Genomic DNA, 106206 nt, shown 5'->3' on the forward strand with positions numbered 1-106206 from the left:
CCATGGCGGGCAGTGCACGACTGCTGGTCTCTGTTCAGTGTCTCGTCTTGTAATCCCAGCATGTACTCGCGATCTTGCTCCGTGTTCATTGTCTGTTAAAAGCACTTCACAAATTCAACTCCCAAAGTTTGTGGCTGAGACAAGGAGCTTTTAAAAGAAAGGTGCTCTGGAGCTCTTGCCCTTTTTAAAGAGCTTCATGGATGGAATGAATGGGCTCCAAGCCCCCTTTGAGTGCTGCGGGGCTAAAGAAGGGGTGCAGAGGGGGTTGCCTCCTTTCTCTTCCCCATCTGGGGTCAGAGGTCAACAGTCCTCACAGACACGGGGAAGGAGCCGGGTTGCCCATAGCCCAGCTCTGGGGACACTGCTCAGGATGGCGTCCTGCATTGCAGAGGCTCTGGGAGTAAAATTTCCAGCAGCTCATAGCCCTTTCCTGCCTGGTCTTCCTGGAAAGGGTCTGTCTTACTTTTTTGTGGGGAAGGCACGAATTTTGTTTGCAAGTTTCCTTGGGAGAACCACTCCTCCCAGCCATGAGGCTGTCAGTCATCATGACCCCGCCCTCTAACCCTGGTTCTCTGAGAATCTGTTCCTCTGGATGGGGAGCGTCTTCTTGCCGGCCGGGTGTGTATCTGGCTGCCCACCATGGTCTTGCCTAACTCCAGGAAAGAAGAAAACTAGTTTGGATCTTTAATTTTTTTCCCAGTGGTGGGGGTCAAACCCAGTTCCTCATGAATGCTCGGCACACCCTCCAACCCTGAGCTACACCCCAGCCCTGAAAGTTTGGGTCTTAAATGTCCTCCAAAGGCCAAGCATTAGAAATCTGCTTTCCAGAGTGGTGCTGGGACAGGGGTGGAGCCTCCAGAAGGTGGGAGCCCTTTAGATCATTGGGGGTGAGCCTGGGACCCCACTGCCTTCTCTCTCTGTCTTGCTTCCGGACCATGAGGTAAGTGCCGTTGTTCTGCCAGGATGCCTTACCACAGGCCTCAAAACCACAGGACCAACAGATCCTGCCCTGAAACCTCCAAACCTGTGATCAAAACAAAACCTTTCTTCTCTATAAGTCAGTTATCTCAGGTACTTGTTACAGTGGGGCAAAACTGGTGAGCACACTCTGTATTACAGTTTGCAGGCCTGTGCCCCATGACTTCCTCCCCATCCACCTGGGAGATACCTTTGGGGTAGGGACCAGGTTTGATTTCTGTTTTCCCCATACTCAACCAGGACAGTACCAGATCTCACTGCAACAAACGGGTGGGATGTCCCAAGTAGTTTGTTGTTAAGAAAATCCCCCTTGTAACTGCCACACAGAAAAGTCCTGGCAAACGTTTCTGTCAAGGACCAGATGGTGACTGTTTGGGGGCTTTGCAGGCCACACAGCCTCTGTCACACCTACTCAACTCCACTTTCACAAGGCAAAAGCAGTCCCAGGCAAGGCTGTTAATGCTAGAGGAATGTGTGTGACTGTGTTCCAACAAAACTTTATTTCCCAAAGGCTTAGGAAGCTGAGGCAGGAGGATCACCAGTTCAAAGCCAGCCTCAGCAACTTACCAAGGTCCTAAGCAACTTAGCAAGACCCTGTCTCTAAATAAAATACAAAAAAAGGGCTGGGGATGTGGCTCAGTGGTTAAGCACCCCTGGGTTCAATACCCCATGCTAAAAAAAAAAAAAAAAAAAAAAAAAAAAAAAAAACCACAACTTTATTTATGGACACTGATATTCCTTATAATTTTCACATATCTCAAAATATCATTCACCTTTTGATTTTTCCAACCATTAAAACTGCAGAAATCTTTCTCATCTCCTAGGCCATCAAAATGGGTATTGGGCAGCTTTGGCCCTCAGGCCTCAGTGTACTACCCTGGGTGTAGATAGACACAGGGCATCTCCACCCTCAGGGAATGCCCAGGGGACAGCTGCCATCCCACCCACCAACTCTGGGTCCTGGTGCTAGGATGGCAGTCACCTGGTACAGCAGCCTTGGCCTAAGCCTGTCCTCACCGTGTGACTGGCGATTTGGGGCAACCTCTGATTAGTTCCCAGGCTCACTGGGTGACAGGCCAGGAAGGGCCTTGTTGACAACATAAATCCTACTGAAAACCCAAGGAATGACGGGAGCTGCTTCCACCTGCACCGGCCACAGCCATACACCGTGAGTGCCTCTGGCTCCACAGGGACTGCACTGAACGCCCAGAGATGGCGAGAGGAAGTTCATTTCTAAGCAGAGTCCTCGGGTGCATCTTGACCTCTGTGTATCCTTTTGCATCTGGTGCTTGGTGGCTCCCTCCTCCCTTGCCCCCAAAGTTACCAGACTGGTCCTTAGGGTAGTGGCTCACCCACCCCAGCCCAAGGCCTCAGCCTCTGACACATGGCGTGGCCTCACTTCCAGGAGCCTCCCAGCCCTGCACAAGTCCCACCCCCAAAACCCAAGAGGGTGCCCCTGTGCCAGAGTCTGTTTCCGAGGCTCAGATGGCTCTGAACACGGTTCTCCATCTGTAGAAGATAACGGATGTCCATTCTAAAAGAGGAATAAATGCATAGTTAATGATTTAGTTTAAGTAACAGGGCAAATACTCATTTTCTTTAAATGTTAATACATAATTAACTGATAATAAAAATTAATTGGGTAAAACAGTTTAAAAATCATGGAGTGCTTATTACATGAGGGAATATAATTGCCTTGAAAGAGGTTTAATTGTTCCAGAGACTGGCAAGTCCCCCGAAGCAGGACTTCTTCCACCACTGAGTAAGGGCTCTGTGTGGGGGGTCCCTGACCGCCCTGCTGGGACAGAGGGAGGAGGGGAAGGAGGGATCCAGCCTCTTGCAATCCAACAACTGGACAAAGGATTTAGAAAGTACCCCAATGTCCACTCCCACCCTGACAGCTCACCCTCATCAACACCCATTCAAAAAATAAAGAAAAGGAAAAAAAAAATCACCACACACCTTCTTGTTTAGGCTACAAAAGAGAAAGCTTATAGAGTCCTCATGAATGTACCTCTTCCACCGCTAAGGGCCAGACAGGACTGCACTGGACCCTTGTGGGTGCAGAAAGAGTGTGTTTGTGGGGGGGGGGGTGTCTCTCTTCCAGGGGGGTGCTGGGGTATGGCGGGAAGGAGTGTAGCACACAGAATACCCATAGCAATTGCACGAAGTGAGCTGGGGAGAGAGGTCCTGTTAGAGGGCAGGGGAGGGGGCCTGGGCCTGAGGAGACCTCTCAGCGGTGACTTGGAAGAGGTGGGCCTTAATGGTGTCCAAGAAACAGGAGCCACCAGGCCTGGACGGGGAAGAGCTCCAGGAAGTCCTGAGGCAGGAGGCACAGGTGGTCCCAGGAATTCTCCGGAAATAGTCCTGGGATTGTGACCATTCCCAAAACAGGGCCTGGGAAGGGCGTGGCCAGAGATAGAGCCAGGACAGTGGCTGGGAGTGGGGGGGGTCCCAGGTGCTGGAGGAAAGAAGGCTCTGGTGCCAGGCTGGGCCCTGCCTTTTCTTATTAATCTCTCTTGTGAATTCAGGTGGGGAAAGGTCTGCTGAGAGTCATGCCAGAATTCACAGGAGGAAGATTCTGTAATTTCTTTTAGCTCTGTGACTCTGGACAAAGTATTCAGTATTAATGCAGTTGACCATGACGTTTCCTGTGTGCGCGACTGACAGACCAAATTACCTCTCCTTATCTCCTGGGGAGAAAAAAAGGACCATTTATTTGACATATTTCATAATCATTTCACCTGCTTGCCCCCAACCGAGAGCACCGGTGACCTGGTCCCCTCCCCTCCCGCAGGACGCAGGAAGCATATCCTCTAATAAGCCCTGTTTCTAAAGAATGTTTTTTAATCTTGGAATAGTGAGCGTGATTTTCGATTGCATTTTTAATTCTCTATCTACTTTTTTTAAAAAGCACTTCCCTTCTAATTCTCATCTGAGCTCTTCAGGGCCTGGGGGGGGGGCGGGGGGTAAAGGTTGGACATCCTCTGTTCCATGTCCTTGTTTGGCATTTGAAGAAGGCAGTGGCAGGACCCCCAGCAGGGCAGCCGGAGCCAGTCAGGAACTCAGAGCGAAGCTCTGTGACCCTTGTGTCCGTGGGCCCTGTTCTCTGGGTGGTGGCTTGGAGAACCCCACCACCACAAGGCCTTGAAGCTTTTTTTCTTTTTTAATTGTGGGGGGGGTAATAAATATTTTACCACCTTAATCATCTTCAATCTGCAGTTCAGAGGCATTGATCAATTCACATTTTTTGTGTTCCCCATCACCACCACCCACCTCCAGAACTCTTCTCATCTTGGAAAACTGAAACTCTGTAACCTGCAACCACCATCTGCCTTCTGTCCCTGTGAATTGGACGACTCCAGGTACCTCCTACGAGTGAGCCACACAGTATTTGTCTCTTGGTCACTGGCCCGGTTCCCACCCAACAGAATGTCCTCAGGTTCATCCAGGCCACAGCGTGGGTCAGAGTCTCCTCCCTTTTAAAGCTGAATATCATTCCACTGTAAGTATTTTGCTTATCCATTCACCCGTTGATGGACAGTTCTACCTTTTGGCTGTTCTGAATAAAGCTGTTGTGAATGGAAATGCCCCTCGGGGACCCTGCTTCCATTTTTTTTGAGAACATACCCAGAAGGGGAAATGCTGGATCCCGTGGTCATTAAGAGTTCAGTTTTTTGAGAAGGAGCCTTTTGTGGTGGTTGTTTTTAGATAGGCATGACAGTAAAGCGTATTTTGACATATTACGTACACAGAGTATAGGTATTCTAATTAGGATCCCACTCTGGTGGTTGTACCTGATGTGGACATCCACTGGTCATGCATTCAAACATGAACATAGGAAAGTTATGTCCTGTTCATTCTACTGTCTTTCCTGTTCCCATCCCCCCACCCTTCCCTTCAATCCCCTTCGTCTAACCCAATGAACTTCTAATAATCCCCTGCCACATTGTGTGTTAGTATCTGCATATCAGAGAGAACACTCAGCCTTGGGTTTGGGAGATTGGCTTATTCTACTTAGCATGACAGTCTCCAGTTCCACCCATTTACCAGCAAATGCCTTAAGTTCATTCTTCCGTTGGCTGAGTAATGTTCCACTGTGTATATGTGCCACATTTTCTTCATCCATTCATCGGTTGAAGGCCCCTGGGTTGGTTCCGTAGCTTAGCTATTGTAAACGGAGCTTTAGCAGGAGCTTTCTGAACTACCTCTCTGGTCTCCCACGCCCTTGGTCTGGAGGCTGAGTCAGTCATCAGATGGGAGTGTGGGACTGGCCTTCACCCAGGGGTGGCCGACACGCTGGGGCTCCCTAGGGCTACTCAGAGGGGAAGAAAGTCCCTGTGGTGTGGGCTGCCCGCCTGCAAGGTTGTGTGCATGGCCTCTCGGGGCTTCTTCTCTTGTTCAGGGTTTCCTGGGGAGACAGAGGCTGACTCTGGGCCTTAGGGAGCTAACCGGGCCACGAATTGCACTCTCACCCATTAGATACAAACACCAGGAGCAGTCCATCTAGTTCTCACCTCAACCCTGAGAGGTAGACACGATCCTTATGTCATGTCACATTGAACAGCATTGGTTCTCAAGAGAGGTCAACTAATGGACCCCCAAAAGAAAAGCAGCAAAGCATGAATAGGCCCATCTCTGTCCCTGTTCTCTGTGCTACCCCAGCTGCCCTGCCGAGCTTCAGGGGCAGCCCAAGAGCCACGCACCTCTCCCTATGGAAGGAAGGAGCCGGTTGGAAGAGGGAGGAGGAACCTGATTCTGTCCAAAGACCCTGTGTTGTAGGGTCTGCTTTGTAGGGAGATACTGTAGGAGAGAAGGTGGGGGCACTATGTGAAGAACCCCACGGATGGTTCTCTCTGGATGCAAAGCAAGGTGATATGTGATAGAGATTTTTTTATAAAGACTATAATTCGAGATTAGTCAATGTGAAAAATCTGTAAAATGACCAGGTGCAGCTCCACCGACCTGGGGTTCCCAGCAACCCAGGAAACGAGGCAGGAAGACTCTGGAACCCAGGAGTTCCAGGCCAGCCTGGCCAACATAGCAAGACTCCATCTCTGGGAGGGAAAAATTTGTAAGATGGGTAATTTTCTATGAAACAAAATATTCATGAAATTGGCTCACAGAGAGATTTAAAAATACAGATGCCTTGGGGGGCTGGGGCTCGGGCTCAGTGGTAGAGCGTTTGCCCAACATGCACGAGGCACTGGGTTGGATCCTCAGCACCACATAAAAATAAAAATATTGTGTCCACCTAAAACTAAAAAAATAAATATTAAAAAAAAAAAACAGAGATGGCTTGGAAGAAATTGGAAAGCTTTTACTTTTTGTATGATGGTATTTAAGCTTTTGTAATGAACATTTATGACTTGTGAAATGTAAAAAATAAATATATACAAATGAAGTAAATTGCCATGGAAAATATTCACAGCATCTAATTAAGTGTAAAAGGCAGATTTCAAATTGGTGTATATAGAGCATGGTCCCCACTCTATCAGAATGAGAGTGGGCATTTAAAAGCATATATAACAAAAGTTTTTCAGTGATGGATTATTCCTGAGAAGTAGAATTATAAATGACTTTCCTTTTTATTATTTGTATTTTACCACTAAAGGGGGGGGAAAAAAAGCTATATTAGTGTGCTGGGGTTGTCATGATAAAATAGCACAAACAGGGTGACTTAAACAACAGAAAATGATTTTTCACAGTTCTGGGACCAGAAGTCAAGTTCAAGGTGCTGGCAGGGCGGGTTTCTCCTGAGGCCTCTCCTTGGCTTACAGACAGTGCCCTCTTGCTGTGCTCTCTCATGGCCTCTTCCCCGTGTAAGTTCATGCCTCATGTCTCTCTTCCCAGGACAACACCAGTCATACTGCACGAGGGTCCCATCCTCATGGTCTCATTTTACCTTAATCACCTTCTTGTAGGGCCACCTCCAGACACAGTCACAGTGGGACACAGGGCTTCAACCTAGGGAATCTGGGGAACACAGTCCATCCAGCCCATAATAAATCTGAATTTACAACATGAAGAGAAAGTACAACGTGTTAGAGCACTGTAAAAGGACACAGGCAACAGTTCTTGGGATGAGTTTTGTCAAAGTTACACATAACAGTTCATTCCTATGCCATTTAACCTTTCCTAAAGCTTAGAAAAAAGAAAGTTAAAACTTTTCCAATTAATTTTACACTTATATAATTTCAGTACCAAGATTTGGGTTTGTTTTTTTTTTAAAAAAAAAAAGCACAAGATAAGGTATGTCTGTCTAAAAGCAGGAGTAATATCATACCAAAAATAAGATACTAGGGGTTGGGGCTGTAGCTCTGTGGCAGAGTGCTTTCCTAGCATGAGGGAGGCACTGGGTTCAATCCTTAGCACCACATAAAAATAAAAAACAAAATAAAGTCATGCTGTCCATCCACAACCACAAAATAAAAATAAAATAAACAATACGAAACACCAGTCTAGAGGAACTCAGATTAGAGGCAGAATTAATACAAGGATATCAGTTAGATATGGGCAATGCTAGCTGCTTTAACAAATACAACACAAAATCTCAATGCCTTAACACAAAGTGTGTTACTTCTTTACAGGAAGAGCAATGGGGATTCCTGGTTAGTAGGCTGCCTCCTCTCTGGCTGTTCCAGGCTCCTTTTGACTTTGACTCTGCCAGCACCTCCGAGGCTACTCTGCCAGCAGACAGTAGAAGATGGCGTAGGAGGGGGGTTTACAGGCCAAGCAGGCGAGGCACCTGCATGGCCTCTACGCATGATCCAGTGACTACACCCAGTCCCACAGCAACACCTAACTGCAAGGCAGATGGGAAAATGACCTGTCACTTTGTGCCCAGGAGGGAAAAGAAATAGTTAAGGACCACGACATTTTTAAAGGTGTTCCCCACTATTGAATTAGGACTTTTTTAAAAATAAAACAAGTTACTGTTACTTTTTGCACAACCTGACGTGTGGCAGGCTCACATTGACTTCCATTTGAATGTTCCCCAACTTCAGAGATTTAAAATGACTCCAAGAAACACTGTATGTGTAAAAGCCCATGGATGAAATCTTAGAGTAGTTTTGATTTGCATTTCTCTAATTGCTAGAGATGTTGAACATTTTTTTCATATATTTGTTGATTGATTGTATTTCTTCTTCTGTGAAGGGCCTGTTCAGATCTTTGTATTGGGTTATTTGTTTTTTTTTTTTTTTTGTGTGTGTGTGTTAAGTTTCTTTTTTTCTTTAAATGTTTATTTTTTAGTTTTAGGTGGACACAATGGCTTTAATTTACTTATATGTGGTGCTGAGGATCGAATCCTGTGCCACACACATGCTAGGCAAGCGCTCTACCACTGAGCCACAACCCCAGCCCCTTGGTGTTAAGTTTTTTGAGCTCTTTATATATCCTGGAGATTAGAGCTTTATCTGAGGTGCATGTGGTAAAGATTTTCTCGCATTCTGTAGGCTCTCTCTTCACATAATTGATTGTTTCCTTTGCTGAGAAGAAGATTTTTAGTTTGAGTCCATCCCATTTATTAATTCTTGATTTTACTTCTTGCACTTTAGGAGTCTTGTTAAGGAAGTCAGGGCCTCATCTGACATGATGAAGATTTGGGCCTATTTTTTCTTCTATTAGGTGCAGGATCTCTGTTTTAGTGCCTAAGACTTTGATCCACCTTGAGTTGAGTTTCATGCAGGGTTAGAGATAGAGGTTTAATTTCATTTTTTACATGTGGATTCCTAATTTTCCCACACCATTTGTCAAATGTGTGTGTGTGTATGTGTGTGTACGTACTGGGGATTGAATTCAGGGGCACTTGACCACTGAGCCACATCCCAAGCCCTATTTTGTATTTTTTATTTAGAGACAGGGTTACACTGAGTTGCTTAGCACCTCACTTTTGCTGAAGCCTCCCAAGCCATCTAGCGAATGTTTTTTAAAACCAGCATACTACAATGACACAACCACATCAGTGTTTATAGCAGCTCAACTCACAATAGCTAAACTATAGAACCTACCTAGGTGTCCTTCAGCAGATGAACAAATAAAGAAATTGTGGTATATATACACAATGGAATATTACTCAGCCTTAAAGAAGAATGAAATGATGGCATTTGCCAGTAAATGGATGGAGCTAGAGAATATCAGGCTAAGTGAAATAAGCCAATCCCAAAGAACCAAAGGCCAAATGTTTTCTCTGATATGCAGATGCTAATTCACAATAAGGGGAGCAGGTAGGGACAAAGAGGGTACTTTAGATTAGGTAGAGGGGAATGGAAGGTGGGGAGGAGGTGTGGGGTTAGAAAGGATAGTAGAATGAATCGGACAGTATTACCCTATGTGCACGTGCAACTACACAACCAGTGTAATTCTACATCACGTACAGCCAGAAGAAGGAGAAATCATACTCCATGTGTGTATGACGTGTCGAAGTGCATTCTACTGTCAGGGGTAACTAATTAGAACACCAAAAGCCCATGGATGAGGCAGGGCTTTCCAGACGCGAACCCAAAGGCCAAAAATGTAAAAGGCTCAACTACATGAAAGTGAAAAAATCCCTTCTACCAAAAAAAAAAAAAAAAAAAAGAAAGAAAGAAAGAAAGAACATTGAAAGGAGAAGGACTCGTGTAGGAGGAAATATTTGTAAGTTGTCCATAGCTGGAGAAGGAGTAGGCTGCTATTTCAAGAGCCCTTACGTAAAATCAAGAGTGAAAAAGAACGAACACTCCAAGGTAGAAATGGAGAAATTCATTAAAGAAACAGGAAATTCATAAAAGGAGAACTAAAAAACCGTTAGATATTTTAACTTTGTAAAGCTATTTAGTATTCAAAGAAATACAAATTAGAACTACAATATACCTTTTTTACTCTCAAATTGGCTGAGATATGAAAATGGATAATGGTGTTTGCAAGGACAAGAAAATAGAGACTATTATATTTCTGGAAAGGACAAAATCAGTGCCCCATTTACCCCCGTGGACAGGAGGTATTTCAAGCCTGCTCACCTACTGACCCCACAGTCCCGCTTCTAGAAATGACCCTAAGGAAATAAATGAAGAGGGAAAGACACACATGTATGAGGCTGCTAATCGCAAAGGAGCTTTTTAATTCAGTTTTACTTTTTATCGAGTTGTACATGCCCAGGATTTAAAAGGCCAAAAAAGTTCTACAAGATACGCCATGAGAATCAGCCATTCTGAGCTCCTCCCCCACGGTGGCCCTCCTCTTGTCTATAGGCGCCCACTGTATCCTTCTAAACATGGTGCTTATGTTGCTATTTTTAGTTTTTTAAAAGTTTACACATTGTAGAGTAGTTGGTCATTGTGGAGGGGGAGGGATCAGCCCTCTCACCCACTTCCCCCCACCCTATACCCCATAAAACAGACACAGACTCCCCATGCACACAGCCTCCCAATAGTCATCGGTAATTCTGATCAGATCAATATTCATCACTTGCCTTATTCTCACCATTGTGAAATCCAGGGGGGAAAAAAAGCAATTTTTAAAGAGTGTTTTTCAAAATGGAGCCTGGAGGTTCGAGGGGACCCAAGCCCCCACCAGGCTGCCCGACAAAAGGAAATCCTGAACTGGGCGCAGAAACATAAATTTTAGAACTGGGCCAGGCCTGCAAACACCATTAACATTTTTTTTTTTTTTTTTTTTTTTTGGTACTGAGGTTTGAACTCAGGAGCACTCAACCACTGAGCCGCATCCCCAGCCCTATTTTGTATTTTATGTAGAGACAGGGTCTCACTGAGTTGCTCAGCACCTTTTGCTGAGGCTGGCTTTGAACCCGCAGTCCTCCTGCCTCAGCCTCCCGAGCCGCTGGGATTACAGAAGTGCACCACCGCACCTGGCCCCTTAACATCTTTTAATGAATGTTGCAACTTCAGCGACCACAGGTAGACTCCTCACCCAGAGATGATCTAGCAAACCGTTAGGCACAGCTTCTCTGCACCTGCCACCTCCCTTTTCAGGTGGCTTGTGGGATTTCCTTCCTAAGCTGCTTCTTCCCTTTGACACCCTGCGCTGTCTGAGCTTCTCCAGAGCTCTTCTTCAGAGCTGTCCAAATGTGTTTTCAGGAATTACAATTCCTAGACCCCAAATAAAGTTCCTTTGCCTTTAGTCCCAGTTTGAACTTGATGGGTGCCGCATATCTATTGTCAAATGAGCTGCATAGAATACTGTCACTTTCTTTTTAATGCTTTGTTTTCCCTGGACTTAATAATGGACTTACTCTTATCATTGACTTAATTTACTAATTTTTTAAACACTCTTTTAGTTATAGATGGAGACAATACCTTTATTTTATTTATTTATTTTTATGTGGTGCTGAGGATCCAACCCAGGGCCTCACACGTACCAGGCAAGGGCTCTACCGCTGAGCCCCAACCCCAGCCCCTAGTTTGCTAATTTTTAATCACTAACTTAACCACAAACTCTTTCATATGGAATATTAAACATACGACTCCGTCGTGTTCTGATTTCCACTGATGCTATTCAACCATGCGATGCTGTTCTGATCCATGATCCTTGCAAACTTGCAGGACCTTTTCTTTGTCCCCAGAGTCCTGAAATCTCAGGATGATGTATCTCTGTATAGAGCTATTTTCATTCATTGTGCTGGGCACTTGGGTTCTTCAATTCTAGGAAATATGAAAAAAAAATTTTATTTTAATTACTTCCTCCCCTGCCCCACCCCATTTTCTAGAATTCCTGTTACTCAGAAGTCAGACATCCTGGACAGGTCCACTAATTATTTTTTTTATTGCCTCTTTCTATCTTTGCTGTATCTGTTTTTGATCTGAGTGACGGGAGATATTCTCAACCTTCCAGCCCAGAGGTGAAGTACCACTCAAGCAATTGGATTCCTCCTGGCCATCTAGAAAAAAATCTCAAGTTTCTGGAAGTGGTAACTCTGTAGGAGGAGAGGGCTGGATGTCTCTGTCACATTCAGTACACACAATGTCTATAACAAAAATAAAGAAAGAAAGAAAATATCCTAAGTTTTATTGAAAAAGGAATGAATAAGGATGGTACATGCAAAGAAAAATATAATAGTGAGTAAATAATCAAGGTATAGAAGGATGTTATCCCACATTTGCAACATTTGTTCCCTTTGCACTTTTCAAATTCTAATATGTAACACAACTGATCTAACTGCCACCAATCTTGTGTTTCGTTGGCCGCACCCTCACACCAACACACCCAAGAGTAGTGATCTAGCCTGTTTTGTTTACTGATGCTCCCTGGGGCCTAGTGTGACCCCTGACATACAGTAAGTGCTCAATAAATATTAGCCCAGTGAATTTACTGAATTAATGAAAGACAGTGTGAAACCACTACTGAAAGCTTAGAATCATGCCCCCAAGATGCTACTCATTTGTGGATAAACACCCAGTTCAGGTTTGGGTTACCTCTGCTGACACTGGGAACAGGATCAGGAAGGAGTCTCTGGGGGCCCCTTCCCTATAAGGTTTTCTTTCCTAAGTTGAGCAATAGGGATGGGGGTGATTATGACATTATTTTTGACAATATTTGCATAAGAGAAAAATTTCACTTTTACAACCTTAAAAAAAAAAATAGAAATAGCAGACACCTGCGGCCAGTGTTAGGGTTTCCCAGGGGTTTCCCACATGATCTCAGGGGTCAAGCATGCGGAAGAGCCTTCCTGCGAGCCCAGCTCAGGGCAAGGTGGCCCTGGGACTAGGGGTTCTTCCAAATCTGCCGAGGAAGAGAGAAGAGGGGGCAGCCCAGAGGGGAAAAAAAATCTCTCTGACAGTAGAGACCAGAGTATCAATGTAGTGTTATATTTTTTTTCTTTTGGATATGAAAACTTTTAACATAAACATGACCCATGTTGTAACATATCTGAAGGATGATGATTTTGTTTGTTTGTTTGTTTTGGTTTCTTTGCAGGGGTACCAGGGATTGAACTCAAGGGCACTCCACAACTGATCCACACCCCCAGCCCTATTTTGTATTTTATTTAGAGACAGGGACTCATGAGTTGCTTAGCACCTCGCTTTTGCCGAGGCTGGCCTTGAACTTGGGATCCTCCTGCCTCAGCCTCCCGAGCTGCTGGAATTATGGTTTTTATTAGAGGAAGAATCATTGAGGACTCACGCATCATTTATTAGATCACCCTCCTATTAATAATCACACACTGTGTCTGCCATTCCCTGTACTATAAACACCACTGTAATGGACATCATTATGTGTTTGTATAGTTGGTTTGCTTTTTAAAAATTACTTCTCTGGGATAATTCCAGAAAAAAGAACTGATCAAAATATATAAGTGGTTTCTATGGCTCTGACATGTTCTGTTAAATTGCTGTTTCCCAAAGAGTGGCCCTGGGGATAGATGAGCATGTGACCACTGACCCTTAGGCCCAGAGGAACCCCACCTGCCTGGTGTAATTCAAAAAGTGCTGATTGCAAGACTGATCCTGGCCAAAGATTGGAGGAGAATATTTGTATTTGTTTACCAGTTAGAAAAAATGCCCTACTTGGCCACATTGTGAATCCCACCTATAGCTCACTTACTGGACAGCTTTGAAATTACTTATATTTTGACATACAATTTAAAAGTAGGGAGAATCAGACAAAACAAGAATTTATTAATACCCAACATTTGATAACATATTTGCCTTGATTATTTAAAATATATGCCATACCCAGGTGTGGTGGCACACACTTATAATCCAGCGGCTCAGGAGGATGAGGCAGGAGGATCTCGAGTTCACAGCCAGCCTCAGCAAAAGCGAGGCGCTCAGCAACTCAGTGAGACCCTGTCTCTAAATAAAATACAAAAAAGGGCTGGGGATGCGGCTCAGTGGTTGAGTGCCCCTGAGTTCAATCCCCAGTACCCCACAAAAAATTAAAATAATATAAAATGTATGGTACACTGTGAGACTTTTGCCACATGATCTCCATCATTGGGCACCATCATTTTAATTTTTTTTCCCTAAGCAAGTAAGACTTTCTAGTGGCCAGGTCTGTGGCTCTAGGCCTTGTGAGGGCCAGGAAGAAGCAGCTCGGACCCCAGGCTCTACTCACTAGGAGCCTGCTCCCTGCTGGGCACTTGTACAGAGCAATTTTCTTCTGTTATTTTGTGTATGTTTGATTCTTTCACGGTCCTGCCACATCACAGATCAGGAGACGGGTGGGCAGGCCCCTGGTGGGTAGCCTTTACGGTGGGCAGCAGGTGGAGAAAGATCAGGGAGAGGCCTAAGAGTCAGAAGGCAGGCAGGTGGCCGGGCTCTGTCCCCAGCCTCGGGCTCTGCACTCAACCTCTGTGGGCCTTGTCTCTGTCCTGGGTGGACACCATCAATCGGCTTCCCCACGACCCACACGGTTGCCTGGCCTCGGTCCTCTGCGTGAGAGGAGCAGTCACTCACTGCCTTTGCCTCCCTGAACTCAGGAGCCAAGCAGGTGCCACCTCCCTCTGGGCTCAGCCATGCACGGGACCGGCCACAGGCGGCCGGCCTGGCTGTGGGGTCAGCACGTGTGTGGCCACATCCTCAGGCTCGCTCAGGAACCTGAGGGCTCAGGTTTGCCCTTTCACTTACCGGCACACACTGTGGCGGCCGGTGGGAGGGGGTGGCCCTGTGGGCCCAGAGCGGTCTCCATTCCGCTCTGTGATGCCAGCTGTGGGAACAGGGAAATCACTTCTGTGGCCTCTGACCACAGTTTCCTCCTGTGCAGAATGAGGATGATAGCGATCACCTCGGAGGGTTGTTGTCAGGCTCAGATGAGGAGAAGGGTGAGGCTGAGGCCAGCGCCAGAGGCCCTGTAAAGGCTGAGCTGACATGGGCCCCAGGTGTTCTCTAGGTATGACTCAAGGGCCCCTGGGATGCTCACTGGCCTGGCACTGACCACAACACCCAATGTGTACGGTAAGGGAGGAAGTCAGGCCAGGAGGGGGTAGGAGGCACTCACGGTGGGGGCTGGGAAGAGCTCTGGGGGGCTCCCTGGAGGAGGTGATGTTTGTACCCAATGAAAATGGATCCTACTGTGTGAGCATTGCTGTCTGCTGCAGAGCTTCTGTTTAAAAACTGGACAGAAGGCTTCCCGAAGGAGGCATCCCCATGTGACTCTGCCTGCCCAGAGGGGACACCCTCAGAGCATCCCAGGAGCACTGCCCTCCACTCTGTCAAATGAGGGATGTCATTCAGTCATTCACTCCTTCATTTGACACAGATGGACGGAGCAGCCACCCTGCAGTTGCTCTTGGCTGTGGCAGTCAATAAACAAAACTTGCCTGAGCTCCCATTCTGCTGGGGAAGAAAGGGAAAGTAGACGACGAGGAACAGGATTTGTGGGCTGGGGATGTGGCTCCTTGGTAGAGCACTCTCCTGGCATGTGGGAGGCACTGGGTTCGATCCTCAGCACCACATAAAAAATAAATCAAATCAAATAAAGGTATTGTGTCCATCTACAACTAAAAATTAAAAAAATAAAAAACAAAAGAAGCAGGATTGGTGAGGTCGGGGTGAGGGGAACAGAAAGTGGAAGGTGAGTGGGGGCAGTGGTGGGAAGCGTGCAGAGGGCCAACTTTCAAGCCAGTCCTGTAGGAAACAGGGCTTGGGTCTTGTGGGCAGGGGCCGGGGGTGCAGGCAGAGGAGCAGCGATGCAGGAACCTGAGGGCTGGGCCCACGGCAAGGCAGCCAGGGTCCCAGGGGAGCCCGGAAGGGGCTTGCAGGGCAGCAGGATGGCATTGGCCTTTACGAGCGCGGAGTTGGACTCTGGCCTTACCTAAAGGGATGGTGACCTCCGAGAGCTTCCCAGAGGAGCAGGCATGGCCCTGGCTGCCCGTGAGTGGGCCCTGGAGCAGAGCAAGGGCAGAAACGGACGCAGGCCAGCAGGCCTCTGCAGAGAGCTGGCGGGTGGCGTGGGGGGATAGGTGGGCTTCTGGGGTGCTCCAGCAGAGCCAGGAGAAGTGGCCCTTGGCTCTTGGTGAGTGGGGCTGTGTCCCCAGCCTTCTGCAAGTTTCCCTTGGGGTCTCTCCAGACACCACCTGGAAGCCTCCTCAGTCTGCAGGCGATTGTGGGAATAAGACCTCAGATGTTTCATTTTGGCTTTTTTTCCCCTGAATTGAAACCAAATGTAATCACTATAAGAAAAGCTCCATGTCCAGGGCACGGCTCCCTCCAGTGGAGGCAGGGATCAGACGAGATTGGCAGGACTGTGTTGACTCCCGATTTCGATGCTTTCCATAAACTCATCACTGAGGCAAAACCTGGGAGGGAGGCCTGGAGGCAGGCAGATCCCCAGGCAGCTCCTCCCGACAGTTGGGCTGGCTGCCACCATGCCCTGCGGGCTCTGAGGGACTCCTGGGCTCTTGGTGTCTGCCTGAAATATAGAACTCTTGGTCATCGAGAGAGGCTGGGCCTTTGGTCTTTCTCCTGAGAGTAATGGGGAGCCATAGAAGGTGTTAGGCAGGTGAGGAACAGGATCAGATTGGCTTTCTAGAGGAGACCCTTGGCAACTTTGGGAGAATGATTGCAGGAGGGAAGGCTGGAGGCCAGGAGGACTGTGTGGGGCCTTGAAGGAGGGGAAAATGGAAGGAGGCGAGGTCCATGAGAAGGCCAGGGGTTGCCACTAATATGGATCACCTCCCTGGGCTGCCCCTCGTTGGTCACGGACCTGCCCTGGGGCCTTCCCTTGGGCCCCAGCTTCTGTTGGTGCCTCACACGGGCCCCCACCAGGCCAGTGACTGGTTTCTGAACTGAGCTGGCTGGCGGACTGCGGCAGTTCTGCCTTCCACCCGCAGTGGAAGCTCAAGCTTTGGGCCCCTAACAGCACAGATGAGGGGGAATTTCCAGAGGGGGTGCTGCGTTCAAATGTCCCCTCCAAATTTATTTGCCTTTGCAACGGTACTCAGAGATGGGACCTCAAAAGGGGACCCTGCTGCCAGGACAGGTTAGAATGGGGAGTGGGTTCCTGATACAGGGCTGAGTTCAGCCCAGCTCCCTCTGCCTGTCCCACCTGCCTTTCCCCAGGTCAGGATCCCAGCGCCAGGTTCTTGGACTTCCAGCCTCCAGAACCATGAGCCCAGTGAACACCTTTGGTTGATAATTTACCCAGTCACGGGCACTTTGTTGTAGTAGCAGGAAACAGACTAAGCAAGGTGGTTTGTGGGCCTTTTATGAACCAGCCGAGTGCACACTGCTTTGGGGGACCTGTCTTGACTCTTCTTGCCCCTGGCTCATCCTTGACTGGTCCTAAATTGGGAAGGGGGCCTCATCCAGATAGGAAATGGCCCCCTGGCCTTCCAGCAGCATGTCCAAGCCCCTAACCCAGATCCTGCTCAACCCTTTCCCTTCAGAAGAACCTGCTGCTCACATGGCAGGGTCCCTGCTGCCCCACCAGGAGGCTGCCTCTGCCCCCACCTCCTGCCATAGTTGTGACAGGGGAGGAGGGGTGTGGTGGGGGAGGAGGGGTGTGGTGGGGGAGGGCTGTAAGCCCAGCTTCTCACGTGGGATGTACCCTAAGGTGTACCTTGACCAGAGTCCCCTGCCAGAGAAGACCAGGCCATTCTCTGCAGGACTCTGGTTTCAGTAGCCTGTTTGTTTTCCTCTTCTCCCCTCCCGGCTTCTACTTCTCTCCTGGTTTATCCTGGGAGTACTTTCTTTCTATTTTTTTGGTACCGGGGATTGCACTCAGGGCTACCCGGCCACTGAGCCACATCCCCAGCCCTGTTTTGTATATTATTTAGAGACAGGGTCTCACTGAGTTGCTTAAGGCCTCACTGTTGCTGAGGCTGGCTTTGAACCTTCAATCCTCCTGCCTCAGCCTCCCAAGCCCCTGGGATTATAGGCATGCACCACGGCACCAGCTGCCTCCCCCGCAACCCACCTTTTTCCCCTCCATTTCCTCTCTAACTTCCACATATGAAAGAAAACAAGTGACCCTTGACTTTCTCAGTTTGGCTTATTTCGCTCAATACAATGTTCTCAAGTTCTGTCCAATGCCCTGCAAATGACATCATTTTATTCTTCATTGTGGCTGAATAAAATTCCATTGTGTATATATACACCACATTTTCTTTATTCATCCACTGATGGACACCTAGGCTCGTTCCATAGTTTGGTTATTGTGAATGGTGCCACTAGACTCGTGGGTAAGCTTGGATCCCTCTAGTATGATGCTGGAAAAATACCAAGGAGCTGTGTATCTGGGTCATGGGGTGGTTCCATGCCACTCTCCTGAGAACCCTCCATGCTGATTTCCATGGTGGTTATATGAATTTACAGTCCCAACAATAGTGTAAAGTTGTTCCCTCTTCTCCACACCCTCTTCAGTATTTATTATTGTTGCTATTCTTGATGGCTGCCATCCTGACGGGTGTGAGATGAAATCTCATTAGAGTGTTGATTTGCATTTCCCTAATTGCTAAAGATGCTGAACACTGGGGCTGGGGATGTGGCTCAGCGGTAGCGCGCTCGCCTGGCATGCGTGCGACCCGGGTTAGATCCTCAGCACCACATACCAACAAAGTTGTTGTGTCCGCCGAGAACTAAAAAATAAATATTAAAAATTCTCTCTCTCTCTCTAAAAAAAAAAAAGATGCTGAACACTTATTTGTATATGTGTTGGCCATATGTATTTTTTCTTTGGAAAAGTGTCTGTTTAGTTCATTTGCCCATTTATTAATTGGTTGGGTTCTTTTAATGTTAAGTGTTTTGAGTTCTTTATATATTCTGGTTAATGATCCTCTGTCAGAAGAGTAGCTAGCAAAGATTTCCTGGGAGCACTTTCTTAATAAATCACTTGCTCATGAAGCCTCAGCTTGCGAGGAGGCTGTGGGAGACCATTTCCCAGCTTTTTCTCTGCTCTCGGAGCAGCCTCCACCAGGACTCCCTTGCAGAAGGAAAGAGGTCAGCGAGGCCCTGCTCCTGCCCAGGCCCTCCCCAGGGGGAAGGCCCTGCCCAGAGACCCAGGCCTGCTGAGGCCTGCTGGTGGGGCCTGCTGACCAGCCTGGTTCCCAGAGGCAGCCCCTCACTCTGGCCTTGCCCACAAATTGTTCTTCCCCCCTGGACTCATGGCTCTGCCCCACCTCCTAGCCACGTGGGTCCCCAGCTTTACCTGTCCTGGGGGCTTCTGGCTCAGGCCCTGTGAGCCCCCATCCGGCTGCAGTTGAGCTGGATCCTGGAGGAAAGAGGAACCTGGCTGGTTGAAGAATGAACAGTTGGGTCCCAGCTCACAGAATCAAATATTTTGGCTGTTCCAGCTCATTACTAAATCCCGGCTATGCCCGGAGAAGGATTAAAGAAACTGTTCTGGAAACAATCTCCAGCAGAAGTCATGCACTCTCCCCCAGGAAGCCCTAGAAATCTGACTACCATAATCTCCTCCTGGCGGACTCCCCGGAGTGCATGGGGTGCCTGAGCACCAGCAGGGCTGGCCGGGCAGATGGGTGTGCAGCCTCTGTCTGGTGGAAATGTGGCCCGAGGTGCCAGCTCTCCCATGCGCAGTCCCAGCTCCCCACAGCTGCTGGGGAAGCATGTGAGGCTGGGTCACTGCAGAGGGAAGCTGAGTCAAGAAGCCTGGCCAGGCAGCTGCTCTGCTGGGGACCCCGGAGGTCACTGTCCCTTACTAGCCCTCAGCTTTCCCATTTTAAAAATGAAGACAAGGTCCACCTTTAGGGATATTCACTCCCAGGAACATGTTGGCAAGCGTCCATCCCAGGGCACTGGGGCCTCAATAAAGACTCGGATCTGGCCCTGTTCTTGCCCTGTGTTGCTCGAAGGCCAAACAATGGAAGGGTGAGGGGGGAGGTGAGGGTCAGGGGGAGAACAGAAGCATGGCTCCCTGGGAACTGAACCCCAAGCACAGTCCCAGGGCTCAGGCCAGCCAAGGATGCCAACCATGCCCTCTGCTGCTCTCTGTGGCCAGGGTTCAGGTCTTTTGCATGGAAAAATCAGATGGAAGCCCAGGCAGGGGCCAGGATGAGGGGCATATGGCCTTGCTTGGTGCACATCTTTTGGGACCCTCTTTCCCCACTCGGGACCTTAATTCCTATATCTGTGTCTTCTTGCGCACACCCTGCCCCTACCAATGAGACCTCCACACTCGGGCACAAAGCTGGGCAGGCACCTTCAGCTGGAAGGATAGTCTAGATTCAAATCCAGTTCTGTCCTTTACCAGCTGTGTGACCTTGGGCAAGTCACTTCACTGATCTATGCCTCAGTTTCCTTATTTGTAAATAGGGGTCCTATAATCTGCTTCATTGACCTTCATGGGATTAAATGAGCTCTTGTATTGAAGTTCCTGGCATAGGTCACTGTCTTGGTGGAGGTTCCCTTTCCTTGGGCCTCTATGTCATTGTCCAGCCTCATCTTCCACTGTCCACCCAGCAGCTGCTACTTCTCTTCCCTCTCAGCACATGCCGAGCTTTCCAGCCTCCACCAGGATCGCCCTATCTCCCTCTCTCCCCACCACGGTTCCAATTCTTGTTGCTTTCACTACTCAGCTAAAACGCTACCTCCTCCAGGAAGGCTCTCCTCCCAAGACTGTGCCAGCAGTCAAGAACAGAGGCAGGGCCACCCAAGCTGCTCCCCAGCAGTTTCCTCCACCTGCTGTTTGGATCAGTCACTTGCATTTTTCTCCCCCTATGTGGCAGTACACAAAAGTTACCACTAGGTGGTGATAGAGTAACAAAGTCCCCGCAGGGAAAGGCAGTTGGGGAGGGCAACGCCACACCTCCTGCATCTGTGCTTTGTTTATTCAATAAATATTTGTTGAACACCTGCAGTGTGTAAAACTGCAGGACAACAGCAGTAAACAAAACAACAAGGTCCCTGCTCTCAAGGGGCTTATGTTCTAGTTGACCAAGGCTGGGCTTCTGGGAAGCACAGAAACAAGGAAATAAAAAAGCAGGGAAAACGTGGGACAGAGTTGGGCACTGTACAGAAAATGCCAGGCCCCTGAGGGTGCTTAGACGGGTAACCAAAATAACACTTTGAACCCAGAGACTGGCCAAGTTGGATGATTCTTTGCCTCTTGCAACTCAAAGTGAGGTCCATGGGCCAGTAGCAGCAGGAGAGCCCTTGGGAAATGCAGATTCCCTGTCTTGCCCAAATATTCTGGAGCAGAATCTGCATTTTTGTGGCTTGACTACTGAGCCACATCCCCAACCCTATTTTGTGTTTTATTTAGAGACAGGGTCTCATTGAGTTGCTTAGCACCTCGATTTTGCTGAGGCTGGCTTTGAACTCATGATCCTCCTGCCTCAGTCTCCCAAGCCACTGGGATTACAGGCATGTGCCACTTCACCCGGCTCAGAATCTACATTTGAATAAGATCTTCAGGTTATTCATCTGCACAGGGAAATGGGAAGCTCTACTGGAACCCAGAAGTTTGGGGGCAAATGATACCCATGGGACAAATCTGGCCACCTATTTTGGTATGACTCCCATGCTAAGAATGAATCCCGTTCAGAAAAATAAAATCTACAGAATAATATTTTATGATACATGAAAAATACATAAAAATTCAATTTTCATCGGCCGTAACTGAAGTTGTATTGGAACACGGCCATGCTCGTGTCTTTGTCTGTGGTTGCCTTTGAGCTGTCATGGCAGAATGGAGGAGTTGCAACAGAGACGTAGGACCTGCAAAGCTAAAATATCTACTATCTGACCCTTCAAAGGAAAGGTCTACTGATCCCTGCTCCAGCCTTTCCTCACACCTTATGAATGAGGAATGAGAGCCCCAAGGGCGGGGCTCATTTCATTCAAGACCTGGTGGAGCCCTGCTTTCTGTATGACTCTCAAGGTCCTGTTTCCACAGCTTCTGGTTTGAATCGCCTCCGCCTTCTCGTGGCTGGAGCCATAGTCTTGTTGAGAAATGCTGTTTCTTTAAGATGTATAGAATAATCACACACCAAGTCCTATTTCAAATGAAGCTAGAGGACCAGAAGGAATGTAGGGAATTGAGACAGCTGCATTCTTCCCACCAGAATGTGCATGACTGATGTCAGGCCTTTTTCTGAGGAGGGAGGGCCTCTGGACTCCTGAAGAGGGGAAAGGGTTACAGAGGGGTCAGTCGGGGAGCCAGGCCTGACTCTGCTGGGATGTAGCTTGGAAGCACTGTCCCCAACTGGGTCCCATCCAGGGCTCCCACCTTCCTCGCTCTGGATTGTAAACTTTTTTTTTTTAATTTATTTTTTAGGTATAGATGGACACAACACAATGCCTTTATTTTTTTATGTGGTGCTGAGGATCGAACCCCAGTCCCGCCCGTGCTAGGTGAGCGCTCTACCGCTGAGCCACAATCCCAGCCCTGGATTGTAAACTTCTTAACCTGTCCTGCCCTGGCCAGGGCCCCAACCCATTCCCCAGGTAAATCCCTGCTCCAGCTAAACACTGGCCTGCAGCACCGCTGTTGGGGAAGGGGTTCATTAGAACAGGGAGGAGTACAAACCCCTTCCTCCTGTTCCCAGGTTTCAGCACCACAGTGAAAGCAAAAACAACCAAAACAGGAACAGACCTCATGGATCAGAAAGGCTTTCTTTATTAAGCAGCGAAATGGCCCATTTTCAGGAGAGAAAATGGCAACTGGTCATAAGAGGGGTCTGATTTTTATCTTTTAGTAGCCTTTAGCGTTGAAATGAGACTTGAGTCCTAGCAGAATGCATTGGTTGGTCAGTCAGGGGGAACAGCTGTGCAAGTCCAAAGCCCCTTGTTTTCCCTCTCTCCTCTGGACCCATTGTCCTCGTTTGTCCCTGGGGGTTGCTTTTTTCTATATCCTTCACTGGAACCAACCTAGGTGTCCTTCAACAGATGAATGGATAAAGAAAATGTGGCACACATACACAATGGAATATGACTCAGCCATAAGACAGAAGAATGAAATCACGGCATTTACCAGTAAATGGACGGAACTGGAGACAATCATGATAAGTAAAATGAGCCAGTCCCCAAAACCAAAGGCTGAATGTTCTCTCTGATATGCAGGAGCTGACTCACAATGGCGGCCAGGGGTGGGGGGGAGGGGGTCACCAGATGGAGGGATGGGGGGAAGGGAAGGGGGATGGGAAAGGGCACACAGTAGAATGAATTGAACATAATTTTCCTATGTTCATATGTGAATCCACCCCCAGTGTCACTCCACATCATGTACAACCACAAGAATGGGAAGTTATACTCCATGTATGTATGGCACATCAAAATACATTCTACATTTAGTTATTCATGTAGAACTAAAAAGAATAAATAAAATAAATGAATAAATGTTTAAAAAAAAGAATCTTGTGTGCCAGATATGCCAACCACAAACCCTAGGGGTATCCTAGGGGTCTGGGAGCTCAGAGAAAGGGTCTCCTAATCCAGCAGTGGGGGGGGGGCAGGTGCATTAAGAAGGACTTCCCAGAGGGGTGGAGGCCGGGCTGCATCCTGAAGCTCAGATAGAATTTAACTTGGTGAAGATGAAAAGGAGGGGGGTTCCCCTCTTTGAACAACTCTCCCTAAGGGACTTGTTTTCCTTTATATTAAAATGCATTTTAAGGGTAAAATAATTAAAGTGGTGATATTGGCAGTGAACTAGGCAGGCTGACTAATAAAGCTACATTGAGAGTCTAGAGAGAGAGACACAAGCAGATGCAAGAATTTAGTATGTAACAAAGATGACACTTCTTTTTTATTTTTTTATTAGTTCCAATTAGTTATACCTGACAGTAGAGCGTATTTTGGCACATTATACATAAATGGAGCATAACTTCTCATACTTCTGGTCATATATGGTTTAGAATCACACTGGTGGTGTGGTCATAGATGCACACAGGGTAATAATATCCGACTCGTTCTACTAAAAGATAGCACGTCTGTCTGTGGGGAGGACAGATCATTTGATAAATAACTTTGGGAGATATGAAATAACAATACACTGAAGAGGAATGATAATTAAACCAGTATGATATTAATATGTATGATAGCTCATAGGACAGAATATAAATTTTAGGAATAGATCCTAGTAGGCCCACATTTAGTATATGATAGTAGTAGAATTTCTGATTCTAAGAGGAACATGAATTATCTCATAAAAGGTATTGAACAATTCACTAGCTACTTGGAAAAAAAAAAAACAAAATTTCAAAAGTAAAAAAACTATAAAAGTACCAGGTTGAAAAAGCATGAGAAATGCATTTTTAAAACTAAACCCTAGCCAGGCGTAGTGGTACCTACCTGTAATCCCAGTGGCTCGGGAGGCTGAGGCAGGAGGATCTTGAGTTCAAAGCTAGCTCAGCAAAAGGGAAGTGCTAAGCAACTCAGTGAGACCCTGTCTCTAAATAAAATATAAAAAAAGGGCTGGGGATGTGGCTCAGTGGATGAGTGCCCCTGAGTTCAATCCCCAATATGCACCCCTCCAAAAAAAACCCTATACCCTATGTTTAAAAAGGCCTTTTTATATATAGCAATTTTAAAACAGCCCCCCCAAATTCTTCAATACTCTTCTCATCAAGAAATAGAATCTTGGGGCTGGGAATGTGGCTTAGTGGTGGAATACTCACCTAACATGCACAAGGTCCTGGGTTTGGTCCCTAGCATACAAAAATAATGGAAGACAGAAAGAAAGGGGAAAAAAAAGAAATGGTGTCTATGTCTTTTCTCCTTATTTGGATCCTGTGACTACTTGCCCCATAGAAAATGGCAGCAATGATATAGTACCCTTCCCAGGGCTCAGGCATTAAGACAATGAAGGCTTCCACCTCCTATCTCTTGAGATGGTCCATGCTTGGAACCCAGCCTCCAGGCTCTCAGGATGTCCAGGACACACAGAGAGGTTGTGTACAGGTGTTTACATCAAAAGTCCAGCCCAGGGTCCACTGCCAGCAAGTGTGAATGACCAGACATAAAAGTTTTATTTTGTTTGGTACCAGGGATTGAACTCAGGGGCACTCAGCCACTGAGCCACATCCCCAGCCCTATTTTGTATTTTATGTAGAGACAGGGTCTCACTGAGTTGCTTAGCACCTCACCTTTGCTGAGGCTGGCTTTGAACTCGAGACTCTCCTGCCTCAGCCTCCCAAGCCACTGTATTATGGCCTTTGATTGCCACCTTTGAATGACTCAGCCCAACTACCATTGATTACTCCTGAGTGAGAACCACTGGCTGAGCCCACCACCCCCAGGGCTATAAGAAGCAATAATCACATGATCACTGTTGCTTTAAGTCACTGTTTTGGGATAATTCATTATACATCAATAGATAACTGAGGGACTATGTATGACAAAGTCTAGAAGTCCTAAGAAGAAAAAGTTTCTGCATTAAAAAAATTAAAGCCGAGTGCGGTAGCACATACCTATAATCCCAGGGACTCCAGAGGCTGAGGCAGGAGGATCACAAGTTGGAGATCAGCCTGGGCAACTTAGAGAGACCTTGCTTCAAAATAAAAAATAAAAAGGGATGGGAATGTAGCTCAGTAGTAAAGTGCCCCAGGGTTCAATCCCCACTCCACTTGAAAAAAAAAAAAAAGTTAAAATCAGGGATTGGGATGGGGGTGTGTCTCGGTGGTAGAGTGCTTCCGTAGCATACATAATATTGAAGGACCTGGGTTTGATCCCCGGGGGGAAGGAAGGAAGGAAATTAACAAAATCATAGGACAAACAATGAAATGGGGAGAAAATCACATATTTGCAAATAAATGGATAATTTTTTGTACCAATAGTTCCTAAGACAGAGATACCCAGTTCATCTGAATAGGCAAAGGATATCAATGGATAGTTTATAAAGAAGGAAGTGGCTTTTAAATGTATGAAAAGTGCTCATCTTGGTCCAAAAGAGAGCCACAAATTAAATTACAATAGAATGCCATTAAAAATATTACACTGGAGAAATAGGTACTTTTAAATATTGCTGGTAGGAATGTAAATTGAACAATTTCTGTGAAAAACATGTCTGAAAGGCAAAATCTATCAAAATTTATAGTACACTTTTTTTTTTTTTTTTTTGGATTGAACCTAGGGACGCTTAACCACTGAGCCGTATCCTCAGCCCTTTTTATATTTTATTTAGAGACAGGGTCTCACTGAGTTGCTTAGCACCTCGATTTTGCTGAGGCTGGCTTTGAACTCCCAGTCCTCCTGCTTCAGCCTCCCAAGCTGCTGGAATTACAGGGGTGCACCACCACACCTGGCTCATACACATATTTTTTGACCCAGTAATTCTGCTTTTAGAAATTTATCTTACAAATGTGTTTATACATGTCCAAAATGATACGTGCCAAAGGCTCTTTGTTGGGGCATTGTAAAATAGGGAAAATGACCTAAGGGTACATTCAGAGGGTACTGTTCCTTATTTGTGGTTTTCCTACAGTGAAGTACCCTGCATCAATAAAAAGCATTAGGCATCATATACACTGATGTGGAATCACTTCCATGATATTCTGTTCAGTGAAAAAACAGGGTGATGCAGTGTGTATGCTACCATTTATGTGAATAAACATATGCATATTCCTATAAATACATTAAATATCTTTGAAAAGATGTACAAAAACTGAGAACAGGCCTGGTGGTGTGGTTCAGTGGTAGACTGCTTGCCTAGCAGGTGTGAGACCCTGGGTTCAATCCTCAGCACCACATAAAAAGATAAATAAATAAAATAAAGGTATTGTGTCCATCTACAACTAAAAATAAAAATAAAATAAAAACTGAGAAGAGTGTCTGCTTCTGGGCAGGGGGCAGAAGGCAGAGTAAGAGAGACACAATTTCCAACTTGTACCCTGGGTACCAGTGGGGACTTGTATTTTTTGCATTATTATCTATTCCTGAAATAAAGAAAACATTCATTTAAAAGTAGCTCTTGAATTCTGGTTAACTATTTGGAAAACATTAAGAAAAGCCTTGGGTGAAGGATGCAGCTCAGTGGTAAAGCACTTGCCTAACATCTGAGCATGAGGCCCTATATTTAATACCCCCAGCACAGCAAAAAAGATAAAACAAAATGAAAAATTCATATTAAGAAAAACCCCATTTCAGCTGGGCACAGTGATGCATGCCTGTAATCCCAGTGGCTTAGGAGGATCATGAGGTCAAAACCAGCCTCAGCAATTTAGCGAGGTGCTAAGCAACTCAGTGAGACTCTGTCTCTAAATAAAATACAAAACAAGGCTGGGGATATGACTCAGTAGTTGGGTGCCCCTGAGTTCAATCCCCAATACAAAGAAAGAAAGAAAGAAGAGAAAGAAAGAAAAGCCCCAGTTCACTAGGCATAGTGGTACATACTTGTAATTTCAGTGGTTTGGGAAGTAGACACAAGAGGATCCAAAGTCCGAGGAAAGCCCCAGCAACTTAGTGAGACCCTAAACAATTTAGTAAGACTACCTCAAGATTAAAAAATAAAAATAAAAAGGACTGAGGATGTAGCTCAATGGTAGAGTGTCCATGGGTTTGTTCTCCAGTGCCATGGGGAAAAAAATAAAAAGAAAATAAGAAAAGCCCTACATCAAACTATATATGCAAAATGTTCCAAAGGAGGTCAAGATTTAAATGTAAAAAGTAAAATTCTGAAAGTCCTCAGCACCACATAAACATAAATAAATAAATAAATAAAAGTATCATGCCACCTACAACTAAAAGTATTTTTAAAAAAATGACAGCCCCTTCAAGGGTTCCCCAATTTAATTCCTGGAATTCGCCCCTCACTCACTCCTTTACCCTTCCCACCTCCACAAGGTGGGCTATAGAGCCAGGGTGCAGGTCTTGAATTCTGTCTCTCAGTGGCTGTGTGACTTTAAGAAAAAGACTTTTACTGGTTTTGCCCTCAGCGTCCAGTGTGTAGGCACCTTACAGGTGTAGAACACGTTGACATTAGGGGATCACCACCAAAGGTGTTGGAGACAGTGACTAGAACTTACTAAGGGGTCCAAAAATATTGCTACTCATTATGAGGATTAGTTTCAGCCACTGAAGCCCAGGTCAGCCTCCTCCACTGACTCTGGCCTCCTGGGCCCTCGGCTGGCTATTCTGGCTCCATCCCTACTACCCAGTTGTACTTATTGAGCATCAGCAGTGTGCTTTGCCCTGGGGAAGGAACACGTAAACCTGTCATGTCCCCTCGTAGCCCTGGTGGACAGGCTTGTCCAGAGCCCAGTGCCCTTGCCTGTCCTTGGTGTGTGGAAGTGTTATGGGGAGTTGCTTCAGAAAACACTCTTAAGTCCAAATTCAAATCAATGAGAGCTTTATTTACCTGGCCTGGGACTGTCACCTGTAGAGTTGCTGTGGGAGAACAGCAACTTCCTGGCCTGTATCCTGGGAACTTAAAGATGAAAATCACAACAACTCAGGGGCTTTCCTTAGCGTCATGCAAGCAAGCCAGTCACAGAAATTAAAACAATAGTAAGTGGGACCTATGAGCCCTAAGCAGGACTGGAATTTTCCAGTTAGCAAGCAAGCAAGTACAGAAGCTGGAAAAAAGGTAATCAGCTTTGCAATTCAGTTAGCCACATTCCCAGGTTCTAGCAGGTGCTAGACAACAGTATCCTGAGTTTGAGCAGGGGTCATCGGGGCCGAGATTCTATTTCAAAGTCATGTAGACTCACAAGAGCACTCAAGCTCAGGATGTAGCTCACCATGACCACCGCTGCATCCTGATTAGGTACAATTTGTGGGGCAAAAAGTACAGAAAAACAATTTTTATAAGAAAACAGCTTTCATTTCAGTTTCTTAGAAACAGCTTTTGTAACCTTTTTTTTTTTTTTTCTTAATAGAAGGCAGCAAAATGGAGTCTTAGGCCTGTCTATGACAGTTCTTGCTTTATAATTGTTTCCCTTATCAAAATCTTATATCTATAATCTATATTTTTTTTTACTAATCTATAACTTATAACTTACACTCTTACTGATTTTATTGATTAGTTTACACCACAACAGAAGAAGCTGGGCTCAGATGACAACAGAGGACAGAGCCACAGGCTGCATTGTCCCCAGAAGGCCTGACTTGGGGACTGAAAACACTTGTTGTGTCAGTGTTGAATGTATTTCAGAAATTTTCTCCTAATTGGCTAGCAGCACAGATAAAGGTCAGTGGATAAGCATTTATTAATGTGTTACTTAGGGAGGGGGCAGGGTGAAGCTCTAGCAGGGACCCAGATGACCCAGGGATTTGCTGTGTGATCTCAAACTGGTAATGTCACCTCTCTGTGCATATCTCAGTTCTCTCATCTGGGCCTTCGTGAGGTATGTGGATTTTGATAAAATAGATGGAAAAGAGATTATTCATTCTATTACCCAGGCCTGGGAGCAATTAACTGAACAGCTTTTGGACAGAAATGAAACCAGCAGAGCTGAGGCCCTCCAGTTATCCAAATTGACTTCTTCTCCTGCAGCTCTGACCAGCTGCCATCTTGGGAATTGTTAATATTTGTTAAGTACCCAGTACAGGTGTTGTGTTGTTACAACAAGCCAGGAGGCAGCCACCACTATCATCCCCATTTTACAGAGGGGGAAACTGAAGTACACAGAAGTGAAGAACTTCTCACTGGTGGTAGAGTTGGGATTCAGACCCAGACTCAGGCTGGGTTCCCCAGCCTGAGTTCCTCGTGTCTCTCCTCATAGTCTTAAGTCTAAGAAGCACCTATTGTGGCATTGGGCCCATGCAAATGCTGCCTTGTGTAAAGTTACAATAACCCTGAACGGTGAGTTATCCCAATTTTGTGACTGAAGAAACGAGGCTTAGGGAGAAACATGAACTCACCAGGGTCAACCAGCTTGTAAGTGGCAGAGCCTGGATTCAGACCCAGGCCCATCTGACTACACACCGGTTCTGCACATGACCCCAAATGCTTGGCCCTGTTCCTGTGCATGTACTGCTTCTAGCCAGTCAGCAGGTGTTCAGCAAGCCTGGGTAGCCCCAGGAAGGGTTAAACTTCCCATCACAATTTTGGGTTCATATAGGGAATTGTTCCAAGTATTACAAGGGTTATTCCTATTGTCAGACTACCTCTTTGAAATTTTCTGAGAGTAAGAATATCAGGACAAGGTCAGTCCAGTATGTGTGACCAGAGGTCCTTGCCTGGAATAGTGTGGCCAGGATGGTACATACCTAACATAGGTATGTTCCATCCTGTGCCTAATGAAGTGGGGCTTTTCTTTCTTTTCTTTCTTTCTCTTCTTTCTTTCTTTGTATTGGGGATTGAACTCAGGGGCACCCAACTACTACTCAGTACCTTTATCTGACATCCACATACAAATCCACAGAGGACTCTGGGTGCCCCTCTACCCTCTCCAAACCCTAATCATGCCTGCCAGGCCCCCAGCCTCTGGGTCAGAGAATGTTCATGCTCAGCTGTCACTCCCGACCCCGACCGAAGCAGTCTCAGTGCCACTAGGGCAGGCAGGCACACACAGATGCACAAAGCACTGTGGAGCCCTAGAGTCCCATCCCCACGCACAGTTGCGAAACAGCTCCCTCCGCGCACTGCCAGCCCGCCCCGCCTCCAGCTCCGGCCACGCCCCCTCGATGCCCCGCCCAGGCCAGCGCCTCGGCTCCGCTCCTATTTCCGTCGCGGTGGGTCGGTCAGTGTCCGGCAGCTGCGGGTTGGATGAGGCTGGCGAGACTCATGAAGGTGTTCATTACTCGCAGGATCCCCCCCGAGGGCAGAGCCGCGCTCGCCCAGGCCACAGAGTAAGAGCTCCGAGCGCGGAGTCCCCCGCGGGGCGGGCCATCTTGGTAGGCGCCAGCGGCTGCGGAGCCTCTGTACCCCGGCCGGGCCGCGCTTGGCGGGTACCCGCCCCCAAGTCCCAGGCACCCTGCACGGGGTGACTCAGCGATCTCCAGGTGCTCCTTAGGAGGCGCCCCGAGCTGCGCTGGGCGGGCTGGTGGCGTCCTTGCGAGACCCCAATTGTTTATGGAAGTGGCTGAAGTGATACCAGGGACCAGACAGACAGGGCCTGGAGCTTGTGCTTTGGTCAGACTTTCCAGCTGTGTTCGGCCGGGTCAGGATTCGGGCTTTGGGGAGGCTTTGATTATCTTTTCTAGGGTCCAGCTCTTCCCGGGCTTCTAGCCAGAACTCAGGACCTGGCACTGGGCCAGTAGGAGGGACCCTGAGCGTTGGTCATCAGCCTTCTGAGAAGAGAGATTGCCCATGAGGCAAGGTCCATGCTGATAATTCTTTATCCTGTGAGGTTGGCTGATAGCAGGTGGGGTCAGAGACTAGTGGTGGTCACTGTACTGGCCACGTAGATGGTTGGCAGGGGACTTTGTTGACTCTTTTTCCATTGAACCACTTCTGTGGGCCAGCCTTGCCAGGTGCCTACATACGTAAACTTAATCCTTGTAACACTGTGAAGTTAGTATTATAATTTGTATTTTAGTAATTTAAAAGGTCAGAAGGGGTGAATACCTTGCCCAGAGTCACACTGCTCTAGATGATGGAGCTGGGTGACCACAGTCAGACATCTGCATCTTGCTGTGTTTGCACTTCAAGTATCAGATAGGGAAAAGGTGGGCACCCAGCCTCAGGAACCAATTCTAGGGAAAATGAGATTCGTTTTTGAATTCTGTTCAGTGTAACACAGCATCTGCTGAGGACCTGTTTTGTACTAAAGGGAGAAGAGGAAGGCCCCCCCCCCCCCAGTACCTTTGCCGTGCTCACATGGGGGTTCAGGTCAGGAGGTGCTGCTGCAGGGGTTGCTGGGAGGTGCCAGCAGCCATCCTGCATCTTGCTTACATACAGACTCCATTTATGTTGCCTGCACTGAATTCTTTTTTGGTCTTTTCATAGTACTGGGAATCAAACCCAGGGCCTTGAACATGCTACCACTGAGCTATGCCCCAAGCCCTGGCTGCCCTGGCTGGAAGGAGTACCCAGTTTCCAGGAGCTCTGTGGAAGCACACCCTAATGCTCCTCCTGGTTGATTGGCCTTGAACTTATCTTTCCTGGCAAAGTCTATGTTGGGAGTTTTGAGTTTCATGGACTCATAGAACAGAAAGAGCCCTAGACTCACATCCCCACACATAGCTGCTGAAACAGCTCCATTCGCACACCTCAGTGATCATTGAAGCCAGGCTCTATCCAATGCAGTAATACCCCCCCTCCCCATCCTACCCTATAATTGGCCCCCCAAAGGCCCCTGTGTGAGAAAACTCTTCTGGTGTTGAGCTGAGAACTGTCCCCAGGACTTTCCCCATTTCCACTTAGGCTCTGATCTGGGGGCCCAAGCCTTTGTTGGCTTCCTGTGCTCTGTGAGAGCCCTTCACTCCCACCCCAACCACTCAGTGGACACTTCTGAGGTCACCCATACCTGGCCCTGATTCGCCTGAGCCAGCCCCAGGCAGCCTGAAGCCAGAGCAAGCAGAAGATGATGCCTGCCAGTCTGAGAGGGGCTGGGGCCCTGCATCTCCTGAGTGGTTGGTCTTCCTTCCCTTCAGCTGCGAGGTGGAACAGTGGGATTCAGATGAGCCCATCCCCAGCAAGGAACTGGAGCGTCATGTGGTGGGGGCCCACGGCCTGCTCTGCCTCCTCTCTGATCGCGTGGACAAGGGTATCCTAGATGCTGCAGGTGTGTGCATGGATTCTGAGGCTGCCTCAGGCCTGTACATTCTGAGGGCCTCCCTTGCAGTGGTGACCAGAGGAGTAGTTGCTCCCATCTGGCTCTTGATGCCCTTCCTCCCTGCTCTGAGTCCCTGGGGGAGGCCCAAGGAGGGCAAAGACTGTAGGGTGGAGCCCATGAGGTAGGACTGGGGGGGGGCACTCAAGCTCCTGGGCCCTCCTCCCACCCCACCACAAACTTACTCTGTGACCTTGAGCAAGACCCTGCCCCTTTTGGGTCTGTGTGCAGCTCAGGGCCCAGCACCAACAGACATCTAGGATGTTTGCATGACCCATCCACAGGGAAGGTCACCATCCCCTGTGAAGTTGTGTTGTGGCATTTTAGAGGAGAAGATTTGACTCCAAGGCTGCCACATATGGAGAGACTCTTGTGAATCAGAGCAAGCCATTCAAGGCCCTGACCTTGCCCAGCTACCATCTCAGCACTCTCAGAAGTATCCATGGGGAGACCCTAGGGTGGCCGATGGAGATTCAAGGTCTCACTGAGTGGACAGTCCAGTGGGTCAAAGCAGGGGCCTTGGTGTCTGAGGCCCTGGTGGGAACCCCAGCTCTGCTGGTGACTGGGCCAGGACACAGCCTCCCTGAGCCATTGTGTGTGTTTGAAGATTTCCTGAGGAACAGAGATGCCAGGCTTTTCTCTTTGTCTAGGAAAATAATAACAAACAGGTGTCCCCTGGATAGTCCCCAGTGTTAAGGCTTTGAGTTCCGTGAGGAAAGACGCAAACAATGCATTTTCTGTACAACAGGGGCCAACCTCAAAGTCATCAGCACTCTGTCCGTGGGCGTCGACCACTTGGCTTTGGATGAAATCAAGAAGCGGTAAGGTAGCTGGGGCTCTGGAAGCATCCTGGAGTGAGGGCAACTCTCAAGAGAGTGAGAGCCATTTGTTTTTGCTCTTGACCATTCAGTGAGAATTTCAGGTGACATTTTATCCACAGGTACACCAGTCAGTTAAAAAAACTCAAGGTCAGAAACAGTGGGTACCTCTGATATCACCCTTTCATGTTTGTTAAACCTTTTGTGATCCTCACAACTCCCCTAGAAGTAGAAAATGCAAGTGTTATTATTATGTTCTTTTCCAATGAGGAAATTCAGAAAGATTAAGTAGTTACTGGCCCCAGACTTTAAACTCCAATCTTCCATTTTCATATCCCTCCTAACGTGGGAGATAACCCAAATGGGAATGAGGACTAACAAACAGTTCCTTAGTGCTCATTTACAATTCTGAGCTTCCTGGTAGGCAGAGCAAAGAAGGAACAAAACAACATCATGGACATGACCCTTCAGTAGACATTGGTGAAGGTGCTCAAGGCGGATGTTACCACCAGATGTTTGATTCCTAGTGGGATCCGGGTGGGCTACACCCCAGATGTTCTGACAGATGCCACTGCAGAACTTGCCGTCTCTCTGCTACTCACCACCTGCCGCCGGTTGCCAGAGGCCATGGAGGAAGTAAAGAAGTGAGTGATTCTTGGCGGGAAAGTGGGCTGTGCTCAGCAGCTGGCTCTGAGCACTGCAGTTAGCCTAGCCTAGATGTGCTCTTGGTGCAGGTTGTGCCCCAGCTAATGAGGGGAGAGGACTCAGCAGAGCTGCAGCCTACAGGGCCTGTGGTAAAGTCGGGGGGAAGAGGGTACCTAAGGCTGGTGAGGGCGTGGGAGCAGATCAGGGCTGGCATCGCAGGGTGGCAGGTGGAGTCCTCTTGTGCACTGGGTGATGCTGAGCACCCAGGATGCCCAAATCAAGAAGCTCAGAGGGCTGAAATGGTCTCATAATCCTTTGGGGAGCCACATCTGACCACATTACCACGAGGCTCATGGATTTTCAGTGTTAGGAACAGGGTGCCACTCCAGACCTGCAGAGGGTGCCATGTGGAGTACACCGTGGGTTCCATCCACCTTCATAAAGGCCAGAATTGTGGCCTGTGGGTTCCCGATGAGGGACTCCACTCTGCACCTCTAGAGTCGGGGAAGGCATTCAGGAGCAGGAGTGGTGGGAGCATGGGCAGAGGTATACGTGCAGACCCCCATAGAAGGTGGCTAGGACGCAGGCCAAGCGGGGGACGTGGCTGAGTTCACAAGGTGCTGAGTGTCTTCTCACTGTCCTGTCAGGGAGTCAGCACCTTCACTCACAGTGGTGGCTCAAGCTAGGGCAACAGGGACACTGTGGCTTTACTGAGAGAATGTGATCTAGAATCCCAGATCCCAGTTCCCTGGCAGTGTGACCTCAGGCAAATTACTCTTTCCAGTTTCCCCATGTGCAAAAGGGACCAGAGCCTCTGAGGCCTGGGAGCCCTCAATTTCTGTGTCCCCTGGTGGCTTTAAGGAAGGAGTGGTCCCTATGGCATTCTCACAGTGCTGAGTGGTTGGGATGTCACCCATCCCACATGCAGTCGTTTGACCTGGAGGCAGGTTTAAATCTGGGACCACAGCAGGGGTGCTGGTGTGTGAGTCCCAGTGGGCCCTTGTCTTGCCCAAGGCCAGGCCCTCACCCTCTTTCCTCCTTGCAGTGGTGGCTGGACCTCGTGGAAACCCCTATGGATGTGTGGCTACGGACTCACGCAGAGCACCGTGGGCATCGTGGGGCTGGGGCGCATAGGTAAGACTCCCCCCGACACACCTGCCTGCTCTTCCCTTGGCAGCTGTACCCAGTGCCTGGTGCCCCACACCTCAATGCCAGGGGTCCTTCTTGGAAAGGCTGCCTGAACTGCATGCTGTCAGGCCACTTTGCCTGCTGTAGGGACATCTGTGATGAGAAGACACAACTTCACAGAACACAGGCAAAGGAATCCATAAATAAAATCAGGACACACTATGTGTTAGAAGCCAGGGTTCCTGAGACTTCTAAGAACAGATGAAGGCTGGGGATATAGCTCAGTTGGTAGAGTGCTTGCCTTGCAGGCACAAGGCCCTAGATTCAATCCCCAGCACCACAGGAAAAAAAACAAAACAAAACAGATGAAGGTACTGGGGAGGCTCAGGCAGGAGGATTGCAAATCCAAGGCCAATGTGGACAATTCAGCAAGACTCTGTCTCAAATAAATAATAGCTGGGTGTAGTGGCATGTGCCTGTAATCTCAGTGACTCAGGAGCCTGAAGCAGGATTTCAAGTTAGAGGCCAGTCTCAACAATTTTAATGAGACCTTATTTCAAAATAAAAATATAAAAAAGTTTGGGGATGTGGCTCAGTGGTAAAATACCCCTGGGTTCAATCCCCAGTACTGCAAATTAAAAAAAAAAAAAAAAAAAAAAAAGGTGATTACAGATGCTGGTTGGGGCTTTGAGGAGTGGTTTACTATGGGAAAGCCTGTGCTCCCCCAGACCTGGGTTCTCTAAGGCACTGACTTATGAAGCCTTCTCAGGAACCACAGGGCTCATTGGGCAGAGTTTATTTGCCACTCTACAGGTACAGCAGAGCCACTTTTCTTCCAGTGGCTCCTATTTGGAGAAGTCTAACAGGAAGGTAGCTGTCAGTGGTTCATTATCCTCCTGGTGCAGGGGTGAAGGGTGGGGAGTGTGGATAACCTGTCTGGAGCAAGCTGGAGAGTTGCACGGAGGAGCCCAGCAACTTTGGGGCATATTCCATTTTGAAAATCCAACTGCCCAAGCCTGTCTCAGCAGTAGCATATTTGAAAAGGTCTTAAAGGTTAAAGCAAGTTGGCAGTTGGACAAACCACCAAACAGTCTAGACTGCATTGGCAGAAGCAGTGGATCTAAAGGGAGGGAGGAGACCACTTGCCAGGCATCTCCTGGTTTGCCAGGTGTAGTCCTTGGAGAAGGTTCACAAATGGCCCTCAAGATGACTGGGCCATGTGAAGACAGCATAAGCCAGTCACAGCCACAGAGGAGCTATGGCACTGCTTCCAGATCCCTGAAGGTAGTGGGCTGGCTGGGGCTTGTTACACCTAGACAACCCTGAGCTCTGATAAGACAGGAACAGTTAACATGGGAGCGTACTGATAAAAGGCCCTACTTCTGAGGGTCTCCTGTCCATGGAGCTGCTGGGTGCTGCCCCTGCCCTCTGAAGGGTAGGGAACAAGCTGTGGACTCTTGACTCATTTCCTCTAGGTCAGGCCATTGCACAGCGTCTGAAACCATTTGGTGTCCAGAGATTTCTGTACACAGGGCGCCAGCCCAAGCCTCAGGAAGCAGCAGAACTCCAGGCGGAATTTGGTAAGTAAAACCTCGATTCCACAGGAGCCAGCTGTGCTGCTGTTGGGGGAGAGTGGGTTCTTTTCTTCAATGATGGCATTGGCAGGTGAGATGCAGGGGTTCCCGGTGGTCTGGGGACTGTGTGGCCTGGTGTGTTATCTTCCTCCTCTGGGCACAGGACATTCAGGGGGTGCAGGGCATTCCCTCCACCCATGGGCAGAACCATGGGATGTGCAGGGCTGAAGAGTTGCTGAGCACTTTGTTTCCTTATCCTTAATCTGGCGATCCTCAACCCAGGCTGCATATGTGCCTGGTCCAGGTGGGTTCAGTTCCTGAAGGGAGGGGGTGCTGCACAGCGTGGTGAGCAGAGGGCAGGCTGGATCTCAACCATTCCTCCCCCTTGGCACATCCAGCCTGAAAGTGGTGAAATCCAGAGTAGCCCAGATCCTGTTGTGTGACCTTGAATAAGCTCCTGCCCCTGTCTGGCCATTCCCCACCTGTAAGACTAATAGAGCTGTCCAGGTAGATCAAGGCCTTCAGGAAGTGTCTTGGGAAGTTCTGTTTTGGGGATTGAAGGTACACCATCTTGCTGTCCCTAACCTGGACACAGCCTCTGATGGAGCTCTGCCCATCTCCAGTGCCCATTGCCCAACTGGCCGCGGAGTCTGACTTCGTCGTCGTGGCCTGCTCCTTAACCGCTGCAACTAAGGGCCTCTGCAACAGGGATTTCTTCCAGAAGATGAAGAAAACTGCCGTGTTTGTCAACATCAGCAGGTAGCCTAAGGCACCGGGCATCCCTGGGTCACCCAGGAGGCCTGGAGAGGGGATTCCCCCATGGCTGCTGTAGTCTGGGGTTTTATTCCCTGTGGGTTGTTGATGAGAGCTCAGGCTGAGCTTGCCAGTCTCCATAAACCAACCGATGGACCAACAACTCAGAAACATAGTTAAGGCCACGCAGCAGGATAGGAAGAAAAGCAGTCAGACAGGATAGGAAGAAAAGCAGTCAGAGCCACACAGTGGTGTGGCTCGGGGAGTGAAGGCCTGATATTGGCAGCCCGTCACCAGGGATCCTGAGGCAGGTCTTTCCCTACCACAAAGAGTTGGGCTTTCTGATCTGGATGGCTTCTTGGAGGCTGACCTCCCACACTGCTGAGCCTGCCAGGAGCTCAGTGATGGTTTGAACCTTCTTACTTCTGTGGAGTCACACCCTAAAACTCCTCCTGTCTCCCCCACATATCCCCAGGTGTGCCTTCAGGTAACTGGGCATATACTAGGGCAGACCTCCCTTCTCTGCCAGTCTAACCCCTTCCCGGTTGATACCCTTTGAACCTTTTAAATCAGTTTGGAGGAAGGAATTGGATGAGGGTTCATGCACCCCAAAAGTGTTTGTAGTTTCCAGTGTTTAGCTACACAGAAGTGCAAGGTGTAAGAATCAAGGATTTGTGCTGGTGGCCAATGGTAGCCCTGCCTGCCATTTACTGAGCACCCATGTGTGTCAGGACTGTGCAGGGGACTGTATTACAATACTCCTCAGTGCACATGTATGATTTAATGCCTTCTAAAGTTGCTAGAAATTCAGTTCTTTCCTTCTGTAGTGGCTCACTTTGATGGACGCAGTTTGGTATCTATTCATTTCTCTGCCCTTGTTTGGGCAGGTACCTGATGGCACGCTGTGGTTCTCAGTGGGTGGTCTGGGGCCAGCCTGATTAGAAACACCGCCAAGAAGGCCAAAACAAATGCAGACTTCTGGGCCCTGTTTATGCCATAGTGAATATAAGAAAGCTTTAATCCTTCCAACACTCCTGGGAGCTAGATGGTATTCTGTCTTACAGAGGAGGAGCCTGAAGTTCAGAGAAGTGCAACGCTTCACTAGGGTCACGTAGCTAGAAAGTGTCAGGATTAGGGTTTCTCTGAGTATAAGATCTGTATTCCTGCTGGGTGCCATGGTACATACCTGTAATTCCAAAGACTTGGGAGGCTGAGGCAGGATGATCATAAGTTTCAAGGACAGCCTCAGCAAAACCCTATCTCAAGTAAAAAGAGCTGGGGGTGTAGCTCAGTGGTAGAGTACTCCTATGTTCAATCCCCAGTTATGCCAAAAGAAAAAAAAAATGGAAAAAAGAAAAAGACTTCCTGTAAGTGTACTCTAAGATATATTGCTTTAAAAGTCACTACCAAGTGCTAGGTTAGTGGAAAAATTCATATTGTGGGTTGTTCTGCCCTAAAAGTGGCTTGGAAGGAGGGAGCATTGGGGCACCCATATCACCAACTGTCATCTACAGGGGAGATGTTGTAAACCAGGATGACCTGTACCAGGCTTTGGCCAGTGGTCAGATTGCAGCTGCTGGACTGGACGTGACGACCCCGGAACCATTGCCTACAAACCACCCACTCCTGACCCTGAAGAACTGTGGTAAGGACCCTGCATTCCACACACTCATCACTGCCTGGTGGGCCCAGTGTTTAGAGGTGGTCATGTGGGCTGGGTGTGAAGCTACGTGAGCAGTGCTGAACACAAGGGGCACAGCCAAACTCCATTCATGTTCAGGCTATTAGTGACTCTTTGTCCCTAAAGGAGAATGGGTGGATTTGTTAAGACGAACAGTGGATTGGCTTTATATCTTACCCCAACCTCCATGGGTAAATCCCACTACTATAAATTGTTATTCCCAGTGTATGAGAAATAAGTAATGACAATACTAGTATTTAAAACTGGTACCAGTTATAAAGCTGTTCTCTCAGCAAAGACTCCCTTCTCTGTTCTGCTTTGTGGGCAGGGCAGGGCCTCTGTATACCCCATTTCTCCTGTGCCCTCTGGTGCTGCCAGGTTCGTCAGTATGGGGCACTGGATGCCGGCTTCCTCTTGCCTTCCCATCTGCCTGCCTGCCTGCCTGGAGTGGCTTGTGAAACTTCTTGCCCTGGCATCAGGAGAATCATTTCTGGGGCCTCACCAGTCAGTGGCACCCCAGGAGTCTGAGTTTTAGCTCCTAGGGCCCTTCCTTCAGTCTTCTGCATTTCAGCAATCCCACCCTTCCCCCTAACTTCTGGCAGTCGCTATCTGGGAAACTGAGTGCAGTGGTTCTCATGCTTTGCTGGTCACCTAGAGGGACTGAGCCAACACAGGTTGCTGGGCCCCACCCCAAGGGGTTCTGGGTAGCAGGTCTTGGCTTGGGTCTGAGACTGTGCATACCCCTAACAGATTCACAGATGACACCAATGCTGCTGGTCTTGGTACCATCCTTAGAGAACCACAGCCTTAGTGCATGCTTTCTGCCTCTCCAGCTACCTAGTTAACAACTCATACCTAGTAGCAATTCTTCATAGTTCTCTGATCAGACAGAGCTGTGGTTTCTGCCTCCAGACTCACTGAGTGGTCAGGGCTGTGGGTTGTCCATTCACATTCCAGAATGGAAATGCAAACAAGTCCTTCACGGTCTTCCCAATGAATGTTCTCATTATTGAATTCCTCAGAAATTCTACTTTCCCCACCCCCATGCCAGCCTGCAAGGAACACTGCTGTAATGTCAGGGCTGTTGCTCTGAGCCAGAAAACTGGCCCCTTTCCCTCAGGTCTGGAGCCAGCTCAGCACCCTGGGTACTGCTTCAAAAGGAATTCTTCAGGGACAAAAGACTTCACTTGCTCTGAGTGGGGTTGAGGGTTGGGTCAAAAGCCTTGTGGCATCCCTTCAAGGGTCACAGGGTGTGGGTGGAGAGTCCTAAGCTCCTGAGCTAAGTTGGTGACTGGTTTCACCATCTAGTGACCAAAAGGGTGGGTCTAGATGGGCACCAAGGCCCCTTACACCTTGCCCTGGTTGTGTTTAGGCTACAAAATCTGCTCATCCCCCTGTGTCTGGTTTCAGTAGCCTCTGCCCCTTTCTGTTACTGTGAACCCCAGGCCTGGGGGAGTGACAGGAGGGAAGGCAAACAGAAGAACACTGAGGCAGGTTCTCCGTTTCCTTCTTACTGGAAAATCCATGCCATGGAAGGAGACCTGACTTACAGTCTTGAGCTGTCCTTATCTCCTCTTTTTCTAGTCATCCTGCCCCACATAGGCAGTGCCACCTACAGAACTCGCAACACCATGTCCTTGTTGGCGGCTAACAACTTGCTAGCTGGCCTGAGAGGGGAGCCAATGCCCAGTGAACTCAAGCTATAGCCAGACAAGAGACTTTACGACCGAAGCCACAGTGCCCTGTGGTTCTACTGGACACACCCGGCTGGATTTGGACCCACAGGCAAGAGCCACGGGGAAGTCTGCTCTGTACTGATCCTGCCAGGGCAGACTGGTGCTGCCAGTTGTGCTTGCCTCTTGTGCTTTGATACACCTGAGCCAAAAGCATGTAATTCTATTATTAAATAATTTTCTGAGAGACTGTCTCAGCCTGTGACTGGCAGAAGCTAACAAAAGGACAATCTGCTTACCTTTGCTAATTCGGGGCATCTAATGAGCTACCTGTTTCCCACCCCAGCCCTCACCTGGGTATTTTAATGTTTAGATCCTGCCTTAATTTCTTCCCTCATCCCTCACCAAGCACAGCCCAGTTAACCATGGCACCTGAACCTGACACCTAGATCATCAGAGAAATTAAAGAGAACATATGGCAAAGGAGAGTTAATTGGAAGAAAGGATTGGGCAGGTCACCACTCACTTCTTTTCTTGGAGAGAGTAATTGGAGGCTGGTGAGTTTCCTAATTTCAAAATTTGTTTCTGCATCAACAATTTGCTTCTTTTGTTCATCTTGTGCTTTACCCCCCAGGTAGTTAGGATTTGTTGTTTTGGTATTGGGGATGAACCCAGGGGTGCTCTATCATTAAGCAACATCCCAGGCTCTTTTAATTTTGAGACAGGGATTTACTAAATTGCCTAGGTTGGCCCTGAACTTGAGAGATCCTTCTGCCTTAGCCTCCTGAATTGCAGGTGTGTGCAATGGGAGCCTGGCTAGATGTTCTTTTTTTTTGGGGGGGGGGGCGGGGGTACCAGGGGCTTGAACCAATTGAGCCACATCTCCAGACTCTTTTGTTTTAGTTTGAGACAGGGTCTTGCTAAGTTGCTTAGGACTTCACTAAATTGCTGAGACTGGCTTTGAACTTGTGATCCTCCTGCCTCAGCCTTCCAAATTGCTGGGGTTACAGGCCTGCACTACTGTGCCTGGCTAGATGTGCTTTTTAATCAACCTTTACTCACTGTTTCCTAAGGCCAGGCCACTAGGGCTGTTGCCAAAGTCCTGCTTTGTGCTGAATCAGCTTCTAGCTCTTCCCCAGCCAAGCCATGCTGGCAAATGGAGATTTCAACTTGAGAGGCAGGTACAGAACAAAGTCCATGGTTGAGCTGGTCCTCGAGAATAAGTGGGTGGACTGAGAATGAAAGCTCATCCAAGTCCACAGCTCAAAGACATGAAGGGCTGGAGAAAGCAGAAGGAATAATTTGAGTGGAATGACCCAATTACTGTTATTGATTGACAATATTATTATATAGAGGGCTCAGTTTTAAAAAGTACTAGTCAAAGCAGGGCTAACAGAGAAATAACTACCACTTCCCTATTTTGTTTCAACCTTAACAACTTAAGCAAGGAAAAAGAATACATAATTACAGACATAAATATGACAAATTTTTTATTTCAAAATCTCAATTTTTGACCAGCATAGCACCACTGACATGGGTGCCCTGATGAACTTAATGATGTGATCACCAGAAGAGATTCTACATGATTATGCCAGGCTGTGATTAAGGCTAACCAATCAAAACTCAGGTCCCCAACACCAGATAATCCAGGTACAAACTCCAGATCATAGGAACCCAGGGACTGGTTTTCAGGGAACGTTAGGATTATTTTTTAAGTGCTACAGCATGTCGAGGGACACTGGCCTGCAAGCTCGCTTCTCACATGTAGAAACTAAGAGGTAGATGAGATTCCAGGTTCCATCCAGCAGTGGAGAGGCAAGGCTCCAGGAGTGTCAGAGGCAGGCCCCAAAGCAAAGTACACTTATGCCTGAGCAGGGACAAGAGGACAGGCTCCTGGCAGCACCTCCTCAAAATGGAAGGCAAGGAGGGCTGCACTGTTCTGCCAGTGTCACTGGCTTCTTGCCCTAGGCCCAGGCAGGGCCTCCTGTTCTCCATGCTGACCCATCTGACTCCTCACAGGATGTGGGTCCTATGTCACATGGTGGTGGTAGCTGTAGAACCCCTTACAACTTGTTGGATAAGGACTGCTGACAATGAGCCACATGTAGAACTGGATTTCACAGGTGACCCCATATCCTCCAATGGTGTCTTTCCCACGTCTGCTCAAAAGGAAAAGTCACAGGTTTCCCTTTGAGCTTTCCTCTCAGGGAATCAGTTCCTAAGAGATGCCAAGCCCTCTGTGAACATTATGGGCTTATCCACAGATTTATAACTGCACACACTATATTATTAAGAGGAGAAGACACGTTCAGTTTTGTTTTAGGTGACACATAAATACTTAGTTTTCTAAACATAAGAACTGAATAAATTCTCTGAATTATGCACAAAAATGGTTTAGTATCTCTGAGAAAGCCATATTAAAAAAATAAAATGAACTCATGTTCATGCATGAACTGAACTGAGTTCTACAGAGATGCATGAACCTGTGCTGTTTCCCCTGGTTTATGTGAGCCAGTATGTGGCCTGATACAGGTGCCACCAACAGCCCCCGATGGCATGGTGTCAGAGGACAGCAAGGTGAAGCTGGGCAAGTGAGACAAGAAGGCCCAGAAAAGCCCTGGGCATTGACCCAAATGGGCAAGTGAGACAAGAAGGCCCAGAAAGGCCCTGGGCAGTGACCCAAATGTTTCTCCCAACAGTTCTGAATGCTCCTGGTGACTTCTGTGCTATGGACTGCCTTACTCTCATACAGAGCATGGAAAATACTAGTCCATGAACACTACCACATTTGGATTTCAAACTACACTCAGTATTCAGTTGGGAGAACAAACTAAAAGTTTAGGGTCTATACTTTTAAAGTATGGTATATAACAATAATAAAACCCATGGAGGGGTGGCATTATTTTTGGTTAGTTTATAACTGAAAACAGGAATCTAGGCCTGGGAGGGATGCCATAGTGGGTATAGGAAGAAAGGAAGCAGAGAACAGGCTTGTCCGAGGGTGGGATGCGTCAGGCTGGACTGGCCTTTGAGGTCTGGATGGAGCAAAAGGTAAATGCACCATAAAAACCCCACAAAACATGACTCCACATCATCAAAACAAAGACAAACACTAGCTCTTTCCTGATTTTCAAACATGAACTGTGACATCAGTAATACGAGTTGGTTAAAATACTGCTAAAACTGCACACACAGAAACAATATCTTACTTGTCACTCCATATAAGTACATACTCCGTTTACAACTTGGCCTTTAAAACCAGAAGCTTTTAAAACATCTATCCAACAGAGATGTATTCAAAAGTATATACACCTAGTCTAAGAGAATGCTTGCCCTGGGCCCAGTGTCAGCACCAAAGTGCAGTATCTATGACTGCAAATCAGACAAAAATAAAAAATACAGTACTTTCTGAGGCCTAGGACTAGCTCAAGATACACTTTAAAGCATTTGTGGCAAACAGGCCTGTCTTCAAGGGCCTTCCTTTCAGACAGGCACAAAGTTGCCACTGGTTACACGTAAGTGTACTTTGCATCACTGTACAGGGATACAATATTCCCATTACATATAGGATATGTAATTAAATGCTTCACAGAGCTTTACAAAAATTGCTAAAAAAATTTTTTGCACTTCAATTTTTAAGTGTGCCACTTTTAACATCAATTACAAACTACTTTATGACTATGTCACTCAACCCTAAGGAAGAACTTGGTTCCAGGGATCACATCCCTCTCCCCAGATGCGCATTTCACTCAGAAATGCTGCAGCACAAGTGCTACATGAACAGTTGTCCACTTACTAGTCATTGAAAATTGCAAGAGCCACTGGGCAGCGGAAGCCTCAAACCCAATGGCATTAACCACCCACCAAAACCATTTTAGTTTTAGTCCCGCAACTAGCTGGCACTGTCTCCTGAGGACAAATAGTCAGAGCAAAGTGCTAGGAAGATTGCTGCTCTGCCAGCGCAGGCAGGTAGTCTTGGAATGTTTATACAGGTGGCTGGACTGACTAAACCTCTTGCCACACTTCAGGCAGGCATACGGCTTTTCACCTGTGTGAACGCGGATGTGCTTCTTGCAATCTGTCAAAGTCAGAAAAGTTTTACAGCAGATTTTGCAGGCATACTTTCGAGCTCCCTCTACAACCAAGACATTGTGTTCTGATAAGGCCTTCTTGCACTTTGACAGGACATCAGCAGATGCCCTGGTCAACTGTGGGGGGCCAGGCTGGGAGGGATGGCCATTTTCAAATGAGGATGTGGTCCCATTCATCATTAGCTGGGAACTGGCAGAGTTTTCCTGGATTTGTGAGCTCCTGACAGAAGTTACAACTGGCATTTTGGGAGCTATGCGGCGGTAGTATGGAAAGTTACTGGCTCCTCCTCGGGGGGAACCCATCATTACCCTGGAGAAGGAGGAGTGGAGGCCCAAACCAGACCTGGAAAAATCCATCCCAAACTGTTCTCCTTGGTAACCTGAAGTCTGCACACAGGGTAGGCCCATCACCTCCTGCATGGGCCTGACAAAGTGGGAGTCTGCAGGATCGCTGAATGGGTTCTCCACATGGGAGCCAGGGGCAGAGGAGGGCCCGCCTGCAGGCCCAGCCTCTGGACTTAACAAGTAAGGGGCCTCGCCCTCCAGCCTGCAGTCACTAGTGGTGTTTGGAATGTTATCATCATTGTTTTGATTCCCACTAAAGTTACTTCCTCTGCTCTTGTTGAGAAAATTTGAAATACTAAAAGTGGACTTATGTTCTAGGTTATTTGTAACTTCCAAAATGTGGATATCACCTACCCTGTCCGTGCTAGACTGGGGATCTGAAAAACTCCGATCGCTACTTTCAGGGCTGAGGTCTATCTTCTCTGCACTAACAACAACTCCTTCCACTTCTACAGACTCACTGCCTTCTGCTTGAGAGGTCACATCACTCACTTCATCCTGAGGCTCAGGTGAGCTCAGAGGCTCAGATTTTACCACCACTCTCATGTGCTCCTTCTCACCAAGGCCAACCTCAGGATTCTCACATTGGAAGCCACTTTTCTCAGTTGCAGCTTCCTGCTCAAAAGTAGTCTCAACCTGAGTTGCACGAGAGGCCATGGACAACTGTGCCATGTTACCAGCACTGTTGTCAGACTGGCTAGGCACCTGGGCATCTTCTTGAGCACCAAAAGTCTGGTCAAACATCATAGTACTATCTTCCTGGTTGTCATTCATTCCATCAGCTTTAGGATTATCCACAATTTTCAGGGAATCTGGTGAAAAGAACTCCTCCCGAGAATGAACCCCTGAAGGCCCATTCTCGGCTGTGACATCTGAAATGGTAGACTCATCCATGGAGGGGCGGAGGCGCTGTCTGGCCCGCTCCTCTGCAGACTGCTTGCGCTTATGAAGGCGTCTCATGGGGAAGGGTGTCCGCTGGTCAAGGTTACTGCGCATCGATGAGCTCATGGGGGCTGGCTGTTCCTCGCCACTCTGGCTGGAATTGAGGGCTGAGCTCACGATGCTTAGTCCCAGCTGCTGCAGCATAAAAGAGCGCTGCATGCGGGCACTCTGCTCTTGAACGCGCTCACTGGGGGGAGACATGGGCAGCGTCCTTGTTGTTAGGTAATGTTTACATGCCTTAACAACAGAGTTCAAATGCAGGTGAGAGGCTGCCAATAAGACATCCATAACATTGCTCTCCCCCAGCATGAGGGTGGAGGTATACATCATGTCAATCAGCGCAGCAAAGGCCTCCGCTGTCACTACCTCGCTATCCAGCTGGATCATGTTCATGGTCTGATCTCCCTCTGCCACTGAGAACAGAGCTCGAAAATGTGTGCTGCATGCTGCCAGCACAGAGCGGTGGGCTTTAAAATGTCTATTCCCCACTACAATGACACAATCACACAGCTGGCCATGAAGTCTCTGGTAATTCAACTGCTGGAAGATCTGCTCAAAGTGACCAGGAAAATCCATGATCCTATAGGAAAAACAAAGAAAGAAAAGTGTTAAGACTTAGAAAAGCATAAGGCAAAGCCAAAACACAAAGGGTGAGACAAAAAGAAAGGTACAGATGGCTAAGCCTGTACCTGTTAAAACCTTGTGATGTCTCCAATGATGGGCACCCAAACTAAGAATTTGTCAGATAAGGAGCAGATGCCAATTTGTGTACACACGTGGGCTCCTTATAAGCTTCCCATAATTTCATATGACCCACTTAGAATACTAAAGGGTCTGAGTTAGAAAAGTCCAATGTGTGTGTGAAGGCATATTGACCTCACACAAGTCTGTCAGGATTCTACATTCTCTAGAGCAGCAAATGAATGCCAAGAAATTCCGGTCTTCACAACCTTAAATAAGCAAAAGGGCAAATCAAAATTAAACTAGAAGATTTCTGGTTCTAGATGGTAGTAAATTACACACATGCACTCCCCCCCCAACCCCATTCCTGAAACCCCATTAAAAAGACACTACACCCAGGCACGGTGGCACATGCCTGTAAACCCAGTGGCTTAGGAGGCTGAGGCAGGAGGATCACAAGTTCAAAGCCAGCTTCCACAACTTAGTGAGGCCCTAAGCAATTCAGTAAGTCCCTGTCTCTAAATAAAGTATAAAAAAGGGCTGGGGATATGATTGAACCCTGGGTTCAATCCCTAGTACAAAAAAAAAAAAAAAAAGGATGCTATAATTTTTGGTTTTGTTGTTTCATCTTAAAGGTATAAACTCTAGGGGCTGAAGTTGTGGCTCAGTGGTAGAGCACTTGCCTAGCATGTGTGAAGCACTGGGTTCGAGCCTCAGCACCCACATAAAAATAAATGAATAAACCAAAGGTCCATCTACATCTAAAAAAAACAACATTTTTTTAAAAAGGTAGAGGGGGCGCTGGGATCGTGGCTCAGAGGTAGAGCACGCGCCTAGCATGTGTGAGGCACTAAGTTCGATTCTCAGTACCATATAAAGCAAAATAAAGACATTGTATCCACCTATAACTAAAAAAATAAAAAATAAATAAATAGATAAATAAAGGTATAAACCCTAGAAAAATCAGAAAGGGAGAAAAGACATCAATGACATTTTGGAAGCTGGGAAGCAAGTGAATGAATACAGTCTTTGCATACCCCAAATGCTCTTAAACTGGCAGTAGATAAAACAACCTGACATATATAAATCCCTCTCCCCAAAGGCTCAGAAACAAGTGGCTCAGGTGCCAGGAGAAGGAAAGTAAATGTGAGATGAAGAAGGAGGCGTGGCTGAAAGTCTACTCAATTTAAAAAAATCCCATGGGCATAGAAAAGATAAATCTTCAGAGACAGTAGATGACAGGATTAAGGAATGAATACAAATGGAAAGAGGGATTTGGGGGTAGGTATGACAGAATGTTCTAATTATGGTCACAGGTATACAACTAAAAATGTACTAAAATATGTATATTTGTTACAATAAGCAATTTTATGATATATACATTATAGCTCAAGAAAGCCCAATAAACCTATACATAAATTTAAAAAAACAAATGGGAAAGGAAAACAAGATAAACAATCTTGGTCCAAAGCCAGTTTTTCAGAGTCTACTTTGAACTACAGAGTTTGTACTAAACTCACTGTTCTGACTACTTAAAATATCACATATATCTCTATAGTTTTCCAATGCTGTGTTTAGAAGCATTAAATGTCAGGCAGGGGTTGTGGCTGTGGTAGAGCGCTGCTTGCCTAGCATGCATGAGGCACTGGGTTCGATCCTGGGCACCACATTAAAAAAATAATAATAGGGCTGGGGATGTGGCTCAAGCGGTAGCGCGCTCGCCTGGCATGCGTGGGGCCCAGGTTCGATCCTCAGCACCACATACAAACAAAGATGTTGTGTCCGCCGAGAACTAAAAAATAAAATAAATAAATAAATAAATAAAATAATAATAATAATAAAATAAAGGTATTGTATCCATCTGAAACTAAAAAATTTAAAAAGAAGACATTAAATGTCTGTATGTTTTTATCTTCTGGACTCATTAGAAATAAGAACTTACTATTTTCATCTGAGAAACTACTACATCTCCTAGGAACTTTGTGACTGCTGGTTCGAAGTCCCCTACCCTTGACTTGGGATAATCTCTTATTATGTGGTTAAAATACCAGGCCAGTAACTCTCAAAAGGCATTCCTTGGTGCCTTCTGCCCACAGGCTCTTCAGCTGAAGAAGCCACAGAGTTAAAAGCTGTTTCACCCTCTCCAGAGAATCAATCTGTGGCTTCTGGGATGGGATTTGGCTGAACATGGCTAAGCCTCAGGACACAAATATGGAGACTAAATAGCTAATGCACCTAAGTTAATAGAAAATGATCGGATTCAGTTTCTTAAGGGAAACAGGCAACTCTAATATAAAGAATTACAAGTGCTATGATAGGGGAACAACAGGAGACAAAGAAGGGGCTCTTGCCTCTCGCAGTGGTGGCCTATTGGGGAAAGTAAGCATTCCAGTCTCCTGCAGGGCCTGGGGAATTGAACCTGTACTCAGGGCACTAAGTGACCACTGAGGCTGAATCAGCACTACACTGAAAGCTAAAGTTTTAAATTAAAGTTTGCATTCAAATGATGGGATACCCTCTGACCTCTTCAGCTAGAAGACTAAAAGCCAGACTCATACCTCCCAAGAAGTAGCCTGGAGATTCTTCTCTGGAGAACCTGATATTTGGAAGCCCCTCCAATACAACAATTGGGACTCCATCTAGTTTCCACATTATGAAGCCCATCTGTCCCTACTTGGCTTCCAACCATAGTCAGTGCTTCACTCTTAAACATGAACATTTAGGAGGAACATAAACTGGAAGAAAAAACAAAAGACAAAGCAGCAAACAAATGGGGACAGGGAAGCATTTGGAAGAAACAGAAGCAATGCAAGAAAAAGCAAAGAAGACTCAGTGGGGAAAACACCTATAATTAGCATCATCAGAGAGAAAGAACAGTACGTCCATGAAATAATGTACTTTTAAATTTTTTTAAAAGAAGAAATTAAAAATAGCAAAAGTTGTGTGTGTTTGTACCAGGGATTGAACCCAAAGATGCATAACCACTGAGCCACATCCCTAGCTCTCTTTTATTTTTTATTTTGAGACAGGGTTTTGCTAAGTTACTGAGGCTGGCTTCGAACCTGTAATCCTCTTCCTGAGCCTCTTCGTGTACCACCATGCCCAGCATGAAAAGTTTTTTCAAAAAGTTAATGGAAGAGCTGAAAGAGAATGATTGAGGAACTCTCAAAGACATAACAAAGGAGAAATAAAAGTGAATGGATTTTTTAAAAAAGAATTAATTAATGAGGTCCAACTCTGACTATAAGAAAGACAAAAGACAGAAAAAGAGGAGAAAAATAATTTAAGAAATATCAGAACAAATTTTAGAACCGAAGAATTTTCTTATGAAGACTAAATGAGCCCCTAAGTGCTCAACAATATAAATGAAGAAACAAATGACTACACCAGGCTCATTACCACGATATTTTACAACATCTGAGATTTAAAGATCCTGAGTTGGGGGCAGGTGACAAAGAATCAGGAATAAAATTGACATTTAGGCTTTTTCAAAGCAATGTTGAAAACTAGAAGATATTTCCTTCAAATTTCTCCAAGAAAATTATTTCTAATTTAGAATTCTACGTCCTACCAATCAATTATGAGGGTAAACCAAGACATTTTCAGACAAGCAAGAACTGAATGCAAGGTTTTACTTCCCTCATCTTCTGTCTCAAGAAGCTTCTAAAGCCGTAAAGTTGAGAATAAATCAGGGAAAGATCAAGGAACAACATAGAAAACAGAATACCTACCACAGAAGACAGGCAAAGAGAATTTTAGATGGTGATAAAGCTTGAGATGACAACTAGGCAGTGGGCCAAGAACAACCAGTTCAGACTAGAATAGAGGAAGAAGGAGTAGTCAGGAAGAAAATCTCTAAGGGTTTTTTTAAAAAAAGGAATGGATAGATCACCTGATGTGGATGGGAACGGGAAGCCTTTAGCAGTTTCATCAAAGTGTAAAAATACATTCTTAGGGCTGGGGATGTGACTCAAGTGGTAGCGTGCTTGCCTGGCATGCGTGCGGCCCAGGTTCGATCCTCAGCACCACATACAAACAAAGATGTTGTGTCTGCCGAAAACTAAAAAAAAATAAATAAATATTAAAAGAATTCTCTCTCTCTCTCCACTCTCTCTTAAAAAAAAAATTCTTAAAGAAACAAGAAAATTTTTAAATGAGGCAATGATTAGCCCCAGGAAAATAAGAGGTTGTTTAGTTGTAGCATACCAAGTGGTTCATTTGCGGACAAGATTTACATAGTCATAACATGGGATATTAGGAGTAAGGGGAGGCAAATTCGCATGGGAAGTGGGGTAGGAGACATGGAAGAAAAGGCAGCAATTAAAAAAAATAACTATAAGCCTTATGGAACTATGTGGGTTTTAAAATATAAATATATATATTTAAGATTAAATTTTTAAAAACATGGTAGATCCTTAACTATTTTTTTTTAAAGAGAGAGTGAGAGAGAGGGGGACAGAGAGAGAGAGAGAATTTTTTAAATATTTATTTATTTATTTTTTCTTAGTTCTCAGCGGACACAACATCTTCGTTTGTATGTGGTGCTGAGGATCGAACCCTGGGCCGCACGCACGCTAGGCGAGCGCGCTACCATTGAGCCACATCCCCCGCCCCGATATTTTTTATTTTGGGGGGACTGGGGATTGAACCCAGGGTATTTAACCACTAAGTTATATTCCCAGAACTTTTCCTTTTTATTTTAAGAAAGACTCTCTTGTTAAGTTGCTGAGAGTCTAAATTGCTGAGATTAGCTTTGAACTTGTGATCCTCCTGCCTCAGACTCCTGAATTGCTGGGATTACAGGCATGTACCATAGCACCCGGCTTAGATCCTAACATTCTAAAGCTATATACCCTGATATTTTTGTAAATCTCCAAATTCACAAATGCTATTATGGCATTTCACAAAAATTGCTAGAGGTAGAGGCCAACATGGATACGCAGCTTACCAGGCTCAACACTAGTTCAGGCCAAAGTTGTTCAGGATCCTGGGAAATAAATGAAATGGAAAACTCTAAATTCACCAAAACCAAGGGTCTACTATGGCAACTGAGAATACTATGCCATTTTGCTGGCATTATACCTGGAAATAAAAATTGGAATGATGTATCCAAGCAGTAGCCACATGTTGGCCATATTCTTTTACTTTTTTTTTTTTTAACTTTTGATGACTTTTCAACAACAAAATATATCACCCAAACACACTTTCCCAATGAAGATGTCTGCTGTTTACTATCAGATGTGGGAGAGCAGATAGACAAGGAGACAGCCACTGCCACATACCTACTTGCTTTGCCAAGATTTCCTGCTGACAATAAAGAGCCGACAGTGGTGGGCAGCAGCAGATACTATACTGGACCCCTGCCCAACTCAAACAAGGACCAAGAGCTCAAGATTTTGAGGAGATTAAACAAAAATGTAATTACAGCTCACAGGTCTGGTAGCCTCTACCTTCCAAAGTCAACTCATATACTAGTAAGTGCCAAATTCAAAAAGTGACCACTTTGTAGCAATAACAAGGGAGAAACATTCTGGTTTGAAACAACAGGGAGTTGTTGCAGAAGCTGTACAAGCCCCAGAGTTGCACTAAGAAACTAGAGACCATGTAAAACTGGGCCCTATCAGAAAAGCAGCAGACATTCAGCTTATTGTTTCTCTCCTAGAGAGAACAGAGTTGGCAATGTCGCAGCAGCAGTCTGGGTGACAGTATTGGAGGTAAGTGGTGGAAGTAATAATAAAAGATAGTTCAGTTACTCAAGTCTTCTACATTCCTGCAGTTATTAAGCTAAGTACTTTTTATTTACAATCTTCAAAACAACCCTGCCAGGTAAGATTTGCTACTTCCCAACTAAATAGCATTTCAACCCAAAATTTTAATTTTAAAGAATGTAATATTCTTTTCAATGTTTTTCTTTTGCAACAAAGAGGAGTTATGAAAAAAAAACAGCTTACTTTTAATATGTCAATTAAATCTTGAGTATAAGAAGAAACCACCTCCCTTTTCCCTAAAAGGTCATTCACTAAAATATTCAATCCCTACTTTCTATAGAACAAGCATAAATAGCAAAAAGAAATTATGGTCACAGAAGCAGCACTTTGAGGGAATTGTCCAAAGGCCCAGAGACTTTTGAGAAGAGGCTACTGAGGTAGCTAAAATGACCCCAACAAAGACAGAAGTTTAAGTAATATAAGAAGATGGGTAAACAGTGCATATAATCTTTTAACTTTCCTTAAGCCCTACACTAAAACCTCCATATAATTCTTGAGATCTGGGCTGGGGATGTGGCTCAAGCGGTAGCGCGCTCGCCTGGCGTTCGTGCGGCCCGGGTTCGATCCTCAGCACCACATACCAACAAAGATGTTGTGTCTGCCGAGAACTAAAAAATAAATATTAAAAATTCTCTCTCTCTTTCTCTCCTCTCTCACTCTCTCTTTAAAAAAAAAAAAAAAAAAATTCTTGAGATCAACAAATGTTCCTCCAGGCTCTTCTCAAAATACTTTAGGGCTGCCGGGGACTCCTGTTATGCCTTGTTAGCAGGTCATCTTTAGGGCAATAAAAAGATTCAAGATTCCTGCTCTCCAGGGGCTCTGGAAGTTCTGAATGATAATAAGAGATGATCAAAACTTGAAAAGACACCTGTCTTTTACCTACATCCGTGTACAATTATCCTTTTGGAGATACTCCAAACTAAGTTTTCTTCAATAGCCACCTACTTTCATCCCAATATAATCATTAAATTTATGATCGTTTGGATTGGCAAGAAAATCAAATCCACCAAGATCAAAGTTAATCAGAGCCAAAAAAAATTGCACCAATTAGATTATTCAACTGTCCCTCTCCAATATCAAGTGTGTCAGAAAGCATCTCAGTATAAATCAGAATTCTCAATTAAGTTACAATGAACTTAAGCTAATTTAAACAGAAAGAGATTTGTGATTAGATATTAGGACAATCACAAAATCTCTAAAAGGACATGAAAACTATACTTGGATGCCCCAAAGCCAGAAAGGAATACCTAAAGACATCCAGGAACCACTCTAGAGAAAGCACTACTGCCACTGTCCATTCTATCACATGTTGCTTTGCAAGTCCCTTGCTCTAGCTTACTATTCAGAAGAGTACCTGCCATTGTTGCCTTCTAGACCAGAAATGTCCAATAGAACTTTTATGATGATAGAAATGTTCTGTTGTTATGCTGTATACTAGTTACATGGCTACTGAGCTCTTGAATGTAGCTAGTGAGACAAAGGAGCTGAACTTTTTATTTCCATTAATTTTAATTAATTTAAATGGTTACAGTTTTGAACAGAGTAGTCTAAATGCTCAATACTGTCCATGGCTCACATCTGCATCCCAACTCCACTCAGATATATATGCAGAACCAAGGGAATCTGGTTCTTATAGTGTACTATAGTAACTATGATTCTACCTTAGGAAACAGGGACTCACAATTTGCAGGCTAACCAAATGTAACCCCGAATGAAAGATTTTCAAAAGATTCTGGGCAGATGCAAATGATACACACATACTATAATATCCCTCTGAAAACTAGAGCTCCTCCAAGTATATGTAATGTGCAGGTGACTTTGGAAATGCCTAGTTTTACTGGGTAAGAGGTGATTGTTCCAGAAGTGAAGGAATCAAAACAAGAAAAGGACAGAAGAGTTGATTTTTATACTGTGTAGATGTGCAGGCAATGTAAAAATTTTCAACTAGTCTTTTATTAAGCCCTGACTATTACTCTGCCTGGGGTGTGCTAAGAAATAGAGTGAATTTTAAACAGAATAGGGACAAAACTCTAGGGAATGGAGAAGTGATTTTTAAAAGTTGTTTGCCTATTTTTAGTAATGAACAATTACACTGGTTTCCTAATAAGTGCTTAATAAAGTGACATCATAACAATAATTTTTAAAAAATTTATATGTCAACATAAAAAATTAATTATTTTCAAAAAATGAATTGAGGGCTGGGGTTGTGGCTCAGTGGTAGAGCACTTGCCTAGCATGTGTGAGGCACTGAGTTTGATTCTCAGCATCACATATAAATAAATAAAATAAAGGTCCATTGACAACTTTTTTTTTAATACATTTATTATTTATTTTTTAGTTGTAGTTGGACACAATACCTTTATTTCACTTATTTATTTTTATGTGGTGCTGGGGATCGAACCCAGGGCCTCATGCGTGCAAGGTGAGCGCTCTACCGCTGAGCCACAACCCCAGCCCCCCATTGACAACTTAAAAGAATATATATATATATATATTTTTTTTTTGATACAATACAGGATATATTGGTGTGTGTGTGACTGAGAAGGAGACAGCACACTAGAAGCCCTCATGAATGCAAGGATCGCCACTTGTCCAGGGGACCACGATTGGGGATACATTTGACCCCACAGCCATCAGGAATGAGCTGCTTCTCAGTCACCATGTCTTCAAATTCATCAGCATTAAATTTGGTAAAGCCCCACTTCTTTGAGATGTGGATCATCTGGCGGCCAGGGAACTTGAACTTGGCCCTGCGTAGGGCCTCAATCACATGTTCCTTGTTCTATAGCTTGGTGTGGATGGACATGATGACTTGGCCAATATGAACCTTGGCCACTGTTCCCTGGGGTTTCCCAAAGGCACCCCACATACCTGTTTGGAGCCTAGATGAGGGACACCATGAGATCAGAAATATGAACATCTACTCAAAGTGCTGTCTCCAAGGTCCCTTAGGGCAACCCATATGAGAAACAGGCTGCATACACTACCGAGGAGATTGCTGTTTGCAGCCATTGCACACTGGGCCACCACAAGTAAAGGAACTCAGTCGGCTTAATTAGCTGCAGATGAAAAACATTTTTAAAAAAATGAATGACATGGTTTTGCATTTTGCATCAACAGAAGACAACTGGATTCTCATATTTGCTTCTGCAGTCAGATCACACATTACATGCCTCTGGAAAATGTCTCTGGAAAACTCCTTTGTACACTGTTTTAAAAAGTAAAGTTAAATTATTACTATGAAAAATTCCGACCTTACAGATCCCTTGAAAAAGTCTGGGTGGGGGTAAGACAAGGGTCCCTGGTCCATACTTAGAGAACAGCTGATCAGTAAAATCTCTAACTATATTGGAAAGATGGGGGAATGAAGGATGTTCATTAAAATGTATACAGAAAAACTGTCAGAATTAAAAGGAGAGGGCTGGAGATGTAGCTCAGTTAGTAGGGTGCTTGCCTTGCATGCACAAGGCCCTGGGTTCAATCCCCAGCACCCCCCCCCCCACACACACACACAGAACTTAAAAGGAGAAATCAAATTTGTCAAGAACAAAAGTCTCATCTGTAACCAAGGATCACTCAATAAATACTGCCTAAATTAAAAAATTAAGAATTAGCTCCATGCATATTACTTAACATGCATATTTAACACCCAAAGAATTAGCTAAGAGTTGAAAGTGATAAGTCATGAAGAAAAAAATAACAGCAACAAAAAGCATTAGAAGCAGGAAGAATAAGTAAACCTGGTGTTTTGTCTTAACAAATCTTGTAGAACCTGACTCTTTAAGTAAACTACATATACCTCTGGTTTGGGGGAAAAAAACAAAAAGAACCTAAACAACTCCAACAATTAGAAAAAGCTGTCAAATGATGCCCCCCCCCAAAAAAAAACACACATCAGTACCAAATAGTTCTATATGAAAATCCACTCCCACACACTTTTTTGTGGTGAAGCTGGGGAGCAAACCCAGAGCCTCATACATGCTAAGCAAGAACTTCACCACGGGGCCACATCCCCAGCCCTCTAAATGAAAATATCTATCAAATGCTATGGAAAAGAAAAATCTTTTATTATTGAAACCATTTTAGGATAAAAAGCTTCTCATGATGCAATGCTGAAATAAACAGTGACTGTATAACCTACCAGGCAATGCAATTAAATAATTAATATTGACCAATTTTTCTGAATGGAGCAATAAGGATCCATGCATAGTGAGGGACAATCCACTGCTGTGACTGCAATGACTGACTTTTAAGATAAGCTATTTAACATCTAGTAACACCAGCATAACTCAATAAGGTAAAAAGGGAGCCATGAGTTAAACCAAATGAGAAATGCAGCTAATGCACTAGTGTCATTTTTAATATATGTTTTGGCCATCCCAAAGTGCCAAAAGTCAATATTCTAAGAATGCGTTGGAAATAGCAGTGTATTACCATGTTCCCAAAAGTGTTTCCGAAGATTATGAATATGAGGAAGGCTTATGATTCATGCTATTTTATTTAGATTCCCCAGAAGTAGACTGTGAGAGAAGGATTCAAGTCCAAGTGATATCAAGAGGTTCTCCCAGGAGAAACTGGGAGAGAGGAGCAAGAGAAGGAAGAAATAGCAGCCAAGCAAGGGTATAATTTCAGACAAAATCTAGCTTTAGCCTGATCTAACAAGGGAGCTCTGGAGTATTTAAAAATGCCTCTAAATTTGAGCTTATTCAAGGCAAAGGAACTGGTCTTTCATAGCCCTGCACCAGTCAGTCAACAGCCAAGAGACTTCTCAGGGGGATGTAAACTGCCAAGCCCTTACAGTAGTTGATGCCAGTCACCCAAAGGAAGTCCTTGAAAGAGCCACAGATATAAGCCATTAGAGGCAAAAGTTCAGAGAAGCTGTAGGAGGAGTGCACAGAATAGGTATCTGGCCAGATCCCAACAGTATCTGTAATGCACATTTGGTGCTACTGAAGAATAAAGTGATATGTAATCATATGGATCAATAGATGCTACAGTCCAATAGTAAATATATGTTACATAACATATTTTGCATTCCCAATCTCCAAGCCCATCTCATAACCATTCTGTGAATAAGAAATCTCAATTCCAACAACAACAACAACAACAAAAATAATTCTTAATTCTTCTGATTCTAAGATACCACTGTTGTTAAGAGGCCCACTGTTAAAAGTTAGTAAATATTGCTTTAACAAAAATCATTAACAAAATAAGTATCACTTTTTTCAATTAAGCTTTCTGGCAATATCACACATCACAAGAAAGAAATCTATTTAGGTATAAAATACAGCTAGCTGTAGTTATGATAATCTGTCAGTTAAGGCTTATAATCAACAGAACCCAACTCTGGCTTTCTTGAATGATAATTAGAAGGCTCTCTGAGGACTCAAAGATTTAGTTAGAAAGCCGAAGAACCAGACTCAGAAATGAACAGCAGCCAAAGGAATTCTGAAAAGACTAGAACACAAAACCCACAGTCCCAAGAGCCCCATGAATCTCCTTGAAGTACTATCCCTATAATAAATGGCCTCCAACACTTCTTTAAGTAATGACATCATCTGTTCAAGATTCAAAGTTCCTGTATGATATGTCAAGATCATTGTATTGTCTTGAGCAACTAATAAAATAAATAAATAAATAATTTTTTAAAAAAAGATTCCAAGTTCCTGGGAGAGCTCCTACAGGGTAAACTTATAGACTCACCACCCTGCTTACTGTGCTAGGGGAGCAAGGAAGAAGGGCCTTTCTGTTTTTACATATGTATGCTGGTTACTGCCTTAACCAACTAATAAAACTATGCATTGAGGAGTCAATACAATTAATTAGCAAAAAACAAAAAGGCAATGAAGAAGGGAGAACCAATGGCAGAGAGCTAAAAAGTGATACTATATGATATGAGGCAACAAAACAATCTGGTCAACATAAGGACCATATAGCATAGCTTAATTTATATTTCTTTTTCTTTTTCTTTTTTTTTTTTTTTTTACAAAAACTAGTCATCTGAAATAAGGCAACATGTGTAGCAGATTCTATTTGCCAAGGTAACATTAAGATCTCCCATTCTGTATACTTTCTTACAATGTGACATTGATACTGTTCTCATGGAGGTATGGGGGGTATATGGGTTCAATCCCCAGTATGGCAATAATAACTGTGGAGGGATAGACAGATATGGGATATATCGTCTCCCCTTAAAGTCAGGCATAGTCTCTGACTATGGCAAAAGTTATACCATGTGACTTGTGATCACTGCCATAAAAGGGGACACAATTTTTGCCTCATCTTTTTAGCTTATTCTTGGAACCCAGCCACATGCTGTCTTTGAGAAAGCCCAGCTGGAGTTAACCTCAGTTCTTTCAAGATGATTTCAATCCCAGCCACTGTCTGATTATAACCACATGACAGACTAAAAGAGAATCACCTTGCCAATCCAGTCAACCCTAGAATTCTTAGAGATTATAAGCAATTTTTGTTGTTTTAAGCCAAGAAGTTCTGAGGTGATTGGTTACACAGCAATAAATACCCTGAATAATATGAAAGTTAATATTTTTTCCCCATAGATCAACATTCAAATACTATCTTCAAAGGACACACACATCTTTTGGTCTGTCTACTATGGCTTTGGAGAAAATCACTTCCTACCCATTCTTAAATAAGGCCCCAAGCCTCTAAGTTTAAGAGTGGACAGATGTCCAGGGAGGATGAACAACTTGCTACCCATTCCCATTGATTACTATGATTCTTTCAGAGTGACCCAAGCCAAGCCAATTACAGTCCACCCTGGAGATTTTAGCTGGTACTCTCAAGAAAGAGATCTGTTTTCACCTAGATCACAAACTATGGGGGAGATTTAAATCTAGGATTGAGGGTGGCCATTTTTGTTTTCTATCTTTGAATGAAGCAAACACAAAAGAAAGCAGTAGCTGAAGATCATGTCCTGATGATATTAAGACCCTGGGATGTAGCCATGACTGAAGTTAATGTCACTATAGGACTTAGTGTTTAATGAGGCAATGAATTCCCCTTTTACCTTAACCTAGTATGTTAGTCCATTTCCCATTATTATCATGAAATATCTGAAGCTAGGTAATTTATAAAGAAAGTAAGTTTGGGGCTGGGTTGTGGCTCAGCTGTAGTGCACTCGCCTACCATGTGCGAGGTCCTGGGTTGGATCCTCAGCACCACATAAAAATAAATAAATAAAGATATTGTGTCCAACTAAAAAATAAATATTAAAAAAAAAAAGAAAGTAAGTTTATTTAGCTCACATTTTTCAAGGCTGAAAGTTCAAACAGTGTGGTGCTGGTTCTGATAAGAGCCCTCCTAGCTATATCACCTCATGCTGGATGGCACAACAATGGCAGGAGCTTGCAGAAGGAAGAGCTCATACTGGGAGACAGAAAGCCAGAAAGCAGGGAGGGGCCAGAAATGATCTCCTACTGTGCTCCACCTCTTAAAAGTCCCACCACCTCTTATTTTCACACTGGGGACCAAGTTTCCAACACTGAATCTTTGCAGAACACACACACTTAAACCATATCCAAACTACAGCACCAGGTTTGTTGGGTCTCTGCCACATAGTCAAATATAGGTTTAAATTATATTGCCCAGAAAAATCTAAATAAATAGTCTATAACCTTTTGGGATCTAGAAGGGCTATTTTAAAAATCCTGTTAGTTTGGGACATATAAAACTTACTACTCTGTATTAGGAAGGCTAAAGCAGGAGGACCACAAGTTCTGAGGTCAGCCTGGGCAACTTAGGAAGGACCTGGGTCCTTATCCAGATTAAAAAAAAAAAAAAAAAAAAAAAAAAAATATATATATATATATATATATATATCTGTATCTATATATCTCTATATATTATATCTATATATATTCATTTATGTCTTAGTAGAAAAGCCAGTTAACAGCATATTTAAAACTATTTGTTTTATACATTGACATACCACATGCTTTTCTATAATATACTTAGTTTATAAAGAAAAATATATTCATACTCACACATCATCTACCACCCTACCAGGACCTGCAAAGTTGCTACCTACAGGAAGCACTTAACATTCTAAGAAATTCTTAACTTCAGTGTCTCCAATCTAGATACAACTGTACCAGAAAAATAACTAAAGAGAACTTTTCTGCTGGGCGTGGTGGTACACGCACGCCTATAATTCCAGTTGCTTAGGAGGCTGAGGCAGGAGGATTGCAGATTTGGAGCCAGCCTCGGCAACACAGGAAGGTGGTAAGTAACCTAATGAGACCCTGTCTCAAAATTAATAAATAAAAAGGGCTGGGAATGTGGCTCAGTGGTTAAGTGCCCTTGGGTTCTATCCCTTGTACCAAAAATATTTTAAAATAAAATAATAATAATAAATAAGAGAATTTTTTTTTACATTTTATAGAGGAGATATAGATGAAAATAAATGTCAGAGAGCACAATCTAAGCAAAGTCCCACATGACAGGTTCCAAGAGAGAATCATCTCACTGAGTTCAGTCAACCCCCAGCATTCCTAGAAATAATAAATGATTTTTGTTGTTTTAAGCCATGAAGTTTTGAGGTGATTTGTTACATTGCAATAAGTAACTTGAATAATGTGAAACTTATTAACCATTTCCCCCCAAATCAATATTCAGATACTATCTTCAAAGGACACACACATCTTTTGGTCTACTCTGTCTTTAGGGACAACTGCTTCCTACCCATTCTAGTCTAGTTGGGGGTTTTGTTGTTGTTTGTTTTTATGGTACTGGAGATTGAACCCCAAAGGGCACTTAACCACTGAGTCACATCTCCAGCCTTTTTATTCTGAGACAGCATCTTGCTAAGTTGCTTAACAACTAAGTTGCTGAGACTGGCTTTGAAATTGGGGTCTCAGCCTCCCAAGTTGCTAGGATTTCAAGTATGAGCCACCCTAGGCTAGGGTTTTGTTTTAATATTTATTTAGACAGTTTTAGGTGGACTCAATATCTTTATTTTATTTTTCTGTGGTGCTGAGGATCAAACACAGTCAGTGCCTCATGCATGCAAGGCAAGTACTCTACCACTGAGCTACAACCCCAGCCCTAGGCTAGGATTTTTGACAGGGCTCCACGTCGGTCTCAGAGGAGTCTTATAACATAGATCCACTGCTCTGATTTTACCAACAAAGTGGAAGTAGAGGAAGGCTGGGACTAGGGGTACACAAACGTGTCGAGGTTTATTCCCAGATACCAGATCCGATAGCATGATTAATGTCATTGTCTCTCCAGTTTTCTGTCGAGAATGGCTCAAGAAACTGGACAGACTAAGTCTATAAAACAGGAATCCCTCAGTGACTTACAGTGAGCACAAGAGACAAAGGCAGGCTAGGGCTGGAAGCCTTTAGCATCACATTGCCACCTTGTTTTCTAGTTCAAAATCCCAGTGGATAAACTGACCTAAAACTTCATAACTCAGTTTGAGTGAGAAAAGGTATCAGTGCTCTACTTACATTTCTAGTGCAGATTCAAAATGCTTTTTTCATTAAAACAGTTTATTGAGGACTGTTTTCTCTTCCCTCTAATGACTGATACAAAGGTTGGTAAATTTTGGATAAATATAGATGAAATATAACATTAATCTAAACTAATTCTAAAATCAGTCAAAAACCAGGAAGAAAACGTCTCAAAATATCCAAAGTAAAAACTAAAGCCACGTGTGGAAGGTTTTCTCACAGGAAATCCCTCAAGTCTTTACCGCCTTTTGTTTTAAATAAACAAAATTCAAGTTTTTCTCATTGCCTGGTTTATGGTGAGCAATAATAGCAACTCTATAGGGAGGGCAAGGGGTAGCTGCTTACCTGAGATAACTGGAAGTAGCAAAACAAAAAGAGCTTACTACTAAGGAGAAAAGAGGTTCCACAGCTTGGCACCACATCATGGAGGGGTTATGCAGCCCTCCAGATCTTAACAGCCCATAAAGGTACTCGTGTATTTAGTATATAAAAATTCATCCATCTAATGTTTTTAAGTACTTACTTATGTTCAAGGTTAAGTCCTGTGGATCACAGATTTGTACCACACAGTAATAAGAAGCACAGGTGATTAGCAGAAATAACACATACACAAATAACCCTATTATGAAGTAGAAAGCATTAAGGGTAACAGGTGAAATGTAATCAGTGGTTTGGCAAAGGCAAAGGTTATCTCCAGTTTTACAGTGACACTGAAAATAGAGCTAGGTCTTCATTTGGATTTAGAAAAAAAGAGATGTAAAGTACATTCTAGACACAGATAAAGATTGGAAGGATATTTGGTGAAGGGGAAGCAATGTGTCTAGTTTGGCTGGAAAGTAGGCAAGGCTAGAAAGTCACTAGATAGGGGCTGGGGATGTGGCTCAAGCGGTAGCGCGCTCGCCTGGCATGCGTGCGGCCCAGGTTCGATCCTCAGCACCACATACCAACAAAGATGTTGTGTCCGCCGAGAACAAAAAAATAAATATTAAAAAAAAAAAAAAAAAAAGAAAGTCACTAGATAGTGAATGTTCATTCAGTAATGAGCATTCAGTAATGTTAATGATTACTAATTTTAATTACCACAAGTCATCAGAAAGGTTAACTATGAGGCACCTAATTGTGAACTAAAGACTACCATCACTTTTCAAATGGTATTTGAAACCAAGCTCTGGGCACTAGGAATATTCAGAGAGGCCCTGTTTTTGATGTTTTTAACTCTTCTTAATGTCTAGTTTAATAGAAGACTCCTGGGATATATCTGTTCCTACATTTATATTGTGATGATACACTATTTTCATTTCACAAAATATATTCTTTTTTTTTTTTTTTTTTTTTTTTTTTGGTACCAGGGATTGAACCCAAGGGTGCTTTACCACTGAGCTACATTCCTGGCCCTTTTTATTTTTTATTTTGAGACAAGGTCTCACTAAGTTACTTAGGTCTCACTAAGTTGCTGAAGTTGATCTAGAACTTGTGATCCTCCTGCCTCAGCCTCCCAGGTCACTGGGATTACAGGCATGCGCCACTTCAACTGGCCACTTTCTTATCTCTGGCACTAAAAGATGCTCCAGGCCTGCCACAAATTTTAATAATCACAGAATGAGCAGGGTTCTTGACTGCAGCAGCAGAACTGATCTTAGTTAAATTAAACATAAAGGTATTTACTGTCTCAGGTGTAATGATACATGCCTGTGATCCCAGTAATTCAGGAAGCTGAGACAGGAGGATAACACATTGGAGACCAGCCTCAGTGATTTTGCAATTATTTTGCAAGACTCTGTATCAAACAACTCAGTGGTAAAGCACCCCTGGATTCAATCCTCAGTACTGGGTTGTTGTGGGGGAAAGGAGAAGAATGAAAGTCTACTGGTCTGATCATAGAACTGATGAGAAGGCCAGATACCCTAGCTTGAGCTAAGGTATCAGAATAACCTGGCTGGAATGCTGTCTCTAATGTCTGTGCTGAACACAGCCAGTACTACAACAATGACTCCATTGGCAATCTAGTCTCATCCTCTCTATACTATTATTACTAAGTCTCAATTCTCAAGTACATCTTCTTAAATAATCTGTGATGTATACCCAAAGTAGTTGTGCTCATTCTGAAATACAACACTGCCTCAAGAAAAGCACTTGTATAATTTTTGAGTTATGAGCTGAACTAATTGCTTTTCTCATGGAATGACATTCTTATCTGAAAGAAGCAAGGATAAACTATGATTATTCAGACACAAATATTTGGTAGATACTTTTCTTGAAAGTGAATTAAGTAAATTTATCACTTAAAGGAAAACAACTTGTCTTTATTGCTAATGATAAAATTTGAGCTTTCAAGTGAAAATCAGAATTTTATAAAACTTACATGTGTTTCATAGCTTCCCAATGCTCAAATACTTGTGAGATCACTGGTGATAGGTCTTTTTAATACTGTATGATAGATGTGCCAATATTTGCAAGATCTAAGTAATTCAGTGAAATGATAATAGAAGTGGAACGATATTAATACAAGTATGGATTTTAAAAAGTTCATTAGAAGTGTAAGACATTAATGTATTTTAATATAACAAAATGAGCCAGGTGTAGTGATACATAGTGTGGTATATGCCTATAATCCCAGTGAGGCAGGAGGATCCTAAATTCAAGGCCAGCCTCAGCAATTTAGCAAGGCTCTAAGCAATTTACTGAGATCTCATCTCAAAATAAAAAGGGAAAATGGGTTGTGGGTGTAGCTCAGGGGATGTAGCTCATAGTAAAGTGCCCCTTGGTTCAATTCCCAGTACTCAAAAAGAAGTAAGTAAGTAAATAAGTAAATAAATAAATAAATATCAATATGAAAATTCATAGATATGGTTTTAGATACCATGTTGCAACTAAGCACTTAAGAAAATACCATTTGTGGAGCCAGGCTTGGTGGTGCCCATATGTAATCCTAGAGGCTGGGGAGGGTGAGGCAGGAAGATCATGAGTTCAAAGCCAGCTTTAGCAACTTGGTGAGGCCCTGCATAACTTGATGAGACTTGTCTCAAAATAAAAAATAAAAAAGGGCTGGGGATGTAGCTCAGTGGTTAAGTATTTCTGAGTCCAATCCCTGGTACTGCCTCCCTCAAAAAAAAAAAAAGAAAAGAAAATATTACTTCTGGAGTTTATTCAAAAGGACATCCAAACTTATCTGAGAAAGTAATTATAATACTACTCCCTTTTTCAAGTGCCTATGTTTGTGATCCTGGATTTTTCTGGTATACTTCAATCAAAAGATTATATTATTATAAAGTAACTGTAGGAGCAGATATGAGAACCTAGAAGTCTTCTACTAAGCTAGACATTAAAATGATTTGTAAAAAAATAAAATAAAAATAACATTACTCTGAGCATTCCTAGTGTCCAGTCCTTGGTTTCAAATATTATCCTACAATAAAAAGTCTGGGCTTCTTGGAGAAATGGTTGATGGTAGAAATGGACAGGAAATATACAAAATAAACCTACAGCATCTTGTATGTAGCGCCAGAAATTAAGAAAGTGCTTAAAAGCAAACAAATAAAAGAATGGCAATATGTGAAAGGGAGAAGCCAATAGGAGAAAGATCCCCACCATGGCCAAAAATAAATAAATGAAACAATACTGAAATATAATCTAGATAATAAAATAAATATCCATGGATCCATACTAATACAAATATTGATTAAATATATAAGTACATGAAAAGGAGACAAATTTCCCATGCAGAAGAATTCCAAACATTTTGTAAAGATGCTTTGGCTTGCTTCCTGAGTACAGCATGGAAAGAGAAGGAAAAAGGAACTTCAGTGTGGAGAAATCTAATATTATCTTAGTCAGGTGAATAAGGGTGATAAGTAAGGTATGTTGATAGTATATATCACATGTTGATATGATGACAGTGACATTTTACCTCTGTATTCCCCACTCCCCATAACCCCAGTCTATTCATAAGAAAAACATCAGACAAACCCCAACTGAGGAACAGTCCACCAAATATTTGTCCAGTATTTTATCAAACTAATAAAAAATGAGGAAACTGTCAGGCCTATAATCCCAGCAACTTGGGAGGCTGTGACAGAAAGATTACAAGTTCAAGGCCAGCCTCAAAAAAAGAAAGGAGGGGGGCTGGGGTTGTAGCTCAGTGGCAGAGCACTTGTCTCGCATACCTGAGGCACTGGGTTCGACCCTCAGCACCACATAAAAATAAATAAACAAAAAAAAAGTTTTAAGTTTTATTTTGTTTATTTATTTTATTTTGCTCTATCAGTGATAGAGCATACGTGGGTTCAATTCCCTAGACCACACACACATAAAATAAAAAAAAGAAAGTAAGAGAAATTGTCACCCCAAGGGAAACAAGATGACAAAGTAACATACTATCCTTGATGAGGCACTAGAACAGAAAAAAAGATAGTGGGTAAAAATTAAGGAAATTTTAATAAAGAATGGACTCCAGTTAACAACAATGTATCAATAACGGTTTTATTATTTATAACAAATGTACCACAGTAATGTAAGATGTTAAAAATAGGGAAACTGGGTATGGGTATAGGGGGAATTTATAGATATTTCCATAAATCTATAAATTATAAAAATAAATTTTAGGGCATAAATTTTAGGGCTGGGGGTTGTGGCTCAGCGGTAGAGCGCTTGCCTAGTGTGTGCTATGCCCTGGGTTCAATCCTCAGCACCCATTAATTATATAAAAACAAATAATTATATAAAAATAAATAAATAAAACAAAGATATTGTGTCCAACTACAACTAAAAAATAAATATAAAAAATTTTTAAAATAATAAATAAATTTTAGCTAGGCAGAGTGGCACACGCCTATAATCCCAGCGGCTCAGGAGGATTATGAGTTCAAAGTCAGCCTCAGTAATGGCGAGGCCCTAAGCAACTCAGTGAGACTCCGTTTCTAAATAAAATAGAAAATAGGGCTGGGAATGTTGCTCAGTGATTGAGTGCCTTCGAGTTCAATCCCTAGTACCAAAAAATAAAAAATGCAATTTGCTTTACTAGTTTTTTTTTTCATTAAAATGTTATGTATATTCACATATAATGGGTTACTTTCAATGAATACTTAAGTTTTTTCTCAGAGCGGAGCCAAGATTGCAACCAAGTTGGAGTATGAATCTGTGCTGTGTGTGAAGCCAGATGTCAGCGTCTATCAGATTCTGCCTGAGCCTACAACCATGGTTACAGGGCATCTGACTGGAAATTAGACCAACCTAACTGGACTGGTCCTCTCCAAATTACTTCTGAAAGGGAAGACTGCCTATTATCAAACTCAAAGACAAAGTTTCAGGAGAGCCCTTTACTCAAGTACTAGTAGAACACTATCCTGGTATTGCTGTGGAGACAGTGAGAGATTCTAGCCACTACTTTGAAATTTGGATCCAGGATGGTATTGGGCAAAGTGGCACTGGATTCACAGATTGGGGAAATGCCTTTGACTTTAATGTCTCCTTGCAAGATCACTTCAAGTGGGTAAAGCAGGAATCTGAGATTTCCAAAGAATCTCAGGAAATGGATAATCGTTTCAAGTTGGATATAGGCTTCAGGGAAGGAGAGACTATCAAGTTGAGTATTGGGAACTTTCCAACTAAGAAAGGAGGTGCTTCTAAGACCAGGGACTGCAGGAGCTAGGTCATTTCCCCTCAAAAGAAGAAAAATGACCTCTAATCTGTAACATTTTTTTTCTCTTTTTTTTAGAAAAGGGGGGGCACCGGAGATCAAACTCAGGAGCACTAGACCATTGACCTACATACCTAGCCCTATTTTGTATTTTATGTAGACAGGGTCTCACTGAGTTGCTTAGTGCCTTGCTTTTGCTGAGGCTGGCTTTGAACTCAAGATCCTCCTGTCTCAGCCTCCCTAGCTGCTGGGATAACAGGTGTGGGCCACAGCATCTGGTTCCATCTTTTAAATTCTTGAATTTATTTCAGAATCATCTCATGATCCATGTGTGTCTCTTTGTGAACCCCATTGAACAAGTTCAGGGGAGACAAAGCCTTGAAACTTTCTTTTCCACTAACCCCAGATTCTAAAAATGAACAGGCTAACCTCAGTATTTACAAATTCAGAATTTTGATAAGGGTAGGTTTGGAGAAAATTGGGTGTCCTGGGTCTCTTCTGCATAGCCTCCTTCAGGCTTGTCCTTTTCAATGAATACCCAATGCTAGGTGCAGCCCCACCACCCTCTTGTGTTTACATGTCTTTTCCTATGATAAGAGGATTGTAGCACCACTACTGTTGTGTTTAATGAATAGTGGTTCTTTGACATCTTTCGATGTTTCTGGGATGAAGGAAGAAGTTGAAGGGGTTGTGCTTTCCAAGTTATATTCTACAGAACTGTTTAATTTCTTGTAGCTCCATCTCATTGCTGCATTTGAAACACAGCATTAATTTATATTCACCCCTTTATTTGCTTTATTTGTGTTTTTTAACCTGATCTGTAGAACAGAGAGGTTGAAAGTACTTAACTCTCAGTCAGTACCCACGCTGCCTTACTGCCTGGGTATCTGACCCCTTTCCATAAATATTTCTTTTTCAATCCATCTCACTCTTCAATAGAAAGCTGCTATTACATATATTGTCATTTTTTAAGGAAGTTGGGAGAGTCAAAGCTTTACTCATAACAGGTTTTGTCTTAGACTTTGATACCCACCAGCTATGGTATCTTAAAAGCAAGTTGCTCTCCCATCACTTTCCTTTCCCTCTGCCCTGCCATTCCTTTTATAATGCTGTGAAGACAGTTCACCTCCTCAGATAAATCGCCACTACCTATTTTGCTTGTAAATAGGCAATTTTGAGAATTAAATGGGAGGATATAATTTCTTCCCTTAGCACCTATTTGGATATGTAGATTCTGGATAAAGAGGGATCCTTATGTTTACTTTCAAAATATATTGTTTCTCCTAGATTTTACTCTTAACCTCTTTCTAACTTTGGGTCCCTATTTTCATTGCCTTCCTTTTTTTTTTTTTTTAAAGAGAGAGAGGTAGAGAGAGGTAGAGAGAGAGAGAATTTTAATATTTATTTTTTAGTTATCGGCGGGCACAACATCTTTGTTTGTATGTGATGCTGAGGATCGAACCCGGGCCGCACGCATGCCAGGTGAGCGCGCTACTGCTTGAGCCACATCCCCAGCCCCATTGCCTTCCTTTCTAGGCAGCTCTATTCTTACAGAGCCATGGCAGGACATTTAAAAATTCCAATAGAAAACACTAAAAAGAAAGTCTGTAGTGACTAACTATTGGGAACCTATTTTCTTAATCTTCCTCCATGTTGTGTTCCTTGTATTCTCAAGATGATAATAAATTATGTATTTGAATTGCTGAAAAATTGAAAATGAAGATATATATATATATTTAAAGTACTTAACTCTCATTCAGTACCCACGTTTTATATATATATCTTCATATGCTGTATTGATGCAATAATGGTAATTAAAAATATGGAAAAAGGAAAAAAAATTTTCTCAATTTGATTTTTATGTATAAAGGAATTCTAAGGCCAAAAAGTTTGAAAACCACTGATGTAAGTTTCGCATATATGGAAAAATTCATGTATATGGAACCTGATTCTTCAAAAATACAGGATGAATTCACCATGTATAATTCCCTTGTGTTACGTGGGTCAGTCACAAGTATCCCTTCAACCTGTTACAAGTTTCACTGTCAAAGTCCCTGTGCCATGTTGGTAATACTGTACTAGCACTTTGTGTTTCTATTAGCTGGATGATTAAAAAAGAGAATGGGAGGGCTGAATACCTACCAAGAGTCAGGTTCTAGAGTACTTCACACATATTATCTCTTAGGGATGACCGTTTACCTATACCTAGGACCAACATTATTATAATAAATGAAGAAGAGATAAGAACCCAGGTTTGACTACAAATTCTCACTCTGCAGTAATGGGAATAACCCTAACAAAATATGGGTCAGGTGGCTGATGAAAGAACACTCAGAGAAGAGACAGTATGCAGCCATGAGGATTAGGGAACTGGAGTAAAAGAACAGAGCTAGAAAGCAGAGTCAGAATCAAGGACTGAACGTGAGAATGAAAGAGAGGTGTGTAAAATGACAAACAAGAGAATGAAAATTAGAGCAAGGATTCTGGAAGAAGTGCAGGGGAATTTTCTGACTTTCCCTTCTTTTACCCAAATTCTCTCTTATTGCTAATGCCACAGGCTACCACCACAGACCACACTGCTAAGCCTTCATCACTGCCAACAGATCTCAGTTTGGAAGGTAAGGAGGATGCAGGATGAACTCTGCCCCACTGCCCCTTGCCTTGGTTCCTCTCCAACCATACATTTTACCAGGCTGGTGCCAACAAAAATCAGCAATCAGATCTTTGGGGAGAAGGAGAGGGTAATAGAATACCTTTCTGTGGGCCTGGGGATGTGGCTCAAGCGGTAGCGCGCTCGCCTGGCATGCGTGCGGCCCGGGTTCGATCCTCAGCACCACATACCAACAAAGATGTTGTGTCCGCCGAGAACTAAAAAATAAATATTAAAAATTCTCTCTCTCTCTCTCCTCTCTCTCTCTTTTAAAAAAAAAATAGAATACCTTTCTGGCAGCAAGGTTACCTGTTAAAAGAGGAAAATTTTGGTCTACCAATAGAGTGCTGACTGAAAGACCAGCATACCCAAGGCAGTCAGTTACAGGACAGTGTGAAAACACTACATTTAAACTTCCAAACAGCCAGGCACAGTGGCACATGAAACTGGGGAGGGAGGCCTGAAGTAGGAAGATCACAAGTTCAGTGTTAACTCTCAGCAACTTAGTAAGACCCTATCTCAATAGTAAAAATAAACAGATTGGAGATTTCGCTCAGTGGTTAAGCACCCCTGGGTTCAATCCCTGACAGAAAGAAGAGAAAAAAAAAAAAAAAATGAACAAACCGCCCCAAAAGTCTACAGAAACCCACCATTAATAACTCCTTTTAGCTGCATATTAAATATAAGACTACATTTGAATCTCCATTTAAAAAAATCTAAATGTGGGGCTGGGGTTATGGCTCAGCGGTAGAATGCTTGCCTCACACGTGCAAGGCCCTGGGTTCGATCCTCAGCACCACATATAAATTAATTAATTAATTAATTAAGTTATAAAAAATAAAAATTAAATACAAATAACCTAAATGTATTCTCCCTCTTACTTAGAAAATGTTTCCTGGGCTGGAATTGTGGCTCAGTGGTAAAGCGCTCGCCTGGCACATGCGAGGCCCTAGGTTCGATCCTCAGCTCCACATGAAAAATAAAGAAATAAAATAAAGGTATTGTCTCCAACCACAACTAAAAAATAAATATTAAAAAAAAATGTTTCCTGCCACCCTTCCAGTTACCCCTTTTGAAACCGTTTCAGCAATTAAACAAAATAGTGTTCAATGTTTTTCACCCCTGACAGATCAAGAAACTTATTTCTTAATTTAAAAACAAACAGCTAAATTTTTATTAAGAAGAAAACCATGCCAGCGTATTGGAGACAATTATCACTTGTGCCTTACTAGTAGAAAAGATTTAAAAAATGGATTTAATCCTTTTTTTTTTTGACCAAGTTTACTTTTCAAAAGCAGCATATCCCTTCACTTCTGAATCATTTATCAAATCAATAGTGTTGGGCTGGATTTGTGGCTCAGTGGTAGAGAGCTTGCCTAGCACACGTGAGGCATTGGGTTTGATCCTCAGCACCACGTAAAAATAAATAAAATAAAGGTATTGTGTTCATCTACAACTAAAAAAAAAATTAATCAATAGTGTTTAGTAAATGACACTGGACCATCTATTCAAAATAAAATACAACAGCCGGGCACAATGGGTAATCCCAGTGGCTTGGGAGGCTGGAGCAGGAGGATAGTGAGTTCAAAGCCAGCCTCAGCAAAAGCAAGGCACTAGCAACTCAAGTGAGATCTTGTCTCTAAATAAAATACAAAATAGGACTGGAGATGTAGCTCAGTGGCGGAGTGTCCTTGAGTTCAATCCCTGGTACCCCCCCCAAAAATTAATTAATTAGATAGAATGTATGTGACTACATGTGTTTAGATTTTTATAGCATTTCTGGATTCCTGACACATCTGAACCCCCAAACAATGGTTTTTCTTTTTCTTGTCCTCCTTCCTCATATTCTCTTCATAGTAGAGACAAAAACAGGACTACAAAGGTAAAAGCCTTATATTTTTAGAGGAAGATGACTGAGGGAATTTTAAACTAAAACTGACAAATTAAGAGTACTGAAAAATCAATTACATCATGTTAACAATATTATGTGCAGGAAAAAAAGATGGAGTAATTCATCCTAATCATTTTAAATATAAGAGTTGGAAATGGGTGGGGGGGGCACAAGGGCATATACCTGTAATGCCAACTACTGCCTCAGGAGGCTGAGACAGGAGGTTCACAAGTTCAAGGCCAGTTTGGGCAATTTAGTGGGACCTGTTTCAAAATAATAAATAAATAAAAAGGGTTTGGGATATAGCTCACTGGTAGACCACTCCTCAGTACCCCCCCACCAAAAAAAAAAGAAAGAAAAAGAAAAACAGCGGTCTTTTAGTATATAAGAACTCACTCCATACTTAAGACAAAAGGTACAGTGTAGTGTTATATTTCATCCCAACTGCTATATAAACAAAAATTGGCTCTACTAGAAAACATCCATATTTGAGAAATGTTAAGTACAGTAAAACAAAAAATCATATGTTCAAAACTAACAGAGGAGTTAAGTATTTACAACTAATTTACATTTTTAAAAAGTTGAAAGCTAACATGAATCAATACCTTGCATTCTCTTTTTCCCTTTCCAGGGGGAATAAGAAGCAGATTCAAGAATCTATGTCAGCACGACAGTAAGTTTTGTCACTTTCACTGAACACAAGATATTTTTAAATCTCTAATATGATAAAATTAATGCTAAGTACTTTAAAACTAAAACATTTACATGCATTTTGCCATTCAAGTGATTTTTAAAAAAATACTTCTACTTTTTGTGACAGTCTGTCTCTTTTGAGAACGCTAATCCTAAATTTAGGAAAATACTCCACTATAAAATGCTTTTATTCCAAATCCCATCACTCATTGAATTTTGCTAGACACATCAATTAACCAAAATCCAGCTTGTCAGCATCCCCAAATAACCAAAAGTTAGGTTTTGACACAACTTTCAAGAGAAAAACAGCAAATCTCTAGAAAACAAATTGATCTCAGTATTTTCAAAGTCCTGGTCCCGTTATTCAGCAAAACCCAAGGACCCAGAACAGATCTTCAACCCATTAATCTTACCTAGCAAGTCACCAAGCTGGCTGTGGTGGCCAGGTCAGTGTTCCCAAGTTTGCTGAGATTTCCAGAAGGGTTAAAGCAAATAGTGGAAGGCCTTCTTTAGGCTTAGGGGCTTTTCTTTAAAATTCTTTCTCCTCTTCCCATCTGGACTTTTCCCTCCAACTTTTTAGCTTACAGCCAAGCACCTTCACCACGGAAATCAGAAGACTTTAGCAAATGAAAAGCAAATTCTCCAAAAAAACAATGAGGCTCCAAGCCCACCTTTTATCTAAGGCACAACATCCCATGAAGGACAATAAATCACCAATGATGACTAAGGATGGTATTATAAAGAGACAGATGAGAACGGTGGGAACAAGGGGTTAAGAGAATAATTCTATAAAATGAGTCTACTATGCTGCTCTCCCATAAGCTTTCTTTGCCAAAAAGCAATCTGCTTGTAGCCCTGCCTGGCCCAAGTGGACAGGAAATGTCACATTCCTCAGCAAACTGAGGCAGAGTGCCAAGGTCAGGTAGTAAGTGTAGGAATAAATGATCCAGTGAAAAGATAAGGGCTGAAAAGACAATGGTTTGCTAACAGTTACCTCCGGGATTACACTCCTGGGCACAACAGGTTGCTAGCAATAGCCCCAGTGCTCCAGTTCCTTCCCACCCTTAGGCTACTGGGAGAAGAGAGAAGGTAATGATTAAAATGGAGATTCTAGGATCTGTAAAAGAGCAAGTCACAACCACTTCCACGGACACCCAGCTCTAGGATCCCTTCTCTTAGGAGAAGTCTGTTACTATATCTTTTCTTTAAAAAAAAAAAAAAAAAAACTTGCTTTCTACACTTTCATAGGCAGTTCTCAGGTGTTTAATTTTCAACATCGGGGAACAAGGACCCTCTCCTGATCTCCAAGACCGGTATCAGTATTCTCTATTCTCTTCAACCTCTAAAGAAATATCCAATGTATTTAACATCTTCTATGTGCTACAACTCAAAAATATATATACACATTTTGGAAACTTTTTTTTTCAGCTTTTGAAAGTGAAGAGTTTCTTCTATTCAAATTAATCAGAACCAGAACACATTACTTAGTCATCAAACTTTTTATTGTCTTTACCTAAAATTCTTCCTCCAAATTATTTAAAATTTTCTTCTATTTAGGAAATAGCTTCTACAGTACTTTCTACTATGCCAGAAGACAGACTGACAACAGTAAATGACCATTTCAGAAGGGAAAAAAAGCCTGACAGTCAAAACTCACCCCCATTCACTGCTTTATATTGTATCTATGTACAAATCTGTTTTCCAAACAGGAAGGAGGAGGGATGGCTGTCTCTTAACCACCTAATTTCCCACAGCTTCTTACACGAAGCTTTGAAGTAGTGGACATCCAATGAATGCCTATTTAGTTATTAAACACTTAGTGTTTAATAACAAGTTTGGACATTCCAAAACACTGACTGCACCCCTCGAGTCAGCCGCCGGCTCCCGAATCCAGATCGCCCATGGCCTTTCTCTGATGAAATAAAACCTCTTCGCTCAAGAAGACACAGGATGGGGGCAAGAGGGCCACCCGACTTCCTCCCGCAGGGCACCAGATTCTCTATTCACTTCGTCAAGCTGCAGATCGGGAGGCCTTTCCCACTCCATCCCGTTAAGCTATGTCTGCGTCCGGAGATCCGCAGGGGAACGAGCCCCCGCCCCACCCGGCAGGCAGACAGCCTGGCGTCGGGACACTGGGGACGCCTGCGCAGAAGAACCCGCCTCCCACCCGCTGTGCCCCTCGGATCCGAAGGGTAACAATACCCCCTTCTGAAAGACAGGCGGGATAGGCCGGGGACACCAATACGCGTCCGCACGCTCCCTGACGCCTTGGCGCGTCTCGGGTGCTCAACCGTCTTCAGGTGCCGCGCTCGCGCCATCACTACTCTTGCTGACAGGGTCGCCTCACCTGAGCCGGGCTCCGCCCCCCTTCTCCCCGCTGGAGGAGGCGGTGACCCTTCTCCGATCCGACCCGATAGTGTCGGAGGAGGCGGGAACGTCCAGACTGGCGTCTCCGTGATGGGACTTCCTCTCCCTTCCGCCCGCCCCCCGCCCGCCCCTCCTTTCGTTCTCTCAGCTCCTTCTGCCGGTTCGCCGCGTCTCTCTGTGAACACCGCGGCGGCGGCCGACAGTAAACGGAAGTGACGCAATGCAAGATCACCTACCCCGCTCTATTTCTCCTCCCCTACGACCTGGATACAACCAATCATCAAAGGGGAGGGCGGAGCCGGGGTGGAGTGCAGCCTGTCTCCCGCGGAACCCGGAGGAATTTACTCGGCCCCCTGAAAAATTGACCAATCCACAGTCCCAAGAGCCCGGCTCTGTTTACTACCGACCGAATCCGTGAGCGCTCTGGCCAATCACCGTTTGCCTTAAAACTGTTATCAAATGCCTTTAAGGCGGGATTTATCACTAAGCAACTCCAGGTTTGGACTATAGAAAAGTGACTGTGTGCCACAGCCAATCAAAATCCGCTGTGGCTAGACAAGCGGGTTTTCCGCCTAATTCTGCCAATCATAATCACCACTGCTTGGGGGCTGAATGCTCCCCGGAGGCGGGCCTGCAGGGTAGTGCGTCCCGCCCTTGCCTGGTCCTAAACAGTTTTTTTTCCATCCTCGCAGCGCTGGCCCTGGGGTTCTTTGGGGCTCCTTCTTTGAAGTGAGTTCGCTTGGCGAAATCCACGCACACGGTGGGAAGTTGTTCCCAGCACATAGATGGCGGAAAAGATAAAACGAAGTCCCAAGGAGCTGTTTAGGTTAAGCCAAATCCATACTTAAAACGCCGAATTTAAAAAATGCCTTTCATCTGATGACAATTAGGTGGAACTATGCCCCACGTCCACTCAGGTTTGGCGGTCAGTCTGGAAACAGCGGCCCCTGTAGAGCCTGGCAGGCGGGTCCAGATTTCTGAGTCTGGATCTTGACTGTGCATTCCGCGTCCCAGATCATGCAACCTTGTAATCTCTAGAACCAAGTTTATACTCGGCCACACCTCAACAAAAATTGGAAGCGCTAAGCTTTCCCAGCAATATCACAGACGTGAAAGGGTCGCAAGGTCAGAAACGACCAAGCTCCGGGATTGGTGCCAGGCTCCCAGGTGCAAGCTGGATGGAGAACGCGAACCCTGACTCAGATGGGTCGCCGCGGCCCCGCCAGGGCGCCCGGCTCTGGGACGTGGGAAGAAGCTCTCCTTTCCCTAGGGAAAGATGAAGATGAAAGCCCTAGGGGCCTGCGTGGCCGGGGAGACAAAGGCTCCCGAATGCAGCTGATTTCTTTGCGGTTGGTGTGGGGGGGCCTGGATCCCAGGACTTCCTTAAAGTTGAAACTCGCAGATTTCTAATGTTACTTAACACCCAAATATCATTTCAGCTGATTGCATCCCTCAGTTATCCGTTGGAAGTGTCCTTTGGGTTTGTTTATTTAAAGCCTCGATAAAGTGTGATGGTCAGTTTTGTTTAGATTCCCTAACATTTTATAGTTCATTTATATATATATATATATATATATATATCACCATATTGGGTAAATAGATAATATGGAATATTGACAATAAACCAGGCACTATAGGAGATCCTTAAGCAATGGGCCTTATAATAATTATGTGGCCTAGGTACTATCTCAAATTTACAGACTGTCAAAAGTTAAAAGTGGACACCCTTCCAAATTACTGATGGGGATATCACTGATGCTCTCCTTGAAGATAATATGGTAATCTCCATTGAAATTTAAACCTGGTGTGGCGGCAGGTTCCTATATTCCCAGCAACTTCAGAGGTTGAGGCAGGTGGATCACAAGTTAGAAGCCAGTCTGGACAACTTCGTGAGACCCTGTCTCAAAAATAAACAAATAAAAACTGCTGAGGGGCTGGGGTTGTAGCTCAGAGGTAGAGCTCTTGCCTTGTATACGGAAGCACTGGGTTCCATCCTCAGCACCACATAAAAATAAATAAAATAAAGATATTGAGTCCATCTACAACTTAAAAAAAAAAAAAAAACGGCTGGGGATTTAACTTAGTAGTAGAGCACCCCTAGATTCAATCCTTGTACATTTTTTAAAATACTCATTCTTTCCCTTCTAGTTGGCATTTTCTATAAATGTTCGCTATTGATATACACAAATTTGGAAAAATACATCTGAGGCTGTACACCAGAGCTTTGTTGGAGGAAAAAAAGAAAAGAACTGGGCATGATAACATACACATGTAATTTCAGCTGCTCAGGAGGCTGAGGCAAAAAGATTGCAAGTTACAGGCCAGCAAGTTTGAGGCCAGTCTGAGCAATTTAGCAAAACCCTATTGCTGCAGTCTGGCTGGGCACAATTCAGGAGCCACTTGTCCAAAGAAATGAACTTTATTTTTAGAACCACACACACACCAAACAAAATAGCTCCTCAGGAAAGACCTCCAGAGCCCAACTGCCACCACCAGCTTTCCACAAGCCTCTCAACCTCCCCCCACTCCTCCTGCTTTTGAGGCCCATTGCCTGGGTCATGTGGGCGGAGCCAAAAAGTCCCCCAATGAGCAGCTTCGTGGTCTGAAAGGGCAGGGAAACAGCCCAATGAGCATCACTGCAGAGGAGCCAATCAGTTGGCAGCTAGAAGTTGCTGGGCCGCTGTGAGCCAATCATCAGCTGGCAGCTGGAAGTTTGCTGGCAGCTGGAAGTTTGCTGGGGCCCCTTGGGCTGTGGCTCTCAACATCTCCCCCTCTCTGTTTAAACAACAAGCATGTGGCATAGGGACCGTGTCTGCCTTAGGTTGTCCAATAGTACATATGGTCCTTACCCGTTATCGGATGAGCTGACCTCAAGGCGTCAACCTCCTGTCTTAGGTTGGTACCATTGCAATTGGATCTTACCCGTCACTGACTACCGGTCCAGTATACAGCCACACCTGTGGAGAGGTCTTTGTACCAGCGGGGGGTTGAGGTTCTTTGCCTCACCTCTGTTGGCCCCCAAATTTTAGCTGAACGATCATGACAAGCATAAGGGAGGAAGATACACCAAGCCAATTGACGGCTCCTTTTGGAAAAATTGTACCACCGATGACATCATCAGCAAAAATACCCAACACTACCACAAGTTGCTGCACCAACAGATAGTTCACAATGCATACAAGTGATACATAGTCCAGGCAAGTTCTGCAAGCAGTTCAGTGATGGCTATTACAGAAGCTGTAGATTGGTTTTATCTTTGTCTTCACCAGCACTGGGATGAAGATAGGAATTCTGCCAATAATGGCTAAAGAAAAAATTATATAACATTCCAGAAGGCACTAAAAGAAAACAATTTTCTTAACAATTTACATTATCTTGAACAGAATTATTAAATATAATGAAAAGGAAAGGTGAAAGTAAACAAACAGATCTGTTAACCTCCTTTTTTGTTCACATATTTTAAAAATCCTCAACAGCTGTTTACCCAATTTAAATTAAACCATTTAAATCACGTGAATAAAAAAAAATTGGATCCATTTTTTCATGAGCGCTCATCATATATGATATATGGACATACGTACATACAAACATACAACATAAAACACAAGTGTGCACACAACACATAACATAATAGTAAAGGCCTTATAACTTTTTACAGGTGAAATCTCCATTGCAATGTTTAAAAACTCTATAGTCAAAAAATAGAACTGATCACAAAACATTAACCTAGGTCTGTATGAGCTCAAAAAACAAAATAGAACTTCATGATGTGGGAAAGGGTAATAAAAAAATAGATATTTAAAAAAGCATCCTGGTTCTGTCGCAGATGTAAGAGTAGCCAAACTGGAGTTTTGGATATCAGTTGTTATGGATTTGAGCCAAATCATCTTCTTTTTGGTCTGTAGAAATCGCTTTTGTTAATCTTTCTGGAATCCAAATCGGCTGCTGTTCTCCCTGTGGAAACACATAAACAGACCACCGACTCCAGACAATCACTGGGTCAGGACCTTAGTTAATCTCTCTGGAATCCAAATCGGCTGCTGTTCTCCCTGTGGAAACACACAAACAGACCCCTGACTCCAGACAATTACTGGATCAGGACCTTTCCATTGTCCTGTTAGAATATCCTTCCAAAGTACCTTGGGCTTATGTAAATTTTTTGGACACATATGCCTTTCTGCAGCACTAAGCCCTGATGAATCCAAATTTAAAAAGTTTAGAGTAAAAAGGGTTATTTTAAGTTTACCTTTGGGGAATAAGCCTATCTACAAATTCAGCACAAGGTTCATTAGCTCCTTGTATTACCTTAGATAATTGACCTTGTAAACCTCCATGTCCTTGTAAAGCCTTCCATGCCTTAACTGCATCTGCAGCAATTTGTGCGTATACACCAGGATCATATGCAATTTGTTGCTGCTGATCCTCATAAGGTCCCTTTCCTAACAACATATCTAGATTTCTCTGAGGATAACCAGCTGCTGCATTTCGCCTAGCCGTCTCCTTGCAAAATTCCTCATTGGCAACCTTCCATAACAGGTATTGACCTCCATTAGCACAGCTTTACACATATTAGCCCAATCTGCTGGCGTCATGTTCAAGTTGTTAATGGATTTGACCATGCTTACAGTGAAGGGTGCTTGAGGACCGTAGGTTGTTACAGCCTCTTTTAGCTGCTTCACTGTTTTGAAATTTAAAGCATGGTGAATTCGCTGCCCTCCTGCCTCAAATACAGGGCATGTTAATACTTGAGATCCTGTCTCAGGATCCCAACTATCAACTGCGGGGGTTGGGGGCCTCCCAGCATATGAAGGTGGCGCTGTTGTTTGGACACTTATGCCCTCTGGTGATAGAAAGGTGTTAGTAGCAGTCTCCTGTTGTAACTTTTCCCCTGATGGCTTTTTCTGCTCTAAACTTCCTTCCTCTGTCTGACTAGCTCGAAAGACCTTCTCTTTTACTTGAATCTTTTCCTCTTTCTGACTAACTTGAGAGACCTTCTCTTTTACTTGAATCAATATGTCTTCTCCTTCCTCTACCTTTGTCTGAACTGAAGCAAACCAGATACGAACGTCCACAATGTCAATGTGCCAACTGGCAGAGTTCCTAGGCTTTTCTTTTCTATTCTTTTTAAATCCTCACCATGATGGTTCCATTGTGATACATTCAACAACTCCTCCTTAAAAAGCCATGGGCTACATTTTTGTATTGTATCAACGTATGCCCTGACTGCTCTTGATTTTACTGGGATGCCTCCTTCCTCTAACAATTTACTTAACACTCTTTTGGTTTGTTTTTTACTAATTTCTGATCCCATATTTCTACTATAATACAACCCAACAAAATGATGCCAAACAAAACCGAGACAGAATGAAATAAAAATGGAACAACAAAAAATAATTATAGCCTTTCTATCCTCCTGAAATGTCCATCCGTCCTTTCTCCCTATCTGTTCCTCAGACGCAAATAGTTTTTCCTCAAATGTGAGCGGTTTTTCTTCCGTCTCACTCATCTCCAGGGACAGGCAACTTAAAACAAAAGTGAAACAAAACAAAAGAAGAATCTTAAAATGGCTACCCATCCTCTCGCCCTGCCCTCAGGGGCGAGCAGTTTAGCTTATCACTTACCCTCAGTCATTCCGTGGGGCCCACCAAATGCCGCAGTCTGTTCCAGCTGGTAGCTGGAAGTTTGCTGGCAGCTGGAAGTTTGCTGGGGCCCCTTTGGCTGTGGCTCTCAACACCCTATCTCAAAATTTAAAAAAAAAAAAAAGGGCTGGGGATATAGGGATGTAGCTCAGTGGTAAATAGCTCCTGGGTTCAATCCCCAGTACTGCGTATAAATAAATGACTCCATAACTTTCATTTGTTTTTCTGATTAGTTTCCTTCTGTTTGTGTTCCTAAATCTCCTTCTTAAGAATTAAGATGGGCCTGGGCAGGCACACTGGCTCTGGAGGCTGAGACAGGAGGATCTCGAGTACAAAGCCAGCCTCAGCAAAAGCAAGGTGCTAAGCAATCCAGTGAGACCCTGTCTCTACATAAAATACAGAATAGGGCTGGGGATGTAGCTCAGTGGTCCAGTATCCCTGAGTTCAATCCCTGGTACAAAAAAAAAGAATTTAAGATGGTGTATAAATTCTTTTTTTTTTTTAGAGAGAGTGAGAGAGAGAGAGAGAGAGGGATTTTTTTTAAAAGAGAGAGTGATAGAGGGAGAGAGAGAGACAGAGAATTTTTTTTAATATTTATTTTTTAGTTATCAGCGGACACAACATCTTTGTTGGTATGTGGTGCTGAGGATCGAACCCGGGCCGCACGCATGCCAGGTGAGCGTGCTACCGCTTGAGCCACATCCCCAGCCCGTGTATTAATTCTTAACTTCAGCTGTTTGGAGACCTTCTTCATTGCGTGTTCCCATTCCCATACACATTTTTTTCTTGTGAATCTTTTTCAATTAATTCATAGGCCTTCAGTCACTGGATCTGAGTTGGTAGAGAAAAAAGTTTTTTTTTTCCTCCCAACTATTAAAATTGCAAATACAAATACCTTCATTCTCAGTGATTAAAATTTTAGGACTTCATCATACAGATTTACACATGTATAAAATCACATATAGGGCTGGATTGTGGCTCAGTGGTAGAGCACTTGCCTAGTACGTGTTGTAAGGGTCCGCCAAGCATCGGAGGAAGAGACCACAAGAGACTGGCTTCATGTAATTGGCAGAAGGGAGTTTATTGAGGAATTCCAATTCAGCGCGCTGAGGCTCAAGGCTCACTCAGGAAGGGAGAGTGGCCCAGAGCCCCGAGCAGAGGTCAAGAGGAGCTTAAGTACACTTTTTAGGGAGGGCGGGGGGGGGGGGGGGGGCTTTGCATACATCAGAACAAATCATCATGAGGCGCGGGAAAATTGAACAACAACTCTGAGACATGATTAGTACATTCATTGGCGGGAACAGGCTGGGCAGGGGTGATTGGTCACTTCTAAGCGGGGTACACATTCAAACTGATTGGTTTTGGGGCCTGGATGCCTACATGCCAAACTACACAGAGTCCCAGGTTATTAGACAACCAGGGAGTCAGTGGAAATATTTACTGGGCAGTTCGGGTATTGTCCTAACAGAGGATTTTAACAATACCTTGTCCTTCACTTTTTAACTCAGGCCTTGCAGCTTAGAAACTTTACAATGCCCCGTCTTTTACACTTTAACTCAGGCTTTGTGGCTTAGAAATTTTACCCTTACAGTGTGAGACCCCAGGTTCGAACCTCAGCACCACATAAAAATAAATAAAATAAAGATATTGTGTCCAACTACAACTAAAAAATAAATATTAAAAAATATTTTTAAATCACATATACATAAAGTTATTTACTATAGCATTATTTGTTCCACTAAAATAATCCAAAATAGGCTAAATAGCTATTATAAGCACTCTACTCTCATGACCTCATTTAGAAATAATTACCTTCCAAAGGCCCCAGCTCCTAATCAATACCATCACATTAGAGGGTAGGACTTCAATATATGCATTTTGATTGGGATTATGACAGTATTTGTGCCTTGTAAGAATTAGGCATAGTGACATATGCCTCTGATCCCAGCATCTTGGGAGATTGAGGAAAGAGGACTTCAAGTTTGAGGTCAGGCTGGGCAAATTAGTGAGACCCTGTTTCAAAATAAAAGTGAAAATGGGCCTGGTATGTAGCTCAGTAGTAGAGTGTCCCTGGGTTAAATCCCCAGTACCACAGAGGGAAAAATAAGAGACCAGATTTCTTTTTCCCATGTGAGGCTGTAATAAGACAGTCATCTCCAAGGCAGGAAGGAGACCTGCTGCAGTCTGGCTGGGCACAAATCACCCAGCCGCCACAAAGCACTTGTATGTTCAAACAGGAAACTTTATTGTCCGAACTCCACCAGCACTCCACGCACACTCCCGGGAACCCTCTGGGAACTCTCTGAGCTCTCCCCCGGGCTCCGGGCAACCCCCCTCGGACCTGGAACCCGAGAACTCAACGGGAACTCCAAAGTAGCAGGCACCCGAGGCAGCAGGAACCACCCTATTCCCCCTCCCTCCACCCCCAGCCACCCTATTGCAGGACAGCAGGGGTTCCATATACAAATGAATACACAGCTTAACATAACCATCATCATCTCAATGGCTCCCTGGCATCACCTCTCAACCACTCCCTTCTGGCAGAATGCCATGTGTCATCCCCACTCCGCTGTGGCCCTCAACAGAGACATTCACCATGAACCAAATCTTCCTTGATCTTGGACTTCCCAGACTCCAGAACTGTGAAAACAAATGTTTAAGCCACACACTTTATAGTGTTTTATTTTAGCAGCCCCAGTAAACTAAGACATATTTGCCACAAGGCAACCAGTGAATTAAATCAATAGTGGAAATAAAATATAATACTAAAAATTTCAATTAACCCTTAAGGATGAAGAAAAAAGGAACAAAAAGACTTTTTTTTTTTCAACTCAGACGGTGTCTCTAAATAAAATATAAAAAGTGGCTAGGGATATGGCTCACTAGTTAAGTGCCCCTAATGCTAAAAAAACAAACAACCCCTCAAAAAAAATTTAATGCTGAAAATGCTAAAGATTGTCTGAGTCTTCAGTGAGTCATAATCTTTGTTTCTGTTAAAAAAAATTGCAAGGGAGATGTGACTTAGCAGAAGCAAAGTTAGGAATGTTTACTTGTTGTAGCCCCAAACAAGTTAACTGAGAATTATAGATGCTCACAATAAATGCACATAATGGAGAAGCATGGAGTAGAACAAGAGAAGTGATGGGTCATCTCTGTTCTGTGTTTCCCAGTCAGAGCTAGAGTATTTATTGACCCATCTGGGGCCCCACAGACTGAAGAGGATCCAGATATACTGGAGCATGTCCAGAAGAGGTGACCAGGATATCAGAAGAGGAAACTACAGATTTTAGTTGTGAGGAACACCTGAAAGTATGGAAGCAATTGCTGAGGCAGGAGAGGAGCAGGTAAATGAAAAGCATAAGAATATTCAGGTTTTGAAGAGGTCAGGATAGAGAAGCTGGATGTATTCTGCATGACCCTGGACAGCAGAACTGGAACTAAAGGAAAAAGCTACAGAAGGCAGATTCAGTTCCACGTAAGAAAAAAAAAAAATCCTGTCCTGCCTTATAAAGAGCAAATTGCTTGTAAGTACACACCCAGTCTTCATCATTCATATGAAGGTAGAGAAAGAGAATATTAGAGGAAAGAACATAAGAGGGGGACAGACAGAGGAAAATAAAGGAAGAAAAAGAGGCAGAAATGCAAGAAAGGAAAAGAAGAGGAGAGATGGAAGTAGCACTTTTCAGAATACAGTGTGAGTCACTGCAAGTAGAATCTGCCTTGCCTTTTCAAGTCTTCATTAGCCATATCCTGAAGTACCAGCAGATGGAGATATTTCTCTGAGAATGGAGAACTTTGCTTCTCCCTCCACCTAAAAAATCAAGTTTTCCTTCTCTGAAAGATGCTAAGAAAGAATTCCAGATGTCTCTGAATTTCTAAAATAAATTGATGAACATTTAATGTAAATAATAAAAATAATTGTTATTATTATTTTGGTACTGGGGATGGAATTCAGGGGTGCTTAACCACTGAGCCACATCTCTAGCCCTTTTTATATTTTGTTTTGAAGCAGGGTTTTACTAAGTTGCTGAAGCTGGCTTTCAACTCACAATCCTCCTGCTTCAGCCTCCCAGGTAGGTGGAATATCAGGCATTTACCACCAGGTCTGGCAACATTTTATGTAAATTCTACCTGTGATTATTTATGATTTTAATCCAGAAGAGGCCATTGTGGATTTTCATCTTTTTGTCACTGCCTGAGTAAGGCTCCCTCCATCCTGCCCTATCCCAGTTATATATGTGTGTATGTGTATGTACATGGTGTGTGCACCTATGTTATGAACCATGGTTAAAATAATTAAACAACATAGGGGTATACTACAATCCCCTTGCCAGCTACCCAATTATTAACACTTCCCCAGATAGAATCTCTATCACTTTGAATTCTTGCCTGTGGTAATTCTGGGAGGTTTTTACCATCAACAGTTGTATGGTACTCTTTACTTGTCCCCCCAACTCTAAAGCAATCCATCCTGAAGTCTTTCACAGAATATGTCTGTCAAAGGAGTTGATCTGGAACAACGAGTTTCCCAAACTTCAAGTATACACAAATCATTGGCTAATTCTGATTAAGATTTGATCAAGCTGGAGATTCTACACATCTAACAAAATCCCAGATGATGATGTCTCTGGGCCACACTGAGTAGCAAGACCTTGTATTTATATGTCATGAGTAGTCAAGGCACCTATCTCAAGAATTACATTTGGTTCCTTATGCCCATTGTTGTCTTTTTTGTTACTCCTTAACTGTTAATTTTCATTTCTTTTTTTTTTCCCCTGGGGGTACCAGGGATTGAACTCACATCCCCAGCCCTATTTTGTATTTTATTTAGAGACAGGATCTCACTGAGTTGCTTAGTGTCTCACTGTTGCTGAGGCTGGCTTTGAACTCTGGAGATCCTCCTTCCCCAGCCTCCTTAGCTGCTGGGATTATAGGTGTGCACTTGTAACTTGAAGATTATATGATGATAAGGTATTGATGTTAATTTTATGATTCTCTTGGCTGTATTGTTGTAACTTAGGGCCACCGTGTCCTATTTAACTGTTAATTTTCATTCAGACATCTACAGAGTATCTGATATCTGTGAGCCCTACATTAGTTGATTTCAACTAAGACTATAGACATCTTTTGAGTTCTAGTCCCTGCTTTAGGATCCCAGGATTCAAATCTATTCCTTGCCTTGTCATTCATTTCATTACACATTTACTGAGCATATACAGTTTCCGTAAACACTCTTCCAGGAGTGGGTGATACATCAAGAAAAACAAATGTCTATTTATTGTTTAAAAATCGTTTATTGTTAACTGAAAATAAATTGAAGAAAAGATAAATGGGGAGGCAGAAAAATATTTAGACAATTAAGTTCCTTTTCCCTTCTTGAACTATATAATTCAAAAACTATTAGATGGAGTAGAGCAAGGTAGCCTTCCAATCAAAGAAAGAGCTGACAGCTAAATGCAACATGTTCTTCTTGACAAGGTCTTCTTCTACTAGGACATTTGGTAAAGGAATGGTGTGTGGGGATTATATGATAATAATGTTTTGATGTTAATTTTCTGGCTCTGTTGGTTGTCTTGTAACCTAGGGAAGATTCTTGTGTTAACTTTTTACTGCTGTATCAAAATACCTGAAATAATCAACTTGTAAAAAGGAAAGGCTTATTTGGTTCACGGGTTGAGAAGTTTCAGTTCATGACCCAGTTGCTTTGGGGTCTGGGGAAGCAGCACATCATGGCAGCAAAGCCACATAGTTCATAGCCAGGAATAGAAAGAGAGTAAGGGGTGGGGGATTTTACTATTTCCTTTGAGAACAGCCTTTCAATACAGTAAAGACTTCCCATTGGGCCCACCATCTTCCAATGGCATCATGGTTTTGGAGTACAAGCCTTAACACACGGGCGTTTGGGGGACATTCCAGATTTCAAACTATAGCCGTCCTTGTCCATAGGAAATAACTATAGTCTTCAGGGGTGAATGGGATAGTAGGTTGACAATTTACTCTAAATGGTTCAGAATAGTTCCTTGCACTGTAATTGCAATGTTTCTTTTCTTTTTTAGGGGAAGCAGATACTGGGCACTGAACCCAGTGGTATCCTACCTCTGAGCTACATCCTTTGTTCTCTTCACTTTTTATTTTGAGATAAGTCTAAGTTGTGGAGGTTTGCCTCGAAGTTGTGATCCTCTTGCCTCAATCTCTGGAGTAGCTGGGATTATTGGATGGCATCGTGTACCATCTCGCTCGGCTTTGCAATGTTTTTATAAGCCTATGATTGAGTTATCTGTGAGCCCTACACTAGTTGATTTCAGAAAATGAAAATGTAACAAGTGCTCAGCAAAGGAGTATGCAGGTGTCAAGGTTATTCAGAAGATCCCGGGTGAAGAGGTGGGGTAAGGTCTCCAGAGGCAGTATTTTGGAGAACAGTGAGGAGTCAACCCTGACTCTCCTACTCTGATTAATTCCCATACGGAAAAAATCCGCAAGGACAAACAGACATGTCCATCAGTTAGACACGGCACCCCCCCACTCGGTCCCTCAACACCGCCCCTCACACCCGGGTTCTAACCTACCCTAGAAACCTCTGCCTAAATGCTCTGAGCTTGCTGGGCCTCTTCCCATGGTCCACCCTAAACAGAGGAAGTCCCAGACCCAGTCAGGATGAAGCTACAGGGCTTTTCGGCAATTGGGGCTCTAGTCCCATCAAATCCGAACGGTGAAGGCCGAGGGCAGGGCAAATCACGTGCCGTGCCTCAGAGACCCACCAAGGAGGGGGTGTGGCACGGCGTGGGCGGAGGGGGAGGGATCACGAGTGGGTGGGGATGACGTGCCCAGCGCCTGGGGGCGGAGCCACGCTGCTCACGTACTCAGGTTGGGGCCTGTGGAGGCCACGCCTCTTCCGTCGCGCTGCACTGAGGCTCCCGCGTGTTAACCAAAGTGTTTGTGCTTCTTTTTCCTCTCTGGGACCTGACTGTAAGACAGGCGCGATGGCGGCAGAGATGGCGGCAGAGATGTTGCCGAGTGCGAGGTGGCTGTACTGTGGGGAGCCGGACGAGAGTCAGAGAGCTGTACTGGGTAAAGTCCTCCCGCCCTGCGTTCTGCTCCCTCCCCAGCTGAGCCAGGACCCCTCTTCGACCCGGCGTTAAGACAGGGCTCCCCGGTCATCCCATTTTTCTTCTGTCACTACCTGCCACCTGCACGAGGACGTACCAGATACCTTTCTTTTCTCAGGACGGTATCGGGACCCTGTCATCCCCTCACTAAGTCTCTCTCCTGCCCCATCTGTCTCTTTCTCCCTCTCTTTAGGTCTGGACCAGGCCTCTTCCCTCAGCCTCATTGCCTTAATCATGCCTTCCAGTCCCAGCCTCGCCTTTGAGAGTCCCACCCCCACCATCCCCTCTTCCCAGCTGGACCAGGACTTTTTTCAGTCCCCTTTTAGGTCAGGACCTGATCTTCCTTGCCCTCCCCATTCTGTCACTCTCAGTGATACTCCAGTTCTTCCCCGCTACACCGTGGGTCCTTTTGCTCCTATCTCATTGTTGGATTGCATTCTTACAGTCCAGTTCTCCAACGGGAAGCTGCAGAATCCAGGCAACATACGCTTTACCCTGTACAACAGCAACGACTCCACAAATCCCAGGAAGCGGAAACAGCGAATTCTAGTAAGTGCTGCAGTTGCAGATGCCTTCACTCTGTGGTCTTCAGGAGTCCTTTTTGATATGGACAGATGTGGGAGGGTAGGAAGGGAGAATAAGGAGAGGAGCAAATGGACCTTTGAAGAATTCCTCTGAGCCCTAGCAGCCTGGGGTATGGGAATGGGCACTATCTTGGTTTATGATATTTGAAGTTTTTCATTCATTTGTTTTTTGATCCTGATGATTCTTTGTAATGGGTGGCAGTTGTGCACATTGCAGGACATTCAGTAGCATCTCTGACCTCCACCCACCAGATGCTGGTAGCACTGGGTTGAGAACTGTCCATGAGGGATACTCATACAGTAGACAAAGTTCAAGATCTGAGGTGGGGAGAGTGCAGGACATAGTGAACTCAGTAGGAAGAGAGATCTGCTTACAAGAATGCCTTCCTGGGAGAGTGCACTGGAGTTGAGTCCTGAAAGATGGGGGAAGGTTTAACACTCAAGGTATGGTTTTCCAAATGAAGAGGGTAGTAGGGACAAGTACAGGGAAGCAGGAAAGCTTGGCTGTGACCAGGAAATGAATTGGCCATTTGCACTAGTCCTGAGGGTATATGAAGAGCAGTCATGGAAGAGGTGGGTAAAGAAGATTCAAGAATGGTTTGGACCCGGCTGGGACTGTAGCTTAGTGGTAGAGTGCTTGCTTGCACTGGGTTCGATCCTCAGCACCACATAAATATAAACAAAGGCATAAAAAATATAATAACATTATTAAAAAAAAGAGAATGGTTTGGAAATTGCCTACAGAATCACTTTTTCACACACCTGTAAGTGTTGGGAGTTCAGGACCTCTCTGTCAAGTCCTGTGCTTCAAGTCCCCCAAGAACTCTTCAAACCAGTTAGAAACCAGCACTAAGGCCCTCTTGCCTTTTCTTCAGGGATAGCCCAGATTCCAATAGAGATAGTGGGACTGAATCATCTCCTAATGCTAACCCACTGTGGTCTTTCATTCTAAAACTTCTCCAAATGTAGAAAAGAGACCATACTTAATACCTTTCAACATTGGTTGTAAATAGAGTTCCTCTGTCTATGTATTTTAGGCAGCTGAAACAGACAGACTTTCCTATGTTGGAAACAATTTTGGGACTGGAGCCCTTAAATGCAACACTCTGTGCAGGTAATGGTGGGGAGAGGTGCAGCAGGAAAGGTGATGGGGGTGGTGGTGGTACTCTTCTCCATATTTATTTTAGGGGCATTGGGGAAATCTAGGCAGATGTACCAAGTCCCTACGTTTATAGACCCCAGGGGTCCTTGTAATCCTGAGGACATTCCTAGAAAGGAAAAGATGACTTGTATTTGTTGAATTTCCCAAAGACTCCACTTATTTGTTATAACTACTTACTTGTAATGGTCTTATTCTAAAAGCACTCTCCACAAATTTGGAATGTATGTTCTATAGGTTAAAGCTTGCCTGAGGTTTGCCTTGGGACCAAGTATAAGAAAAGGATTTGGTTGTATTGAAGAATCAGGACTGGGAATCATAAGCCCAGGGCATAGGTTTCGTTTCTTTTCTTTTTCTTTCTTTTTTTTTTTTTTTTAAAGAGAAAGTGAGAGAGAGAGGGGGACAGAGAGAGAGAGAATTTTAACATTTATTTATTTTTTCCTTAGTTCTCGGAAAGTATGTGGTGCTGAGGATCGAACCCGGGCCGCACGCATGCCAGGCGAGCGTGCTACCGCTTGAGCCACATCCCCAGCCCTCGTTTCTTTTCTTTCTTTCTTTCTTTTTTTTTTTTTTTTTGGTAAGGGGCATTGAAGACAGGATCACTTGACACTGAGCCACATCCCCAGCCCTATTTTGTATTTTATTTAGAGATAGGGTCTCATTGAGTTGCCTAGTGCCTCACCATTGCTAAGGCTAGTTGTGAACTTGAAATCCTCCTGCCTCAACCTCCTGAGCTGCTGGGATTACAGGCATGTGCCACTGCACCCGCTGGGCCCAGGTTTCTATGCAGCTCAGTCACTGAGCAGCTCTGTACTTCACTGATCCCTCATCTTCTCTGTACAATGAAGATTGCCCACCCTGAAATGTCTGGGGCTGGCATGATACAGTCATGGTCCCTATGATTGTTACCAATAGTGAACCACAAACAAGGCCCCGTCAGAGCTCCCACTGGACCATGGCCTGATAAAAAATAGATGAATTTATTCATCCTTAAAACTTAATACTGCATCATTCACTTAAAGAGATGCTCTGTTTCAGATTGTTCTTCTCCCCATAATTAACAAGCTTTTACTTCATTTTCCACCATAAAAATTATGTGCACAGTAAGTTCTAGTGTAATTGTAGATTCTTACACTTCAAAAGGATTTCCCATTACACCAATGAGTCCAGATGTGGTTTTTTTCCCCAGAGCTACCTCATGTCCCCTTTCTTCCTTTCCCACACCCTCCTTTTTCCTCTTCATGCAGAGAATTATTGCTGAAGTAGATTTTTGTTACTCATGAGCAAGTTGTTGCATTTCTTAGGTGTGTTGGGACAGAAAAAAGGTTGAGAGCTTTTAAACAGAAAGAAGGAAGTTGTACCTTTTTAGTAAAGCATTATAGCATTATTTTTCTTTATTCAGGCACTTTGTGGGAATTTTGAATAAGACCTCTGGTCAGATGGAAGTATATGATGCTGAATTGTTCAACATGCAGCCACTGTTTTCAGGTAAGTCCCTGGCATGAAAATTCACGATAATGCTGCATAGTTTGTGTTGCTGGATGAGTTTTCATTTGATGAAAAGTGTCTGTATTGTCTTAATTTGGGGAAGTTTTTTTCCCCCCTTAATCCATTAGAAGAAGCTGCATTTCTTTTCTGTCTGGTATTCTTAGAATGCTCACGGCTAGAGTGAGATGGTCTAAAATGATAAATAGTAGTGTCAGATTCAAGAGGCTGTTGTTCCCTAAATCTCAAAACTTGAATTCTTAGTGATGCTGGTAAACTTAGCAAGATCCTATCTCAAATTTTAAAAAAGACTGGGATGAGGCTCAGTGCCTTTGGGTTTAATCCCCAGAACCCCCCTCAAATATATAGATCTGAGATTTTACATTAAAAAGACTCTTTTTTTTTTAAGAGAATTTTTAATATTTATTTTTTAGTTTTTGGCGGACACAGCATCTTTGTTTGTATGTGGTGCTGAGGATCGAACCCGGGCCGCATGCATGCCAGGCGAGCGTGCTACCGCTTGAGCCACATCCCCAGCCCCTTAAAAAGACTCTTGTGTCTTGACACCCATCTGTAAATTTCCTATGGATTTTGAGGCTCAAAATTAAGAATTCTTTGCTTTGTAAATAACTACATTTAAATCACTCTTCAAATGTTCTTCTAAATTCCAGGAGGCACAGAAAATTGTTTATTAATTTGTTGATTAAACACATTTTTGTTTTTGAATGTAAAATGTTTATTAATACTGGTTTGTACTGGCTAGCACACATACACAAACACACATTCACATACAACCTGACTACTAGTTCCTTCCTATATGCTTGTCACTGTTCTGAACACCTTCAGTACACTGTCACTTCATAGGTTCTGTTATTCCTTTTCATGTGGTACCGGGGATTGAACTCAAGGGCACTCTATCACTAAGCCACATCCCCAGCCCTTGTATTTTATTTAGAGACAGGGTCTCATTGGGTGGTTTAGTGCCTCACCATTGCTGCCCCTGGCTTTGAACCCTCAATCCTTCTGCCTCAGCCTTCTCAGCCACTGGGATTACAGATGTGCACCACTGCACCTGGCCTGTTTACCACCACCACCACCCCCGCTTTTTTTTTTTTTTTTTAAACCAGTGATGAGTGTGGCACAGAGTTAGCATGACTGGGTAGAGTGCATTGCTGGTGTAGCTCAGGCAAGGTCACTCCAGGGCTTGTGCTCTTGTCTACCAGATTAGACTTCCCCTTATTTGAGTTCTTTGTGGAAGGTTAGAGAACATCATATAAGAAATATATACCTCCATGTTTATGCCTGCTGTTAGCTCTTTCACCAGGAGAGAAAACTATAACTATGGAAGGAGTTGAAGACTTGGTTTCTAACTTATTTCTGCCTGCATGGTGAACTAATATGGTCAAGTCATTTCATTTGGAGACTCATTTTTCCTTATTTATAAAATGAAGAGTTTGGATCAGATGAGTCCTTCATTTGACTCCCTAATCTCCAGTTCTCTTAACTGTGTACTTAAGCTGAATATTCACAGAATACATTCACTTAAGGCTTAGGAAAGTCCTGTAATAAGGAAGGAAATCTGTTTTTTTTTCTTCTTTTTGCAGTGCTGGTGATTGAACTCTGGGCTTTGGGTCTTGTGCACACCAGGCAAGTGCTCTACCACTAGCTACATCTTCAGCCCAAGAAATCTGTTTTTCTTAGATTAATTGTTAAACAAATAAATACTGAACACTTAATATCTGCAGGCCTTACAGAGCTTGACCTGGCAGCATGTGCCTGTAGTCCTTGCTACCTGGGAGGCTGAGGCAGGAGGATTACTTGAGCCCAGTTCAAGACCACCCTGGGTAACATAGCAAGACTCCCTCTCTTGTGTTTTGTGTTTCCACAGATGAGTCGGCCGAGAGTCAACTCACTCTAGAGAGCCAGACCAAAACTTTCAGAGATAAGGTGAGTGTGAACTGGAACTTGGGTTAAGAATTTGCCCATAAAAAATTAAGATGTGGCTTTCGGAGAGCAACTACCCAATCTGCGAATACCACCGCAGGAGCGTGAGCTGTCGTCTACCCTCTCTTCCATTCACCATTGCAACCAATAAAAGCTGTTCTTACTGGTTAAAAAAAAAAAAAAAATTAAGATGTGGGGGCTTAACCAAGTTCCTTGTAGGCATGTGTTTCTCCATCAGTACAATGAGTTTATTGAACTCTGTTCTCCCAAGCTCATGAAGTCTGTGGTTCTCAGGAGAGTTCCTACTTATAGAGGCCTGCTCCTATCTGGGGCAGCTGAATGCAGCTCTGAGCCAGTGTTTGGAACCTATGCTCTGGTATCCCCACACCCTAAAATACTTGTTTTTAGATTAGTTCAAGTTTCAGAAAATAATGATTGTACCTGGAAACCTTCGTATTAAAAAAAAACTAGACAGGGGCCTGGGGCTATAGCTCAGTGGTAGAGCGCCTGCCTCGCATGTGTGAGGCAGTGGGTTCGATCCAGCACCACATAAAAATAAAGATACTGGGCTGGGGATGTGGCTCAAGCGGTAGCGCGCTGGCATGCATGCGGCCCGGGTTCGACCCTCAGCACCACATACAAACAAAGATGTTGTGTCCGCCGAAAAAAATAAAAAAAAATAAATATTTAAAAAAAAAAAAGATACTGTATGTTTATCTACAACTAAAAAAATATTTTAAAAAACCTAGACAGCATTTTTCAATATAGAAAGTTCCTGTAAAAGTCATTTCACCTCAGGATAGCAAATTGATTGGATCTTCAGTGCTGCCTGAAGAATTATATTGAAGTGGAGGTGTGTGGCTACTGTGGCTCAGGGGAAAGAGTGAGAGGTCTGTTAGCAATGTCTATTGTAGATATAGAATGGGACGATGGTAAGCTGTGTGCCACAGATTTACCAACCATAATTCTAGTCAAGTCATTTTATTTTACTGATGGAAAAACTGTTAATTTGTAAATAGCCTTTATATCTTATAAAGTAAGATGTTTTCAGTCTGGCAATATCACTTAATGTATGCAATAGACCCATGAGGGAGGTAGTTTTGATAGGAATGATAGCTTGACTTACAGGTGAGGTGATGATGGCTCAGGAGCTTAGAGTTCCTTTGTTGTCCCACAGATAGATGTAGCAGTGCCCATCTGCCCTGTCCCCAGTAACCAGGTTTGTTTCCTGCACAGATGGATTCTTGTATTGAAGCCTTTGGTACCACCAAACAGAAACGAGCTCTGAACTCCAGGAGAATGAACAAAGTTGGCAGTGAATCATTGAATCTTGCAGTATCTAAAGCTGCAGAGAATATCATTGATAAAAAGGGTGTGGAAGGTAAGCAACTGGAACTTGGGTTAAGAATTTGCCCAAAAAGACAGCTTTCTCTTGAGATCTTCTAACTGCCTTACAGATGGTGATAGTAGGAGTTAAGGCTGCGTTCTTTACTGCTGCTTGCTGAGGGACAGGTTCTGAGAGCAGCAAGAAACATCTGATGTGTTGCTGCCCTGGGTGGCTTAACAGTCAAGTGGAGGAGGCAGGCATGGGAATGGAATACCCAAGTCCATCTTTAGTGCAAAGAATAGCCTGCAGGGCACAGAGAAAGGAGAAGGCTTCCTTTGTGAGTCTAAGGAGCTTTGGTTAAAAAGGCTGAGAAGGGGCTGGGGATGTGGCTCAAGTGGTAGCCGCTCGCCTGGCATGCGTGTGGCCCAGGTTCGATCCTCAGCACCACATACCAACAAAGATGTTGTGTCCGCCGAGAACTAAAAAATAAATATTAAAAAATTCTCTCTCTCTCTCTCTCTCTCTCTCTCTCTCTCTCTCTTTAAAAAAAAAAAAGGCTGAGAAGAACATTAGAGAAAGTTTAGTAAGAATGGAATTCTAGAAATTTTAAGAAAATCTTTCCAGATTTGGTGACTTACATAATATCTTCCTTTTTAATACTTTTACAATTTCTTTGTTATTTTTGGCATATGATACAGATTTTTATTTTATATTTCTCAAGTGGTTAGCCATTTGTCCCCCAACTCCATCCTTGGGTAATTTAAAAAGGACATTCTTACCATTTTATTGTATGTTAGATACTTAGTTGTGTTCTGTTTTTTCTTCCCATGGTTTATTCCTGTACCAGCATAAGGCTTTTTCTTTAAATCTTAGTAGCCTTCTCATTAGATTTCGTCTCATAAGGCAAATTTGTCCTTCTTCATTTTTTTTTTTAATGTATTTGCTGTCATAGTATGCTTTTTCATCCAGGTGATTCATTCATTCATTAATTTTTAAAAATCTTTTACATAACTTTACAATGATTATTTCCTCAAGGAAGCCAGAATGTTTCACATTCCTTGCTTCATCCATTCTATATCCCTTTTTGTTGTTGTTGTTCCTTTTAGTTATACATGACAGTAGAATGTATTTTAGCAAATTATACATATGTAGAGTATAACTTATTCAAATTAGGATTCTAGTGGCTATACTTGATGTGGCTGGTCATGTATTCATTGATTCATTAACCCCGGAAAATTCCCCTCATAAAAAATGCCTGGGGTAATAACAGCAAATCCCTGCCCCTAGGAGCTTCACTTGCAGCATCTCATCGAACAGAGCCTAAAGTCAAGCTGCCAGCATCTTCCATAGCTGCTCACGCCATCCTGCTGAGAAGGGAAGCTGAGAAACAGAAAGGCAGTTTGGCACAGAAAGCGGGCAAAAAACTCTCATTGACTATTTTGCTGTTTTGTTTTTGTTAGGTTTTGATTTTTGAATGTGTATTGATTGACAAATAACGGACATTTGTGCATTTGTACACATACATATTGTTTTTTGTTGTATTTTTTAGCTTTTAGCATTTCCTTAAGGTAACTTTCTTTTCATGCTCTCTCTTTTTTTTATTTGGAAGGTTAGGTCTTTGATTAATATACATTGCATTGACTTTCTGTTGACCCTTTCACAACTGTTTTCTTCTGTTTCTGTTTCTCTCTTTTTTTTCTTGCCAACAGCTAGGCTCTACTGCTGTCTCTTGCTCTTTCTTTAATTCTTTACTCCTATTTTTTTATTATTGTTTTTTGTTCTTCCTCTCTTAAAAACACATCCTACCGCCTCTGCATATACCCCGTATATGCAACTCTTGAACCTATAAACCCTTTTATATCACTCTGTTTCTTCTTCTTTCCCAGATAATCTTAAGAATTATTTTCAGAAATCCAATTGGGATTAATAAGAAGAGAATCAACATCTTTACAGTGTTGTGTTTTCCTTTCTAGGACATAGGTTTCAGCATTTATTTGAAGACATAAGTTAGCTGGGTGCTGGTGTACATCTATAATCCAGAGACTCTTGAGGCTGAAGCTAGAGGATTAAAAGTTTGAGGCCAGCTTTAGCAGTTTATTGAGGCTCTAAGCAACTTAGCGAGACCCTGTCTCAAAATAAAAAATAAAAAGGGCTGGTATGTGGCTTGGTAATTAAGCACCCCAGGTTCAATCCCTGGTACGAAAAAAAAGACATAATTTTGTTAAATTTACTTTCAGGTGTTAAAAGGCATTTAAAAAGAAAAATAATTAAACCACATTCCCAACATTGGTCTGTCAGACTAATAAAACTTCTTTGTTTCCATCTCTATTTCTGTTGATATGTATATTCTGATTTTTCATTTTCACTCAAAATGTGTAGTGAGATTTTTTGGAAGTTAAGCTATTAAAGGCCATTTTGAATACCTCTCACTTTTTAATTTTTTTTATTTTTGGGGTGCTGGGGATCAAACCCAGGACTTTATATGTATCAGGTAAGTGCTCTACCACCATGCTGCATTTCCAGCTTTGTCTCTCACTTTGAGTTTCTCTCATGTTGTGTTATAAATGTTCACTAGCAGGCCTGTCTGCCAACTCAGGTTACTGGAGGGAAACTGCTGTATTCCCCTCTCCTGTGCCTGGGAGTCCTGCAGCAGTTGGCCTGATGGCAGGACATATTGGCAAAAGCATTTAGATTTCGGATTTCTGGACCATTTGTGGTCTCAGCTTCACAGATTGCAAAGAGTGTTGGGGACCAGAAGCTGAACAGGGTGATACTAACACTAATTTTACCTTTACTTTAAAGCTCTGGTCAGTGATGCCATCCAGGATGACTCGCAAGACGACTCCCTCTACCTTCCTCCTTGCTATGCTGATGCAGCCAAACCTGAAGATGTGTATAAATTTGAGGACAGTATCCTTGTGGTAGAAAAGCTGCCTTATTTTATAAGTTGTAATATTTGTATGCATTGGCACAGCCAGGCTGTCTGAAGGTCCTTGGTCCTATGACCTTCACAGAAGCAACAGACCTTTGCCCTTGTACCAGTGCTGTCACCAGGAGGTCAGGTAGAATTCCTCACCAGCTGAGGGAGCCACCCCTGGGACTCAAACCCATTCCTAAGCAACATGCCAAAGGCTACTCCTCAACCCACAGGGGTCACTCTTCCACGAATAATCAAAATATGACTTTTTGAGTTGGCCAATGTCTGAAGTCTAGGGCAGACCAGTTTTGTGAAAAGAAGGGTTGGAGTATAGAATTTTACTACTTGATGGGTCTAGTTAGATGGGAATGCTGGCCCTGGCTCTGTGATAGGGGAGAGAAGGCAAAGAAGCCCAAGCAGGAAATGAGCGCTGGGCTGGAGCCTGACAACAGGGTCTGAAGTTGCCCTGCTCTCCTGTATGAGCTTCTTCCCCTCTGTGAGCCTTAGCTTTCCCATCTGTGAAATGAAGCCTCTATGAGGTAATTTTTCTGGTTGAATGTTTCCATTTTGGTCAGATTGTGTTCTTGACCTGCACCTAGTTCTTTCTTCTGCAGAGTATGAAGCTCTTAAGAGCCCATCTGAAGCTTTCAGTAAGATCACATCAAAAGAAATACTGAAGATAATTGAAGAGAACAGGTACTTTCACTTGGGCAGATGGGCAGTGATATTGGGAAATAGGGAGTCAGATGTGAAGCAAGACCTTAGGGTGCCAGTCAGTGAGAAGGTATCTGCTAGCCCTCGAACATGAATAAACCTGTTTTCTAGACCCTGGGCCTCTCGGAGCTGTAGGTGGATTCAAGGGAGGGCGTTGGCACCTGTAGCTGGGCAGAGGGTGGCGAACTGTAGTCTAGGGCTGGGACCAGAGCTAGTTCTTGTCCCCCAGTGTTATGCTGATGCTGATTATCATTGGCAGCACCCAAATGCCTGTCTGGGAATGGGTGCTGGCTGAAGGGATGGCTTCTCTATGACAGTATGCTGGGCAAGCTTTTCTAAAGTTCAGTTTGTGTACTTTAAATAATTCAGAGATTATTTCCTCCTCTCCCCTTTTACCATTAAAATAACTTTTTTGTTTTTAAATGATGATGGTGACATTATTTTGCTTCTGAGTTTTTTCTTTTGATAATGTTATTTTGAGCAAATAAATTGCTAAAATGTTTTCAATCCTACATTGGGTCTCCCAATTTTTGTCTTGAAAATTTACTGGTCAGTGATATCCAAAGCCTTGGAAAATGCCTTTCTTTTTTGGCTATAAAGGTACATTTCTGGAAAGAGCTCTTTACTGCTTCTTAGTTGTCTTAATGTGATCATGATTTGGGATAGGCACAGGAATAAACACGGGGCTGAGAGTCTGAAAACTGAGACCCTGAGCACTGTCCTGTCTAACTGTGTGCTCTTACTGTCTGAGCCTCAGTTTTCTTGTCTGTAAAATGATGCTGCTACATGGTGAACTTGAAGAGCTTTTTTATCTCCAAGTCCAGGATCCTGATGGTAGTAGAACAGTACATAAAAATAACAATTAACAGGGATCGGGCTCTAGCTTTGTGCCAGACACTCTTCTAGATTTCTAGGTACTTTATTTGCAGTGTTTTATTTTGTTTTTGTGGTACTAAAGATTGAATCTAGGAGCACTTTACCACTAAGTTATGTCCTAGCCCTTATTATTTTTTATTTTGAGACAGGGTCTCACTAAATTGCCCAGGCTGACCTTGAACTTGTGATTCTCTTGCATTAACCACTTGAGTTGCAGTATGCCTAGCTAACGGTGTCTTTTTTTTTTTTTTTTTTTTTTTTGGTACTTGGAATTGATCCCAGGGGCTACATCCCCAGTCCTTTTTATTTTTATTTTGAGACAAGGTCTCACTAAGTTGCAGAGACTGGCTTTTAACTTGTGATCTTCCTGCCTTAGCCTCCCAGTTGCTGGGATTACAGGCATGTGCCACTACATCCAGGTTGCAGTGTCTTTTTGGGGGGGTGGGGGGGTACTGGGGATTGAATTCAGGGACACTTGATCACTGAGCCACATACCCAGTATTTTATTTAGAGATAGAGTCTCACTGAGTTGCTTAGCTCCTCGCCATTGCTGAAGCTGGCTTTGAACTCACAATCTTCCTGCCTCAGCCTCCCGAGCTGCTGGGATTATAGGCGTGTGCCACCATATCTGGCTGCAGTGTCTTTTAATACAGAAAGAGTCCTTAGGGAGACAGATGCTATCAGTGGCTTCCATTTATAGATGAAGCCAGGACACAGAGATATAAAGGAACTTGCCTGAGCAGATTTCAGAGGGGGGACTCAAACCCAGTCAACCTGACTCTAGAACCTATGCTCCTAACTACTAATACGGAGGTCAATAAACTGGCCCATACGCCATGTCTGACCTGCTGCCTATGAATAAGTAAAAGTATAAGTTAATGTTTTATTGCAACACAGCCCTATTTACTCTTGTAAGTATTATTTCTGGATGCTTTTGCACCATGATATGGAGTTGAGTGAATGCAACAGAGACCGTATGGCCCACAAAGCCTAAAATATTTACTGGCCCTTTACAGTGTCCCCGTTTTCCACCCCTCTACTCCCATAACTACAAACCTCCTGCTATGAGGATTTTGAATATGGTGGGCCTTCAGATGCCTTCAGTGTGTATGGCGGGGAGAGGTGCCTCAGTTCTCATAGTAAGGGGTGGTTCCTGACAGAGTCTGTCTTACTCTGACACATTTGTCCCTTTTTCTCCCTATTTTAGCCACTGCTCCACTGTTATAGAAGCATTGAAGTCTTTGCCATCAAATGAAGAGAACCGAGATCACCAGGCCCGATGTATATGGTTTCTAGACACCCTCATCAAATTTAGAGCCCAGAAAGTGATAAAGCGGAAAAGTAAGTCCATGATAGACATTTTATTTTAGTTATTTCTAGTCCATTATTTGTCTGTAGATCTCAGATCAGTTCTAAAAGGGAAGAAGATACATACATCTGTCCACGTCTTAATTTTTAACTGCAACAGTATCATTCCTTGTGTTGTTGGCACTCTGGAGGACTTGCCAGTCTCACTCTTCTCTCTGGACCTCCTTACCTGGAGATTGCATGATGGCTTGGGGGCCTTCCAGAGCTAACATTCACTACTATTCTGCATTATGCAAAGTGCAGTATCCAGGTCAAAGTGAATGCACATGTTAAGAGACTATTAGAACAGAAGGGAGAGAAAAGTTTGGCTTTGCTTGTTAGGTTTGTATTATGTTTATTTATTTGAAGGAGGAAAGGAGAGAGTTTTCTAACGGTAATCCCACTGTCACCTGTAGCCCGGACCATATGTGGCAATGTTGGAAATGCTGATGGAGACGTTGGTGGTTTTCCGCACAGTTGTAGTCAGTCATTGTTACTGAGATTGAGTACCCAAGGTTTTGTATTAATGTTTTCAGTATTTATTTAGTTCTTTTTTTTTTTTTTTTTTTTAGTTGTCAATGGGTACTTAGAATCAAACCCAGGGCCTCACATATACTAGGCAAGCACTTTACCACTGAACCACAACCCCAGCCCTATTTAGTTCTTTTATTTTTTAATTTATTTTTTATTGTTTGTAGTTGTAGATGGATAGAATGTCTTTATTTTATTTGTTTATTTTTATGTGGTGCTAAGGATTGAATCCAGTGCTTCACACAAACTAGGCAAGTGCTTTGCCACTGAGCCACAGCCCCTGTTTAGTTCTTATTTGCACATTCAAATCTCTCTTCTTCCCTCTCTCCCTGGGATTTCTCCAAAATCTATTCAGTTTCCTTTATTGCTGTTTTTAACAATTTAACCTTTATTTTAAATTTTTTTTAATATTTTATTTCTATTGTTGTAGTTGGACACGATACCTATTTTTTTATCAATTTATTTTTATGTGGTGCTGAGGATCGAACAGGGCCTCATACGTGCTAGGTAAGCACTCTACCACTGAGCCACAACCCTAGCCCCTAACCTTTTTTATTCTGCATTGTGAGGCCTCATTGGAGTGATTGATCTGTCTGGTCGTGACCCCATCATACACATCTCTTGTGTGTATCTGATCTGCAGGCTAAAGCATATCTGAGCATATTTTCATTGTATTGTCCATTTCATTCCATCCCTTTTTTTTTTTTTTTTTGTATTGTGGATTGAAACAAGGGTACTCTACCCTGAGCTATATCCTCAGCCCTTTTTATTTTATTTTGATACAGAGTCTCACTAAGCTGCTGAGACTGACCTCAAACTTATCATCCTCCTGTTTCAGCCTTCTGCATTGCTGGGTGTACACCACTGTGCCTGGCTCATATTTTATTTTAAAGTGACTGTTCTGAATCTTGGGCTCCTGCTTTTCTTAACATATGGTTCTTTCTGTCGTCATAGTGGCCCGGCTGTTCACCTCTTCTCCCAGCCCACAAATGAGGCCTGTTTTTTTTTCATGAAAATGATTAAATACTACTTTGTGTTATAGATGCCCTAGGACCTGGAATTCCCCACATCATCAATACCAAACTGCTGAAGCACTTTACCTGCTTGACTTACAACAATGGCAGGTCAGGAAAGTTGATTTTGGGGATTTTTGCCTGTGAAGGAGAAAGCAGGTGGGGTATGTGAGGGAGGAGTAGGGGCTTGGGTTCAAGCCAAGTTCATAAAGATGCAGTGCTAAGAGATTGCTGCCATTTGGTGGGTTTCTGGTATCAATTAAGTTGAGGACGTGTGTGTGTGTGTGTGTGTGTGTGTGTGTGTATGTGTATCTCCCCTGTGGAAAAGTTCACTTTATTTTTCATGAATATTTTCTCTCTTTTTCCCCCGTGTAGTGCTGGGGATTGAAGGGCCTAGCACAAACTAGGCAGGTACTCTACTACTGAGCTACATCTGCAGCCCTTTTTGTTTTAAGATAGGATCTCACTGAATTGTCAAGGCTGTGATCCTTCTGCTTGAGTAGCTGGGATTACAAGCATGTGCCACTGTGAATATCTTTTATAGATATTAGCCAGGTGTGGTGGTGAATGCCTTTAATTCCAGAGGTTTGGGAGGCTGAGGCAGGAGGATCATAAGTTCAAAACCGGCCTCAGCAACAGCAAGGTGCTTAGCAACTCAGTGAGACACTGTCTCTAAATAAAATACAAAATAGGGCTGGGGATGTGGCTCAGTGGTCAAGTGCCCCTGAGTTAAATCCCCAGTCTACACACACTACACACACACACACACACACACACACACACACACACACACACAAGGCTGCAGAGCTGGGCAAGGTGTTGCACCTATAATCCCAGCTTGGGAGACTGAAGTAGGAGAGTCACAAGTTTAAAGCCAGCCTCAGCAACCTAGCAAGACCTTGTCTCAAAACAAAATAAAAGGGGTGGGGGATATGGTTTATTAGTTAAGTGCCCCTGGGTTTAATCCCCGGTACTCCAAAAAGAAAAAAAAAATGGCTGTGGGATGCCCTGCAATAGAGACTTACTTTACACACTTCCTTCAAGGAGCCCTTCCTGATGTCCCACAGAACTAGTGCTGTAGAAAAGGGCAAGCCACCCTGAGGACTCTGGGGAAGGAAGCCCATGCAGCATCCCTGGGCTTTCCTTCAGCCGTTTGTGTAGTGTTTCCTGCTCCTGAGTGGGCTTGGAAGAAGCAACAGCAACTGAGTTTGGGGTGATTATTATCCTAGCAGCCCTTCTGAGCAGGCAGGGACAGACTTGGAGGGTCCTCACCAGTATGAGACGCTAGCACCCCCTGGGTGCAGGCGCAGCTTTCTCTCTCCTGCTCAGGAGGATGCTCTGGGGTTGATTCTCTGCTTGCTGTGAAGCTCTGGCACTTTGGAAGAAAGAAGAAAGATTGATCCAGTTCCTCCTTTCCCCAGGTTGGGAAGGCATTGAATGCTAAGGAATCGGGCTCAGATGTTCTTATTTTGCTTTTGGAATTTAATTTTGTTTCTCCTTTCCTGCCACTGATTTTGCAGTTTACGGAACTTCATTTCAAATTCTATGAAGGCGAAGATCACTGCATATGTGATCATACTTGCTTTGCACATAAATGACTTCCAGATTGACCTGACACTGTTACAGAGAGACTTGAAACTCAGTGAAAAAAGGTGAGCACAGCATTTTGAATAAAAAGCTCCTTCTAGGATACCTTGGTATGTCTCTACACCAACATCAAGGGGCAACATCAAGGAACCTGGGGGTATTTCATATGGGAAGAACTTGGATGGTTTTCACCTAGACATTTTGAGTGCCTGTGTTGGCAGAGTTTTAAATTCCTTCATGCTGTCTCATTAATTTCCCTAAAAAAACAATTGAAGAATCTGCAGTCCAGAGCAGTGACTTCCTCGGGTTCTCATAGCCAAGAGGGGAGTCTACTGGGCTTCTTCACACCTGAGTCTTGCCATAGCGTCCTGTTTCTGGATTACCAGGCAGCCTCCATTCTCTGAATTCCTGTTACTGGGAGGAGGAATTCTTATGGTTCTGAGTGGTACATCCAGGGCTGGAAGTTTCAGAGAACTCACCTTCATCTTAGCAAGCAGAGTTTTCTCAGAGTTGATGGAAGGTCTTCAAGGGAAGGTGAAGCCACTGGTTGGCACGGACACTATATTTAAGCTTCTCTGACTAGATGGGAGTAGGGATGACCTTTCAGGCTCCTTCTAGCCTTGCTAGAGTAGATTCCAACAATAGAGGGCAGAGCTTTCCAGGATCCTTTTTTGGTGTTCGAGGGGCATTTGACAGACATCAAGGCTCCAGATGGTATTCTAAGCCTGTGATGACACCTCTGACTACACTTGTCCAGCAGACCATGGAAGGTATTCTGAGGGCTTTCCAAAAATAGCATTGGTACATGCAGTGAGGTAAAGAAATAAAACTAGGAGTAGAACTAGGAATCTGTCAGTTCTAGCAAGTGCTCAGACCTGGTTGCTTTTGTACTTTGGTTATAGGTGGTAAAGACAGTTATTAATAGGGATCTAGAGACCTAGTTTTCCATCACCTGTATGACTGTTTTCTGATGATAACACATTAAAATGAGATTTTCTGATAACTTTGGGGGGTGGGGCATCTTGTCTACCTGCTTGGGGGTTGGCCACTTTTGGGATTCTGTCTTTATGGCCTGGAGCATGAATGTGCTACTCCTGCCAAACTGTCCTGAACAACCACATTAAGAGCTCTCTCTCCATTTTTCTGCTTGTTTCTTCCTTAGGATGATTGAGATAGCAAAAGCTATGAGGTTGAAGATCTCTAAAAGAAAGGTGTCTCTGGCAGCTGACCAGGAAGAGGATCACAAGCTGGGCACTCTGTCCATCCCACTGCCCCAGGTCTCGGACTACCAGTCAAAACGGAGGAGGATTACCTAGATGTGTGCCTTCTAGACAGCATTTTTGGCCACATCATAGCCACTGCTTCTGTTCACTTCCAGTTTTATTTTTAGGAAGAGGAAAAAAGAAGCCTTGTTTTGGCTTGGGATGAAGCCAGCATCCTGGTCATGCCTGGCTTAAGCAGAAATATAAAGTGGTGGCTAGATTGGACTCAAATTCCCTCTGGTGTTGCTGTGATGGTGTGTTTCTCATGTTGGTTCACCTTTGTGGGGATTTGAAGGGTGGCATCTAGAAAGTTGGAATCAAAAGATTTTATCAGGCTAAACCCTGAACCAAATCTAATGGATGGAGGTTGATAAAAGAATCTGGAAGGGCCAGAGGAGGAGGTGAAGAGGGGGATCCAGCACAGCGGTGACTGAAGTAGAGGCTTCCAGCTTTATCCAGAGAGAACTGTGAGTTGCTAGTGTGGTTGGGTTGCCAGACAGGCTGATTAGGTGGAGCCTAATCAAGAAGTGATAACCCAGGGCTGGGGTTGTGGCTCAGAGGTACAGCACTCACCTAGCATGTGTGAGGCACTGGGTTCAATCCTCAGCACCACATAAAGTAAAATAAAGACATTGTGTCCACCTATAACTAAAAAAAAAAAAGAAGTGATAACCCCAGTTTTTCTGTCTGGCTAAGGCCACAGTGGAGTGCAGGGGTAAACCAGGTGGAGGGTAAAACACTCACAGACCACCTGGCACCTTTATCTGCTTCTTGGAGTTTGGCCTTGTCAGATCTATTGGGTCCCTGAAGGAGCCGTTGGAAGAGGCTTGTCTGTCCCTTAATCCCAAATGACCCCGAAGGTAAGCAGTTTAATGTAGGAGTATGTGGGAAGCACATTAGGGATGATGTAGGGGTAATATGATGAAGGTGTTTACAAAAAAACAGTTCTCATTAACTGAAGGACACCGTAACTCCAGTCATAAGGAGATAACAAGAAAGCTCATGCTCCTCTGTGAGAAGCCCTTCTTTGGGAAGCAACTCAAGAAAAAAAGCTCAAAAGACACGAAACCATTCCAAAATGTATCTTGTCCTGAAGAAATATGTAGCCCAAAAGAAAACAAGTGTCCTAAGAGCTCGGGAGTAGGCTGCTAAGAGCTAAACCAAACCATTTTCAGGGAAGATTATTCAGAAAAAAGAAACAAACAAAAACCCCACAAAAAATAAGTCCTAGATTTTCTTCAATGGATAGATATGGTAAAAAAAATTTTTTTTTTGTCCAGGGGATTTAACCCAGGATAGTTAACCACTGAGCCCTGTCTCCAGCCCTTTATTATATTTTATTTAGAGGCAGGTCTCACTGAGTTGCTTAGAGGCTTGCTA

General features: G+C 43.8%; 3 protein-coding genes, 1 non-coding gene and 1 pseudogene across 4 annotated transcripts; 3 read left to right on the forward strand and 2 right to left on the reverse strand.

Annotated features, from left to right (window-relative positions):
- Nucleotides 1–30448: 30448 nt before the first annotated feature.
- Grhpr (glyoxylate and hydroxypyruvate reductase) lies at nt 30449–41043 on the forward strand. Its single transcript, XM_026415109.2, has 9 exons — nt 30449–30599; nt 32346–32476; nt 33273–33345; nt 33870–33986; nt 35033–35121; nt 36591–36695; nt 37313–37448; nt 38957–39087; nt 40708–41043. The coding sequence occupies exons 1-9, from the start codon at nt 30517–30519 to the stop codon at nt 40827–40829; spliced, it is 987 nt and encodes a 328-aa protein (XP_026270894.1). The 5' UTR covers nt 30449–30516; the 3' UTR covers nt 40830–41043.
- A 3445-nt stretch (nt 41044–44488) lies between these two features.
- Nucleotides 44489–75393, reverse strand: Zbtb5 (zinc finger and BTB domain containing 5). Its single transcript, XM_026415087.2, has 2 exons — nt 75316–75393; nt 44489–46754 (listed from the first exon to the last, which is right to left on the reverse strand). The coding sequence occupies exon 2, from the start codon at nt 46748–46750 to the stop codon at nt 44720–44722; it is 2031 nt and encodes a 676-aa protein (XP_026270872.1). The 5' UTR covers nt 46751–46754; nt 75316–75393; the 3' UTR covers nt 44489–44719.
- Nucleotides 55554–55688, reverse strand: LOC113176018 (small nucleolar RNA SNORA70). Its single transcript, XR_003300030.1, has one exon. It is a non-coding gene; the product is annotated as a small nucleolar RNA SNORA70 (small nucleolar RNA).
- LOC113175885 (adaptin ear-binding coat-associated protein 1 pseudogene) lies at nt 58725–67746 on the forward strand (annotated as a pseudogene).
- Nucleotides 75394–87841: 12448 nt separating the features above from the next.
- On the forward strand, nt 87842–105485 carry Polr1e (RNA polymerase I subunit E). Its single transcript, XM_026415383.2, has 12 exons — nt 87842–88042; nt 88526–88629; nt 89702–89778; nt 91226–91311; nt 93197–93255; nt 94489–94633; nt 97382–97489; nt 98096–98192; nt 100294–100427; nt 102007–102088; nt 103498–103629; nt 104727–105485. Exons 1-12 carry the CDS (start codon nt 87955–87957, stop codon nt 104878–104880), a joined length of 1266 nt encoding a protein of 421 aa, XP_026271168.2. The 5' UTR covers nt 87842–87954; the 3' UTR covers nt 104881–105485.
- Nucleotides 105486–106206: the final 721 nt, after the last annotated feature.

Source organism: Urocitellus parryii, chromosome 4 (assembly GCF_045843805.1).
Source record: "Urocitellus parryii isolate mUroPar1 chromosome 4, mUroPar1.hap1, whole genome shotgun sequence".
Classification (NCBI taxonomy): Eukaryota; Metazoa; Chordata; class Mammalia; order Rodentia; family Sciuridae; genus Urocitellus; species Urocitellus parryii.

Excerpts from the sequence above, each read along its gene's own strand:
- Zbtb5 (XM_026415087.2), bottom strand. The coding sequence starts at position 46,750 with ATGGATTTTCCTGGTCACTTTGAGCAGATCTTCCAGCAGTTGAATTAC.
- Polr1e (XM_026415383.2), top strand. The coding sequence starts at position 87,955 with ATGGCGGCAGAGATGGCGGCAGAGATGTTGCCGAGTGCGAGGTGGCTG. Across the intron at positions 88,043-88,525 it reads GAGTCAGAGAGCTGTACTGG|TCCAGTTCTCCAACGGGAAG; the intron begins GTAAAGTCCTCC and ends GCATTCTTACAG. Across the intron at positions 103,630-104,726 it reads TTGAAACTCAGTGAAAAAAG|GATGATTGAGATAGCAAAAG; the intron begins GTGAGCACAGCA and ends TTTCTTCCTTAG.
- Grhpr (XM_026415109.2), top strand. The coding sequence starts at position 30,517 with ATGAGGCTGGCGAGACTCATGAAGGTGTTCATTACTCGCAGGATCCCC. Across the intron at positions 32,477-33,272 it reads GGGTATCCTAGATGCTGCAG|GGGCCAACCTCAAAGTCATC; the intron begins GTGTGTGCATGG and ends TCTGTACAACAG. Across the intron at positions 35,122-36,590 it reads CGTGGGGCTGGGGCGCATAG|GTCAGGCCATTGCACAGCGT; the intron begins GTAAGACTCCCC and ends CATTTCCTCTAG.